We start from the raw sequence: 144179 nt of genomic DNA on the forward strand, positions 1-144179 counted from the left end.
TAGCAAGTCATACTAGGAAAATTGAAGATATGGCCCGGTCAAAGGACCAAACCACCAATTCAAATGAGATACAGGAGTTATAAATACTAATTCAGGATGTTTGAACAGACATGGAAAATCTCATTAAAAATAAAGTCAGTGAGTTGAGGGAGGATATACAGAAGACATTGGTGGACAAATAGAAGAACTCAAAAGTTTGAAAAAAAAAACAAACTGCAGAATGTATGGGAATGAATAGCACAATAGAAGAGATTATAAAAATCAGTGGAAACCTACAATAAATATGGAGGAAGCAGAAGAATGGATTAGTGAACTAGAGGACTGGATAACTGGAAATCTGAAATCAGATACATAAAAGAAAATATAGGGAAAAGAATGGAAAAATATGAGCAGGGTCTCAGGGAATTGAATGACAACACAAAGCACGCAAATATAAGTGCTGTGGGTGTCCCAGGAGGAGAAGAGAAAGGGAAAAGGAGGTGTGCTTGTTTGAATGGATCTATGTCCCCTAGAAAAGCCATGTTTTAATCTAAATCCCATTCCATAAAGGCATAATAACCCCTAGTCAATACTGTATATTTGAAACTGTAATCAGATCATCTCCCTGGAGGTGTGATTTAATCAAGAGTGGTGTTAAGCTGGATTAGGTGATGACATGTCTCCACCCATTCAAGTGGGTCTTGATTAGTTTACTGGAATCCTATAAAAGAGGAAACATTTTTGAGACTTTGGGAAATTCTGAGATAGCAGGATGACATAGTCACGAGAAGCAGAGAGTCCACCAGCCAGTGACCTTTGCAGATGAAGAAGGAAAATGCCTCCTCGAGAGCTCATGAAACAGGAAGCCAGGGGAAAAAGCTAGCTAATGATGCTGTTTTCACCACATGCCTTTCCAGATGAGAGAGAAACTCTCACCGTGTTCACCATGTGCCTTTCCACTTGAGAGAGAAACCCTGAACTTCATCGGCCTTCCTGAACCAAGGTATCTTTCCCTGGATGCCTTTGATTGGACATTTAGACCTGTTTTAATTGGGACATTTTCTTGGCCTTAGAACTGTAAGCTAGCAACTTATCAAATTCCCCTTTTTAAAAGCCATTCCATTTCTGGTATATTGCATTCCAGCAGCTAGAAAACTAGAACAGGAAAAGAAAGACTAATGGAGGAAATAAACACAGAAAATTTCACATCTCTTATTAAAGACATAAAATTACAAATCCGAGAAGTTCAGCATACCCCAAATAGAATAGATCCAAATAGACATACTCCAAGACAATTACTAATCAGGTTGTTAAATGTCAAAGAGAAAGAGAGAATTTTGAGAGCAGCAAGAGAGAAGCAATCCATCACATATAAGGGAAGCCCAACAAGACTACATGTGGATTTCCCAGCAGAAACCATGGTGGTGAGAAGTCAGTGGTATGATATATTAAAGATTCTAAAAGAGAAAAACTGCCAACCAAGAATTCTATATCCAGTAAAACTATTCTCCAAAAATGACAGGGAGATCAAAACATTTTCAGACAAACAATCACTGATAGAATATACAACTAAGAGCCAGGCTATGCAAAAATACTAAAGGAAGCACTACAGACAGATAGGAAGAGGCAGGAGAGAAAGGTCTGGAGAACAGTGTACAAATGAAGACTATCATTAAAGATTAAAAGAGAAAAAAATTAGATATGCCATATAAAATCCAAAAGACAAAATGGTAGAAGAAAATACTGCCTTTACAGTAATAACATTAAATGTCAATGGATTAAAATCCCCAATCAAAAGACTAGACTATCAGAATGGATTAAAAAAACAGGACCCATCTATGATGGGTTTCTATAGGAAACTCATTTTAGATCCAAGGACAAAAATAGGTTGAAAGTGAAAGGTTGGGAGAAGATATGTCATGCGAACAACAATCAGAAAAGAGCAGGAGTAGCTTTACCAACATCCAACAAACTAGACTTCAAATATAGAACAGTTAGAACAAAGAAGGACACTATGTATTAATAAAAGGAACAATTCAACAAGAAGACATAATAATCATAAATATTTATGCATCAATCCAGACTACTCCAAAATATGTGAGGCAAACACTGACCACACTGAAGGGAGAAAGAGACACCTCTACCATACTTGGAGACTTCAATTCCCAATTTTCATCAATGCATAGAACATCTAGACAGAAGACAAATAAAGAAAGAAGGAATTTGAATAATACAATAAATGAACTAGACTTAACAGACACTTACAGGACATTCCACCCTACAACAACAGAACATTACACTCCACATTTTTCTTAAGTGCTAATGGATCATTTTCAAGGAAAAGTATAGATTGCCATATGATCCAGCAATAAACATTCAAAGGAATTGAAGGTAAGGACATAAATGGACATTTTCACACCAATATTTATGGCAGCATTATTTATGATTGCCAACAGATGGAAACAGTTCAGATGACCATCAGTGGATGAGTGGCTAAACAAGCTGTGGTATATTGAGCAGCTGTAAGAGAATAGTCATGAAGCATGTAAGTGTCAACGAATCTTGAAGACATTATGTTGAGTGAAATTAGCCAGGAACAAAAGAATAAAAATTGTATGGTCCCACTATAATAAAAAGAAAGAAGAAAAAACTGATACATACCATATACCTTATCCCTCCCTCCCATTGGCCACTAGTATTTCCATCTACCCAGTTTATTTTCCCCTCTGCCCCCTATTATTTATTTTTCATATCCATATTTTTTTACTCATCTGTCCATACCCTGGATAAAAGAGCATCAGACACAAGATTTTCACATTCACACAGTGTATTAGTTAGGGTTCTCTAGAGAAACAGAATCAACAGGGAACACTTGCAAATATAAAATTTATGAAAGTGTCTCACGTGACCGTAGGAATGCAGAGTCCAAAATCCACAGGGCAGGCTGCGAAGCCGATGACTCCAATGGATGGCCTGGATGAACTCCACAGGAGAGGCTCACCAGCCGAAGCAGGAATGCAACCTGTCTCCTCTGAGTCCTCCTTAAAAGGCTTCCCATGATTGGATTTAGCATCACTAATTGCAGAAGACACTCCCCTTTGGCTGATTACAAATGGAATCAGCTGTGGATGTAGCTGATGTGATCATGACCTAATCCTATGAAGTGTCCTCATTGCAACAGACAGGCCAGCACTTGCCCAATCAGATGAACAGGTACCACAACTTGGCCAAGTTGACACCTGTTCCTAACCATGACACACAGTCACACTGTAAACATTATATCTTTATACATTCACCTTCAAGGATAAGGCTACTCAACAGTTTAAGATACTTCTCTCCACCTACTCCAATACACCATAAACTAAAAAGGGATATCTGTATAATGCATAAGAATAACCTCCAGAATAAACTCTCAACTCGGTTTGAAATCTCTCAGCCACTGAAATTTTATTTTGTCTCATTTCTCTCTTCCCCCTTTTGGTCAAGAAGGCTTTCTCAATCCCTTGACCCTGGGTCTTGGCTCATCTTGGGATTTCTGTCCCATATTGCCAGATTTGCACCCCTGGGAGTCCTGTACCACGTTGGAGGGAGGGCAGTGAGTTCACCTGTGGAGTTGACTTAGAGAATGAGGTCACATCTGGACAACAAAAAAGGTTCTCTGTGGGTGACTCTTAGGCCTCATTTTAAGTAGGCTTAGCCTATCTTTTTCAGGAATAAGTTTCATAGGGACAAACCCCAAGATCGATGGTTCAGCCTATTGATTTGGCTATCCCCACTACTTGTGAGAATATCAGAAATTCTCCAAATATGGAAGTTGAATATTTCCTCCATTCTCCCCAGTCCCCCAAGGGGACCTTGCAAATATTTTTTCTTTATTCACTACCCAAATTAATCTAGGATATATCAGGGCATCACATGAACCTGGACAAACCAACAAGATCTCATGCCCTATTTAAGATTCCATGTACTTATTGTGTTCAACTAAACTGACCATACAAGTTAAATTAGGAAATGCCCTACCCAAAATATAAATTTTGTAACCAATAAACATCTCTCCCTTTAGTCTCATACAGTTTTAAAATATGGATGATATCCTTTTCCCTGTATTTTGATCTACCTTAGTCCTATCCAGATCAGTTTCATTCATATCTCTACTCAAAGTCTGCTCCCTTTTTCAACTTTTTAAACAATTCCTGTATGGGGTACTGCTGAATTTCATAGCTTCAGAGCACTAACTCTGAGCCTCATCTGTCATTTTAAAAGTTTCACGGAATTACCATGTTATATACAAACAGTATCTCAGAATTTAGAATTAATAGTTATACCTCCTGAATATATGTGACTGCTATAAGAGCTTACAATCTAGGACCTTTTACAATAGGCCCCATCCTGACAACCCATGCTCTCAACTTTAGTTCACTGAGTTTTATATTATTGTCATTCCATATAATTGAAGCCTGATAATATTTTTCCTTTAGTTCCTGACATTTCATTCAACATACAGTCCTTAAGATTCATTCATGTGGTTGCATGCCTCCAACTTCATTCCTTCTTGCAGCCACTCAGTAGTCTGTTGTATGTATACACCATAGTTCCCCCTTCTATGTCTCAATTGTTGTACCCTTAGGCCACCTCCATTCATTATGGATCAAGAACACTGCCACCATAAACACTACTGTGCAAATGTCCATTTGTGTCTCCACACTCAGTTCCTCCAGGTATATACTGAGGTTATAATATTATATATATTATATATAATGAGGTTTCAGGATCATATGACAAATCCATCCTTACCCTCCTGGGAACCACCACACTGCCCTCTAAGGGGATGCACCTCTGTTTACTTACCTACAATGAATAGGTACATCTTTCTGTGCTTACCATTTTTAAAGAAATAAATGACAAACTTGAAAATATTTGCAAGGAAATAAAAAGTGATACATAATAATTTGGAAAAGAGTCAAATGGAACTCCTAGAAATGGAAAATATGATACCCCAAATTTAAAATTCAATGGTCTGTTAGTGGCAAATTGACACAGCAAAACAGAGATCAGTGAACTGAAAGACAATGGAGAAGAGGTTATCCAGAATGCAACTCAGAGAAAGATAGAGAATAATGCAGAAAGGGTTAGAGAGGAGTTGGACATGGAGAGAAGGTCTAATATTTGCTAAGGGACCCATAAACAGATGAGAGACCCATAAGTGAGGCAGGAGAAATAATTGAAGGTAATACTGAGAGTTTAACAGACCTAATAAAATACATTTATCCACAAATTCAAGAAGCCCAGCGAATGCCTGACAAGATAAATAAAAATAAACCTCCACCTAACACATTATACTGAAATTTCAAAAGTTAAAAATAAAATTGTAAAAGTAGGGTGGAGGTGGGGGTATGACTTTCAAAGAAGTGACAGCTAGACTAACTTTTCCAACAAACGAAAGAAATCAGAAGATAGTGCTCCCAAAGAAAATGACTGCCAAGAAAACCCTCAAGAATTAAAGTGAAATTAGAATATTTTCAACAAGCAAAATTCAGAGTTCATATGAGCAGACCTTCATAAATAAAATTCTAAAGATTATACTTCAGGCAGAAGGAAAGTGATCTTAATTAGAAGTTCTAAGGTTAAAAAAAGTGATAAATATGTGGACAAATATAAATGGATATTGATCATATAAAAAAAACATATCTACTAAAGTTAGAAAAATGATAGCATCATACCAGACAACAGTTACATATATGACTAGTAGCATAAGGAATGACGGGGAAGATTTTAACAGGTAGAGATGGCAGAGAGAAAGATTCTATACAGAAGTAGAAGCCTAAAAAAGAAAGAAAAGTCATGGAAAATTAGAGAATAAGCTGTCCAGTTTCATTGAACAGGGCAATTGAAAAGAACCCAGTGAACAAGACTCTATTAGGAAGGAATTGAGAATGTAACCTTTAATTTCCTGTGCATCCAGAGCACATATGGGTAACTACAAACTCTTGGTTATTGTCACAGGTCTCCAAGTTCTTGGAATACAGAGATAAAACTGACAGGGTTCCTGTCCTCAATGAATTTTTAGGACCCAATGTGGAAGAACACCAGAGATCTTCTCCATGACCTCCCTCTAATACAACTGGTAATTCTGAAATGAACTTACATGACAGCGTGATGGGAATTAAAACAATACATTAACTCAAAAATCTTATTTCAAGCCCCCTGATATCTTTTTAAAATGACATCTTTATTGAGAAATAATTCACATACATTAAATTCCCATTTAGTGCATAATTTAGTGTTCCCATATATTCAAAAATTGTGCAATCATCAAACTCTAATTTTAGAATATTTTTATCAACCCCAAAAGAAACCCAATACCTGTTAGTAATCACTGCTCCCTCCAGCTCCTAGCAACTATGACTCTACTTGGAATTTGCCTGTATTGGACATTTCATATACATGGAACCCTACAAAATGTCTTTTGTAACCAGCTGCTTTCATTGAATGTAATGTTTTCAAATTTCATCTGTGTTGTAGAATGTATCAATATTTCAGTCCTTTTTATTGCCAAATAATATTCCACTGTATGGATATGCCACATTTTATTTATCTTTTCATCAGTTGATAGATTTGGGTGGTGTCATGGTCAGGTTCATGTGTCAACTTGGCCAGGTGGTGGTGCCTGGTTGTCTGGTTGGACAAGCACTGGCCTGTTGCTCTGAGGACATTTCATGGATTTAAATCATGATCATGTTGGCTGCATTCACAGCTGATAATCAGCTAAGGGGAATGTATCTGCAATGAGTGATGCTTAGTCTAATCACTGGAGGGCTTTTAAGGAGGATTCAGAAGAGAAAGTCATTTCTTCCTGTTTCAGCCAGCCAGCCTCTCCTTAGACTGTGTTATGGACCGTCATCAGAGCTGCCAGCTCAAGACCTGCCCTACAGACCTTAGACTCTACATCCCTATGGTTACATGAGACAATTCTATAAATTTTATATTTACCGATATCTCCTGCTGATTCTGTTTCTCTAGAGAACCCTAGCTAACACAGCTTGGTACCAGGAGTAGGGTGGTTCTTAACAAACAGAATCTTAAAAATGGGTTTTTATGATTGGTTTTCTACTCTGACTGGACTCAAAGGCACTAAGGACTCTGTTTCCCATAATCAGAATGATACTACCAATCCATGGGGTGAGCTGGCAAAAGAGATAGTCAAATATCACTATTGCATTCTTCTAATGCTTTGCTTATCAAAGCCAGCCTCTAGGGGATAATGTTTTTGATAGCTTTACAAATTTTTAATTCCTTTGTGGAATTAAAAGGTATAGAGATGTTGGCTGGTTGATGTTAAATACACTGTATACATTGATGAGGAAAAGGGATGAATTGAAGGCTTCAAATGAGAACTTCATGCGCCATATGACAGTTGTAAATTTTCTATGAATGCCCTGAAGGAAAATCGTATTTCCTGTAGCCAAAGACTTGAGATCTCTGAAAATCAGACTCAGTGTCTCGTTGTTAGAGTAGCAAATTTATGACATAAACTGAAATCTCAATCTTGCATGGTGTCTGCCATTGAAGTGAGGGCATTGATTGGAAAGGAGTGGGACCCTGAAAATTGGGGTGGTGATCTATGGATTGATAATGATGGTGGTGGAGCGGTTGAAACCCTAGATCATGCTGAGTCTTTTCTAGATAACCTTGCAATAGTCTGCACTGAGGACATACTGCCCCACCTCCAGCCTGCCCTGAGTAGTTAGCCACCCAAACTCCACTTGAAGGGATTAGCCCTAGAGTGATTAATCCTGTTTCACCAGATGAAACTGCAAATGAATGCCCTGAAGCAATTGGCTTGGAAGATGCTTCTAATTATTTCCATGACCCACCTCCACCACCCCTCATTTCTTCCAGACCTATAACTAAAGTCACAACAGGCCCAAAAAGGTGAGGTACAAAGTGTCACCCATGAGGAGGTATGTTATACTCCAAAAGAACTGCATGAATTTTTGAGTTTATATAGCCAAAAATCAGGGGAATATGTGTGGCAATGGATTTTAGGGGTGTGGGATAATGGTGGGAGGAATATAAAGCTGGATCAGGCTGAATTTATTGATATAGGCCTACTAAGCAGAGATTCTGTATTCAATGGTATAGCTTCAGGGGTTAGAAAAGGCATTAACAGTTTGCTTGGACGATTAGCTGAAACATGAATCAAAAGGTGTCCAGCATTACCTGAGGTTGAAATACCAGAACTGCCCTCATGTAATGTAGATGAGGAGATCCAACAGCTTACAGAGATTGGAGTGTTAGAGTGCATTTATCATGGAAAGCCTGCTCATACACCGCAGGAATGTCCAGAGGATGCACCTTTTACCAGAACTGTGAGAAATAAATTTGTGAGAATAGCTCCATCATCCCTGAAGAGCTCTGTAGTCACCCTTCTCTGTAGGTTAAATATTACTGTGGGAATTGCTGTCACTGAGCTAGAATCCTTAAACACAATGGGGATGATCAGATCCCAAGTTGGCAGAAGCCAAGGGGCAGCACTTAATCACCAAAGACAAGGTGGACATGGCTATTATAATGGATAGCAGACTCAAAGCAGGAGTCAAAATAATCTGACTCACAGAACTTATGGCATTGGCTAGTAGATCATGGGGTATCTAGAAGCACAATAGATGGGAAGTCTACTAATTCTTGTTTGAGCTGTATAAGCAAAAGAGTTCTAGATCAAGTGAACAGAAATAAAACTTGAATTACATAAACAGGCAGTCATGACCCTTTAATCAATTTCCAGACTTGAGACAGTATACAGACCCACAGTTCCTTGAATGAGGGGGAGGCCAGGTCCCCTTGGGGGAGGAGGACCCTGTTACACTGCCACAGATTTAAACTGTTAATCTTCCTCCAAGCCTTCCCTAAGGAGACCAACAGTCTTTTACCAGGGTAATTGTGCATTGGGGAAAAGTAAATGATCAGACATTTCAGGGATTATTAGACACTGGTTTAGATGTGACGTTAATTCCAGGGGACCCAAAACATCACTGTGGTCCAAACAGTCAGAGTGGGGGCGTATGGAGATCAGGTGATGGTGGCATTTTTGTTCATGCCCATCTCACAGTGGGTCCAGGAGTCCCCAGGCTCATTCTGTAGTTATTTCCCCAGTTCCAGAATGCATAATTAGAATAGACATACTGAGCAATTGGCAGAATCCCCATACTGGCTCTCTAACTCATGGAATGAAGGCTATTATGGTAGGAAAGGCCAAGTGGAAGCCACTAGAACTGCCCCTACCTAGCAAAAGAGTAAATCAGAAGCAATACTGGATTCCTGGAGGGATTGCAGAGATTACTGTCACTCTTAAGGATTTGAAGGATGCAGGGGTGGTGATTCTCCCACATCCCCATTCAACTCTCCTTTTTGGCCTATGCAGAAAACTGAGAGGGGGGGAATCAGGCCAAGATGGTGGCTTAGCAAGCTGTGCGATTTAGTTTGTCCTCCAGAACAGCTACTAAATAACCAGGAACAGTACAGAACAGCTCCTGGGGCCATGTCAGTGACTGGACACACAGCATACCCCAGTCTAGACCAGGTGGACCGGATGTGAGCCCCCCTAGAACCATAAGTTCCCCAAGCCATGGTGGCCAGCGCCCCTCCCCCACAGGCTGCTTCCCAGAGGGGAAAGGAAAGAGACTTCACCAGCAGCAGGGGCTGAGAGCAACCAAATGCCAATTGTGGAATTAATTAACAAATTCTGATGTGTTAAAAAAGGCCCCCAGCTCAGGCAAACCTGGTCAAAGCGGAGGTTATTGATTTTTGCCCTGGCACCAAGGGGGCAGGGCTGACAGAAAAAAAAAAAAAAGAAACAGGTTTTTGTGGCTCTGTTTCTACAAAGGTTTGACTGCCTTTGGATACAGTGGCAGGGCTTCTCAGGCTGTAACTGCCCCAGGTATAGGCAGAAACAAGCTTATTTGAGGGCTTGTCAGGAGGCGGTGCCTTCCCCAGGGAAGGGGTTAGGCCCAACTCAGGTGGAATCCCTCCCTCAAGGAATTCAGACACCAGGGCTTGGTAATTTGAAGCCATTAAAATCACCGTACAACCTCTCCTCTCTCTCTCCACCATGCCCCCAGCAGGGACAGTCTGCCAAAGTTAAAGGTACCGCATCATCTTATGCTGGTGGGACCTGCAGGCAGAGAAGTGTCACATACTGGGCAGGATAAGAAAAACAGAGTCCAGAGACTTCACAGGAAAGTCTTTCAACCTGCTGGGTCTCACCCTCAGGGAAAATTGATACAGGTGACTTTTTCCTCCTGACAGGAGGCCAGTTTGGTCTGGGAAAATCTGGCTGGGGTCTATAATACCTAAGTAGACCCTCCTAAGAGTGGAGGGACAAAGGCACCATACAGGCAGGACAAGAAACAAGAAAACAAGAACTGAAAAATTCTCCTCTACTAAACAAAACCTAAGCTAGTGGTCCAGAAAAAGCTGAACTGAATGTCAAAGCACAGACAGACAACAAATTCATCCAGCAAGAAAACCCTAGGTAAAAGAAGTGAAAACAATATCCAAAAAAACTAATTAAGGTAATTAAATGCCTAGACACCAGCAAAAAATAACAAATCACACTAGGAAAATTGAAGATATGGCCCAGTCAAAGGAACAAACCAACAATTCAAATGAGATACAGGAGTTGAAACAATTAATTCAGAATATACGAACAGAAAACTGATACGTCTTGGAGGATGACAGTGGATTATCATAAACTCAACCAGGTAATAACTCCAATTGCAGCTGCTGTTCCAGATGTGGTATCATTGCTTGAGCAAATCAATACATCCTCTGGTACCTGGTATGCAGCTATTGATCTGGCAAATGCTTTTTTCTCAATAGCTGTTAGTAAGGACCACCAGAAACAGTTTGCTTTCAGCTGGCAAGGTCAACAATATACTTCCACTGTCCTACCTCAAGGGCATAACAACTCCCCAGCCTTATGTCATAATCTTGTCTGCAGGGACCTTGATCATTTCTACCTCCCACAGGACATCACACTGGTCCATTATATTGATGATGTCATGTTGATTGGACCTAGTGAACAAGAAGGAGCAATTACTTTAGACTTATTGGTAAGACATTTGCGTGTCAGAGGATGGGAGAAAATCCAACAAAAATACAGGGGCCTTCCACCTCAGTGAAATTTCTAGGTGTCCACTGGTGTGGAGCATGTCAACATATCCCTTCTAAGGTGAAGGATAAGTTGTTGCATCTGGCCCCTCCTATAACCAAAAAAGAGGCACAATGCCTCGTTGGTCTCTTTGGATTTTGGCAACAACATATTTCTCATTTATGTGTGCTACTCCAACCCATTTATCAAGTCACCAGAAAGCATCTAATTTTGAGTGGGGACAAGAACAAGAGGAAGCTCTGCAACAAGTCTAGGCTGCTGTACAAGCTGCACTGCCACTTGGACTATTATCCAGCAGATCCAATGATGCTGGAAGTGTCAGTGGCAAATAAAGATGCTGTCTGTCTATTAGAGAATCACAACCCAGACCTTTAGGATTTTGGAGCAAAGCCTTGCCATCTGCTGCAGATAACTACTCTCCTTTTGAGAAACAGCTTTTGGCCTGCTACTAGGACTTGGTAGAGACTGAACGCTTAACCATGGACCACCAAGTTACCATAAGACCTGAGTTGCCTATCATGAGTTGGGTGTTGTCTGACCCACCAAGCCATAAAGTTGGGCATGTGAAGCAGTACTCCATCATAAAATGGAAATGGTATATACGAGATAGGGCCAGAACAGGTCCTGAAGGCACAAGTAAATTGCATGAGGAAATAGTCCAAATACCCATGGTCTGCACTCCTGCCTCATCACCTTTTCTTTCCCAGACCAGAGCTATGACCTATTGGGGAGTTCCTTACAGTGAATTGACTGAAGAAGGGAAAACTTGGGCCTGGTTTACATATTGTTCTTAACAATATTCAGGTACCACCTGAAAGTGGACAGCTACAACACTACAACCCCTTTCTGGGATGTCCCTGATGGACAGCGGTGAGGGGAAATCCTCCCAGTGGGCAGAACTTCGAGCAGTGCACCTGGTTGTTCATTTTTTTTGGAAGGAGAACTGTCCAAAGGTGAATTTGTATACTGACTCAAAGTAATGGTTTGGCTGAATGGTCAGGAACTTGGAAAGAGCATGATTGGAAAATTGGTGACAAAGACCTCTGGGGAAGAGGTATGTGCATAGACCTTTCTGAGTGAGCTAAAAACATGAAGATATTTGTCTCCCATGTGAATGCGCACCACAGGGTGAGTTCAGCAGAACAAGATTTTAATAATCAATTGGATAAGATGACCATTCTGTGGATACCAGTCAGCCTCTTTCCCCAGCAACTCCTGTCATTGACCAATGGGCTCAGAAACAAAGTGGTCATGGTGGTAGGAATGAAAGTTATGCATAGGCTCAGCAACATGGACTTCCACTCACCAAGGCTAACCCGGCTATAGCCACTGCTGAGTACCAATCTGCTAGCAGCAGAGACCCACACTCAGTCCCTGATATGACACCATTCCCCAAGGTGATAAGCTGGTTACATGGTGGCAGGTTGATTACACTGAACCACTCCCATTATGGCAGGGGCAGTGATTTGCTTTAACTGGAATAGGCATATACTCTGGATATGGGTTTGCTTTCCTTGCACATGATGCTCCTGCCAAAACTACCACCCTTGGATTTAAAGAATGCCTTATCCATCATCATGGTATTTCACATAGCATTGCTGCTGATCAAGGAACCCACTTCAAAGCAAATGAAGTGTGGGAATGGGCACATGCTCATGATATTCTCTGGTTTTACCATGTTCCCTATCATCCAGAGGCAGCTGGGTTGATAGAACAGTGGAATGGCCTTTTGAACACTCAATTATGGTGCCAACTAACTGGCAACACCTTGCAGGGCTGGAGTGCTGTTCTTCAGGAGGCTGTGTATACCCAGAATCAGTGTCTGCTGTATGGTGCTGTTTCTCTCATAGCCAGGATCCATGGGTCCAGGAACCAAGGGGTGTAAATGGGAGTGGCACCACTCACTATTACCCCTAGTTATCCACTAGGACAATTTTTGCTTCCTTAGCTCTCCTTGTCTAAAGGTTTTAGTTCCACAAAGGAGAGTACTTCCACAAGAAAAAAATAACAATGATTCCATTGAACTGGAATCTAAGACTGCCACCTGGTCATTTTGGGCTACTCATGCCCCTGGGTCAACAAGTCAAGAAGGGGATTACTTTACTGGCTGGTGTGATTGACCCTGACTATCAGGGGGAACTAGGACTCTGACTACACAATGGAGGTAAAGAAGAGTTTTCCTGGAATATAAGAGATCCCCTAGGGGGTCTCTTAGTACTACCATACCCTGTGATTAAAATCAATGGAAAACTGCAACAACCCAATCCAATCCAGGCAGGACTACTAATGGCTCTGAAACTTCAGGAATGAAGGTTTGGGTCACCCCACCAGGCAAAGAACCACGATCAGCTGAAATTCTTGCTGTGGACAAAGAGAACACGGAATGGGTAGTGGAAGAAGGTAGTGATAAATATGAAGTAAGACCACTTGATCAGTTACAGAAATGAGGACTGTAATGCTGTTTTATTCATGTTATAGTATTTCATTTGTAAGATATCAAGTTTAAGAGTGAATTTTACCCAAGGACTTGCCCTATTCTGGAGAGATTTAATGCGTTTCTGGTTATATGCAGGACAGTTGAGTATTGTTAGGTGAGGAAAAAGTGTGTCTTTTATTGTTTTCTATTTAGAGATTAAACATGGTTTAAAGTGATGTGTGTAACTGCCAAGTCGTTAAGGGTTGTACTGTCACAGTCAGGTTCATGTGTGAACTTAGCCAGGTGGCGGTGCCTGGTTATTTGGTCGGGCAAGCACTGACCTATCTGTTGCTCTGAGGACATTTCATGGACTTAAATCATGATCACGTTGGCTGCATCCACAGCAGATTGCATTTGTAATCAGCTAAAGGGAGTGTCTTCTGCAATGAGTGAGGCTTAATCTAATCACCAGAGGGCTTAAGGAGAATTCAGAAGAGAAAATCATTTCTTCCTGCTTCAGACAGCCTCTCCTGAGAGTTTGTTGAGGAACTTCATCAGAGTTGCCAGCTTATGGTTTGCCCTAAAGAATTTGGACTCTATATCCCCATGGTTACGTGAGACTCTTATAAATTTTATATTCATGGATATCTCTTGCTGATTCTGTTTCTCTAGAAAACTGTAGCTAATACAGGTGGTTTCTATTGTTAGCTATTATGAATAATGCTGCCAGGAACATTTGTGTAACCAATTTTGTAGGGAGATATATTTTCACTTCCCCTAGGTATGTACCTAGAAGTGGAATTACTGGGTCATGCAGCAATTCTTATGTTTAACATTGTGAGGAACTGCAACCTGTTTTCCAAAGTGGCTGCATTATTTTAGATTCCCACCACCAATGTATGAGGTTTCCAATTCCTTCCCATTTTTTCCAACACTTGTTATTGTCTGCCTTTTTTATTATAGCCATTCTAGTGGGTGTGAAGTGGTATTTAATTGTGGTTTTGATTAATGATGTTGAATCTCTTTTCATATACATATTGGGCATCTGTTTATCTTCTTTGGAGAAATATCTATTCAAAACCTTTGCTAGATTTTTTTAAAATATTGTGATATCATCACACATCATACAGTCTATCTAAAGTATATAATCAATGACTCACAGCATCATCATATAGTTGTGTATTTATCACCATGATCATTTTTAGAACATTTGCATCATTCCAGAAAAAAGACATAAAGAGAAAAAAGAAAAAACCTATGCATTCCTTATCTCTTACCTCTCCTTCTCATTGACCACTAGTATTGCAATCTACCCATTTTTTTTACTCCTTATCCATTCCTATTCTTTATTAATTTTTGTCCTTATTTTTTACTCATCTGGCCATAGCCTGGATAAAGGGAGTTTCAGCCATAAGGTTTTCACAATCACACGTCACATTGTAAAAGCTATATAGTTTTACAATTATCTTCAAGAATTAACGCTACTAGAATACAGTTCAACAATTTCAGGTACTTCCCTCTACTGTGCTAGTTTTCTAACTGAAGTATTTTTCTTTTTATTGTTGAGTTGTAAAGGTTCATGTATTTTGAATACAATTTCTTTATCAGATATATGATTTGTAAATATTTTCTCCCAATCTGTGGGTTGTCTTTCTTTTCTTGATGGGTCATTTGAAACACAAAAAGTTTTAAATTTTGATTAAGTCCAATTTATCTATTTGTTATTTTGTTGCTTGTGCTATTGCTGTCATGCATACGAAACCACTGTCTAATTTAAGGATACAAAGCCAAAGATTTACGCTGGTTTTTTTTTTTAGAATTTTATAGTTTTTGCTCTTATATTTACATCTATGATCCATTTTGAGTTCGTTTTTGTATATGCTGTGAAGTAAGTACATTCTTTTTTCAATAACACTTGTTGAAAAGATAATTCTTTCCTCCAGTGAATGGTCTTGGCAACTTTCTTAGCTTTCCTGGGCTGATCGAAAAATACCACACAATGAGGTTGGCTTAAACAACTGAAATTGATTGGCTCTCAGTTTTAAGACTAGAACTTCAAAAATGAGGCATCAGCAGGGTGATGTTTTCTCCCCAACATCTGAAATATTTGGTGCTAGCTGCCAGTGATCCTTGGGGTTGCTTGGTTGATATCACTTCCTTGGGACATATGATTATGTCCTCTTTTTCTCTTCTGGGTTCCAGTAACTTTCTCTGACTATGCCTGAATTTTTTTTACTTATACAGGGTGCCAGTAATTCATATCAAGATCAAGGTCCACTCTCATTCAGTTGAGCTACCGTAACTAATAATAATGTCTCCAAATGTCCTATTTATAAATGAGTTCACACCCATAGGGCCAGGGTTTAGGACCTGAATATGTCTTTTGTAGGGGACATAATTCAATGTCTAACATGCTGAACCTATTAGTTATAACAGTTTTGTGTGTGGATTCCTTAGGGCTTTTTATATAGAAAATCGCTTCACCTTCAAATAGAGATAGTTTTCCTTTTTCCTTTCCAATCTTTATGACTGTCTTTTTCTTGACTAATTGCCCTAGCTGAAAATACCAGACAATGTTGCATAGAAGTAACAAGAATGGCTATCCTTGTCCTGTTCCTCATCTTAGGGGAAAAAGATTCAGTATAACATTAATTGTGGGTTTTTGAAAGATACTTTGCATCAGGTTGATGAAGTTCCCTTTTATTCCTAGTTTTTAAAGTGTTTTTTGCCAGGAAAGTGTGTTCGATTTTGTCAAATGCTTTTCATCAATTGAAATGTTCATGTTGTTTTTGTCCTTTATCATATTAAAATGGTATATTATATTGATCGATTTTCATATGCTGATCCATTTGCACATGGTCATGGTCTATAATCCTTTTACTTGATGCTGGGTTTGGTCTGCTAGTATTTTATTGAGGATTTTTGTGAATATGTTCATAAGAGATGTTGGTCAGTAGTTTACATTTCTTGTGATGTCTTTCTCTGGTTTTGGAATAAGGATAATTCTGGTCTCTTAGAATGACCTGGAAAATGTTCCAGGCTCTTCTATTTTCAGGAAGATTTTGTAAAGGATTAGTGATAATTCCTTAAACACTTAGTAGCATGCTCTAGTGAAGCCATCTGGGACTGGGCTTTTCTTTGTGGGAAGCTTTTTATTATTGATTCAATTCTAGGAATTGATCATCTCAGTTATTATACTTCCCAAGTCCAGAATTCCTATTTTTCTTAATTCTTTCTCTTTTCTCAATTTGGTGAGACATTTTCTCTACTTTTCTTTAGTTTTTTAGATATATTTTCCCTTAGCTCTATGAACATATTTATGTAGCTGATTTAAAATCTTTGTCTAGCGTGCCCAACTGTCCAAAGACAGTTTATATTGAGTGGTTTTTCTCCTGTTCATGGGCCATACTTTCTCATAATTTTTTGTTGAAAACTGGGCATTTAATATAATACAACTTGGCAATTCTGGAAATCATATTCCCTCCCCTTCCAAAGTTTGTTGTACTTGCTATTTGCTGTTGTACTGCTGGTCTTTGTAGTGACTTTTCCTAGACTAATTCTGTAAAGTCTGTATTTTTTGTTGTGTACAGCTACTAAACTTTCTGCTCAGTTAGCTTAGTGGTTAGCTAATGATTAAACAGAGATTTCTTTAAAATAACTTTTCCAGGCTTTGCTGGTAGACTCTGTTGGGTCAAGGCCTCAATGTTCTGACAGTTTACAACTCTGATTTTTAGTCTTCACTTCCTGCTTATGCAGAACTTCAAGGTCAGTCATTGGTGACAATGTGTCTTCCAGGCATGTGCATATATGCATGGCTTGCATATACTCATGGCTTTCAAGATCCTCAGAAACACATAGGAGTCTTTCAGAACCACTTATGAACATCTCATTCCCCAAGTTTCCTATAAGATTTTGGTCACCAGGTGGGCCATGGTGGCTCAGCAGGTAAGAGTGCTTGCCTGCCATGCCCAAGGACCTGGGTTCGATTCCCGGTTCCTGACCATGTAAAAAAAAAAAAAAAAAGATTTGGTCAGCCTCTTCCTTGACCTAACTGGTACCACTGCCCGAGGCAGATGCAATGTTAGGCAGTCACTGCTAATTATTTTCAACAAATGCCCTGGTTAAAGGAATGTTTGTACTTGCAAGCTCCAAATCAGGTCAAGTAAAAACAGATCCTGAGAATGGGGTTTTTCCAGAGAGCTGCTAGACAGGTCAAATAGTGACAGTTCTCTGGAGATGGGGCTTTTGGGAGAATTCAAACTCTGTTCTGCCCCCTCCAGTAGCTGTTATGCTGCTGGGACTGTGAAGCTTTGGTTTTTAAGGCAGCCATGGAGCTGGACAGAGGGAGATAAGAATAGGGCAAGTTAAACCATCAAAAAGCACACTGTTCTTACCAAGATACAGCCATTTTTCTTGAATAAGTGCTCCTTAGATTGTTGTAAGCCTTTGTTTAATATCTGTAGTTCTGAAAAAAAAAAGTTGATTTTGACAACTTTTATCCGTAGTCTCTTTTGCTTTTATGGAAGAGATTTTTAGGAGGTCCTTACTCCAATATTCTGGAAGTGCTCCCACCCTCAAAATCTTATTTAGACCTTAGGGAAGGTGTGAACTTTGCATTTAGAGATCAGTATTGCTCTATAAGTATCTTCTAGGGTATAGTATCTGGGTTCAAATTTTATAATGTACAATGATCATATTCATTTTTTTCCAGTTACACTTTTCACTTAACAGATCTCATCATCTAGTGACACATAAATGAGGGTTATGATAAAAGTGAAGATATAAACTAGTGTACAAATCCCTAATGCCCTCTTCAGTTTTCTCTTCTGTGTAATTGTATCTGCCATTTCTTTGATCTAGTCAACCTTGACTTTATATTGCACACAGGGTGTATATTTCATCTGAGAATCATAATCACCAAACTATACTGTCAGGATTTTCCCTCCATCTAGATTCTATGTAGACTGCAACCTAAGCCTATATCACTATTATCAAGTTCTTTTAATTTTCAGAACATAGCTTTATGATATTTAAGTATCATACTTAGATTATTTTAGTCCCTTGACTGCTCATCTCCTCATTACTCCCAACTCACAATGTTTGCTTTTTCACTAAACTCAAAGTGAAATACTAAATTGGGATTTCACCAGTCTCTATAATGCAGAACTTGTTCCCGGGACTTTATCCTCTTTGGTTTCTGTCTTCATACATGCTCTGAAATCATTTGATACCAAGTTTATCCAACTATAAACATTACAAATTTATTTTGCATTTGGCGGTCTCTGCCAAATGTGAGTTTTGCTGGCAAAAATATGAGTCTAAAGCTCAAAACAATTATGGAAATAATTAAGCTGAATCATATTGGGTTGCTTATTGCTATTATAGATATCTAAAATGCAATATGTTCTTCTGGAAAATACCCCAATTATTGTGGTTGTGATATCCTTGTCTAATCAGCTCAACAAATATTCTGCATATATAATGATGTAGATATATAACCCTATATTGTCTTACTTCATGTTCATGATTTTCAATATCCTATTTCCACTTTTTATTCAAAGCATTATTTTTATTCAAATAGAATCATTTGCTTATAGCTCATATCTAGAGACTAGTGTTGATGCTAACAACCCTTTGAGCCTTAATGTTTACCAAATCAGTTTAAACCCTGATTGACCATGTTTCGCTCTAGAGATATGATGATGAATCAGATATAAGCCCTACTCTTTAGGACCTCATAATCTAGTGGAGAAGTCAGACATTTCATTAAGTACAATATATTAAGTTCTTCTCATTTAGTCCAAAAGCTCTGGGTGAGGTTTTCAAGGAGGATCAACCAGGACAAGAAACAGCAATCCAAGCAGGGAGAGCTCCCAGCAAGGACTCAGAGACATTAAAAGGCAGGGTACATTTGGTAAACATTGAGAGGCTGGAGTGAACAAGGTGCAAGACAGCAGGCATCAGAAGCTAAGAAGATGTACTAGTCCAAGCCATGAAGATCCCTGTGTGCAGATTCGAAAGTGTCTAAATTTTAACATTAGAAAGTATTTATGTATCAACTACCACATACGTAGTACAAATAAGTGTAAGACACTGCTCTCTAGGGAAGTAATTCTTTTTACACTTTCCCTTGACAGACTCCCAGGTCTGGAAAGATTTCATCTGCCAAACTGCTTTTAACTTATAACTTCCTCATTATTCATTTTTGTAAAATAAAAGACAAAATGTTGATCAAATCTGAACAGCATGCAACATCTACAATTGCCAGACTGAGCTGATAAAACCCCAACCAAGAGAAAAACTTGACATTTTAATTAAATGGCAAAGATTCATTATGGGGTGAATGTATAACTATTGAAAAACTCTTTGAAATATTAAAATTTGCTGAAATGTATGCTCTCACAGCAGCGTCCTGTGCACATCTCTCCCACAGTATTTACACTATACCGAAACTTTGTGTTTATGTGCTGTGTCTCCCACCATGCTCTGAATTGCCTGTAAACAGAAACCATGTCTCATTCATTTTGCATTCCTAACAATGTCTCTGAACATGTTAAATTGCACTGAACCCATAACCATGTCTTTATGATCTCCAAAGAGCAAAGGATCACAAAGTTGTAAACCACTTCTCTTAAATGTAAATGGCAAGATCATACACACACACACACACACACACACACACATAACCTCCCACTTTAAATGCCAACACAATATAGATGAGGATGCCATGGAAGCATGATACTGATAGTGCTGTGGGATTCTGAGGGACCAATTAAAAGCTGGAACACTCAGGAAAGACTTACTAGAGAGAAAAGATGAAATCGGCTTTAAAAGAAATAAAGTAAAACTTGGATAAGCAGATGGGAGAGGCATTTAGGTGAGGAAATAACAAGAAGATTCAGGGGTAGAAAGGAGACTTTTTATGGTTTTCAGTAATAAAAACTTTTGATTAAAATTTAAAATATGCAGGGTGGGCCATGGTGGTTCAGCAGGCTGAGTTCTCACCTGCGATGCTAGAGACCCGGGTTCAATTCCTGGTGCCTGCTTATGCAAAAAAAAAAATTAATATATGCAGAGAAAACTGTATGCAGAACAAGGGTACAGCTTGATAAGTTATCATAGAGCAAACATACTCAGTCATGGACTGAATTGTGTCTTCTAAAAACACATGTTCAAATCCTAAACCCTGGTTTTGTGAATGTGATCTTATCTGGAAATAGGATCTTTGAAGATGTTATTAGTTAAGATGAAGCCAAACTGGATTAGAGTAGGCCATAATCCAATATGACTGGTGTCCTTATAAGACAAGGAAATTTGAACACAGAAAGGAGGAAGATGGCCAAGTGATGAGAGCAGAACACACCATGGATAATCAGCAAGTCAATGCCAGAATCCTAAAGGCCTCAAAGGAAGCATAGCCCTGACAACACCCTGATTTCAGACTTCTGGCTTCCTGAATTGTGGAAACTAAGTCACCCACATAACCACCTTCCAGATCAAGAAAAAGAATATTAATCTCTGTAACTTTTTTTTGAATATTTTTATTGGCAAAACAACAAACACGAACGTTCTTAACATACAAACATTCCATACATAGTTTATAATCAATGGTTCACAATATCATCACATAGTTGTATATTCATCACCATAATCAATTTTTAGAACATATGCGTCACTCCAGAAAAAGAAAAAACTCATACATACCATACCCGTTACCCCTCCTTCTCATTGACCACTAGTATTTCCATCTACCCAATATATTTTAACCTTTGTTCCCACTATTATTTGTTTTTTCTCTCTGTATCTTTTTTCTGTAACTTTTTAATATTTTAAAATATTGACCCCGGGCATGGTTACCTATTAGAAAATGTAAATATTAAAAAATGAGAAATGTCAGTGATAGAATGCTCGCCTTCCATGCAAGAGACCCAGGTTCAATTTCCGGACCATGCATCCCCTCCCCCAAAAAAAGAGAAATGAAGGAGTTCATAATCGGGGGGTAGATATTCTGTCTCCCCAGCCCACTGTAGTAGGTTGAATTGACTACTTAAAGGTATCACGTCTAATCCCGGAAATTTGTAAACTTGACCTTATTTGAAAAAGGGATCTTTGCAAATGAAATTAAATAAAGGATTTTGAGATGGGGCGATTACCCTGGATTGTCCAGGTGAGCCCTAAATGCCATCACAAGTGGAGGTAGGGGGAAATAACACAGACACACAGAAGAGAAGGAAGGGGATGTGAAGATGGAGGCAGAGGTTGGAGCAACACAGCCCAAGGCCAGGAACGCCTGGGCAGCCACCAGAAGCTGGAAGAGATGAGGAAGAATTCTTCCGTAGAGCCATCAGAGGGAGAGGGCCCTGTTGACACTTGATTTCAGATGTCCAGCTTCCAGAATCATGAGAGAATAAATTTCTGTTGTTTAAACTCACTAAATTTATGATAATTTGTTACAGCATCAGGAAACTAATACAGGCACTGGATTTCATTAGAGAAAGCTATCCCTAGATTAACTGATGACAAAAATTAACTCAGAAAAAGGTGTTGTCAGTAACAAAAATCAAAATAAGTTGGATTTTGAGAAGAACATTTTTGTCATGTGAATCAACGCGTCTGTTCTAGTTTGCTAGCTGCCGGAATGCAATATACTAGAAATGGAATGGCTTTTAAAAATGGGAATTTAATACGTTGCTAGTTTACAGTTCTAAGGCTAAGAAAATGTCCCAGTTAAAGCAAGTCTATAGAAATGTCCAATCTAAGGCATTCAGGGAAAGATACCTTGATTCAAGAAGGTCGAAGAAGTTCAGGGTTTCTCTCTCAAAGGAAGGGTACATGGCGAAACAGTCAGGGTTTCTCTCTCATCTGGAAAGGCACATGATGAACACGGTCAGGGTTCCTCTCTCATCTGGAAGGGCACACGGTGAACACAGTGTCATCTGCTAGCTTCTTCTCCTGGCTTCCTGTTTCATGAAGCTCCCCAGGAGGCATTTTCCTTCTTCATCTCCAAAGGTAGCTGGCTGGTGGACTCTGCTTCTCATGGCTATGTCATTCTGCTCTACTCTCTCTGAATCTCCCATTCTCCAAAATGTTTCCTCTTTTATAGGAATCCAATAAACCTATTCAAGACCCACCCAAATGGGTGGAGATATTTGTCACCTAATCCAGTTTAACAACCACTCTTGACTAAATCACATCATCCAGGAAGATGATCTGATTACAGTTTCAAATTTACAGTACTGAATAGGGATTATTCTACCTTTATGAAATGGGATTTTGATTAAAACATAACTTTTCTAGGGGGCATACTTCCTTTCAAACCAGCACACTGTCCAAGTGAAAGAGATGAGGAACCTGGGGACACAAGCATTCTAGTTACTCCAAAAGTATTCTGTTCAGTGAGCCAGGGATACTCCATCATTAGATGCTTACTGGGTCTGAATGAAATCTCTCTCAAAACTATCCTTCTGGGTACATGATCAACATCCAAAAATCAATAGTGTTTCTTTACACAAGCAATTAATTGAAATAAGAAGTCAAGAAAAAATTCCATTCACAATAGCAAAGAATCAGTTATCTAGGAATAAATCTGAACAAGGATGTAAAGAACCTGTACACAGAATGCTACAAAATATTGCTAAAAGAAATTACTGTGGTAGTTAGATTCAGTTGTCAACTTGGCACGGCGAAGGTGCCTAGTTCTGTCATGACATGAACCTCATCTGTTCCTCATTACATCTGTAGTCAGCTAGGAGGCGTGCCTGCTGCAATGAATGACATTTGACTTAATTGGCTGGTGCTTAAATGAGAGAGTTCAATGCAGCACAGCCCAAGCCCCTTTGCATACCTCATCTCAGCACTCACAGCTCAGCCCAGGCCTTTGGAGATGCAGAAAGAAATCACCCCAGGGAAAGTTGTTGGAACCCAGAGGTCTGGAGAGAAGGCCAGCAGAGATCGTCCTGTGCCTTCCCATGTAAGAAAGAACCTCAGTTGAAAGTTAGCTGCCTTTCCTCTGAAGAACTAATGAAATAAATCCCCTTTTATTAAAAGCCAATCTGTCTCTGGTGTGTTGTATTCTGGCAGCTAGCAACCTAGAACAAAGACCTAAATAAATGGAAGGATATTACATCTTCATGGTTTGAAAGACTAATTATAATTAATATGTCAATACTATTCAAAGATATTTATAGATTCAATGCAATCCAATCAAAATTTCAACAACTTTCTTTACAGAAATGGAAAAGCCAATCATCACATTTATATGGAAGTATAAAGGGTCCCAAAAAGGCAAAACCATCTTGAGAAAGAAGAATGAAGTTGGAGGATCATGCTTTGCAATTTTAAAAGTTATTACAAAGCCACAGGAATTAAAACAGCAGTGTATTGACACAGGGACAGACATATAGACCAATGGAATAGAATTGATAGCTCAGAAATCATCCATCACACATTTACAGACAACTGACTTTTGACTAGGAGGCAAAGACTACTCAATTGGGAAAAGAACGTCTCTTTACCAAATGGTGTTGGGAAAACTGGGTCTCAATTTGCAAAAAACAAAAGGAGGACCCCTACTTCATATCATACACAAAAATGAACTCAAAATGGATCAAAGACCTAAAAAAATGGAGGAAACATCTTTATGACTTTGTGTTGGGCAATGGTTTCTTAGACTTTAAACCCAAAGCATAAGCAACAAAAGAAAAAAAGATAAATGGGACCTTATGAAAACAAAAAACTTTTGTTCCTTGAGGGACTTCATCATGAAAGTAACAAGACAATCTACACAATAGGAGAAAAAAAATGGAGACCATGTACCCAATAAAGGATTAATATCCGGTATATATAAAGAAATCCTTCAATTTAACAAAAGACAAACAACCCTATTTTAAAATGGGCAAAAGTCTTGAACAGACATCTCTTCAAAGAAAATATACAAATGAACAGAGGGTGCATGTAAAGATGCTCAACATCATTAAACATCAAGGAAATGCAAATCATAACCACAAAGAGCTACCATTTCATGCCCACTAGAATGACTGCTATTTTAAAAATGGAAAATAATAAGTGTTGGAGAAAGTCCAGAGAAATAGAACACTCATTTACTGCTAGTGGGAATGTAAAATGGTGCAGCTGCTGTGGAAGACAGCTTCATGGTTCCTCAGAAAGCTAAATATAGAGCTACCATATGACCCAGCAATCCTATTACTAAGTATATACCCAAAAGAATTGAAAACAGGTGTTTGAAAAGATATTTGCACACCTCTGTTCATAGCAGCATTATTCAAAATAATCAAAAGATGAAAGCAACTAAATTATCCATCAACCAATGAACGAATAAACAAAATATGATATATATAACAGAACATTATTCAGCCATAAAAAGAATGAAGTACTAATACATGTGACGTGGATGAACTTTGTAGACATCATGTTGAGGGAAATAAGCCAGACACAAAAGGACAAATATTGTATGATCTCACTCATTTGAAACCATTAGAATACACAAACTCACAGAGTCAGAATCTAAAATATAGTTTACCAGGGAATGGAGTGGGGATAGGGAATGGGAAATTAAGGCTTAAAATGTACAGGGTTCCTCGAAGTTGTGAGGCATGCAACATTGTGAATGAACCTGTGGGACACTGGGTGAGGCAAAATAAGCCAGAAACAAAAAAGCAATTGTTGTATAGTCTCCTTTTAAAAAATACTTATAAGAAAAAAGGAGCCTAGATTGTAAGTTCTAATAGCAGTTGCATTTAGTCTGGAGTGGTAATTATTATTTCTGGATTTGGGAGGCTGTTTATATATGTATAACCTGGTGTTTAGAGATAAGAACAAAGCCGATCCAGTCAGGAGTAAGATAATTCAGAACACAGGAGTAAGGAAGACATTGTCTATGTGTCACCTACTCTTTGAGACCAAAGGAAGAAAAATTTATTTTGTCCAGAACTTAAAATTTCTGTAGCACATAATCTAACTCAGCCTGTCTGGATAGTTCATTTAAACAATCGAAACACAGTGAGCCCAGAATAAGAATGAGGGCTTTTAATCCTGTATAGCTTAATATAATGCCTAAATTCATCCCAGTGTGCATTAAACAGATAATCAAAAAGTATTGGCAAAGTCTCTTGAGGGATGGGAGAAAAAATATGGGACTATTTAAAACTTTACCATCAGGGAAACCCCTGTGTGCTGGTTTGAAAGGAAGTATGCCCCCTAAGAAAAGCCATGTTTTAATATAAATCCCGTTTCTTAAAGGTAGAATAATCTCTATTCAAAACTGTATATTTGAAACTGTAATGAGATCATCTCCCTGGTTGATGTGATTTAGTTAAGCATGGTTGTTAAACTGGATTAGGGGATGACATGTCTCCACCCATTTGAGTGGGTCTTGATTAGTTTCTGAAGTCCTATAAAAGAGGAAACATTTTGGAGAATGAGAGATTCAGAGAGAGCAGAATGACATAGCCATGAGAAGCAGAGTCCACCAGCCAGCGACCTTTGGTGATGAAGAAGGAAAATGCCTCCTGGGGAGCTTCACGAAACAGGAAGCCAGGAGAAGACGCTAGCAGATGATGCCGTATTTGCCATGTGCCCTTCCAGATGAGAGAGAAACCCTGAACTTCATCAGCCTTCTTGAACCAAGGTATCTTTCCCTGGATGCCTTAGATTGGACATTTCTGTAGACTTGTTTTAACTGGGACATTTTCTCAGACTTAGAACTGTAATCTAGCAACTCATTAAATTCCCCTTTTAAAAGCCATTCCGTTTCTGGTATATTGCATTCCGGCAGCTAGCAAACTAGAACACCCTGATACTGTGTCAAACATTAGGGACACTCAAATCAATAGGCCAAACCCTTAATCTTGAGGTTTACTCTTGCGAAGCTTATGTAGGTAGCAGAGAAGCTTAGTCTACCTATAGATATGCCTAAGAGTTACTTCTGGAAGACCTCTTTTGTTGTTCAGATGTGAACTCACTCTCTCTAAGCCTAACTCTGCAAGTCAAATCATTGCCCTCCCCACTAAGTGAGACATGAGATCCAGGGGTGAAAGTCTCCCTGGTGGCATGGGAGATGACTCCAGGCCTAGAACCGTGGGATCAATAATGCCATCATGACCAAAAAAGGGGAAAGAAGTATAACAAAGTATCAGTGGGTGAAAGAGTTCAAATAGAGTCAAGAGGCCACTCTTATGCAAGCTTCAGTTAGACATCTTTACCTATCATAACTTGCCAAACCCCAACAAAAACCATTCAAGCCAATCCTAAAGAAAAACTTAGGACAATATATAAGATTCTACAAAGGTTCCATACACTAGGATAACTTTCCAGAAACTTACAACTTCCAGATGGGTGCCTGGACCAGATAAGTCATGAAACCTAGAGGAGCCAGCCTTTCCAGAACACCAGCTAGTTCCATCTCCATACCCCGTATTATTGACAGCCTCTTCCAACATGAAAAATTTAGAATGACCATAGCTCTAAATACTCCTAAAGAGTGGGAGAAATTTCAAAGGTGATGGTGGAGTTATACAGAGAAGGTAGGGTTTAATAAACGAGTATGATTGCTGAGTCATTATACTGATATTTTGCTTAGTGTCCAGTGTCTCAGGGCAGCTAGAAGTAAAAACCTAAAATTGTGGAATTGGAACCCATACCAAACTCTGAAATCTGCTCTACAACTAATTATTGCTCTGTGCTAAAAGGAAAAATCTGCAATGATGGTATGGTAGCCCATGACAAACTCTGGGATCTGTTCTGTAACTACTTGTTGAAGAGAACTTTGAAAACTAATGCTTTTTTCTTTCTTTTCTTTGTTATATTATACAATAAAAAAAGTTTTGAAAAATGTACAGGGTTCCTATTTGGAATGATGGAAATGTTTTGGTAATGGATGGTGGTGATGGTAGCACAACATTGTGAATACAATTAAAAGCACTGAAATATATGATTAAAATGGGAAGTGTTAGATTGTATATAGGACAACAATAAAAATTTCTTAAGAATCCATGGAGCTACCCTACAAAGTGAATCCTAAATTAAACCACAGACTTTAATTAACAGTACAAGTTTAAAAGGTGCTATGATCTTTAATTGTTATCAACTGTAACAAATATTCCACACAAATGCAAAGTGTTGGTGGTTGGGTGGTATATGGGAATTCTGTATTTTATGTATGATTAATCTGTAAACCCGCCATGCCGGTTTGAATCTGTTGTGTACCCCAGGAAAGCCATGTTCTTTAATCCTCGATTCAATATTTTGGGTGGGATCTTTTTGACTAAGTTGTTTCCATGGGGACATGATCCACCTAATTGTGGATGGTAACTTTTGATTAGATGGTTTCCATGGAGACATGTCTCCACCCATTCAAGAAGGGGTGCTTACTGGAATCGTTTAAGAGGAAACCACTTGGGAAAAAAGCTTCAGGACTGACAGAGCCCACACAGTCAGAGATCTTTGGAAATGCAGAAGGCAAATGCCCCCAGCGAAGTCCTTTGAAACCAGAAGCCTGGAGAGAAAGCTAGCAGCTGTCACCATGTGCCTTCCCAGCTCAGAGAGGTGTCTGGACCCATCAGCCTTTCTTGAGCCAATTTCTTTTTCTCAGGATGCCTTCATTTGGACATTTTATAGCCTTAGAACTGTAAACTTGCAACTTAATAAATTCTCTTTTTATAAGCTATTCCATTTTGGTTTTTTACTTTTTATTGATAAATATTAACACATATACATTCCATACATAGTGTACAATCAATGGCTCACAATATCATCACATAGTAAAGTAAAAAATGCATATATTCCATACCCTTAACCCTTCCTTTCATTGACCACTAGTATTTCCATCTACTCAATTTATTTTACCCTTTTTCCCCCTTATTATTTATTTTTTTAATCCATATTTCTTTACTCATCTGTTCATACTCTGGATAAAAGGAGCAACAGACACCAGGTTTTCACAATCCCACAGTCACATTGTAAAAGTTATATCTTTATACACTTGTCTTCAAGAATCAAGGCTACTGGAACACAACTCAACAGTTCTGTTCCATTTTTGGTATATTGCATTCCAGCATCTTTAACAAAGTAAAACACCCCCTTTCTTCTTTACTGTAATTCAGCATTTACTGAAGAATATCCGATGGAATATCAATGCTGAAAACACTCGAAAGTAAACCTGTAGGTGGTGGCTTAGTGAGGTGTGGAATTTAGTTCGTCCTCCAGAGCAGCTAATAAATAGCCAGGAACAGTACAGAACTACTACTAGGGCCACATCAGTGACTGGACACACAGTGTACGCCAGTCTGGACAAGATGGACCAGCTGTGATCCAACTCAGAACCCAAGGCTTCTCAGGCTCCAACTGCCCCAGGCAAGGGCAGAATTAAGCTTGTCTGAGAGTTTGGCTGAAGGTTGTGACTTCCCCAGGAAAAGAGGTGAAGCTGAGCTCAAGTGGAATCCCTCCCTCAAGGAATTCGGACCCAGGATCCGGAAAACTGAAGTGATTAAAGCCAACCTACAACCTCTCCTCTATCTCAACCATGCCCCCAGCAGGAAGAGTCTGCAGAAGTTAAAGGTACAGCATCACTTTATGCTAGTGGGACCCACAAGCAGAAAAGCCACACACTGGGCAGGATAGGAAAAACCTACAGAGTCTAGAGGCTTCATAGGAAAGTCTTTCAATCTGCTGGGTCTCACCCTCAGGGAAAACTGATACAGGTGCCTCTCTCATCCTGAAAGGAGGCCAGTTGGGTGTGGGAAAATCTGACTGGGGTCTATAATAACTAATTAGACCTAGCTAAGGTAAAAAAAAAAAAGAAAGAAAGAAAGAAAGAAAGAAAGAAAGAAAGAAAGAAGGAAAAAAAAGGCACCATATGGGCAGGACAAGAAACAAGAATGGAAAATTCTGATCTGTTAAACAAAACCTATATTAGAGGTCTAGAATAAGCTGAACTGAATGTCAAAGAATATATAGACAACAAATTCATCCAGCAAAAAAAATTATAGGTAAAAAAGTGAAAACAATCTCCAGAATAAGCTAATTAAGGAAACTAATTGTCTACACACCAGCAAAAAATAATGAATCATACTAGGAAAATTGAAGATATGGCCCAGTCAAAAAGGAACAAACCAACAATTCAAATGAGATACAGGAGTTGAAACAATTAATTCAGAATGTTCCAACAGACATGGAAAATCTCATCAAAAATCAAATCAATGAGTTGAGGGAGGATATAAAGAAGGCAAGTGATGAATAAAAAGAAGAAATCAAAAGTCTGAAAAAACAAATCACAGAACTTATGGGAATGAAAGGCACAGTAGCAGAGATGGAAAAAATGGAAACTTACAATGTGGTATTTCAAGAGGCAGAAAATAGGATTAGTGAACTGGAGGATGGGGCATCTGGAATCTGACATGAAAAAGAAAATATAAGGAAAAGAATGGAAAATATGAGCAGGGACTCAGGGAATTAAATGACAACATGAAGCACATGAATATACATGTCGTGGGTGTCCCAGAAGGAGCAGAGAAGGGAAAAGGAGGGGAAAAAGTAATGGAGGAAATTATCACTGAAAAATCTCCCAACTCTTATGAAAGACTTAAAATTACAGATCCAAGAAGTGCAGCATACCCAAACAGAATAGATCCAAATAGATGTACTCCAAGACACTTACTAATCAGAATGTCAGATGTCAAATAGAAAGAGAGAATTTTGAAAGCAGCAAAATAAAAGCAATCCATCACATGCAAGGGAAGCCCAATAAGACTTGTGTAGATTTCTGAGCAGAGACCATGGAAGTGAGAACACAGTGGTATGATATATTTAAGATACTAAAAGAGAAAAACTGCCAACCAAGAATTTTATATCCAAAAAAATTGTCCTTCAAAAATGAGGAGGAAATTAAAACATTTTCAGACAAAAAATCGCTGAGAGAATATGTGGCCAAGAGACCAGCTCTGCATGAAATACTAAAGGGAGCACTAGAGACAAATAGGAAAAGACAGGACAGAGAGGTGTGGAGAAGAATGCAGAAATGAAGACCATCAGTAAAGATAAAAGAAGAAAATTTAGATGTGACATTAAAAAACAGAATTAAAAAAACAGGACCCATCTATATGCTATCTACAGGAGATGCATTTTAGAGCCAAGGATAAACATAGGTTGAAAGTGAAATGATGGGAAAAGATATTTCATGCAAACAACAATCAGAAAAGAGCAGGAATAGCTATACTAATATCCAACTAATTAGACTTCAAATGTAAAACAATTAAAAGAAGCAAAGAAGGACACTATGTATTAGTAAAAGTAACAATTCAACAAGAAGACATAACAATCATAAATATTTATGCACTGAGCCAGAGTACTCCAAAATACATGAGGTAAACACTAAAAATAGAAATGGACACATCAACCATAATAGGTGGAGACTTCAATTCCCCACTCTCATCAATGGACAGAACATCCAGACAGGGGCTCAATAAAGAGATAGAGAATGTGAGTAATACAATAAATGAACTAAACCTAACAGACATTTATAGCACATTACACCCCACAACAGCAGAATACACCTTTTTCTCAAGAGCTCATGGATCATTCTCAAGGACAGACCATATGTTGGGTCACAAAGCAAATCTCAATAAATTAAAAAGATTGAAATCATACAAAACACTTTCTCAGATCATAAAGGAATGAAGTTGGAAATCAATAGGCAGAGGGTCAGAAAATTCACAAATATATGGAGGCTCAACAACACACTCTTAAAACAACCAGTGGATCAAGGAAGAAATTACAAGACAAATTAGTAAATATCTCAAGGCAAATGAAAATGAAAACACAACATATCAAAATTTATGGGATGCAGCAAAGGCAGTGCTGAGAGGGAAATTTATTGCCCTAAATACCTATATCAAAAAAGAAAAAAGAGCAAAAATTGAGGAATTAACTGTCCACTTGGAAGAACTAGAGAAAGAATAGCAAACTAACCCCAAAGCAAGCAAAAGGAAAGAAATCACGAAGATTAGAGAAGAAATAAATGAAATTGAGAGCAAGAAACAATCCACAAAACCAGAAATTGGTTCTAGGAGAAAATCAATAAGATTGATGGACCCTTAGTGAGGTTGACAAAAAGAAGAAGACAGAGGATGCAAATAAATAAAATCAGAAATGGAAGAGGAGACACAACCACTGACCCTGTAGAATTAAAGGAAATAATGAGAGGATACTATGAACAACTTTATGCTAATAAACTAGACAATGTAGATGAACTAGACAACTTCCTAGAAAGGCACGAACAACCAACATTGACTGAGAAGAAACAGACAACCTCAGCAAACCAATCACAAGTAAGGAAATTGAATTAGTCATTAAGAAGCTCACAAAAAAAAGAAAAGTCCAGGACGATGGCTTCACATGTGAATTCTACCAAGCATTCAAGAAAGAATTAGTACCAATCCTGCTGTTCTAGTTTGTTAGCTGCTGGAATGCAACACACCAGAGATGGATTGGCTTTTAAAAAGGGGGATTTATTTTGTTAGTTCTTCAGAGGAAAGGCAGCTAACGTTCCACTGAGGTTCTTTCTTACGTGGAAGACATAGGATGGTCTCTGCTGGTCTTTTCTCCAGGCCCCTGGGTTCCAACAACTTTCCCCGGGTGACTTCTTTCTGCATCTCCAAAGGCCTGGGCTGAGCTGCAAGTACTGAGATGAGGAATGCCGAGCTGCTTAGGCTGTGCTTGCGCTCTCTCATTTAAGCACCAGCCAATTAAGTCAAACGTCACTCATTGCAGCAGACACGCCTCCTAGACGACTGCAGATGTAATTAGCAACAGATGAGGTTCACGTACCATTGGCTTACGTCCGCAGCAACAAAACTAGGTATGCTCACCTGGCCAAGTTAACAACTGAATCTAACTAACACAACTGCTTAAACTTTTCAAAAAAATTGAAGAGGATAGAAGGCTACCTAACTCATTCTATGAAGCCAGCATCACCCTCATACCAAAGCCAGACAAAGATACTACAAGAAAAGGAAATTACAGACCAATCTCTCTAATGCATATAGATGCAAAAATCCTCAACAAAATTCTCACAAATCGAATTCAGCAGCACATTAAAAGAATTACACACTATGACCAAGTAGGAGTCATCCCAGGTATGCAAGGATGGTTCAAAATAAGAAAATCAATTAATGTAATACACCATATTAACAAATCAAAGCAGAAAAAACACATGATCCTCTCAATTGATGCAGAAAAGGCATTTGACAAAATTTCAACATCCTTTCTTATTGAAAACACTTCAAAGGATAGGAATAGAAGGGAATTTCCTCAGCATGATAAGTGGAATATATGAAAAATCCACAGCTAACATCATCCTCAATGGGGAAATACTTAAAACTTTCCCCCTAAGATCAGGAACAAGACAAGGATGTCCACTATCACCACTGTTATTCAACATTGTGTTGGAAGTTCTAGCTAGAGCAATTAGACAAGAAAAAGAAACACAAGACATCAAAAGTGGAAAGGAAGAAGTAAAACTCTCACTGTTTGCAAATGATATGATACCATATGTTGAAAACCCTGAAAAACCCACAGCAAAAGTACTAGAGCTAATAAATCAGTACAGCAAAGTGGCAGGTTACAAGATCAATACTCAAAAATCTGTAGTGTTTCTATACATTAGTAATGAACAATCTGAAGGGGAAATCAAGAAAAATTTTCATTTACAATTGCAACCAAAAGAATAAAATATTTAGGAATAAATTTAACTAAGGATACAAAAGGCCTATACAAAGAAAACTACAAGAAATTTCTTAAAGAAATCACAGAAGACCTAAATAAATTAAAGGACATACCATGTTCATTGATTGGAAGACTAAATATAGTTAAGATGTCAATTCTACCTAAACTGATTTATAGATTCAATGCAGTACCAATTAAAATCCCAAAAACTGACTTTTCAGAAATAGAAAAACCAACAACCAAATTTATCCGGAAGGGTAGTGTGCCCCAAATAGCTAAAAATATCCTGAGGAAGAAAAATAAAGTCAGAGGTCTCACACTGCCTGACTTTAAGGTGTATTACAAAGCTACAGTGGTCAAAAAAAGCATGGTACTGGCATAAAGATAGATAAACTGACCAGTGGAATTGAATAGAGTGTTCAGATATAGACCCTCTCATCTATGGACAATTGATCTTTGATAAGGCAGTCAAGTCAACTCACCTGGAACAGAACAGTCTCTTCAATAAATGGTGCCTAGAGAGCTGGATATCCTCATGTAAAAGAATGAAAGAGGATCCATATCTCACACCCTACACAAAAATTAACTCAAAATGGATCAAAGACCTAAACATTAGATCTAAGACCATAAAACTTTTAGAAGAAAATGTAGAGAGGTATCTTATAAATCTTATAACAGGAGGTGATTTCCTAGATCTTACACCCAAAGCACGAGCATTGAAAAAAGAAATAGATAAATGGGATCTCCTCAAAATTAAACACTTTCGTGCATCAAAGAACTTTGTCAAGAAAGTAAAAAGACAGCCTACACAATGAGATACAATATTTGGAAATGATTTATCAGATAAAGTCCTAGTATCCAGAATGTATAAAGAGATTGTTCAACTCAACAACTAAAAAGACAAACAACCCAATTACCAAATGGGCAAAAGACATGAACAGACACTTCTCAGACGAGGAAATACAAATGGCCAAAGGCACATGAAAAGATGGTCAACTTCTCTGGCTAGTAGGGAAATGCAAATAAAAACCACAATGAGATATCATCTCACACCCACCAGAATAGCCATCATTAATAGAACAGAAAACGACAAGCGCTGGAGAGGATGTGGAGAAAGAGGCACACTTATCCAGTTGGTGGGAATGTCAAATGGTACAACCATTGTGGAAGGCAATCTGGCAGTTCTTCCAGAAGCTAAGTATAGAATTTCCATATGATCTGGCAATACTATTGCTAGGTATCTACTCAGAGGACATGAAGGCAAGGACACTGTTCTAGTTTGCTAGCTGCCAGAATGCAATATGCCAGAAATGGAATGGCTTTTAAAAAGGAGAATTTAATAAGTTGCTCGTTTACAGTTCTAAGGCTGAGAAAATGTCCCAGTTAAAACAAGTCTATAGAAATGTCCAATCAAAGGCATCCATCCAGGGAAAGATATCTTGCTTCAAGAAGGCCAGTGAAGTTCAGGGTTTCTCTCTCAAGTGAGAAGGCACATGGAGAACACAGTCAGGGCTTCTCTCTTGGCTGGAAGGGCACATGGCGAACACAGCATCATCTGCTAGCTCTCTCTCCTGGCTTCTGGTTCATGAAGCTTCCCGGGAGGCGTTTTCCTTCTTCATCTCCAAAGGCTGCTGGCTCATGGACTCTCTGCTTTGTGGTGCTGCAGCATTCTCTGCTCTCTTCGAATCGCTCATTCTCCAAAATGTTTCCCTTTTATAGGACTCCAGAAACTTATCAAGACCCACCTAAATGGGTGGAGACATGTCATCACCTAATCCAGTTTAATAACCACTCTTGATTAAATCACATCTCCAGGAAGATGATCTGATTTCAGTTTCAAACACACAGTATTGAATAGGGATTGTTCTGCCTTTACAAAATGGGATTTTGATTAAAACATGACTTTTCTAGGGTTCATACATCCTTTCAAACCAGCATAGACACAAACAGACATTTCCACACCAAAGTTTATAACAGTATTATTTACAATTGCCAAGAGATGGAAGCAGCCCAAGTGTCCATCAACAGAGGAGTGGCTAAACAAGCTGTGGTGTATACATACGACAGAGTATTACGCAGCTGTAAAACAGAATAAAGTTATGAAGTACGTAACAACATGGATGGACCTTGAGGATGTTATGCTGAGTGAGATTAGCCAGAAACAAAAGGACAAATACTGTATGGTCTCACTGATTTGAACTAACATTAGTTGAGTGAACCTGGAGAATTTCATTTAAGAACAGAGACCATCAGGAGATAGAAATATGGTAGATATTGGGTAATTGGAGCTGAAGGGATACAGGACTGATTGTAAAAATTCACAAATGGATAGCACAATACTATCTAACTGTAATAAGATAATGTTAGAACACTGAATGCAGCTGAATGTAAGAATGATAGAGGAAGGAGGGCTGGGGGCACAAATGAAATCAGAAGGAAAGATAGATGATAAAGACTGAGATGGCATAATCTAGGAATGCCTAGAGTGTACAATGATAGTGACTAAATGTACAAATTTCAAAATGTTTTTGCATGAGGAAAGGTAATTCATATTTTAAAACTTTAACTTATGTGTGAGACTAAAGCAAAAAATGTTTATTTGGTACAAAATTTATATTTTGACTAGTGCATTTCCTCATTTAACTCATATGGACAGTTAAATTGAACACCATAACTACATGGAACCTTGAGTAGGGCATGAGAGTTTGCATGTTTGCCCAGAATGATGCCCCGATAAATTCCAGAATGATTTGAACAGTGAATAAAAAGTATTTGCAAAGTCCCCATGGGGGAATGGCAAGAAAGGAGGAAAATTCAACTTTCTTGTATGGAGAATTTCTGATATTCTTGCAAGCAGTGGGGATAACCAAAGCAATAGGCTGAGCCCTTAATCTTGGGGTTTGTTCATATGAAACTTATCCCTGCAAAGGAAAGGCTAAGCCTACTTAAAATTAGGCCTAAGAGTCACCCCCAGAGAATCTCATTTGTTGCTCAGATGTGGCTTCTCTCTCTCTCTCAGCCAACAGAGCAAGCAAACTCACTGCCCTCCCCCTCTCTACATGGGACATGACTCCCAGGGGTGTACATCTTCCTGGCAACATGGGACAGAAATCCTAGAATGAGCTGGGACTCAACATCAAGGGATTGAGAAAATCTTCTCAATCAAAAGGGGGAAAAGAGAAATAAGACAAAATAAAGTGACAATGGCTAAGAGATTTCAAACAGAGTCGAGAGGTTATCCTGATGCATTATATAGATATCACCTTTTCAGTTAAGGTATATTGAAGAGGCTGGAGGAAAGTGCCTGCAAATGTAGAGCTGTGTCCCAGTAGCCATGTTTCTTGAAGATGACTGTATAATGATACAGATTTGACAATGTGACTGTGTGATTGTGAAAACATTGTGTCTGATGCTCCTTTTATCTATAGTATGGACCAATGAGTAAAACATATGGATTAAAAAAAAATAATAGGGGGAACAAATGTTAAAATAAATTTAGTAGATCGAAATGCTAGTGATCAATGAAAGGGAGTGGTAAGGGGTATAGAAAAACAACAGGGGAAACAAAGGCTAAAATATATTGGGTAGATGGAAATACTAGCAATCAGTGAGAGGGAAGGGTAAGGGATATGGTATGTATGAGTTATTTTCTTTTTCTTTTTCTAAATTGAAAAATGATCTTGGTGATGTTGTAAGAAATGATCTTGGTGATGAATATACAACTATATGATGATATCGTGAGTTTTTTATTATATACCAAGAATGGCATGCTCATATGGTAAAAATGTTTGTGTTTGCATGTTATGTTTAAAAAAACTTAAAATATTAAAAAAAAAAATAAGCCTGTAGTCAAATAAGTTTAGAATAGGCAAGCTCCCCTAATCTTAAAGCTTTATAAGCACATTAGCATATTAAAGGTGCTGATAAGTTGATATAAAATATTGCTTTAAAATATTTAACAAAGATTTTCACAAATTTATTCATTTGAACACAGAGCATTTCATTTTTCACACAAGAGAATACTGCATAGAAAATATTATTAAGCTTCCCAGGAGCCTCAATACTGGAAAAAAGAGTGCCCTGGTTAAGGAATTTGTTCTAGTTTGCTAGCTGCCGGAATGCAACACACCAGAGATGGATTGGCTTTTAATAAAAGGGGATTTATTTCGTTAGTTCTTCAGAGGAAAGGCAGCTAACTTTCAACTTGAGGTTCTTTCGTACGTGGGAAGGCACAGGGTGGTCTCCACTGGCCTTCTCTCCAGGCCTCCGGGTTCCAACAACTTTCCCCACAGTGATTTCTTTTTGCACTTCTAAAGGCCTGGGCTGAGCTGCGACTGCTGAGATGAGGTATGCAAGTTGCTTGGGCTGTGCTACTTTGAACTCTCTCATTTAAGCACCAGCCAATTAAGTCAAACATCATTCATTGCAGCAGGCACACCTCCTAGCCAACTGCCAACGTAATCAGCAACAGATGAGTTCACATACCATTGGCTCATGTACACAGCAACAGAACTAGGTGCCTTCACCTGGCCAAGTTGACAAATGAATCTAACTACCACAGAATTTAAGTCAAATTAATAAGAAATTCAAAACAATTATAAAATAATAAATTTGTATTCTTTTTACTTTACCCTTGAATTCATTTTCTAGGGTGGATACAACTAATTACCACAAACTTGGTAGCCTTGAACCACAGAAATTTATTCTCTCACAGTTCTGGAAGCTAGAACTCTGAAATCAAGATGTGGGCAGGGTTGTAGTCGCTTCAAAGGCTCTAGGGCAGGATTTTTTTCTTGCCTCTTCCAGTTTCTGGTGACCCAGGTGTTCCCTGGCTTTTGACCACTTAACTCCAATCTCTACCTCTGTCTTCACATGGCCTTCGCCTTCTCCCTTCTGTAAGTTGTCACTGAATTAAGGACCTACCTGGATATCCAGGATAAACTCATCTCAAGGTCCTTAATTACCGTTTTTCCAAATAAAGTCACATTCACAGGAGCCAAGGATTGGAATGAGAACATGCCATTTGGGGGGCCACTATTCACCTCACTACAACCCTGAAGAGACAGTAGTATCAGCCTATCACCAAGATCATCCCTGGGTAAATTAATAAAAACGTTTAGACCTGCAAAGTTGAAGGCCAGACCCTGGACGATAAATTCATCTGGCGCTATACTTCTGCCTCACCATGCCATCATCACCACCACCCTTTTTCAATCAAAACATCAATAGAAGACATGATAATTTCATTTTATAGATAGAGAAACTGAGACTCAAAGAATTTGAGTAAACTTCCATGGTCACTGAGCCAGAAAGTGATAGAACTGCAATTCCAACTGTGGGCTTCAGGATTATGAAATCATTCTCTCTCAACTCTATCCCACTGCCTTCCTCCCCTCACCCCACAAGGTACATTATTCCTTCCAGAGTCATGAAGAACAAATATAACATACAATAAACATGAAAGGAGACTTCTTCAAACATGTGAAGTTTTTTATACCCTGTTTTTCTCTTTTCTTAACTTCCCTTCAGCCTTCATTTATATGGCACCCCTTGTCCACTTACCCTTATAGTCAAATCCTCTCAATTTGGTGTATTTTGTCCGCATGCTTCCTTGAAGAGTGCCATCGAGAGCTAATTATAAAAACCAATTCTTATTGAGAATTGGCACTTATGTGCCAGGCCCTATTTTAGCACTACAATTGAATTAGTTCAATTTAATCTCCAACAGTTGTATAAAACAGATTATTTCCATTTTGTAGTTGAGGAAACAGACAGAGGGAAGGTAAGCAGCTTGCTCGGGGTCACAAAGCTGAAAGTGAAAGGCATTATTAAACTGTAGGCAGCCTGTCTCCAGAACCTTGCATTTTTAACCTCTACCCTTTATGTGCCTCTCTTTGGGCCATTTCAAGTGTAGTCTCAACTGTTGGGAGTACGAAGAGTCCACCTTCCTTGCTCTAAATTTTATACTCCTATTAATGCAACCTAAAATCATGTGGTAGTCACTTCACATATGCACATCTGGTCACTACTAAATGAGTTCCTAGCATCAATTCCCCCCTACCTGCCTTTTTCCTCCCAAAAGAAGCCCAATTTTGTACAAGTATATAACCTTCGCAGTGTCAAGGGAAAAATTTGACTGGCCTAAGCCCAAAGGCATCCCTTTGATGACTGCTACTGGTCCAATTTTTGCCTTTGCCATCACTGGCCCTCAGTCCTCATTCACTGACCAAGAGGTCTCTCAGTGTTTTTCTTTTGTTGTCAATTATTATCAGCTAATTTTGTTCCCAGAAAAAAAAAGATATGATATACTACTTTGTATAAAATTTACACTACCATGAATGAGTTTTTTCCCCCACATACTATATACTGTTATGATACTTTTTTTTAGGGACTATAAAACAATCAGAGAAAATAAATAAAGGCCCTAAAAAACTCAGCCATTAGTTTTATTCTTTTGCACTAAATCTTCAAATATGGATAATATAAATTGTGAAAGGTTCTGAGTGGCTAGCACGGACTGGAATCTCTAGGACAAAAGAAGCTACGGTCTGCCCAGAGTCTCCAGAGAATCCAGCTGAATCTCAATTTAATCATTAGTTCTTTGTTATGGAGCCAAATGTGTTCAGATTGAGAAAGACACAGTCTCCAGTCTATGAAGAGGGACAGGGAGTCCCTGACCCTAGGGCAGAATTTCAAAAAGCCTACTGGAAACCATAAATCTAACTCACAATAAAACTGCTCCTGCTAAAACATGACAGTTCTTTGCATTTAGCCAGAATTACAGTAACTCAGTATGACCATATTAACTTGGGCACAGAGGCCAAAACCTCTGTCAGTTACAATTTGATTAGTAAAAAAGGAAAACTGAATTATCCTTTCATAAATAAACCTTTTGTAACAGTCAAACAAAATCTTTTAAAATGAAAATATTACTTGAAAAAAAATTATAAAATCCTTTTGTGGTGTTTGGGGGGGAAGAAGCTCCAAGGAACTTAAAAATAAAGGTTATTGTCTTAATAATGCTGTGTGCTTAATTACTGTCTGCTTTACAGGGCTGTTTTCATTTAGTTCTCATACCCTGATGAGAAACTATTCCCGTTATTTTACAGATGAGGAAGCCAAGCTCAGAGAGTTAAATTCCTTGTTCAAGGCAACCCAGCTAGTAAATAGCATGGTCAACAATCTAACTCAGGGAGATTAACTCCAAAGCTCATGTTCTTTATCACCACATTACACAATTTTATTCACCTTTCTCCCCCTTTTTTTTTATTGTGAAATATAGCACATATACAAAAAAGGAATAAATTTTCAAGTACATTTTAACAAGTATTATAGGAAATATTTTCAAGTCTCGTTTGGATTACAGTTCACAACTTTTCATTTTTTCTTCTTGCTGCTCCAAGACACTGAAGACCAACAGAAATATCAATATAATGATTCAGCAGTCATATTCATTTGTTAAATCCTATCTTTTCTGTTACATTTCCCCTTCTCTTTAAATAACATATACACATAAAAGCAATAAATTTCAAAGTACATCACAACAATTAGTTGTAGAACAGACTTCAGAGTTTGGTATGGGTTACAAGTCCACAATTTTAGAACTTTATTTCTAGCTACTCTAAGGTACTGGAAGCTAAAAGAAGTATCTGTAATGATTCAGCACTCACACTCATTTGCTAAGCCCGACATTTTTCTGTATAACTCCACTATCACCTTTGATTTTTCTTCCACTCTTTAGGGGTATTTGGGCTATGCCCATTCTAACTTTTGCATGTTGGAAGGGGCTGTCAGTAATACCTCATTCAGTTTTGACAACCTCTGTCTTCCCAACAACTAAAGTAGGAGGTCTTTTCACTCTAGGTTCAAGCTTAGGCAAGAAGAATCCTTCAAAGAAACAAGACTCTATGAGAATGCCTGTACTTTGTTGTACACTCATCATCCACTGGACTTCTGGTTCTGAAGCTTTCCGGCTAGGCCTGAGGAAATGTGAATGCTTCAAAGACTCTTGAGTTCCTATGGCACAACTATTTAGGAATCCCTTTCCTTGTGGTTGGTTGATAATAACTCCAAATTCTTCATTCTGGCTGCCTTTAATACCTACCTTTTCTTACTCACTGAGGTCATGTGATCAGCATTCAAAGTCAAACTCCCGCAGAGCTGAAGAATGGAATGAGAAAGGTGGCAAATGACATCCTTTTCAGCACTTCAAGCTGACTGCTCATTTATCCTAACTTCTTTTTCCTTCTCTATAGGTACAAGATACTTTAAGACAGGGCAGAAGTATCAGTCAACAAATGATGCAAAATAAAGAGAAAAGTGCAACTGCACTGCAGGATTTAAAGAGATCACTCCAGGCACAAAGGAGGTGCTCTAATTTCTATTTAGCTTGGAAACTCTGGAAGTACTGCCCCAGGTGTGCAGCCCCTGGGCTGGACTAATGGCAGATCACTTCCTATCTCAATTCCTTAATATCAGGAACTAAGTGTGATCTGTAGCCTTCCTATTTTTGGGTTGCTTTCTGGTAAATTCAAACAGAGAATGACCCAAACTTCAAGGTACACACCTATTACAAAGGTAAAACAAAGGCCAGAGAACACTTGGAATTCAACAAACATTCTGCAACTTTATTAGGTTAAACTGGGCTTCAATTTTCTGACACAGTTATGACTTGAGCACATGGATAAACTATACAATGGTGGTTCCTGCCATGGAAGGCACGATTACATCATCTTGAACTCACTTTGAATTAGGTAAAATAAGTAAATCAATATATCTGTATATTTACTTACTGAATATGAATATGAAATTACCCAGGTTGACAACCATAAAAATCCTTTAGTTTTCAGGGGTTAGGCAAACTGGAATTTTTGAAAGACAGATTTCAGGAATAAAAATTGGCTAACACCTTCAGACGCTTATTTCATAAAATGAGGGAGAAACAGCCTCACTAAATGGAAGCAGTCAAATCTATCAGCAGTAGATGGCTACATGCAACCGCCACTTTGCTGAGTTATAGGCAGTTTAAAGCTGTCATTTTAGTAAGCACTGAAATCCATCCTATAACGTGCTAGTCAGCTAAAGTGCTATTATACACATAAATCTATTTTTTACTTGCATTAGAAGGGCATCAATTACCTCATGCTACAATGTTTAATTAAGAAGTAAATGCACTATTTCCCCTAACCTATAAGCTGTTGTGTTATTGTCAGAATAAAAGTTGCTATTTTAACTTAAGTCACATTTCAATGTGGAATACATAAAGTCTACCATAACCTCAGCAGTCAATGTCCCTTATACAGTAACAATCTAAAGATTATATATGAGTGAATTAGTAATTATACTTTGCAGTTAAAAACAAAACTTATTCAACTTACAAGAGAGCACTACAACAGTTTGGAATGAATGAGCTTCATGCAGACAGCACCAAATATGAAGATTCACAAGGTACTGTAACCGAGAAGTTAAGATTTACTGAATTATTACATGGGTATTTCTTTTTCACTTTCTAATACAATAGCCAGAAATGCCTGAAATTACTGAACTATAACCTAGCTGCCTTGATTTCTGATGATTGTAAAACTATATAACCTTTTATCTTATAATTGCAAAAACCTTGTGACTGGCCTCATCTATACCTACAATCCTGTTTTTCAACCTGAGAGTGTTACAATCACAAAAGACAGTCCCCTGATGTTTATTAATGAAGGAACCTGAGGCAGCTCAGAACTAACCTAACTCAATTCCTCAACTATCCTACCAGACAGGCTGGATCTACTCAAAATTGGCCTCTCTCATTGGTTATCACAGCCATGCATGGCCCGTTATCTTGTGTGCCGCTACTTCAGCTCATTGTCAGCTCAGCTGAAGCGCAAAGTGTGAGCGATGCAGCTCTTTACCAATTCTGGTTTGTTCTCTAGGGTGTAACATATTATAATGGTCTAATGATATTTTAAGAAAAGACCACTGTGATCTCCACTTTACAGACAAAAAAAAAAAAGTACATCAAATGGCTTTCCACAGGAACTATTATAAAAATCAGGATTAGAATCTCAAGCTCAGGAATCAATGTAACACCCCAAAACACTTGTCAAGGCTGTGATTGTATTTTTGTAGTTTATTTTGCTAGGGATTTGAAACCAAACAGTGTAGTGTAGAAAAGGACAGAACATTAAGTAAGGAAAAAAGGGCAGAGAGCAAGTCTGAGACTATAAGAGACCAATGATGCAAGTTCTGAGAGCACTATGTCTGAGAGGGCTGGTTACCAGAGCACAGGCAAAGTATGTTAGAGCATGGGGAAGGGAGATGGCATGGGAGCTTCAATCCTTCTTTGGAGAGCCAAAGAGAAGGTTAGCAAGATCGGTTCAATTTCCTGAGGTCCAGGAGCAGTTTAAATAAAAAAAAGTGGGGTGGAGAGTACTGTAACCCATACCAAACTTTAAAATCTGTTCTATAACTATGTTATAAAACAAAGTTAAAAAGTGTGTGGAAATTTATTGCCTTTTGTGTAAATGTTATATTTCACAATAAAAAGAATGTTAAATTCCTCCTCAAAAAGGGAGGGTCAGGTTGGGTTCCAGAGTAAGCCTCAAGTAAAGGCAAAAGGACCAAAAACAGCAACCAAAGCCAGTCTTAACATGGTTTTCTGTTCTTAGTAGTAAAATCTCACTAAGAAAAAAAAAAAATTGGCCTCCCTGACATGAGTAGTAGCTTAAACTTTAATCAATCTGTACATACTCAATAATTAGATCACCTCTAATCACATCATCTAGAGCCATTATGCCCATTACCTAAAACCTGCCCATCTTTTCAAACCATAAAACTATCAGTAACTGCAGTTCAAGGAGACGGATTTTAAGGCTGACAGGCTATCTGGTTTCCTGCTTTGTGCTTACCAATAAACTCTCTCTCTCTTTGAAATTAACCCTGTTGTCTCAGGAATTGGTAACTTGATCACATTGGGCAGAGAACACCCACTTTTGATCAATATCACACCCAGCCAGAAAAGAACTCAAAATGTCTAAGAGGATGTCTCTCTCAATGGAGAAAAGGAAAGGTTCCTTCATTTGGCAAATACATGAATGTCTACTTTGTACTAAGAACTATGCTAGGTTCTTGGGATATTAGTGGCTGAAAATGAAACTGGGTGAGGAGAAAGATAAATTGGTAGGTTTGGAGCAGAGATGCTAAAGTTTGTGACTGCCTCTTTTTTGTGGTGCAAGAGGTGAGACTGCCTGCTGTGTGGGCCTGGGAGACAAAAGCAGCTAGGAAGGTTTAAGTGAGGTTTTAGAGTAGTCTCTAAAGGGTGACATATGCTGAAAAAGATAGCTGGGTACCATCAATCTGGGAGTGTGTGTGTGGGGGGGGGGGAGGCCATGCTAGGCATCCAATGTCTGTTGTAAGAGCACGTGGAAAGAACACTGGGCTGGAGGTGAGAGCTGGGCTCTGTCACTCACCAGTGAAGTCATATCCTATTTTTGTGAGGAGTCTATACTCAAAAACACTGACCAGGTTAAGAACAGAGCATACCACTAAAGACCTCCCCCTTCGTCATATGCTGTTAGTCAAAACAGTCTCTGGTTATAGTTTTTCTGCTAGTTTTACACTCAATTCACAATGACAGTGTGAAAGATCTGTTGAAATAAAAATATACAAAATAATACAGCTCCCTGTTGGATATTTCTTTTTACATCTATGCTCAAAAAAAACAAATCTGTCAAAACAGACGTTTCAGATTTCTTGTCCTTAGGGATAGTAAACGTATTGCTAGGGAATAAGCTTGACTTTATCCCTAAATGTCAAATGTAGGGGCTTTTTTTTTTTTTTTACCTTTTATATACATTTAGTAACTAGAGTTCTTGATACAGGGTCAAAAATGGGCTTTTAGGGAGGATTCCTAAACATCCTGAAATTACACTGAAATTGGCCTTCTACATGCCAATTTTTTTGACTTCTCAATATATCTATAAACCTCCTCCTTCCCCAAAAAAGTTTAAAAAACGCTGCTCTAAATATGCAAGTTCCTTTCCTAAAGCAAATTTCCTAATTAGTTAGTAATGGGTCTCACTTCCCATAGTGTCTTATGGTTAATATTCTCCTCTAGCCGTTAAAACAAGGAGAAATGGACAAAATTGCTTTTCATGACTTAACCTATAATGGTTTGAAAATGAAAAACTGAAACCAAAGCACGATAACAGAAGTCCTCCCACTGGATAGTTTAAAAGGATGTTTGCAGATTTCATCTTCCTTGAGTTTGATAAAATCTACAAGGCCCAACACGGAGGCGCCCATGTGAACCACCACAACAGTAAAATAAAAAACCGACGCTAGTTTCTATAACCTGTAAAAGCACGGCTCGCCCAGAAAACCAAACTTAAATACAGCTGATGAGTTATCACTGACGAATTTCTTCATTATTCACTCCTAAGCAACCCACCTCCTCCCCATTTTGTATAACAGCCAACCCCTAAATGGAAACAATGTACAGCCAATCAACGTTTCCTCATTTGCTTCCGCATTGGCCCTATATGAGCTTCTCCCTTCCACCTCCTCGGGGGAGCTTCCTTCTACCTTCTGATCGGGATTCTACCTGATTCCCGAGCCCCTCAATAAAGCTATGATATGCCAAGTTGCATGAAAAGTTATTTTGCCAATCTTAACTAGCTGTGCAATTCTAAGCAAGTTACTTGATCTCTATGGCACCTAAAGCAGAAAATAAAAATAACTGACTGACAATGGGTGGGTCCGTTTACTCTCCATGAACCAGGAGGCTGGAGCAGATGACTTATACACACAGCCCGCTAAACTCCGACATTCCAAGCCTTCACTTATTCCCGCCATGCCCAAGTTCCTGGTAATCGCAGCAGGGCCACGTCTGGTATGTTCCGGAAGGAATTCCATGGTGGTGTGGAGGCTGCCTGACGTGGAATTTTCCTGACTTCACCTCATTACTCGTTTCACCCGGAGAAAGGCCGGTAGTTCCCGCAGGCTTCGGCCTTTCTCTCTCTCATCAGTCCTCCAGCACCCGTCAAAGAAACACCATGCGTCTCGGTCGCGCTCACTGATTGACCATCCTCTCGCGAACTCCTCGCAGGTCCCCAACCCCGTCGTTCCAACTACAGCGACTAAAGCCAGAACCTCCTCAATCGCCGACTGCGACTGCCAAGCAACTAACGCACGCACGGACACGCCGCGAGCGTTGGCCCCTTCCCCCCGGGGGAGAGCGGCGCGCTTGCGCGGGCATGCGTACGCCGCGCGCTCTCCTCCTGGCATGCGCCTTGTGACGCCACTGCCAGTAAAGTAGGCGCTGCCGCCGAACGCTCTGGTGCGCTTGCGCAGTAGTTGGACGCGGGCGTTTCTTTCCTCCTTGTTTTTTCGAATTCGTTAGAGGGGTAGATTGTAGCTACAAGATGGCGGCTTGGAACGTGTTCGCCGCTAGTACCCCAGCAGTTTCTGGCTAAGCCGACAGCTCGTCCCCCTCAATCCCGAGCACAGAGAGACGAGGACCCAAGGGGACATGATATTTGAGAGTCTAAGCTTGCTGATCTCGAAATTCTTCGAGGCTTTCAGCAAACCGGAAGCGACCAAGAGCGCTCGGCTGGGCAACAGCCGCCGCCTCGACCCCAGCGCCGCGACCGCCACCTCGAACCTGCTGGTCTTCGCTTCCCCCACAACATAGCCAGTGCTCTAGCGGCCTCTGGGGAGGTGAGAAGTCCGTACGTGAGGGAATGGCGCCGAGGGCGGGAGCCGGGGTGCAGGTCCAGGATACGGGAGGCCGGTTTGAGAAAGGGGAAATGGACGAGGGAAGAGCACCGGGACTAGACCGGGGTGCAGGGTCCGGCCTACAGACTGTCGCCGGGCGGGGCGGGGCGAGACGGGGAAGCCGGGGAGGGTGGGGCAGGATGACAGCAGCGACGCAGCCGATAGCTGTTTGTGAAGCCGGGACCGGAACCGACTTGCCGGGACCGCGGTGTCCGGCTGAGATAAGACGCACCCCGGCGCGGGGCCCCTGCGGCGCGGCGGAGATGGGAGGCCAGAGTGGGCCTGGGTGTCCCTGTCGTGGCCTTCTCTTTTCAGCACCTTGCTGTACTCTCAGTACTTCATTCCGCGGTTTTCATCTCCCCTCTGTTCTCGTTAGTCCTCTTTCGCCTGGCCTCGCTTTCTTAACTGCCTGTCCGGGCCATCCCTTTACTCGTTTCCATTGAGAAGCAGTCAGAGGTTTAGTTTTTCCCCTGGTGTTTGTCTCCTTTGTCCGCCCCCGGGTTCTTTTCGTCTTCCTCCAAATACCTAACAAATGAATATGGTCATGTTTGTGTTTTTCATCTTGAAATTCAGCCCCAAGGGCTGTGCTGCACCAGGTAGCAGAGGCCACGATATAAACTTATTAGGCACAAATAATGGAAGTTTTCTCCAGTTACTTAGTTTCAGTTTCTTTTCACATTGTTTCATACCTCTAGCAATAGTTTAATCATTTTGTGCATTTTTACCCTTAACAGGTACATCAGACTTAATAGTATCAGGCCTTGTTCAAGATGCTTTACAGAGATTTATGTCTTTTAACAAAACTTGTTTGTTTAATTTAATAACCGTTTATTATTATGTTCCAGGCGCTATTCTGAACTAAACTCTTTTCGTTTAATTTTCAGAAGCGATCTTTCTCATTTTATAGATGGAAAAACCGAGGGATAAAAATTAAGTAACTTAATTAACTCACAGCTATGAAATGTCAAAACCAGGATGCTAGCATCTTGTAGTATTTCTCAACTATGTAATATCTTAGGTTTGCAGTTCAGCAACACATCGAACACCTACTATGAGCCAGGCACTCTCTTTCCTAGCTAGAAGTTAAAAATTCTCCATTTGCGGCTTTTACCTTTTAACTACCCCTCCTTTTTACCCACGGTTAATCTCTAATAGCAATAATGACCATTTCCAGTTCACTTTTTTTCTGTCCAGTGGTTAGTTAGATATTAGGTGTTAGATAGGAGAAGGACAGAAGATTCCACTCAGGCACTTGACCTCTGAATGAGTTGTAAGGGATTATATCTACAGGTACTGTGTTTGTTTTTGTTTGGATGACAGAGGTTAATAGCAAAACTTAGCCATATGTTTTCAGGAAGGCATGATAAAGGATTCCCAGGTAATGGCGGTTGCGAAATATATTTATTTTAGAATCTTTGACTTTAAAATTGTAAAAGAAAAATTCAAAGATTATTAGGATATTATTGAAAGTAGAAAGACCCCATATATAACCACTCTACCAGGGTCGATCTGCAAATGCTGGTGTTTGAATTACATTTTATAGATGCTAGAGAGCAGTAAGTGATGTGTAAATTTGTGAGTGTCTAGTCTGGTATGTTGTGATGTTGAAGGCAGATGAGGGTGGGGAAAGACTATCAAGAAGTCCAAGTAGGTTTCAGAAGCCTTGGCAAGTGTCCAAAAATAAGTGATAAGTTCCTGGCTGACGGGTGTAGCAGAACAAATGGGAAAGTAGTGTGGGTTTTTTTGTTGTGTGTGTGTGTGTGTCTTTAAATGGTTGTAAAGTCTCAGATATTAAGATATCCATAGTAATCATATCTCCAAAAATAAGTGATAAGTTCCTGTCTGACGGGTGTCGCAGAGGAAATGGGAAAGTAGTGTGGGTTTTTTTGTTGTGTGTGTGTGTGTGTGTGTGTGTGTCTTTAAATGGTTGTAAAGTCTCAGATATTAAGATATCCACAGTAATCATATTTTGAACTTAGCTTAACAATATATAATTTGGAGTGGTTAATTGTTCAATCCTATTTCTTATCAGCTATCTCAAGCCTAAAGAAGAGTGCTCATGTTGTGAAGGTATTCCCAGAGCCTTATTAAAATTCTTACCTGAGAATGAACTTTTTTAATGCATCATTTTAAAGAGAATTTCAAATATTAAAAATGTTTTGCCTACGGGACTATAAATGTAATTTGCATAGAATGAGTTAGGTCAGCCCTTAATTGGTTATATATAGTGCTTATATTCCAGACTTTTAAAAATCAGTGTTTCATGAATTTTTCCAAATGGTTGTTTTTGTGTTCAGTAAGAATTCCAGTATTCTTACTGACTTCCACTTAGGAGACTTCTACTGCCTCCTAGCAAAACTCTCTGGTGGATTTGTAATACCAAGATCCTAACAATACTGTCATAAAGTTCTCTTTGAAGGAGTTTCCACTGATATCAGGAATGGTTATATCTTGTTTTTTGCTGTAGTACATTTAAAAACTTATTTTTAAGAGTTATATACACATTGGTGTAGAAAAATGAACTTTTTGTTTTCTACCACTTAGGTTTGAAAAAATGGCGAAAAGAATTGCTGAGAAGGAATTGACAGATAGGAATTGGGATCAAGAAGATGAAGCAGAAGAGGTGAAAAGTGGTTTCCCAAAAATGAGTTCCTGCTACTGCTAACTTTAAATTCTTTGAGGTTCCTGGTGAAGTCTTTGTGATAACGTTAAAAGAACTTTTAAAAAGTGATCCTTAATGTAAACTATGAGCTATAGTTAATAGTATGTTTATAGTATTCCCATCAATTGTAATAAAAGTACCACAGTAATGCAAAATATGTATATGAGAGGGGCGTGGGTATATGTGAACTCTGCACTTTGTAAACACATGGTTTTGAATAAGTCATTTCAGTCATGACTAAAGTGTGACTTAGGTAAGCTAATCATGAAGGTGGCACTTAAATTCTAAGGCAGTGCATTACCACCATCTCAGTCTGCCCTGCCCGTACATTTAGAATTTAGGTCATTGAGGTTACCTTCTTTATTCTAGTACTTCTTGGAGGCCTGCTTTATGTCATGTTCATGTAGTGATCTGAGATTCCCCAACAATTGGGTTAATAGGAATAGAGTTTGGATATTGCACCTTCTGGGGTTGGCCTAGTATCTTTCCCAATAAAATAAAAATGCTCTTCTCTGAGGAAATCTTGTATTTTTTTCTCTTAAGAACAGAGCAGGACTGTATTTCTAGTGCCTCATCAGCAGCTTGATACAGCCAGTTAGTTCACAAAAGGAGATCTGTAACCAAATTAGCCTCTCAGTGTAAATAAGCATTAAGGATTAATAAATAATTATGATTACTAAATAATTATATAGCTGCTTTTCTTACTTTCTCATATTTTGTAAAATGACTGAAGGGAAGTGCCTGAGTTCTTGATCTGTGGCCCAGTTGCTTTGATCTTTGATGATTGTATAACTATATAGCCTTTATCTTGTGATTATAAAAGACTTGTGACTGACCCCCCATTTGTACCCCGTTTTTCAATTTATAATCTTAGAGGAGAGCCCCTATATTAATGAAGGAATTTGAGTCAACCCAGAGCAGACCAGTCCTAATTCCTAAACCGTCTTGCTAGATGAACTGGATCTAACTGGTTTGGGCCTGCAATAGCTTAAACTTGAACCTTAAAATATAAATTCAGTGGCTAAGCATGTAATCAGTCTGGACATGCTCAATAATTAGACCATCTCTAACTTCGTCATCTCAAGCCATTGAACTCATTACCCTAAAACTTCCATCTTTTGATACTATAAAACTATTAGAGTTACTGTAGTTCAAGGAGATCATTTGAACATGTTGGGCAAAGAACCCATTGCTTCCAATCGGTATCATCAAGTTATGTTAACATTTAAAAGAACCTGCAAGACTATTTCCAAGCTTATTCATAGGTTGCTAACTATCCTGTTTTATAGATCTACTTTCTAGTGCTAATGTTTTATCCTTTACAAAGATGAGTTAATGTGTTGACAAGGCTTTTTAACATTTCAGATTGGCTTAGTGCTTTTTTACTAAGTCTTTGGCTTTTGTGTTTTTTTTTTCCCCTAGATTTCAGGCACAGTTACAGTTAGGGTTATGTTTGATTTGCTTTGATTTGACATTAAAATATTTCAGAAATGAAAGCGCTCACATCTGGGTGAGTTCCAGTGATGAATCTGGAAGGGCATTGCAGCCAGTTGATGCCCCATCTATGGGAGTAGGGATCCTTTTTAAATTTAACATGATCTGAAGTAACTATAAATGAGAATTTTTTACAGAAAATATTGGATGCCAGCCTACAGGGTAAAGTAAGGTTTGAAGTAAGAGCCCAAGGCTTTTGGCCGTGGGTATAGTACTTAAAACATGCAGAGGAAGAGTGGTAGTTTTCCAGTGGGGTTGCTTAGAGTCCTGGATGCCTCAGTGGTCTTTGGGCAGTGGGCAAGTGTGCAAAGCACTTTAAAAATACTGTATTGGACAGGCGATGGTGGCACAGTGGCAGAGTTTTCTCCTGCCATGCCGGAGACCTGGGTTTGATTCCCGGTACCTGCCCATCCAAAAAAAAAAGCAACATACTGTGTGTATGAGTATAAAATTTATTTTTCAAAACTGTCTCCACTACCAACTAATCATTATCTTTATAAGGTACTTTCAGCATTTGGATGATAGATTTTGTCTATATCTTAGAATGAATCTAAACCTAATATGCAGAATTATCCCCCTTTTTGGCCTGATCTTACAGTTTGTTTGTTTTTTTCATTTACTCACTGCTGTAGGTGGGAACATTCTCAGTGGCTAGTGAGGAAGTCTTGAAGAATAGAGCCATAAAAAAGGCAAAACGAAGAAATGTTGGATTTGAGGTGAGTGCTTTCTTAGCAGCTCTTGGTATTAAACCCTGATTTGATTTCTGAGTTATGGAGTGTTCCAACCTTAGGAAGCAGTCAGATCTACAAATGAAAAATGCCTTTTTAACATGTTTGTTCCTTGTGAAAATCCGTCATGTGAACCACAGGAGATGTTAAAAAAAAAAGTATGAAGTCTGTACCTTAAAGGAGACTTATCAGTTGAGAAAATACATAATAGACAAATTCAAGTTGAGTGACAATATGAAGAGGAAAAATGATTATAACCATACAAAAGGCAGGAGAAATGGCGACAGGAGTAAAAAAACAGGGAAGCATAATTTTGTTTCCAGAATCCTGTACACTCCTTAGGACCGAGGAGAGTCCTTTAAGATAGGAAGAAGCATTTCATAAATTGATTTCCCCTCCACCCCCAACTATGATGGTATAGTATATTAAAATGTTTTATCCCTGTCCTCAGAAGAATAAAAGATAAGTTTTAACTCTTCCTCCAAAAGTTCATGGAAGCAGAGAGCAGCTTTTGAATTTCGTAAGAAATGCCAAACACTTCCAGAATATCTTAGGGTAGAGATGTGCAAAAGCTGGAGGCATCAGGGAAAAGATCTACTGAAAATACCTTGCTAAAAGAATCTAGTTTAAGGAAGCAGTTAGAAAACTGAAAATAGAGTTACCTCTGGCTTCCTTAACTAACAGAGACAATCTAGGTTTAAGATTGAATCAACTCAGATCAGATTTCTGTAGATTGAAAACAGATTGAAAGCTATAGTTCTCTGGAAGTTGTAGGTAAATTGGTAAATACAACTTTTAATCCACCTTGCTGTTTCTACAGGTTCCTAGGAAAACGGTTTTTGATTTAGTAATAAATGAAAAAGCTTTCATTTTGGGTTTAGTTGTATTGAGAGTGTTTTTAAAATTATTTTTCTAAAGCTCTGTCTGGTAGGTACATGAATTTCTACCATTAGTTTTTTTTGTTATTGTTACCATGTATCTCGTATAATTTTAAGAAATTTATTTTGCTATGAATTATGAATCTCCTTTCTGGCTATTTCAGGTCAGTGTAAATAAAACCTTTCTTTCTCATTTCTCCCTTCTGCTTGTGCAGCAGTTTCTTTATAATATAGTTGTATAAGAATTTGAGGTGTGTTTTAGCCAAGGTATTATTGTCACTTGCTTATTTGGTCATAGAAAGTTTACTCATCTAATAGATGCTCTTTTTTATATATTTCAGTCTGATAGTGGAGGGGCCTTTAAAGGTTTTAAAGGTTTGGTTATACCTTCTGGAGGAGGAGGGTTTTCTGGATTTGGTAATGGCGCTGGAGTGAAACCTTTAGAAGGACTATCAAATGGAAATAGCGTAACTAGTGCCCCTTCCTTTACCAGTAGTACAAAGACAGCAACAGAGACCAAGACACCCTTTGGTAAGTAGGTTCCCCTCCCCACAGCTACATCTGTCTAAATAGTATTTATGGAAAATAACTTTTTAAAGATATTTTTCTTGGGCTGTGTGATGGTGGCTCAGTGGTAGAATTTTCACCTGCCATGCCAGAGACCTGGGTTCAATTCCCAGTGCCTGCCCATGTGAAAAAAAAAAAAGATATTTTTCTTGTACTTATCCTGGGTCCTGGGACTGGGTAAACAAAAACTAGGGCCATAATGAAACAGGTAGAAAAATCAGGGAGAAGTCCATTTACAGAATAAGTGGGTAGAACACACTTTTTAGCCAAAACGGACATTGACAGTTACTATTCTCAGTTCTGCTGATTACCATTTCTGTGACTTTGGTAAATTTCCTTAGCTTCTGAGCCTTTGAATTCTCAACTGTGAAATGAGAATGAACTGCCTCAGGATTAGGGGAGAAAAGGAAGCTCTTAGACCTTCTGTACCGGCATCTCTTCCCATCAGTTCACGCATAGTACACATACCCAGGATTTTCCCTGTACAGCACACCAATATGATTGTGGAGGATCTGGGTCACATGGGGTCATCTCACTCTACGTCTCTTGCACAGTGTGTTGATTGCCTGATCTCATTTTTAGGCAATGAATGAAGGCCTCTTGGGATTAGCAGCAGAGAATGGGATTCTGTTTTAAGCACTTTAGTTCTTTGAAATGCTCCTGACTGATTGATTTTTTACTTAGCAAGTATTACGCATCTACTGCTTTTTTTATTATTATTTATTTGTTTATTTATTTTTACGTGGGCAGGCACCAGGAAATGAACCCGGGTCTCTGGCATGGCAGGCGAGAACTCTGCCACTGCGCCACCATCGCCCACTCACTGCTTAAGTTTAAATAGAATGTTTGGTGTGATTAAAATAAATGCTTTTTGGTTAAGATTTAACTACTTAATGTTCATCTCTTCAATCTTGGAAGTTGTTTTATGCTATTGTAATCAGTCAGTTCCGTTTGAAATGGGCAAGCTTTTGAAGGAAAAGATTATTGTGCAATTGTAGAGGCTTAATGTGAGCATATAATGTATGCTTTTCTTGTATAAAGGTTTGATTTGGTTTTTGCTATAATCAGCTTTCCTGATAACTAGATATTAGATGTACACATACTTCTTGAACTGCCACTAAAATATTAAGATACACTAAAAGAAATAAAGAGACAATATTATGAAAATCTAGATGGTTTTGTCAGATCAGTTTCTAGATAAATTCTTTAAACTTTTAATTCTTCTAGGTTCCATAACTGCAAATGGCCCAACCCCCTTGGTTGAGAATAAGAGTTCAAATCCCAAAACTAATGGCGACAGTCAGCAGCCCTCCTGCTCTGCATTTTCTTCCGGTAAAACATGCCATGGAAATGCCTATCACAAGCAGTTAGCCGCACTAAACTGCTCCGTCCGTGATTGGATAGTGAAGCACGTGAATACAAACCCAGTCTGTGATCTGACACCTATCTTTAAAGACTATGAGAAATATTTAGCAAATATTGAACAGCAACATGGGAACAGTGGCAGTAGTCTTTCTGAAAGTGAAACTAACAAAATGTTGGTTGAAACACAGTCTCCTTCCCTATATGGATCAGCAAAATTACAGCAAGAATCAGCATTTTTGTTTCATGGCAACAAAACTGAGGACACATCTGAAAAAAAGATGGAGGCTGTGTCTGAAAAGAAAATGGACCCATCATTAGGAGCAACAAGTGCCTCATTTAATTTTGGCAAGAAAATTGATAGCTCTGCTTTAGGCTCGCTAAGTTCTGGCTCCCTGACTGGATTTTCATTTTCCCATGGCAACTCCAGTTTATTTGGCAAAGATGTTACCCAGAATAAACCTGTGTCTTCATCATTTTCCACTAAAACATTGGAGAACCAAGAAGAATGTGGCAGTAATGAATGCAAAGGTAAATAGAAAGTTTTTATAGTTGTAAGCTTAATTTATTTCAGATTTGTATAAGTTTTGGGGTTACTGGGAAAAATACAGGCTTAACTGGATTCATATTATCACAAGAAATATAAACTTCTGGCATGGTGATTCGTAAAAAGTGTCAAAACACATGGCTTTCATTGAAAAAATAATAAATTACAGATTTTTAATTGTGTTTTGTAGAAAAAGTTCATAATTATCCGCTGAATTGGTATATATTTATGAGATTTGACTAACATTGCTTGGAAAAAATACTACTTGATTATAAATGGCCCCTTTAAATAAAAGGTAGTTGGTTTGTTTTTGTTGTTTTTTTTTAAATTGCCTTGGGTAACAAATTGACAGTGCTTTTTTCAAGATACCTTGATTGCAACCACATTTCCAGAAGGCAGAGATAGTGCAAGTGGGAAACCTGGGCCTTGCTTTGGCAGTTCCCTCCTTCCATTGTATTTCTCTTTAAAAAGTTGGGTTACATCTTCATCACATGATCATTGTGAACAAATGATGTCTATAAACCTACTTGTGAACAGTAAAAAGTGCACCTCTAAGGAGGCATTAACATATTAATCACTGATAAAGAAGACAGCAACTGCTGGTTTTCCTTCTCGCCCTACCTTCAAGCCTATCCTTGGGCAAGGATTTCCAAAAGCAAAGGATAGGACCAAGGTCTCCCCTTTATTTCTTCTCTGCTGTAAATAATACAGTTGTAGTCTTTCTGGTTCTCTGGCAGGGACATGGAATCTGTAGTTTGTAGAAGGGAGGTTGAATTTGGATTAAGTTTGCATGCACAGAATGCCCCTCGCTAGTGCTTTCTAACCTTGGTAGTTAACACATTTTCTGCATCAAAAAGATGTGGGGTGTTTGTTAAAATAACACATGTCTGGGGCCCACCCTGGAGAACCTAACTCAGGACTCTTGGGATCTTGAAACAAAATAAAACAACAAAACTCCTGAGAAGACTGTAAGGCACACCAATCTGAGAATGATCATATACGGTACCTTTTTAAAATTTGTCTTATGATCTGAATCATTTGAGCACTAGAATGGTTTTTCCTAGACAGAAGTGTTTTTCAGTTTTCTGAGTTTTCTGCTACTGCTTTTTTTTCTGAAGAGCAGTCTCCCTGTTTGTGTGACTATTGTTCATGTATCTTGGGTGCCATAGTTAACAATGGTGCTATTCAATAGACCCAATCACAGTGATAATTGTGTTGTTACCTGAGCCACGGTGTGGCAGTTCAAACAGACCTTTGGCTCCTTAAGTTTGGCTTTGGAAGAAGTTCTCTGACAGTTTACCCTGTTCAAACTTTTATTTTTCTCCTCTTTGGTCATTGCTGATATTGCTTGTTATGTGGGTATGGGCCCAGGGACAGCAATATTATAAAAATTTGTATAAAAATAATTTGGGGAGAAAGGTTATCAGAGACCCATCTGAGATTTAAATTGCCCAGCGCATAATTTCTGAACATAAGTAATTGAATGTTGACTGCCTATTTTTCCTATAAATATTTATTGCCTGTACACTGAATCATAAGCATGGTCATTTTTTTCATTCTAATGCTTTGTACAAATTGAAATTTATTTCAGAATTAAAAAGTATGTAGCCATTAAAAAAGTCCAGTGTGGCCCACCCCTCAAAAAATTAGGTGGCACTTCCAGTTTTTCTCTGTTAGCTTACATTAAATTTGCAGGTTGCAGTGTGGGGTGGTAGACGACAAATATCTATCACTTTTTCAAGCTCTTGATTTGAGTCCTATTGAGTTATTGTTATCTTTCTGAAAGGTGGAGGTGAAGAAGAGACTGATGAACCACCCAAAGTAGTAGTTACTGAAGTAAAAGAAGAAGATGCTTTTTACTCCAAAAAGTAAGAATCCACTGAGCAAGACATGAGAAGATGTTTCTGGCATGGAAGCTTTGGAAACAACATCTTGTAGACCTTTTACTGAGGGTCAGGATGGCTGGGCCTCTTCTTTAAGTTGGAGAATAGAAGAATTTTTGGTTTATTTATTTAAAAACAAACCAATTCTAGAAATTTCCTGCTGGGCATATCTTTTTTTCTGTTAGTGTTCACTTCTTCCTGCTTTAAAAGTGTTTTATTAAGAGAGGCTTTTCTGTTATCTTGTCGTCCCTTCCCAATCTCATCTCTTTATACTTTTTTCCCTTTCTTTTCTTCCTTCCTTCTCTTCCCTTCCTCTTCTACCCCAGGAAGAAAATCACCTAGTTACTAATTTCAGGTTTGATTTCACTTCTACTCTTAATTTGGCGGCATCTCTAATGCCATTCTGTTGGGATAATATTGGAGATCTGGTTAGCCGTTCTGAGTTTTCTCACATCCAAAAACTACTGCCTAGTAACCATTCCTTCCCATTAGGAATGTATAAAAACTTTGGCTTCCCTCCAGTAATGAGAGCTGCTCTTTTGTTTTTAAATGAGAGCTACTTCTTTAAGAAAGCTGAGGGGAGAAATTGAGTTATCTCATCCCCCTCTCAACAAAATGAGATTAATTGGTATTATTTACTGAAAAACATTCGTGCTACTTGAGAAATTTCCCAAGATGTGTTTTTCTAAAACAAAAATTTCAGAATAATTGAATCAGCAATTTTTCATACAGTGCAAATTACCATATATTGTGGAATTCCTTTGTGTTATTTTTGAGACCTTTTAGAAGAGTTAACAATTCCTTTTGTTTTGAAATTTCATCACATAGATGACATAAGAGACTTCTTTCTAATCAGAATGAACCAAAGGCGCTGACAGTGGTTTGGTTTGGTTAATAATTAATAACCTAAGGAAACGTGTAATGTGGGAAACTAAGTTAGGTCCTAACTAAGAATGCTTTCCAGGCTTATTTCAGCATCGTGGGAGATCAAGAATTGGAATCCTGAGGAGAGTTTCAAAAATAAGAACTAGAAAGGGGGAAAAAGGAGGGTGGGGAGGGGCAGACTATGTTTGTTCTACATTTGTCCCTGTCCTTCAAGGACCAGCTCTGTTCTTTTGAACTTAGGGACAACATAGCAGATCAGAGAAATATGGGGGGGTTAGCTGTGATTTTGTGTAACTACAGATCATTTCAGAAAGTTATGAAAACTTTTGTAGGGCCTGCTATTTAATATGAAAAAATGGGGAGAGGTTTTAGAATATCTAGCCATATTTTCTAGCTCGGTTTGTGCCCAGAGCCAATTAGTCTGGATTAATGAAAGATTTATCCTGAAGCTTCTTCTTCTCTCATTTAGTACAGGTTTTTCCACACGAGAGAATAGTGGTTGTTAGGAAATCGTGGCTTGACTTGTCATTGAGTGTCTGATGGCTCCTTCTGGTTTTTCTCCATAGGTGCAAACTATTCTACAAGAAAGACAATGAATTTAAAGAGAAGGGTATAGGTACTCTGCACTTAAAACCTACAGCCAATCAGAAGACGCAGCTTTTAGTGCGGGCAGATACCAACTTAGGTGGGTAATTTTTTTCAGGTGGCTTACAGTCATAATTACATAGTTTATGAAAGTTCTTCACCTTGCTGATTTTCAAGTATTTACTATGTTTTTTAGAATGGGATAGAGATCATTCAGGCCAAATTCATCCTGTTATTTATCAGTTATTTATGGATTTAGTTTTTGTTACTGGGATATAATAGTGTCAGTACCAGGATAATAGTGTGTAAGAAAATATGAATGTGTTAATTAAAACCTGTAATAACCAAAAAATAACCAAAATGGTTTTCATTTCCCTTTCTGTTAGAATTGCTATAGGTAAATTGGATGGTTTAATAAGCACACAAGTGGAAGTTAATCATTTAATGGAATCCTTAAGCATATAATCAGTACTGACCACCCCTACTCTCAGGATTAACATTGCAACAGTCTCCTAAAAAGAGTAATGTCAAAACGGGAATCAAGTTAAAGGTGATGTGCTCAGTAATATAGACTACACCAGGCTATGTCACAGAAAGAAGCTTCTGGGAGAAGCATTTTGCTTTCCCAAGGGCTTACTCCTTCATGGTAATATCACGGTGATGTCACCCACTGAACTATGCTGGTGCATGGTGTCAGAGGGGCTTCTTCTTTGCGGACCATTAGTTCTTCCTTAGTCTCATGTGAAATGGTGAAGACTCCAGATCATGCCTACTTGTTTTTCCTCAAATACAAGAGTGTGCAGGGTTCGGAGAGGGCTGAGCTCACAGAGAGCCTGTTGCCTCCGTTAGGGTTGTGGGCAAGGAGAGTGAGCAGAAGGCAGCTCCCTGTGAGCCTAAGGCTTTGGGCTCTTCTCCCATGTGCACTGGGCTGGCATCCACGTTGGGGATCAAGTGCCCATTTTAGCACCATTGCTGTTGACTCCCAGTTTTGAGTCCATTCTGTGTAAGTTGCTTCAGTATTTATGTGTAGCATAGTTAAGACTCCTTTTATGGAGCTAGAGTTTATATAGTGTTGATGAATTTTTTTGTTTGTTTAAATGCAGGCAATATATTGCTGAATGTTCTGATTTCACCCAATATGCCATGTACCCGGACAGGGAAAAACAATGTGCTTATTGTCTGTGTTCCCAATCCACCAATCGATGAGAAGAATGCCACCACCCCAGTTACCATGTTAATCCGGGTGAAAACAAGTGAGGATGCAGACGAGTTGCACAAAATTTTACTGGAGAAAAAGGATGTCTGAAAACAGTCTTCTGAGGAATCATTGCCAAGTTGCTGCTCCCCCCACTGCCCTTTTAAACTTTAGTCAGTTTTTTCTTCTCTTCTACTCTGACATTCTAAGAACTTATAGATAACTTAAAAACTTTTGTGAGGAAAATTAATATGGCCAATAAAATCTTTAAATGTTGTGTCAAGAAACTGTATCTTCCCTTAAGGAAACTGCCTACTGTGAAAAATACATTTGAATGAAATTTTTTTGGAGATTTTTAATGTTCACCTGTTTATTAAACTAACCATAAGTGATTTCTTATTGGACTGAAATCAGGGTATCAATTAGATTTCCCAAAGGCTTTTATGATCTGTGGGTTTCAGTTCCGCTGCCCACTGTTAAGTTGCTATGTCAGAGCTGCAGAATGGCAGTGTCAACTGCGACACACCAAGCTGCGTGGTCCAGAAGAAACCTGGTGTCGTCCTTCTGTGCGCCTGACTCGTGGGGAAGCACTTCACCAGACAGACGATGCTGTCACCCTGTGACAGAGAGGTTTTTTCTTTGGTTTTATTTTAAAGCTGAAATGTGAGTGCTAAATGTTTACCTTCAGCAATAGAGTAATTATAATTAGCCTGTTATTTGCAGACATTGTCCTTTTACCCTGTAGGCTTTTGTACTAATTCAGAACTGGTTTTTCATTTAAAAGGAAATGAGTAGCCTGTAGAGGTCCAGGTGGACTTCAGCAGTTCTTGCATTTTAATTTTGTAGTTTTATTCATGAGCTTCTTTCCTGATAAAAGCAATTGGGTTGGAGGGGAATAGCCAGGAATTTAAAAGCACAAATTTGGCAGTTTAGTTTGTAGATCAAGGAAAGTGAACCCCTGTAAAAAGGTTGGTTGAGTCAAAGTTAAACTGTTCTAGGAAGGAAGATGTGCTGCTTTTAATTGTTTGTACCATGACAAACCCTGTGGATTAAAAAGCTTAAGTGAAGTACGTGGGAGCTTTCATTAGACACGAGCCCTGTGGGTTAACCAGGAAGCATATAATAAGGGAATGGAAGTGAAAAGTGTGTAAATTTTGCCTTTAACTTTAGACAGCATCTTTTCTACATTCAAACCCTGTGGATTAAAAAGCTTAAGTGAAGTACGTGGGAGCTTTCATTAGACACGAGCCCTGTGGGTTAACCAGGAAGCATATAATAAGGGAATGGAAGTGAAAAGTGTGTAAATTTTGCCTTTAACTTTAGACAGCATCTTTTCTACATTTGGTATCTGAAATAGCCGTTTACTTTTTTACAAGTAAGATGTTTACGGTTCGGGAAAGAGCCACGGTCACACATAAGACCATGCGCAGGGTAGGGCTTGCTCTTCCTACCGCTAATGGAGACTCACACCAGCCTTCTTTAAAGGGTCTGGGTACGTGAGTTAGATGCCAAATCTAATGTTTCATTTCCAGTTTCATTCCTCACAAATTTAATATTGATACCAGGATGATCTTTTAAAATAAAGGCTCAGGGTTTGTACCCAAGGCTCACATTCTGATCTTCAGTATATAATGCATTTTGATGTAAAAATGAATAGTCCAGATAATGGCATATGGTACAGTTGCTTAAAAAAGTTACAATCTTTCGGTGTAGGGTAGGGGTAGTTTTGTAAATATGTTAACTCTTAAATGCTTGTTGAGGTAATTGGGCCAAGTTTATCACAAGTTGCTTTCAGTACTATCAGTTTTCTGATTCCAGTGTGTGATTTAGATACATGCAGAGAGAAGTGTGCTTGTACTATTATGAGTTGTGGTAGCAAACTTAGTTACATTATACAGCCTAGAGAGGAAGTGGCAGTTGATCTATTCATTCATTGAAAGCGTCCATGCGTCCCTGCTACAGCAAGCAGTTAGAGCTGTCAGAGTGACACTGGCCCTGCCCTGTTCACACTGGGCTTATTTCACCGGTAAAAGGCCAACAAGGAAGTGCAGAAGGATAGCAAACCCCAGTGGATTATAGCGTAGCCACACCTGGTCCCAGCCAGAAGAATCAAATTCACAGGGTGTCTCAGGATCACCTGGGTGTTGTGCGGTACTTTGTTAACCTCAGCATGTATAGTGGAATGTTCACATGGAAATCATTAGAATTGGGTTATCTTTTAGGCATTACCACCCCCTACCATGGAAAAATAGTTTATATCTTTTAAGTTGGCAGATGTGTGGCTTCCCACACCTCTAACATTCCCAGCAAGTTTTTGCTACTAAGACTGTCACTGTTAACATGAAAATTACAGGGAAAAATATGATATATATACCATAACTCAAAATGTGATATTTTCTTAAAATCAGTTTTTTATGCTTTAGGGACTTGTTCTCCACTTTAATAATGTACTAGTATAATAGAGCCTATAAAGTATGTGTGAACTTTTTTGTAAGATCTGAAATACTTGTATGTTACTTGGGGTAAGGGGCACCTGTGGTACCTGGAAGGCTTACTTTTTTTTTTCTCCACTCTATCTATTGCTAAATTCTGACCAATAAGGTTTTTTAGTTTAGTTTTTTTTTTGTAGTTCTGTTTTTTGTTTTTAAAATTAGGGATTAAGCTTTAAAGTGTTAAGTGTAATATGGACCGAAACTTTCATACATCTTTAGTTTGAGAATATATAAATTATTTGCTTCATATTAGTGGCCTAATGTGAAGTGTGTATATTTTTTCTTTAAATCAAATTGTTTTGCCTCATTAAGTATCCCAGTGGCCTTTTTTTTTAAAAACTGTGATTTTTTTTCATCCTTTTAAGCATTCCCAGTAAGCAAAAAATTGAGTTCCGCTATCCTTATTGGAATTACAGAATGAAAATGTGTCCTGTTTTTAAACTTCAGTTTAGATTGTGTTTTCCACAGAAGGACAAGTCTGGCCATTTAAGTACTGATTTAAAGTGGCTTATTCTGTTTTACAATTGCAGTTGTAAATACTTTTTTATATGCTACATGCCAAAAAAAAAAAAAAAAAAGCCTACCTGTTCTGCAATAGAGAAAAAGAGAAATGCTCTAATATTTCACCTTGACTATTAGAGTTCAAAATTAATTTCCACTGAGAAAGCCTTTTTGGTATGGTTTTAAGAGTAAACAAGTTCTGTTGTGTGTTTTTTTGTTTGTCTTTTTAATATTCTGAGTATTTGTCATTCTCATATTTCAAAAGAGTCAAACTACAAGCAGGATGCAGTTGGAAACTTAAATGGCTTACGCCCAAACCCGTGAGTATTCTCATTCCTGAAGTGGGAATTTTAAGTGGGCACTGGTTTGTCCTGTGGCAATGGGAAATGAAAACTCTGGTCTTTCCTTCCAGTCCGGCACTCTAAGCACAAGGCCTACAGTATATTCTTGGCCATCATGTAATCATGGTAAGGACTAAAGACTCACCATTTGACGCAGACACACTCGTAATGGAGATGTAAAATTTCTTAGCTCTCAAATGGATAAAGAATTGTTTGCTTTTTATTTTAAATAGGAAGTAAAGCTAAAATACTTGAATTGTCAAACAGTATAATCTCAATTTGTATTAGTTTTTGAATGCTCCCGTTGAGGAAGTGTAACAATCCATGAAATGTGAATAAATAGAAAGTAAACAAAATCATGATGTTTGACACTTTTATGTCCTCTGTTGGTACACTTGGCCTTAATGCAAGGCAGGCAGACAGGAAAGAATCCAGCAGAAACAGCACTCCAGAAACCTCCTCAATTGATAACAGGAAGGGCTACTTGAAAGCAAGGGAAACCGACTTATTAGACTCCTTATGTACAGACTGAGGCTACTTTTCAAAGGATTCCAGCCAAGGGGTCTCTTGGATCAGTATTTTACAAATTAGGATGGGAATAGCAGCTACTTAACTGGCTGTTGGCAAAGCATTTTTTTGAGTCCTTGAAGCAAGCCTCTGAACCCATGGGTTCCGAACCTTCATGGGTTTTCTGAAGAAAGAAGCTTAGGAAGATTAAGTGATTTTATGGATAGTAAAAGGGGTTGGAATTTGTGTCCACATCCATCTCAGCCCAAAACCTGAGCTCTTCTAAGGCCATTTTTAAGACTGAAGATCAAGAAAGATAATTATTTTGAGTTTATATAATTTTAAATCTGGTGATTTAGAAAATCACTAAGACTTAAAAGACAAAAATTTACAATAGTATTGTGAAGTCATGCTTATATTTTTTTAAAGCTTTCCTGAGTATTCAGCATTTAACCTGGTTTATAAGTCTCCTGAATGAGAAAATTTTGCAAAGACTAGGTTATCCATCAAAATATTTTTCTTGAAATGTAAACATCAAGTGAAAACTACTTAGGTGATGTTGAAGGTGTGATCTAAAGAGACACATACCTGAACTGCACAAGCCCTGTTTTAGGCACCCAGTTGGATAAAGTTTGGCTAGAACAGTGGTCCTGAAAGTGTGGTTCCAGGGCCTGCAGTATCAGCAACACTTGGAACTTGTGAGAAATGCAAACTCTTACCTCTGGTTGGGTGCCACCTTATCCATTATGCCTGTTTGTTTTGAGATAAAATTCACATACCATAAAATTCACCCTTATAAAGTATATGATTCAGGATTTTTAGTGTATTTAGAGTTAGGCAGCCATCACCACTATCTTATCTCAGAATATTTTCAGCACCAGACATCTGGTGATAACTGAGTGATTCTGACACGCGCTCAAGGCTGAGAGCCATTTGTCTGTCTGGGTCCCTTCTGAATCTCAAGGAAACCTAACGTACCCTTGTGGCACTTTTAGTGATGAGGCTGGGAGGTGGGGGGCGAGGGGTGGCCAGGGAACCATGTTACCAGGAACTATACCAGACTCTACACCTGATCTTGTTTCACTTCAGCCTCACTATCTATCTAGGAAGGAAGGTGGGGATACTACTTTATAGTTGAGAAAACCCAGGCCCAGCCAGGTTTACGCAGCCAACCTAAGGTGACATAACTCATTACAAGAACAGCTCTCTACATGCTCTCACCAGCAGGCCACTTAAAATATGTACCAGGTAAATGATTAAACTGGTTTCTGGAATTGGCTAAAATCAACAAACATTTGTTCAAAATATAAACAAGAAGTTCACTAAACACCATGGTTATTTCAAACTGAGCCACCTAATTGGCTTTATTAGAGTCAAGTTCCAAGATGAAAGATCCTTAATCCACATATGGGAGAGAAACATCTTGTTAAACTGGTGGTTAATGTAGAGGCTAAATCAGGAGGCAAGGCAATTCAGGGAAGTGGTAAAGAAAAGAAAAGATCAGCATCCTTTCTTTGACTTTGTCATCCCCAGAAACATGCTTTCCCTTTCTCATTTAAGTTTTTCAGCTGTTCTGTCATCCTAAAAATCAAGCACAAAGTACAGCATGTTTACACAGTCAACATGTATATGTACAATGAACTATTATATGGATCAAGTTACTTTACATTTCCTCCTCCCTGTATAAAATTCTCAAAAGTTTTCCCATTCAGTCAATATTCTTTTCTAAGCCAGGGCATGACAGTAGTTCCCAAATGTTCATCTAGATCAGGATAAAAGAGAAACTGAACGACCTTTCAAGAGAAGATAAATTAATAGGAATGAGCTCATTGCATTTAATTTGCAGGAGTGGGGACAAAGTTCCAACTGTCTATTAAGGACCTCTTCTCAGGTGCCTGAAAAGGACAAGAAGGGGGCAGGGTTTGATGTGAACAGCAGGGCAAGCTTTTATTGTACTTAAACATTGCCTCAATAACATTCCCATCTTGCAGTCTGCCTTTCATGACACAGGTTCAGAACACCTGATTTAGAAATTTCTAGTTGCAATGGCTATTTCCAAGAGGTATCATCTGATCTGAAGTCCCTTACTGTATTTCTAAGCTTGCATATATGTACTCCTCTCCTACCCCTTCTTTTTCTCTTGAATTCCATTCTACAACTTTCTACAGTATCTTAGAGCTTATACCTATTACCTTGCAACCTAAGAGTTCATATGATCATGTCCATTGTTTGAAAAGTGACTTCTGAAGCTGCTTCCATCTATAATGAACTTGCAATAGCAGGCTCTGATAGAACCAGCCAGAAAAAAAAATACGTGAACATGCTTAACGTCATACTTGATAACTACAGAGCTGCAAGGCAACAGGGAACTCCCAGTCCAAAAACTTCATCTTCCAGAAGATAAGGCAGTTGGGAGATAGGCCAGTCTTGAACTCAGGATTCCTGACTTCTAAGCCAGTCATTCTTCCACTCCTGTGAGGGCTTTTGGAAAGCATCCCTAGAAAAAGCTCGGGCAATTTTATAGTGCAACTAAAAGGCTGTATGTTACTTTACCAGGGTTGAGGGCTCAACTTGAAACATCTTTTGTGACTTAAATTGGCAAGTATGGGATCTCTCAGCAAACAGTACAGCTGAGGTTCGCTGACTCACTGACACCCCTGCCCAATTCTCATGGGGCTAATGGCTGTGGAGTCTCAAATTCATTCCATTCCAAAAAAGTAATTGTGTCAGTTCCAAAAAAAAGTTTTTAAAAATCTTTGGGGCAAATTAAGGTTCAATCATTGAGTTATTGTTTTACTTCAATATTCCTGCAGAGTTAACAGGAAATGCCTAGTAGAAAAAAATAACAAGGTACTGATACATTAAAGGAAACCAAGAAAAACAAATACCTGACATGTAAATCAACTTTCCAAAGAAACATGGACTCATAAAGCAAAGCTAAAAGACAACCACAAACACTGCTTAGAAATGAGTTCTGTATGTGGAGGATCAATCAAGAAGCTGTTAATGTTTATGGAAATGGCACTGACAATGAGCAAACTGATATACTCAATGGGTACCATCATGGTGTTTGTGCTAAAATATACTTTGTAAAAATCACTACTTAAACCTCAGAGTTGTGAAAAATCTGATCAGGTTTTCTTTGCAGGTTTAATTATTCTTATACATAGATTTAGTTTGAAAATCATAAAAGATTACTATTTACAGCTAAACTACCCCACCCTTTTATGAAGTGGGGACTCAAAGGTCCAAAGAAGGTAAGAAACAGTCAATGCTTCAAGCTGCTCAGCGGAGCTGGAGGAACAGTTAGTTTTAATCTACTAAGCTCAAGGACTTGAGCTGCAACGATGAAAGTGCCTGCTTGCTTGGGGAACAGAAAACTGCAAATATAAGTGCCCTGGCCTCTGAAGAGGCCACACCTGCTGTAGAACTCTGAACCCAGCCCCCAGCCACGTGGCATTCAACGGAATTTGTGTGTGGTATTCCCAGAAGCTCTGCAATGGCTGGGACTGACTGGCAAGGGCCAGAGGACTCCCTGTCCACTGTTGATACACGGTCAGTCCGTGAAAAGGGGAAGACAGCTCTTGCCTATCACTTAACTCACAAACATCATCCCCACCTGGGTGGACTGTGTCTTCTGACCAGAGCTTCCTCTGTGCTGATCCCCCCACACAGCAAAGGCTACTGCAGTTTAAACTCAAGGACAGAGATGTCACCAGCAAACTTGCATCTTCCTGTTTCTTAGAGCTTTTGTCCTCATGGAGTGGTTATTTTTTAAAGCCAAGTATTTCTGCTTTCTGATACAAAGGCGAAAGGAAGTTCAGTAGGAAGAGTCAAAGTCATATGAAAAGATACTTGGTTTTTAAGACTGGACATGAAAGTAAATTCCAGCTAAATTGGAAAACTGAAGAGAATATGCATCGGAGTGAAACGTATTTAAGGTTCTTTTATTTAAAAGTTGGCAGGTAGATTTTTAATATGTAAGCCTTTAAGGAATGTAGGCCTATAATTTAGAACCACCATATTATGACACTGTCAAAATATATTTTTCAAAAGACATCAGAACATACCAATTGCATAAGGGATTTCTTTCTGGAATGTCTTAATTTTAAAAAAAGTTTTTTTATTTCAGTTTTTAAAAGTCTTCTACTTTTAGGAGTCTATTTGTGGTTAAACAGCATAAATAGATCGTGATTTGATTCTAGTTAAGATTCTTTAAAAAAGAAAAAAAGAAATCACATCAGAATGTGTTCACCATGTACTCTCTCCAAGGAGACAGAAACCTGTTTGCTTTCTGATGATTTGGTCACAATCCTTAAAAAGTCCAAATGTTAACATTATCCAACTCATCAGAAAACCCAGCTATCTCCAAGTTGACAGGGCTATAGAATATTTTCCTCCTTTTTGTTCTCATTGACTACCTGTTACTTGTGTCTTGAATAATACTTTGGAAATAATGAACCTTGTTTGTTTTTACAGAAGCCCATAAGACACCAGAATGTAAGATTAAGGCAGCCTTAACTGAGGTGCTGAAAGAAGAGCTGCAAATGGTAACATGTAACCTGTCAGAGTCTTGAATCATGACATTTCTTCAAAAGAGAAAAACAACTTTCTTATTAACATCCTAAAAAGTGACACATCAGTTTCCTCAAATGACAACTGTTTGTAATTCCAGTTCCACTTTAAGAAATACCTGCATGCTCTGGTCAGGCTGACATTGTAAGAGATGGGCATATTCCCCGAAAAATTAGAGGTAGCCTTTCAAAAAGGAAAGGCCTAGCAACACCAGAAGTCATATCCAAGCCTAGGAATAACAGCTTGCTGCCTGGTTACCAAATGCCTCTAATCATATTTTAAATTCAGTATTACAAGTACCCTCTAGAGAAGGGCTTAAAGACTGAGAAAGGTCGACACTATTAAACATTTGTTCATTTGTCCTGGAGCAGCAGGGTGGTAGGGTTCAGTGCTGACTGGGCCAGACTGCCTGGGTATGACTCCCAGCTGTCATTACGTGCTGGTCAACCTTGAGTGGCTCACTTAACTTCTCTGTTTCTGTTTCCTCATCTGTAAAACGGGGATAACAACACTACCTTATGTTTAGGACAGTCCTGCAGATGGCCAGTGCTAGATGAACTGCCAAACCCTTATGTGCTGTCTGCATGCTTTAAAAATGCAGGGTGCATTTCTGTGACATGCAAAGCACTTCCACATGTCACTCCAACTGATCCTGGCTACAACCCTACAAGGCAGGCAGACCTTGTGTTTGCCTTAGCCAGGGCTGGCTCTCTGGCCCCAGACGAGGGGTCTTTCTGTCTCTGAGGATGGAACGCAGGGCCCCGCTCTTCTGCATGTCCTGAACTTTCTCACTTTCCCAAGATATCTCTGGACATTATTTCTCCCAAGATCTGAGTTCAGTGTCTTCAGGCCCAAAATGGCCAGGGAGAAAATTTCCTCAAGAAACAGCTGTATTTCAAGCCCTGTGGATGCACACTGGGGAACGGGGGCAGCACCGTGTCCTGCCTGCTGGGCCTTGCTCCCGGGGAGCTATACTACCACCACTTTGGTGCGTGACCCAGCCCTGTGCTACCCCAGGACGCTGCTTTGGAAAGTAAGATCGTGTGGAACTGAGACAGCTCAAGCCTTGCTGGGCACTAAGGAGAAGGTGAACACGTTCAACCCAACCTCCAGACATCCTTCTGGAAAGTTCTGAAAGGGGGCAAGGCAGGAGGGGGTGGATAGTGGAACACCTGCCCAGAGCTGGGCAAAGGGGCTAGTGATCCTGCCTTGACCCAGTCATGCCATTTGGACCCTGGGGACATTCGGTGAGGTAGGTGGTATCAGCCCCATTTTACAGGTGGGCAAACTGAGGCAGAATAAAATGCAATAACTCGCTTGTAATCACAGCATACAAAATTTAGAGAAAGCCCTGGTAACCCCCTGGTCCCAGTGCTCAGTGCAAACCGTTAGAGACCGCGGAGTGAAAACAGATGGGAAACAAGCTCCTCCTCTTCCTCCCCCCAAAGAGGACCTCTCACCCCATAATGTGGACCCTCAACTCTTCCAGGGAACTCCACACACAAAAAAACGCAGCAGCAGGAGCCCCATCTTATAGTTTATTCCCAGGTGGGCAGGGAAAGTGCCTCTGGTCTTGGGAAAACTCCTTCGTGTTGGACGCAGGCAGGCCTGGAGCTGGGGCAGCCCACTTACATGGACAGGGCAGAGCCTCGGCCACCTCCAGTGTGGCCTGGTGAGCTACACTGTCAGCGGCCCTGCTCCAGGAAACCAGTGAAGAGGGAATGACACCCCACCACCTGCTCCCATCCCCACCTACAAGGGTCCTTCCCAGAACCTTGCTGGGGGATGCCGGCCGACCCCACCTACACCAGCCATCCCACCCAGGGCCCCCCACTGGCCCTCAGAACCCTGCGGGTCACTCCAGCCAAGGCCCAGAGAGGGAGGTCTCCAGTTGGAGGTGTGTGTGTTGGCGGTGTTCTTTGGCTGGAAGCAAAAGGCCATTCTGGCGGGGATCGGGGGCTGTCCGCCCAGCTCGTGCCCTTTCTGGAACCGGGCATGGGATGAGGTATTTTCCCAGCCTAGGGCAAAACCAATCTCTGGCATTCCCATCTCCCCGTGGTAACCCACTGGTAACAAAGTGGCAAACCAGGGGAAGATGAGTCGGGACAAACTTGGATGCCAAAGTTCTGTGGCACAGCGTTACCGAATCTTAAACTGGTTTTCCTTCAGAAAGTGAGCTGGGTGGTCCCCGCCTGCTGTCTGGTGGGACGTCGATACCAGGTTGGGAGGTCTGGACACCGGCTGCTCCCTCTTGCTCTCTCCTATGGCCTCCTGGAGTCCCTGGTCCTCTCTGGAAGCAGAGGGTTCTCCAGGGATGGCTGGGGGTGTGAGGGGTGGGTGAGCACAGGGGCAGGCGCAGAGCCAGCAGGGAGGAGGAAGAGGCACTTCAGTTTGGGCTGGTGTTCGTGGAGTCGGCCCTGGCCCCGGGAGGCAATGAGGCCCCGTCCTGCCCTCCAGCTCTGGCGCTGGGTTGTCACAGAAGACCTTGATGGCGGCAGCACAGGTAGGCACTTGGCAGCACTCCCAGGGCCAGGCAGGGCGGGGGGCTCCCTTCCATCTCCGCACACTGCTAGGTCATCAGGATGGGCTTCTGCCGGACTTCCAGGATGTCTGGGACCAGCAGCGGGGGAGCAAATGAAAAGGGAAGGTTGAGAACACCGAGAGCCTCGGCAATGATGGGGACTCTCCAATCCCAAGCCAAGCCCACGCTAAGTAACTCAGAGGCCTTCCCTCTCTAAATCTTCACAGAACTGAAGATGCTATCTCCATCCCTATTTTAAAGGTAGGGAAATAGCTTGGAGCTGTTACACTGCCTGGTCAAGGCCAAGTGGAAGTGAGGCCCGGACACAGGCCCATCTGACTCCAGAGCCGCCACCCAGCACCACCGCTGCTGAGCCCCAGCTAATGAGAAGCCCTGGACTCTGCCTTGGCCCCTAGGAGCCTGCACCCAGAAGGTCTCTAATTACTCAAGTGGGGGAACCAGGAGCCTCCAGAGAGGTGCAAAAGGGAGACCCGCAGGGGCCACAGCTTTCCTAGAGGCCCCAGCTGGTGGCCAGGAAGCTTATGTGAAAATCTAAGCTTTGGGCCCTTGTGTGAAATGACAGTACATGGTTAGATAACTCCGTGCGGGATCTGCGGGAACCTAGGGCCCAGGAAGCGGAGTCGGCTACAAAGAAGGAATCCTGTCTTCCCACCTCAGCCAAGAGTACCTGTTAAAATCCGATGCAGTGGCAAAGTTACGTAGGTTAAGTGTGCATAGAGAAGGAAATTTCCGTCTGCTCTGTTCAGCTTCAGCCAGGACCCAACCAGAGACCGCCCCGTGCCAGACAGGGACCGAGACCGCAGATTGGTCGCATTGTGCAGATTGGCTGGAGGGGAGAGAGCCAGGTCAGGACCCAGGCAGCGCCAGAGGGGAGACAGCCAACACAGGGTCCTGGCAGCAGAGCCCCCAGAGGAGGAGCAGGAGAGCCCAGGCCACTCCAGGCCAACTTGCCCAGCCCTGGCTCTACCCTCTGCTGTTGCCTGGGTCCTGGGGGCTCCTTATCGGCAGTTCCACCTGAGTTCCAGCTGCCTCCCTGTCCTCAACACCCTTGGCCCTTCCTGCCCTCTCAGCCCTCCCACCATCCTTCAGTGCCCTGAATCCACCCTTGTGGCTCCAGGGAGCTCCCCAACCACAACCTCTCCTCCTCCATTCTGGGGGATAAAATCTCCCTACGGTGGCTGGCCCACGAACACATCCTGCTGTGTTTCTCCTCCACTTCCTGGGGCCTTGTCGATCACTGGAACTGGGCCCAGCCCATCTGCAGAGCGGGGGGACAGGAAGGGGGTGACCTGTCACTGTTATCTAGCCTTCTGGTCTGGGCAGCACCAGGCGGTACACTGGGATGGTTATTAGCACTTTCTGATTGAACCGGAAATGAGCCCAGAATGGGAAACGGAATATGGGGCATGTGCTGGACCAGTGCTGGAGAGAAGATCAGCTGGCCCCAGGACAGGGTCTTATCTACTAGCACCCTCTGCCTCGCAGTCCTGGTGACCAGTCAAAGACGGTTGTCCTTGACTTTCACTGTTGCACCACAGCACCCTGCACAGGACCTGGTTCATGGAAAGTGCTGAGTGAGCTTGCTGGGATCCCTTCCTTCCTTCGACAGTGCACGTGGAGTTGCACACCAAGCTCGGAGCCCAGGACTGAGGACACCGTGGTGTCTGTCCCTTTCCTCCTGGAGACCATTTTCTAGGCAGGCCTCTGAGTAAGATTTTGAATATTCACATCTGACTTTGTCAATCCCTTACTTAAACCCTCCAATGGCTTCCCATCACTCTTACAACCAAATACGAGCCCCCCATTTCCTGACTTGCAAGCTAGATGGACAGTGGTACTGTTCATGGACAGGGAGAAGAGTGAAAACGACCAGGTTGGCTGGGAGTGTGTGTGCAGATGTGAGTTGGTTACACCGGGGCTCCGAAGTGCCACTGGACACCCAGGGCAGGCCAGAGATGAAAGCAGGCAAGTCGCCAGACCCCACATGGTCACTAGAGGACAGGCAGACACCCAAGAAGCTGCACAGAGGGAGGAGAGAAGGTCCTCAAGGCGCCTCAGAAAAGGCACACCAACAATTAAAGAATGGTCTAGAATAGATAACAAGCTGGCCAAAGAAGACATCAAGAAAGAATAAAGCCAATAGAGTCTGAAATCACAGAAGGCAGGAATAAACCAGAGTTCGCCTGTCTCTCGCACCCGTTGTGTCACGGACAGCGACCCTCCAGAAGTCTGGGAGCCCCTGAAGCAGTGCACAAAATACTGCAGGTACAAGTTTCTGCACCCTTTTCTACGGAGGGGGTCCATAGCATTCCTTGACTCTGAAAGCTGAGGCCATGGGGACGGCCCCTCCCAAGGCAGGGGATCCTATCTGTGTGTCCCCTGTGCCATCCCCTGCAGTCAGAACCTGGTATGTGACACTCGCTCTCTGCATGTTGTGGAACAAGTGAATGAGTTTACAAAGACCAAGGGGAGCTAGAGGACGGGCAGGCGGCCCCCAGGCACTGAGGGCAGGTCACCTCCACTGTCGTCCTCCCGGAAGAACTCCTCGCTGTCATTAGCCGAATGTGACTTCTTCATCTCAGCGATCCGGTTCCGGGGCACCTTTCTCTTGAGGGACGGGGAGAAGAAGGTGGGCCGGCTGTTTCGCTCTGGGGTTGGGGGGGTGCTGAAAGAGGTCACCTGGGGACAAACAGCCTTAGTCACACTCGCAGCAGGGGCACCACCATGGCTCCCCGAACCCATTCATGCCCTCCCCTCAAAGCAAATCCAGCCAAGTGCCCCATCCTGGGGAAGCCACAGGCCCCAGATGAAAGCTCCAGCTGTGGTCACTGACCTCCCCCTCCTGAGGGCTGGCCAGTATGAAGTTTGGCAGCAGGACTAGGAGATGGGCCTCCGCTCATGGACCAGCAGAACAGCTGACCACCAGGGCTGCCCAGGGGGAAGCAGACAGCCCCAATTCAAGGCCTCAAACACGGGGGCCAAGGGAGGAGGCTCAAGCACATAACACAGCTACGTAATCCTGCAACGTGAATTCACTGAATCCTCCCACCCAGGAGCTGGGAGCTGGGATGCCCATCTGCCAAGTGCAGAAATTGAGGCTGAGGCACTACTCTGACTTGCCCAAGGCCACCCAGCATTGCCACCCAGGGCTTCTGCTCCTAAGGCCATACGCTCCCTCCTCCCTGATTTCTCCTCTCAGCTACTATGTACCCTCTCTCTGACCTCCAACCTCCTCTCATGAGAGGTCCATGGCTAAGGAACTCTGGGCCTCCACCTCCCCTTCCCCTCCCTTCTGACCATTCCCCACACCCATTCAGGGCCAGGTGGGCCCAGCATAGGGACAGACAGGCAAATGACACTGGTCCCTGCTCTCATGGAGCTCACAGTCTGCTGGGGAGACAGACTCAGAACATGACAACTGTACACAGCATATGGGCCACCGAGACAGAGAGAGGGAAGCACAGGCTACAGGGGGAGGGAGCACAGAGGCAAAAGGGGTTGACAGCCCGAGGATCAGGGAAGGCTTCCTGGAGGAGATGCCGCTCAAGCCGGGTCTTGAAGGACGAGTAGGAGTTCGCCAGGTGAAGAAGGGGGGGAAGGGCGTTCCAGGCAGAGGGAACTTGGCCCATCTCCTCCCTCCTCCCCATGCAAACAAGAATCTGAGGAACAAGATGAGCTGGGGCTGAGACTTCGGGGACCCCTGTCAGCCTCCTTGTCGTGGCTCCGACATCCACCAAAGTCCTGGCGGCCGCTGGGCTCCAGATGGTCCTCCCACAAGCCGGGGAAGGTTTTTAAAAGATAAAAAACAAACACCAGAAACCACAATACACAGAGTCTGCATTGGCCATGCATTGGTTACAAATGACCCCTCTGGAAAAGGGGCGGGAGGGGGCGCGAGCAACAGTGAGCACAGAGGTGGCAGGAGCCTGAGCAGTGGCTGGACAGAAGGCTGTGGGGACATGGCCAGCCCCCTGCTCCAGGGCCTCCCTGGCTGCCACCAGCCTAGGGGCTCACAGGCACCACCTGCCGCATGCTCCATGCCCCCTGGGAGCAAGAGGTCATTACTCTCATGTGATCTGTGGGAAGGGCAAGGCTAGGGAGGCCTGGCAACCTGTCCACAGTCACTCGGCCAACATGGGGGTGCTGTAGTCGGAACCCAGGCTTGTCCAGCTCTGGAGGCCAGGCCACGTCTGCACGAGGACTTTCAAACACACGTTGTCAAGGGTTCAGGGGGCGAGTCAAATCCTGTCTTGGTTCATAGGCCCAGGGGCCCCATCTCAGAAATGAGCTCAAATATAAACAGTTTTATTTCAAAGATAGGAGAGGCCCCTGCCTGAAATTCCCACCTATCTGCATTAAAAAAAAAAAATTGCATTTGTGGTTTCCATTCTGCTTATAAAACACATTCATTGTGGGAAGAAAAAAAAAAGTGTAAAGAAAAGGAAAACTGCCACCCAAGCACCTGTGGACACTTCAACTGACAGCATGGCAAACGTGCTCCCCTTGGGCAAGCCGCAGGCACGTGAACATGTGCCCAGTGGACATTTCTCCAAGCAGACGGCAGCAAAAGGTAGCCACAGCAGCTTCAGCCTGGGTTCTCTGAGCCTCTGAGCTCAGGAAGCAGGTGTTTCCATCCCAAAGTGATACGATTCCAGCCTCTCCTGGAGGACTGGACAAAGCTGCCTCCCCGGGCCTGCTCCCAAGAGCCTCCCCTGCACTGAGGACCCACCCTCTCCCAAGAACTACAGCTCTCAGCTGTTAGACCCAACAGGGTAGAGCAACCGGTGGGCTGCAGACTTCCTGGTGCCTGGGCCCAGTACCCTGAGAACTCCAGACTCAGGGAAGGCTCTGGGAATAAAGCCGCATACCTGGCCTTCCCAGATGAGGGAGAACGGGGGCATGGAGCCAGGTAGTGTTGGGTCGAAGACCCAGTTCTGTTACATGCCAGCACTGAAATTAGGTTTGTGGCACCTCCACTTTCTGTCTGTGGGACTGGCACATCAGGCCCACCTGCAGGGTGGTTGTTAGAGAATTAACAGATGTAGCAACACTTCATAAACAGATGGGCTGGGCAAGGGCGGAGCTGGGTGGCCCCAAGAGGCAGCTCATGACCATCCTCATCTGACCCTAAAAAGCTGGGGACGCAGGGAAGGGCAGCCCCAGGCCCACCACCGCCTAGCAGGACTCGAGGCAGGCCCTGGGGCCTGGGAGCCCAAAGCTCTTCCACAGACAGGCTGGCAGTGGTGGCAGCCCAGGGAAGCAGAATGAGCTCTGGCTAAGACCTGAAACTGCTGTGTGACCTGGGGCAAGTCACGCCCCTTTCTGAATCTGAGCCTCCTCGGGGGTGGCATGCCATCCACCCTCATGGGCCAAGGGCTATAGGGAGCAGGGAGATGTGGCTGTGCATCCGAGGGACAGGCAGCCCCTCCCTGCTATGCAGCCCTTACCCGCTCGTGCATGGGCGAGGCTGGGCTTGAGTCCTCTTCAGTCCCACAGGGGGACGTGTCCCCAGTGGACACACGGCTGACTGCCATCTCAGCATGGCCCTTGCCCTGCGGCCCTTTCATGCGTACAAACTCCATATTGTTGTACTTGTAGAAGCCAAAGGACATCTTCTGTGCCATCCGCGCTGCCACACTCACCTGTGGGCAGGTGGGAGCTGGTGTGAGTCAGGCATGAGCAGGGATGGTAGCATAAGACCTTTACACTGGGATACAGGCAGCCAGGGTGACCTTTTCCCATGATGAGGGCTGCCTGGCCCCCTCCTGGGAGCCTCCAGAAAGAGGTCTTCGTGAGCCCTCCCAACCTCCCAGCCAGGCCCAGCAAGCAGGGGAGTGCTGGGCACATTTCTGAGTCCCAGCTGCTGCTTTTCTCACTGCCTGATTATCCAGGACTTACAGCCCAGTCCAACACCAGGAAAGGACAGAGCCACAGCCTCCGGACAGCACCCAGTTGCAGGAGGGGTGGCCTGTTCCCTGGGGTCCTCACGACTGGTCCCCTGGGTCCTCTTGCTTTTCAGTTTAGTATGTCAAGGGCCAATATCCTAGCTCTGCAGACTTAGGGCTAGTGGCAGAAGGCCAGGGACTCATGGTGGTAAGGGAGTCCCGGCACCGTTAGCTGTCAGCCTCCAGGAAATTATGAAGTAAAAGCAGGAAGGAAGAAAGCTCCCCCACTCACCCTACTTATAGCAGTAGGTGGCCCAAGTAAACAAAGGTGCACCATAAAAAACACAACATAAGCTGGCCATGAAACACTTACATGGAGCCCAGGGGGCTGCAAGGGCTCAGAGTTGGGACAGTTACAGCACAGAACCAAGCTTAGGATTTCAGTGTCAAGGACAAAAGGGGGACAGCAGGGAGCATCCCCATCACCCAGGCAGCCACAGGTCAGTTTCATGGAGACCGTGGGGCCCGCCATGCACTCACTCGGTTGTCATACACCTTCTTGAGTGCCTCGTAGCGGATGGAGCCCTGAAAGATGACGCCCTGGAACGTGTTGGTTTTGTCGCTTGCCACCAGCTCCACACAAACCATCTCCCCTTCCCCCACTGTCATGTCACTGAACACCTGGGTGGGAGCACAAAGAAGAAATGGGAATCAACTGCCAGCTCCCCACAACCCAAACTCCTGCCCAGCCCCGCTCCTTCACTTGCCTCCCAGGGATGGCGGCACGTCTGCTCAGAAATCCCCACTTCGCAGGTGAGAGCACTGAGCTTGAAATGCTAAGACACTTGTCCAAGGCCACCCAACTCGTCTACCGCTCTGCTTGAGGCTAAGGGGGCAGGGGGTCACGGGCTGTGTCCTGGTCGGGGGAGGTTCACAACAGTCACTCTGGGAACTGGAGTGGGCTGCCCCCACCTTGCTTAGCTGTTCTGGAACAAAGGCCCTGAACAAACATTTCCATGCCAGCCAACAGTTCACAAGGACTGTGCAGCTCACCTTCTAGGCTTTCCTCTGCCCTGAGCTCTGTCCCAGCTGTTTGCTGTCACAGGGCCCTGCTGCACTGGCAGAGGGCAATGCCCAGGATGGTGGCCTGCAGAGGTCTCCCGACACCTGGACTCGTGCCACAGATGCCCATCCCATCCTGCCGCCTTCCTGAGGAGCCAGTGCACAGACTGTGAGCTTCGATGGCCCACAGGCAGAAATTCACAACTCAACTTGGCCACTCCCAAGCTTGGCAAGCCTAGGGAAGCTGAACCTCCCCCAACTCAGACACTGTGAGATAGCTCCTGGCCAATGTGAGATACCAGCAAATGCAGAAGAAGTCCAAAAAACATGCCTGCTTTCTACACAGAGTCTGCTCATGGCCCCAACCACTTCTGGATGAGTAAAAGGACTCGCTCTCAGGGACTCAATGGAGAAGCACTGGGTGGGGCGCCATGGGACATGGCCAAGGCCCCCCCAACTCTGCGCAGCACTGAACCCCTTGTCTCTTTCCGTCCTGGGTCCTGGCTTCCCCAACCTTAAAGGCTTGGCCCAGATTCTTCTGGAGTCCCACCCTTCTCTGACATCCTACGAGTCCAAGCTGATGCAGGCGTGGATGCACTCATTTATGGTTTAATAAGCATGAATAATGACTTTTCCCACTGACTCAACCTTTCAAGAGTTTAAGATGTAGCCCCCATTCATTAGCTCATCTGACCTTTAACCCTGAGAGGTAAATAGGACAATGATCATTATGTTCACCCGACAGAAGGGAAACTGAGGCTCAAGCTAGGTGAACTCACTTGCCCCAAGACTAAGGTTAGAAAGAGTAAGTCCTGTTTGCATGGGCTGGGAGCCTTCCCACGCTCCTGCCCCTGCACCTTGCTGAAAGGGTAGGAGGCCTCCAGGAGACCCTTGACTCCTGATAAAGGGAAACTCAATGGAGAAGTGGCTGGTGGCAAGCAGCTCACCTCCTCGAAGCTGTCAATCATGAAGAAGATGTTAGGGTAACTGATCTTGGATTCTTCCCCTTTGCTGTCCATGGGGTGCTTACTGGGCGATGCAAATACTTGCTGAAAGAAAGGAGATTTCATGGACATAGTGAGGCCCCACCCTGATACAGGCCCGGAAACACTCTACTGAGTGGATTGTGTCTTCCAGGGCATGGCCACTGCGGTCATACCCCTCAATGTCAGCCCACTTCGGAAAGAACTCTTTGGGGAGACCTGGTTCTGTGCTCCTGGCACTGGACATGGGACCCTGAGAGCTGAATGGATTTCTGGAGACAGACCCTTCACTGCAAGGGCAGGTAAGAAGGAGGACTTCCCTCCCTAAATATATGTAGGCCAGTCAGAGAGATGCAGGTTTTGAGACGAGCTGTGGTCAGGAGGCCTGGGGACTCTGGGCAACTGCCAGCTCACCTGGGATTTCTTCTTATGGATGTGAATGTCCCCCCCATCGGAGCGGGTGCATACAGCACAGGTCACCATGTAGTCCAGCTGGAAGGGAGGGCAGCACGGTGTGAGCAGAGGCCTATGAACAGGCCTGCTCCTGGAGTCCGGCCTCCACCCCACTTGTACCTTCTGCAGGATGAGATTCAGGCAGACGCTCTCCTCCCAGTCGATGTCAGGGTCTCCGAGGCCCGGCAGCTTCTTGGAGTCCCGCCGGTACACCTCCACCTCCACCTCGGGCTCAGCCTCAGCCAGCTACAAGGCACAGGGCAGAAGTGAGAGCCTGACCCCCCACCCATGACACTGGATGCTTTTCTCTCCAGCTCTGCCCTGACTGCTCATGGGGCCAGGGTACTGTGGACGTGAACTCTAATTCTTGCTCCTCAATTTCCCAGCCACGTGACCGGGGTGAATTGCATCTCCTTTCCCAGACTCAGCTTCCTCATATGTACTAGGGGCTGAAAGTAGCTAATGCTCAAAGTTATAGCGAGGATGAAAAGAGATGACACTGGTCAAGTGTCATTAATAATAATAATAATAGTGATGGGGCATCTATCAAGCCCAGGTTGGGTGCCAGGGTCAAGACTAATCATTTTATGAATTACTGGTCCTAATTTTATTACAAATTATTACACATTATTTTTTCAGTATAAGCTGATTACAAAGGATGTACCTAAAACTAAACAACACAACACATTAACAACTACAAACTAAGCAAAAATTATTCACTTGTGATTACTGATTATAAATTATTAGCCCTAATAACAACTCTGCAAGGCAGGCAACACTAGTCCCATTTTAACAGATAAGGATCACATTTGGAAGTGGAAGATCAAATAATACATGCAAACTAACAAGAAAACAGAGGAGATGCAATGCAGCCGGCCCAGGCCCTGGAGAGCTCCCTGCAGGATGGAGGATCCAAGAGGGCATGCCTGCTGGTTGATGCTGGGCCACTCGCAGTGCACAGGCCTGAGTACCCCACAGGCAGAGCTGGGGTCTGTGGGAAGAGTCAATCTTGCCTCAGAGAGAGGAAAAGAGGTCCCAGGGGGGTGAGGGGTGGGGCTGCCACTTCCCCGTGTCTGGGTGACCTCTGGAAAGTCACTCCAAGGTTGTGAGCTGGGGTTCCTCAGGATTCTCCAGGCTGCTGCACATTCAATTCCATTTCATTGCCCTGTTTATATGATTTCCTCCTAAGCATGTATCGCTCTGAAATCATCTCGTTTAGTCTCCTCCAAGAGCATTTAAGCTCTTTGCTTTGCACAGAGTAGATGCTCAGTAAACCTTCATTGATTCAGTGAATGAAAGAAAACACAAGGACAACAGCATGCTGACTCCAGGTCAGCATAGAGGTACTCAGGGCCTTCAGAAGGTCAGGGCTGTCATCTGAAAGGTGCTCAGGTGTGCACCCAACGGCAGGTCCAAGGATGAAGAATTGTACAATCACTCCTAGCAGAAGAACAGAGATGCACACCTGTGGTATATTCACAACCGAGTTATGCCTGTGGTATATTCACACAAATGAGTTATGCTGCAATGAGAAAGAACTGGCTACCACCGCCTGTGTCAACAGAGACGAATCTCACAAGAGGGTGTGAATCTCACAAAAGGGTGCGTGAGAGAAGCCAAGACACAAAAAGAACACACTGCATGTCTCCATGGAAACGAGCTAGAAGACCGGGCAAACCTATGCATGAAGGGTTGAGAGTGAGAATGGTGCTCAATGCTGGGACAGGGTAGGGACTGGGAAGGGGTTGGGGTGCCCCTGGCTTCTGCTCGGGTTCCCTCTCTCGACCTGTGTGGGAACCTAGGGGCTGAGTCATTCCCCAAATCTGAAACCACCAAGCTGCTTGCATGACCCGGGTTAGTTAATGTTTAAGCTAGCCTCCCCATGGAAGGAAGAACGTGTAGAGGGTCAGTGTGAGAGACCAGACCCTTCTCTGCATAGGATGTTAATCTCTACTCTACCGCCTTCCTGGAGTCCTTGTGTTGTTATCATTTTTATTGTTATCTACAAAGCAGCCTATAATCCTTCCCCTGTGCACACAAACTATAATCAATCCTGCATGTGTCACGAGACCCCCTCTGCTGTACCCATGTTCTCATGCTCAATGGAATGTCCCATAACTGGCCCTGTTGATTCCCGCCTAGTGCAGAGTGCTTTCACCTGAGCTCTGAATCCACTGCTTTGGAGCAATGTGATTCCCTCATCAGCTTCCTTCTTAACTCCTGTAAGTAAATTCCTATAATAAACTTCATGTCTCAGTTGGTACCTGGCACTTTCTTCTGTCTGGGCTGGAAAGGTCCCTGAGGGTCAGGACAATCCGGGAGCTGGTTATACCCAGTTTCACTCAGAACACCGAGCTGGGCACATGGCTGTGCATTCTGCGTATGTACACGACACTTAAGAAAAGCTGTATCCACAAAAAAGCTAGCCTGGAGGCAGAGATTCACCCCTAGGAAGCTGTGTGACCCAGGGCAAGTTTCATCTCCGAGCTTTAGCTCTTTGTGAGGTGGGGTTTAGAATAATCCGTATGCCAGGAGCTGAGGAACTAATGAGAGGATAAATGGCACACAGCACGGGCGGGCAGGCAAGTCCCCTCCTTGCCAAAGACAAAACTGGCTGCAGGGACAGCCAGTTTTTGTGCCTGGAGAGGGCAGGGAATACACACAGGACAGCCCTCCCTGGGAAGGACTGCGCCGAGGCTCTCCCAGGCGCCCCAGGTCCTGCAGCCTTTCGCGCCCACCCACACTGCGGCTGTGGCAGAGGAAACCCGGGCTGGTTGTTATGGCAACCGGATACCAGCTCCGTCGCAGGGGTGGGTGGGGGACAGCGGTGGCTTGCCGCAGAGGCCCCGCACTGCGCAGGCGCCGCAGAAAGGCCCCCACCGCGCCTGCTGAAGGCTTCCTTTGCTCTGTCCTTTTGAGGGGTGAGGGGGTGGAGAAGGAAGCCTGGGGACCACTGTTCAGCCTCCCCAGTTGTGCCTCCAACACGCGCCCCCCCAGCCCTCGGTTAAGATGGAGAGTGGGGGGAGGGTTTTCCCCCTTTATCACTGCCCACCGCCCCCACCCCCGGGTCTCCCGCGCGACTCCTCCAGGCGGCCCAGAGCGTTGGGGAGGGCTTGCCCCCCCACACCCCGCCCCGCGGCCCCAGGCTCTGTCTCTCCCCTGCGGTGGGAACAGGACCACCACATCAAACTCACTGGGGCCCGGTCCCCAAGCCCCGCCTCCCCACCGGCACTATAGCCCTGTTCCCTGCCGGTCCCTCCACGTGGAACGGCCTTCATCACTGTTGAAGGCCGTTCTGTCTACCGAACTGGCTAGATATCACTTTCTTTTGGGGGCTCCCACAGCCCCCACCCCCTTTCTACCATCCAAGCTCCCCTGGCTAGGCCATCTGTCACGAGACCGGGGGCTCTCTGAGGCCAGGGGCCAGGACTGAGGCAGTTCTGTGCTGCCACTGCTGTGGAAAGGGGGACACCTGCATCTACACGTGGCTCACATGGGTGCTCAGCGGAACGTTCCAGCATGAGCATGGTGGATGACCCTATGGGACTCAAGGCTTCCCTCACTGACCTCTCACTCCAAACTCCAGGAGAGACTGGGCCAGGCCCCACCTCCCCTGCTCCAAATTCCTGCATGGACAGGACATTTCCAGAAACACCAAAACTTGCCCTCTCCCTTCTCCCTCCTGCCCTCTCCCCTCTCCCTCCTGCCTTCTCTCTTCTCCCTGCTTCCCTCCAGAAGAATCTGAGACAGAGTCTGGCTAAAAAGCTTCCACCCTGACCAGAACTGTAGTCTCTGCTGGGATGGAACTCAAAGGACAGCTGAGCACGTGTCCAATTCTCATGAGGGCCTCTGGCCTCAAGACTGTCCTGGGAAACACTCCTCGCCACAAAACACCATGAGGTGCTGATGCCATAGTGAACCCCCACATGGCACTGGCAGGTCCAAGGGTTGGGGGGCAGAGGCATGTGAACCCCGCATGGTGCTGACGTGTCCAAGGGGTCGGAAGACAGAGCACATGAATTCTGGGTGGTGCTGATGGGTCCAAGGGGTCGGGGGCAGAGGCATGTGAACCTCTTGTGGCACTGACGGGTCTGAGGGGTGGGGCCTGCTACCTCCGAGCTGTCTCCCTGGGCAGGGGCTTCATCAGTCTGAGGTCTAATGTCCTTGTTTGTAGACTGCAAGGAGGGAGGGACAGTATCCCCAACCATCAGAGATGTGCTGAGAGTCAAAGAAGAGCACACAGTGGAGCACACAGACGCCCCAGAGACATGGACCATCTCACTGCCAGGAGGATCCCGAAAACCCCAGCCTCCCAAGTGTCCATGGCAAGAGGCCCTTACCTTTAAGGAGCGTCTGCCCTACATCCCCTTAGGGGGAGAGGTGAGACCCAGAGAGGAAGTGACTTGAGCAAGCCACACAGCACAGCCAGGGTAGTCGGAGCCAGACAGGAAAGCAGGTCTGCCAACTGCACAGCAGACAGAGGATGTAGCCACCAGGGCAGAGGCCGTGGGCTGGGCCTGGAAGGGTGCTCGGCTCAGCGAGCTCTCCACCAATACCTGCCCCCAAAGGCTACTTGATGAAGACACCCCTCCTCCTCCCTCACTCAGGCCACCCTTGTCCCCATTGTATGGCCCCAGTCCCTGCACACCACTGAAGCTGCTCTGCCCAGACCTAGTGGGCCGTCCCTCTCTCATCTGCAAGATCACTCTGGGCCAGGCCCCACCCACCCCATGCCCACTGCTCCAGGCCTCTCTTTCCTCGGCGGGCTTGCTCTTCCCTCACTTCTCTGGCCAATGGCTCACGGCTTCCAGTGCACCCTCCAGTGTTGGCGTAGCTCAGGGCTCTGTCCGAGGCCTCTCTGACTGTCACTCTTCAAAGTCTCCCTCTATTTCCCATTCATTCCTAGGGTTCTGGTAAGTTCTCTGAAATTCTACTTCTATAATCTTCTTAGGATCTAGCTGGCTAGTTCTCTTGCTCCCCAGCCCCTCTCCCTTGGGCCTGGCCACTGTCAGCACCAATAGACTAACCTAGTCTTGCTTCTACTCTAAACCCTCCATCCCTCCTCTACCCCATTGCCGCAGAGTTTGCCAATGACTCTATGTCAGCTTCCTCAGTTTCTGAGGCCCAGTGCCTTCCCAGGGCTTTGAGGACAAAATTCAAACTCCTGGGCATGACCATCAGGGTCCACCATGACGTGCCCCTTGCCTCATTTCCCTGTGCTCCTAGCCTCGCTACGCTCCAGCCAAACCCAACAACTGTACCTCCTGAGTACATGCTTTTACTACCCGTCCCCAGCTGGGCCGTCGTTCCCTCGCTGTGGCGCACCATTTCCCCTTACTCACCTCCCCAAGAAGCCTCTGCTCCCACCCCATCCCTTCCTAGTCACTGCACTGGCTCTTGATGATGCATTTCTGGATCCCAGGGGAGACACCTAGTCTCTTAGCCATCACATAGCCAGCTGCTGTGAATGCCAGGTGAACTCCAGGGGACCAAGGACCCACCCTCAGGTGGGTCTTCTGGAGCATCACAGCATAGCCATTTGGCCACTGGCATGCAAAGGGTCAGCCTGCAGGGACACCACTAGAGTGTCTTTTGCAGCAGCCAGGCCTGACCACTTTCAGGCTCAGCAAGCAAGTGCATGCAAGGAGGGGGCTGGGCACTCACTGCATAGACCACAGCTCACAGACCACGCTCATGGGATACAGGATGCTAGTTGGGAGCCAGGCCCCCTTCCTGCTCTAGATCTGGCCATACGCCCCTCCCCATCTTTTGTTTTTACTGGCATACAGTTTGCTTAAACATTGTACAAATCAATAAAGCTTCTGAAAAATAGAAGGAAGCATGCAAGCTTTGCCTTAGTAACTTCCCTAACCACTTAAAGTTTGTGGATGGAAGACCTCAGCAAGCCACTGTACCCGAGCCCTCGGTTCCCTCACATGTACACTGGGGACAATGACATCACCCTGTCAAGCAGCTGGGAGGACAGAACAAAATCAAGAAATCAAGGTCACCCCCGTCTCAGGTGCAAAGCTCAAAAAAAAGGAAGGCACCTCTGCTGTCATCACCATACTCATCACACCAGCTCTCCCTGTCCCCCACCAGGGGAGGACACAGGTCAGAGCTCTGCTCTGCCATTTATGAGACGCGGCCAAATCTCCTCAAAGCCCCAGCAGTGACGACTGCTATGCTTTGGGGTCACGGTGGAGACTGGCAACATGGCCAGCTCATGAACCTTAGATATCGCCACTCCCCACACACAGTAGGTACTCAAGAAATCTCCTTCGTCTCTTCTGAACTGCACGAGGCTGCAGGGAAGCCTGCCTTCCACTGCACAGGGAGCAGAGCTGTGGGAGGCCTGGTGGGGTGCAGGCACAGAGGACTGGGCAGGAGGGGGCACTCACCTTTCTCCCATCAATGCCACTCTCGGTGCCCGCAAATGCCAGCTTCCGGCGCACGTAGAAGAGCATGTCATCCTGTCGTGGGGCCCCTTTCTCCATGAAGTAGGTAGAGAACGTCCAGGTCCAGAAGGCAATGCGGTCCTCCTTGAAGACCCCTGCAGAGGGCCAGAGGGGAGTGAGAGCAGGCAAGACTGCCTGCCCCTCCCTATGTGACCTCAGACAGGCCCTGTCCTCTCTGGACTAGGGTTTCTGGTCAGACATGGGGGTGGGGGGTAGTCCTGGGATGCTGGGGTCCCCCTACAGATGCCACCCCCTCTCTCCAGTCTCCCCCTCCCTAACCCATGGGGCACCCAGAGAGAACACCCCAAGGAGGTCCAGTGCCTCCACTCAAGCAGCCTGAGAGCTGCTCCCTGCCCCACGGCCAAGCCGGACTCCAGCCTGTGGATGAATCAGCAGCTCCGGTGGAAAAGGAAAAACCTAACGAGAGCGAGACACACACGTCACCGGCTGTCTGGGCTGGGAGCCCGGGAGGCTGCGGAGGGGGCGAGCTTCAGGAGGCCACTGTCCTCGGCCCACACCCCACCCCCACCGTCCCCAGACTGCGGCAATTTCCACGGAGGATCCGACTTAAAGGAGCAGTCGCCCCTTGGCCGAGTCTGGGCTGCAGGCAGAACCGTGCAGGAGACACCCCCCTCACCCCTCTCGTACTGGGGGCCCTTTAGCCTGCCAGATTTATTCATTTGATCCTCATGGTGGTGGGGGAGGGTCCTCATTATTACAAATGGTGTTTCTCCGTGATGGATACTTGTAATCCTTTTGCACAAGGCAAAAAGCCCAGGGACTCCGGAAGGAGGCATCTGGGTTTGCTGTGCAGCTCTGCCACCTACAGGGCAGGGGCTCTGCCCCTCTGAGCCATGGCTGCCCCCATCCAGGGAGGTGAACCTGCAAACCCCCTGCCCTGCACACGGCAGGCTCAGAAGGGTGAGCTTCCTCCTTCTCCAGACAGATCCAACAAAATTTCAAGATACACTACAGACTTGAATCTTGAAAACGACTGTGTAACTACAGAGCTTTCAAGGTATGACTGAGTGATTGTGAAAACCCTATGACCCACTCTCTCTTTATCCAGTGCACAGATAGATAAGTAAGAACATAAAGACCAACAATAAATAAATATTAGGGGGGGGTGAGGGGTATGGGATGTTTTAGGTATTCTTTTTTATCTGTGTTTTTATTCTTACGTTTTTGAAGTAATGAAAATTTCAAATATCCATTGTGATGAATGCACAGCTATATACTGATACACTGTAAACCACTGTACACTTTGGATGATTATATGGCATGTGAATATATATATATAATTTCATTAAAAAAACTTGGAGCATTAGAGGCTAATGCTGCCTCTATGCAAAGAGAAAAATAAAGTTACACTAAGAGCTATTTCTAAAAACTCAAAATGTGAGAGTGCTTCTGGTTTTTTTCTCTCTCCTTTCCTCCCTCCCTCTCCTCTTTCCCAGAAAATACTTTACCAACGTATCCTAGTCCCAGTCTCAGTGCTGGAGGAACCAAGCCCCACACTCATGGGTAGGGAAGCTGAGGCCAGCGTGGCACTGGGCCAGCCCTTGCCCTGGCGGGCGGCTGGTGGCCCCAGAGCCTGCCCGGCTCCCCTGACCCCAGGCCAGGCTCTCTGCCTCTGGAGGGAGGCACCAGGCTCCAGGAGGACAGCAGACAGGCAGAAAACCTCGGCCTTTATTTACTTCTGCCACTCCACAAACTCAAGGACCAAGGCTGGAAACCAGCCCTCTGACCCCTACCAGCTGCCCACCCATGCCCTCTGGGCTCCTTGCCGCTCAGCGTGAGAGGAGAATGAGGCGTCTCCATCAGCTGGCAGGTGTTGGTCAATGGGCCAAGAAAGGACAGCCATCCTCAGTGGCAAAGGCCAAGAGAGCTCCCAGGACAAACGGTTGTCCCCAGGCTCACAGGTTGTGCAGGACCAAACCCACTGGCACTGGAACTGAAAATTCCCAGCCACACCCCATTCATGCTACTCCACGTACCCCAAAAATGAAGCAGAGGTACTATGGCTGCTCCTGGATAAAACCTGAACCCTTTCTCATTTCCCCTAACATCACTTTCCTGCTAGTGTCCCTTTAGCCTAGAGCAGAAGTCTTTTAGAGTAAGAGGCTCCAAGAGTGCCCAGACCCTCACAGTGGACACTGGCCATGAGGACAGGGGTCACAAGGTCACAAAGACAGGGGTCACAAGGACTGAGGGTCATGAGGAAGCTGGATGCAAGGACAGGGGGTCATGGCTCAAATCCCATCATCTGCCCCAGTGAGGCAGTGCCCTTCCTCGGGTGATCTCTGCTTATTCCGTTACCAAATGTGGCCTGGGCATGGCACTAGGACGCTGACCAAACAGTGACCTCAGCAACAGGGCTAGCACTGAACCCACCACCGCTGGCTCTGCTCTGCTCAGCACGTGCCACTGCTGGGCATGAGGCACACACAGATGGTCTCAGTAAATTCTCAGGCGTCCTGTTATCACTGCCCCATTTCACAGGGCTGATTCCCGAGAGTGTATGGGGCTGGAAATTCATCAAGGGCTCAGATCCATCTGACAACCAAACTCAGGCTCTCGGAGAATCTCCATACCTGCCCCTTGGCAACCCCTCTGCCCACTGCTGGAAATCAGCCATGAGGACTGAGTGCCCAGCGGGCAGCGGGCAGCCCTGGGAGAGCCATACACTAGATGGGGGGCCCTGGATGGGCTGGGTAGGGAAGGGAGGAGAAGGCTGGTTTCGGGCCTGATGTGTTGGAGATGGCAGACTCTGTACTTTGCTTCCTTCCATTCCAAGAGGCCCAGGCCCCAGCAGAGGCCAGGCCAGGGCGCCCGCCTCCCATTTTAATGGTGACCAATGCAGCTCTCTTGCCCTAGTTAGGGAGGAAAGTCTCTAGGCCCAAGGACCTGGTAATGAACCCACCTGCCCACCAGCACTGACTCCTGTCAAGAAGGGTGAGAATGCATAGGGGGCTCCTGGGAACCCCTAGGTGGCCCTCCTGGCAGTCATCCCCCTTCCCCAAGAGCCTGATGGCACACTTGGAGACTGAATGGCCAAACGCCATCTCAGAGGGGGTGGTGACAGGGCACACAAGTAGGGTTCTGATGCCTACATCCTCCATCGAGACTCAGGGCAGCCATGGGGCCGATGGAGAGACCAACAGGCGCTACCCAGTGAGTCCTCCTGTCCACCCTCACTGCCGCCATGCCATCCAAGCCAGTGTCATGTCTCACTGGAGTGCAGAAGCTGCTAGCCTCCACTCCTTTCCCGACAGCCCCCCACCCCATGCAGCTAGAGGGAGTGTGAGCTTTCCTGCACCCCTCTGAGCCTTCCTGTTGAATTCAAAATGAAGTGTGCAGCTCTTACAAAGCAGTACCCAGCAGCCGCTTTGCCCCTCGCCCCTTGCCCTCCTCTCCTCCTCTCCTCCACTGAAGTGCTGCTTCCCACAGAGCTGAGCTCACACCACCTTGGGCCAATTTTGCACATGCTGTTCCTGGACCTCAATGCTCTTCCCTGCGGTCCCTGCAGAGATGGCTCTTCCTTGTCATTAGGTTTCAGTTCAGCTGTGGCCTCTTCAGACACCAAATGAAATGTGCTCCTGAGTCCCTCCTCTCATCTCACTGCCACCACAATCCATACCAGGCCTGGTATCGTCATACATGTTTACTGCCCATCGCCTGCTGCCTGAAAGTGTCTCCAAGGACTGGAGCTGGCTGCAATTACGTCCCAGTGCCCAGAGCTGGGCTGAATGAGAAATGCTGGCTGGATATGCAGATTATCCAGATTTAAAAGGAGACAGATTCAGAGACATGGATGACCTGCCCAGTGCCTCCCAGCCAGGACCATGTACCCCAAAGCCCGTGGCCCATCCACACAGAGAACAGGGCATGGAGCCGCCCCCTCCTCTTACCCACAGCCCCTCCCACTTCAGAAACTTCTTCCAGAGAAGCCCCACTATGCTGTATCCCAGTGCCCACGGCAGTGATGCCACAGTGGGGGGAGAGTGCCCCAGCTGCCCTGAAAGGAGCAGGGGGACCCTCAGGTGTCTTCTCTCAGGAGGGGGTGTCTTCACCACAGCCCAACCCACCTTCACGCCTCATCCAGCCCCCACCCTCCTGCCAGGCAGGTGGGAGGGAGGAGACTTGGCACCCACCTGCCTGTCACACAGGCTACTATAAGCCCCAGAAGAAACAAGGGATCCCTAATACTTCCTAAACTGTGGAGTGCTACGCAGATATTAGCATTAATGTTATCATTACAGTGCAATACAAGCCCGGCAGGAAGAAGCTCCCTTTCATCGGAAGCCCTGCCAGGAGAACCACCCAGGCACTCCACAAGGGCATGCTGCCAGTCCCCATTGGACCAAACCACAGGGGCATCTCCGCACCCTTGGGGTCCTCACAGAAGGGCCTGAAGACAACTTGAGGGAATGGTGAAGAGCTGCCTCCAAAGCATTTAAAACACCCTTATGCCCCAGACAAGCAGAACCAAAATCGAAAACCAATACAAAAAACGGGGAGAGATATCTGCAACTACAACAAAGGACTGATGTCCAACATATACAGAGGCTATACTATGGTGAGTAATGAAAAAAAAAATGTTTAAGGCCCCAATAGATAAATGGGTACAATATCAAAACAGGCAACTCACTCATAGGGAAACATAATAAGTTAACAAAAACATGAGGAAATATTAACCTCACCAGCAATCGAAAATTCAAATTAAGAACAAGTCATTTTTAAGAGGGCAAATCTGAATTTAAGGACCACTTCAGAAAACTGGCAGATTCTTAGTTAAACATACATACATTTACCAAACAACTTAACCATTCCTGGGAATTTACAAGCAAACACACACAAAGACTCATACACAAAGGTTCAAAGAAGCTTTATTCATAATAGCCCCAAACTGGAAATAACCAAAATGCCCATCAACAGACCATATACACAAAATGCGGCATAGCGATTCAGTGAAATCTTACTCAGCAATAGATATGAACTACTGATCACACAGCAGCACAGTTAAATCTCAAAACCATTACACTGAGTGAAAGAAGTCAAGTATTTAGCCTATGCCCGTAGCCTAACTAAAATAACAAAGTGATCAATGTATTTTAAACCTAGCCCATGAAATAAAAAAAAAAAAACAGTTTCAACCTCTGCTTCGTCAAATCACTAAGTATTTAGACCAACACCTAGAAGCAATGAACGTAATCTACACCATTTTGGAACCAAAGGCAGCTTTAGGAAATTTTCCAAATATGAACCATGTCAATGAAAAGCAGGATGGGTGGTCCCTAGGACAGTGACCAGAAGGGCTCAAGCAGGTGCCGCAGAGTAGGTCAGCTGCTGGGGGCCATAAACACGTCTTGTCCACTGGGCAAGAGGGTCCAGAAACTTAAAGAGACTCTTCCATCCCTAGCATGTTATCAATAGAAATGTGCTCACAAACATTTCTGGAAAATAAGAAAATGAACCAAGATCCTAATAAATTCTAGAAGAAAAACACAGCTACCTACTGTATGATTCCATTCATATGAAATTTCAGGGCAGGCAAAACTATAGTGACTGAAGCAGATCAGTGGTTGCCTGAGATGTTATGGACCTTGACTGGGGTGGTGGTTCCACGGGTGTACATAACCCAAGCTCATCAAAGTGTCTACTTTAAATGGGTCCTGCTTACTGCACGTACAGTACACTCCAGTAAAGATGAAAACAGTAGTCAAAGCTGGCAAAGGTGCACCAAACTGGGCACTCTCAGACATCGCCAGAGAACAAAAAACTGTTTGGTTTTTTGAAAAGCAAATGAGCATTTTTCCTTGTCTATGAATCTACTCTATTGAAGAGAAATACAAAAATAAAAGCTTTACATACAAAGACATTTCCTGTATTACTACTGATAGCAAATTATATAGTGATGACAATACTAAGGAAGGGGGAGAAAGAAAAAACACTATTCCACACTTACTGACATTTAATCTGGGTGAACTATGTTAAATGTACTAAACCAAATCTTAGTCAGCCTCTTACAATCATGGCTATGAAGACCACGTGTGGATTAAGGTACATAACATAATGTTTGGTGAAAAAGCAGAGCACCAAGCTGTCGGCATGCTGTCTACAACTACATAAACCAGAGGGAGACACAGGAGCAAAGACACAAACTGGCAGGATTTAACTTTAAATTGTGTGGCCCGATTTAACAGGTGAAACTGCAGAGCACGTTTTTCTTTTTTTCCATTTTTAATATTTTCAATAATAAAATGAAACTGTTTTTCCAGGAACTTCTAATGTCCTAAGATTCATTAAAGAGAGAGTGGGATGGGAGTGGGACTTGAGCCCTTGGAAGTTGGGGTTCCATCCCCCTGCCTGTATTAGTGACACAGCTTCCTAACCAGTCTCAGCACTGCAACCCTTTTCCTGCCACAGCCTATGCTTAACACATCTCTGTGAAAGATAAATTCCTTCTTGTTGGTTCTCTACTCTAAGGCTTCCAACAGCTCCCGGTATCAGAGGGGAAGCTCATGCTGCTCTAACTGCCTATAAGACCCTGTACCATCTGTCTTGCCTCCTCCTCCATCACCTCTTCAACCTCATCTCTTACTGCTTTCCCACTTACCCGGCCCCTCCAACCATACTGGTCTTCTTGTTCCTCCTGGCACCCTCGTGCCTCAGGGCCTTTGCACCTGCTCCCTCTTCCCCAAGATATCCACCTGACTCAGTTCTTCTTTACTCAAGGAGGCCTTTCTTAGTGGAAACTGCAAACCCTAACAGTCCCTATCCTACTTCCTGCTTTATTCTCCACAGCACTTATCACCATCTAAAAGCATACACATTTTTTGTTTACCCTCACTATTTCGCTTACTTTCAGCCTTTCCCTACTACAGGGGTTGGCAATCTTTTTCTGTAAAGGTCCAGACAGTAAGTATTTTAGGGGCCCTCCCAACTATGAAATTAGCCATAGCAATAGCTGAAGAGATGGATATGGCTGTGTTCCAGTAAAAGCTTATTTACAAAAACAGGAGGCAAGTCAAACTTGGCCTACAGCTGTGCTTTACCAAACTCTGCCCTACAAGAAGCTAAATTCCAGGAACAAGAAGATAAATTCCATAAAGGTTTCAAGTTTTATTTTTACTCCTTCATCATTTTGTTTGCTGTGAACACTCAGCTCCCAGAACAATGTTTGGTATACAAGAAACACAAGAAATATTTATTAATTGAATGAATAAATGAAATGAATTAAGTGTTAATGAAAGCAGGGCAATACCATGAGTGAACAGCCAGATCAATGGTACAGAAGAGAAAGTACAAAAAGAAAGCCGAAACATAAGCTAATTTAGTTTATATAAAGACGGTACTTTAAAATTAGTAGAGTGAAGCTGGATTATTCCACAAGTGGTCTTGGAACAATGGCTAGCTGTGGAAAAAAGAATAAAGCTGGCTCCCTGATCATGCCAAAATAAATTCCAAAATGATAAAAAATGCAAATGTTAAAAATAAAACCATAAAAAATGAAAATAAACCATGAGATAATTTTTTATTCTCTCAGAAATCAAAAAGCCTTTATAGGTAGAATATAAATGCTATCAAGGAAAGAATGATAAGCCACATAAAGATAAAAAATTTCTACAGGCAAAACACACACATACATGCACACACACATAAAGCCAAACAAACCCAAATAAATTGGAAAAAATTACTAGTATTCTTAAATGAGGGCTAATTGCCTTAACAAGTAAAATGTTTCACATAACCCATAAGGAAAAAACAGAATGGGGGAAGGGGGCCAAGAGAAGGAACACAAGGGGCATGCAAGCGGCTTCTGAAACACCAGAAGACACCCAGTTTTCCACAGTGCGAGAAATGCAAATTGAAGCTGCAATGTCTACTTTTCACCCATCAGCCCAGAACGTCTGACAACACTCGAGGTTGCAGGGACGTGGGCTGCAGGACGTTTCACACACAGAGGCAGGAAGGGACAAGGGTTACATCTCCAAAGAGTGATCTATCAGATCACAGATGCTGAGACCCCTGGCCCAGTGATTCCCCTTCTGTCTTCTTTCTGCACTCATATGCCCACACATGTAAAATCATGTCATTACTACAAGATTGTGTAGTGCAAACTCGTGGAATTATCCTGGCAATAAAGAAGTAACTAAACAAATTAGAAAGCAATCATAGAAGAGAATACCGTGAACTATAGAAGGCACCTGAGCTCCTGCCGCCCTCCACAGCCCCTCCTCTGCAAGGGTGGACCCAGGTGGGCCCCACAGGCCGGACCTGGCGCGGGGTCGCAGTGGTCAATGCTCGGCGCCTTTGTCCTGGGATCGCTCCAGGAACTGGAGCGCATGGCAGGGCCGGACCTCAGCTCAGGTCGACAGACAAAGCGGCCCCCCGTGAGGAACAGGGATGTCGGGGGGGCTGGCCCAGGGCTCTTGGGGCTGGCGATGAGGGGCCAGTGGGCTGCAGGCCAGCTCTCACCACTCTGCCATTAGATTATCTGTCTGTGTTTATGCACCGTCTCCCCGACTAGAAGAAACACCCATCACGTTGGAGGAAACGGAGACACACCAAATAAAGTTTTACTCTGTAAAGTGCCTATGCACATGTTGCAGATACAGAAAATTAACTTGGGAGTGAATGCCATAACAGATCTGCCACTGACCACATGCACAAGCAGACTCTACTGCCCTCTTGTCTGGCACGGGCTGGTGAAGAAGGCTGTCATGCCGAGGGGGTCACACTGCAAACAACTGAGAGCAGCGTCCAGCCAGAGCCAGCTGGGAGCCAAAGCCTCTGTCCAACAACCTCCCAGAAACAGTCCTGCCAATAACCACATGAGCTGGGAGCAGGTCTCACCAAAGCCAAGCTCCCTAAGACAGCTCTGCTTAGCCAACACCTTGAAGGTAACCTTACGAGAGACCACGGAGCACACGACCAGCTAAATCCCTGGTCAGTAGAAATTGTGAGATAACAAATGTTTTGCCTAAGACCATTAAAAAAAAAAAAAAATCCAAGCATCTCTATCTGTACTGCTAAGGAAAGTCACTAGGAGAAATTAAGTGAAAAAAATGAGGAGTAGAACATAGGCGTTTGGTTGCTTCATTGTTTTTTTATTACAATCAGTAGTTCAAAATGACATAAATGTTTGGAACAAAATGTCCCTGGAAGGACAGAACTGGACTGGGTGGCTGAGAGCACAGTCACTTTAAGAAGGGACGCTGGGGCCAGCCGTTGGGGTCCCCTGGGCCAACTCGGTAGGGCTGTGCGACCTGGGTGAACCCCTAGCCTCTTGGGGCCTAGGGCCTGGGCCTGCTGGGTGAGGCAGTGGCGGTGAGGAGTCTAATCTCGGGACTGAGACTCGAGATCAGAGGACACACACCAAGGAGGCCCTTCCCGGGACTAGGGCCAGCTAACTCATGGCTTGTACCACTGACACCCCTACTCATGCCACCCGGAGAGAGAAAGAAGACTTGTTTTTTTTTCATTATAAATCTCATACCTTTTGAACTTTGGACCCTGAGCATGTTTAACTATTCAGAAAGTAACAAAATTATTTTTAAATAACAATGCAGTTACTTGGAAAAGTGCTTAGGATAAGAAGTAAAAAAAAAAGGGGGGGAGGCGGTACACAAAGCTGTGCACATATAAATACTTGAAGGAAAGAAATTGTTTTTTAAAAAAATGCCTAAGAAAAGAGTAAAAGAAAATCCACCAAAATTACCATCATGGTTAGGGTTGAGTGATGAAATTACAGGGTTTTTTCCTGGTTTTCAAATATTTTGTAGTATATTTATAAATGCATTACATTAAAATAGATAAAATATATACATAACATATATATAATTCATTTATAAATATTTACACATTAAAGAAATTCGTAATTAAATAGCACATTAAACACTCACGGGCCCAAGCTCACAAGCCCAGGAAACAGGATGAATATGACAAGTGGGGAAACCACAGCATGGAAAGGGTGCGGGAGGCCACTCAGCTGGGACCTGAACACATTCGTCCAGCATCATTTGGTACTGAGCAAATATTTATTTGCCAAGCATGGTGCCAGGGCTGGTGGGAAATGGTGAGCAAGCCTGTCCCACGCCTGCCCTCCTGGAGCTTACAGGAGGCAGAATCTCCAAACAGGCAACACAGATAAAGCCAAATGGCTCCACAGGAAGCGGGCAGCTGAGCTCTGAGTGCACACATGCAGCCTGAGGGATACTGGCCCAGGTCGGTGCCCTGAGTAGAGGCTCTGCAGAGGAGGTGGGCTTCAGCAGAGGTGTCTGAACACTGAGAGCAAGGTAGGCCAACGGAGCAGCAGCACTGAGGCAGCGCATGCTGAGTAAGACATAGGGACAAGGCCCCTGGGAGAGGAAGTTGGAGAGGACCGCAATCCTGGGACCTCCACCTGGGCTTTGACTCTGGGTTGATCCTAAGAGGATCGAAAGCCCAGAAGGCTTGGGTGGAAGGTCAGCTGGGCTTCTTTGGGGAGAGTCCAAGGAGGTCCTTGGGAAATATCTCACCGCCAGGGCAGAATGAATGGGCTTCTGTGTGCCTCAATAGCCTTTTCATCAACTCGTGCCTCTCCGTGCTTCTCGCTTGGCTTGCTGAAGGCCCTGGGGTCACAAGGGACAAAGAACTTCCCAGGGAGGCCCCGGGCTGCCCTGGTGAGGTCCCAGGCTGCCCTGGTGAGGTACTGAGGAGGGCAGCTGGGCAGATGGCTCCCCACGTGAGCCCTCCCAGAACAAGGTTGGGGAGGCCAGGGTCCCAGCAATCCTTTCCTCCAGCCACCAGGGAAACCTGGGGGTTCTGTGGCACCAAGACCTCTGGAACACTGCTGTCTGTCTCCTGCCTAAAAGTGGCTCATGGTTGATGAAGGCAACCTTCCCGAAAACCCTGTGAAACAGAACTGGGATAACTGCAAAACCCAGGATTCCAAAGGACTGCTTGACGTGTTACTTGGAGTGGTTGCACATGGTGCCCGAGCCTGCCTCTCGCCCACCCCTCCGCCAGAGACCCTGCCCAGGCTGTCAGGGAATCTTTGCAAGTCGTGGCCTTTGGCTTACGGTTTCAATAAAGGGAGAAGGTTGGCCCTTCCTCAAGAAAACGTCCAGGCTCCTTAGCCAGGCTCTGAGCTGGTCCTGGGAGGTCTGAGATGTAGCCTCCCAGGTCTCTAGCTCCAGCCCTGCTTCCCTGAACCAAATGCCCTGCAGCTCCCTTGGGCAATCCCCTCTGAGCTCTGCCCGGGCCCCACCTTGGGGTCCTGGGTCTCATTCCTAAGTTCAGTAACCACCTCCCAGGGTCCCTCCCAACCCCCAGCCCCCAACCCCAGGCCTTCCTGAGGGAGTGAGGGGTCTTGCAGGGTGTTGCACAGGCAGGCTGGTCACCCATTCAGAGTTATTTCACCTCACCTGCCGCTCACAGGTAGAGTTACTATCTTCATTTACCTGGCGAGGAAAGTCAGGCTCAGCCAAAACTGAAGCCCAGAAACACCTTCAACACTCTGCTCTTGGCTCTGTGCCACTGCCTTGTCACTTCGGCTCCCAGCTACCTGTGTGCAACTCCTTATCCCCATCCCTTGTTGGCAGGGTATCCTCATATGCGGCATAGGGCAGAACACACCATGGAGAATATAAGGCATACCCCAGTTTTTAGTGTGCTCCAAGAATGCTATAGGAGCTTTTAAATTCACTCCAAAGCTGCCATCAGCAAAAGTGTTTTATTCGTGATCCCTTCTTATATTCACAGCCTGTGTAAAATCTTTAAAGTGCTTGTACATCTATGATCTCCCTAGTAACCCATTTTACAGATAAGGAAACCAAAGTTCCTAATGGGAGCTGGGATTAGCACCCAGGTGGGGTTCACCCAGCACCCACTCTCTGGGTACCTGCTGCAGGCGCTGGGCTGGCCCCTGGACTCCAGGGAGTTTCTACCAGAGTGGCCTGCTAGACCTCGGTTTCCATACAGCCCCTGTACACTCTCTCTATGGCAGCTTCTCCTGCAAAACCACTTACCCAAACCCATGACTAGAACGAAACAGCACCTGCCCCACCATGTTCCACAGATGATTTCCAAATAGTTTTCAATCTTTCTTGAGAAAAATCATCAAGCAAAAGCAGTAGTTCCAGATTCAAAGGATCACCTCCTGTGAATTCACGTTCACTGTGGCCCTATTAAACCTCTTAACTCATTGCTTCCATGACACAGAAAACAGCCTCCTGCAGGACAAACTGTACATCTCCTGAGTGATTCCTCAGGATTCTGCAGGTGCCCACACAAGGGGCCCATCTGAGCCATGAGCCATGGCCTGGTCACTCGGGACGGCCACACCGCCTGCCCTGCCCCCATCGCTGCCTGGGCTTGGGATCACATACTCAATATTCAGCCACTGCCCCTAGCTCCAACCAGTCACTGTCTCACTCCTTGGTCCTGCTGCCTTTTACTTCTTATAAGGTTGAAAATTCAAGTGCATACAAAATAAGCATAAATCTATGTCACTGGGCACACAGTACATAAAGAGATCATCCGTGAGGGAGGGAGAGACAGAAGGTCTGCGTATGGGTAGCCCACTGAAGTCACATTTGCATCCACACAAACTAAACTGTAGTGGTTTTAGTATGCTAAACGTAATCGCCATGGTAGCTGTGGAGAAAATATTTTTTAAAAATCTACCCAAAAGGAAAAAATAAAGATTCAAAATGGCTCATTATAAAAGATCATCAAAGGAAAAGGTAAAAACCATAATGGAGAAAAGGAGGGATTAAAAAAAACTGGCAATCCCTTGTTGTTTTAATTTTAAATTGGTTTATGAAATTTACTGTGCAAACAAAGGCTTTACAATGATTATATGGATACTTTATTTAAATATGCCTATGGTTAAGCTAACTAAGATATTCATTTTTGGTGATTCTAAGTGCATTGTTTGTTTTCATAAACTAAAAGGAAAAAAATTGGCAAAATGGAAGGAGTAAATCTAGCCTTATTAGTAAATTCCCTGAACATAAATGGATTAAACTTTCCAGTCAAAATATAGAGACTGACAAAATGGATAAAGAAACATGACCCCAACTATATTCTGTTTACAAGAGACACATCTTAGATCCATAGATACAAAAAAAAAGATGAAAATGAAAGGAAGGGAAAAAAATATTTCACACAAATAATAATCACGAGAGAGGGGGTAGCTATATTACTATCAGACGAATTAGACTTTAAGTCAAGAACTGTCATAAAAGACAAAAGAGGACACTATATAATGATAAAAGGGACAATTCCACAAGAAGATAAATGTCATAAACATATCTGTGCCCCTAACAGCAGAGTGCCAGAATACATGAAGAAAACACTGACAGAGCTGAAGGGGAATATAGTTCTACATGAAGTTGGAGATTTCAATACACCACTCTCAACGCTGTATAGATTATCTAAACAGACAATCAATAAGGAAATAGAGGATCTGAACACCATGATGCAACTAGATCTGCCTGACAAGTCGGAACATTTCACCCAGCAACAGACGACTACGCATTCTGCGGAAGTGCACACGAATCATTTTCGAGGACAGGCATACGTTACACACAACAAGGCTCAATGGAGTTAAATATACTGAAATCATATTAAGTAACTTCTCTGACCACAACAGAACGAAGCTAGAAATCAATAACAAAAGGAAAACTGGAAAATTTACAAATATATGGAAATTAAACAGTACACTCTTAAACAACCAATGAGTTAAAAAAGAAATTGCAAGGGAAATTAGAAAATACTTGAGAGGTGAATGAAAACAAAGACATACCAAACTTAGGGAATACAGTAAAAGCAGTGCTCAAGGGGAAATTTGTAGTATATATTCCTACGTTCAAAAAGAATGATCTCATTTCTAACCATCTTGAGAAATTAGAAAAGAAGAGCTAAGTAAACCCAAAGTCAGCAGAAGAAACCAAGTAAGATTAGAGCAGAAATAAATGAAATCGATAATAGAAAAACAATTGAAAGAACAAACAAAGCAAAAAGTTGGTTCTTTAGAAAAATCAATAAAATTAACAAAGTTTTAGCTAGACTGACAAAGAAAATAGAGAAAGATGCAAATAACTAAAATCAGAAAGGAAAATGGTGCTATCACTACTGAACTTACAGAAATAAAAAGGACTGTCAGAGAATTTTATAAACAATTGTAAGCCAACAAACTAGATAACTTAAAAATTACATTCCTCTAGAATTAAACTGACACAAGAAGAAATAAAAAACATCATCAAACTTATAAGTAGTACAAAGATTGAATTGATATTCAAAAACCTTCCAACATTGGAAAGCCCAGGAACAAATGGCTTCACTGGTGAATTCTACCAAACATTTAAATAAGAATTAATACCTATCCTTCTGAATCTCTTCCAAAGAATTCAAGAGGAGGGAAACCTTTTAATTCATTCTATAAGGCAAAAATTATACTGATACCAAAGCATGGTAAAGACATCACAAGAAAAGAAAATTACAGATCAATTTCCCTTATGAATAAAGACTCAAAAATTCTTAAAACGCCTGCAAACCAAATCCAATGGCATATTAGAAAGATAATATACCATGACCAAGTGGGATTCATCCCAGGAACACAACAGCAGTTAGTTCAACATACAAAAATCAATCAATGTAATATTCCACGTGATTAGAATAAAAGAAAAAGACCACATACATATCTAGATTCAGAAAACTAGGAATAGAAGGAACTTTCTCTACATGATAAAAGTCATTTATGAAAAACCCACAGCTAATATCATTCTCAATGGTGAAAGACTTAGTTTTGCCTCTAAGATGGGAAACCAGACAAGCATGCCCGCTGTCACCACTGCTATTCAATATTGTAGAAGTTCTTACTAGAGCAATTCGGCAAGAAAAAGAAATAAAAGGTGTCCAAGTTGGAAAGAAGTAAAACCATCTCCATTTGCAGATGATATGATCTTATATACAGAAAGTCCAAAGCAATTCACAAGAAAACTATTAGAGTTAATAAATTAATTCACTGAATTGGCAGAGTATATGATCTATACACACACACAAAAATTGTGTTCCTATACACTGGCAAGAGCAATCTGAAGAGGAAATTAAGAAAACAATTTCATTTACAATAACAGCCACAAGAATAAAATATCTAGGAATATATTTACCAAAGGATACAAAAAAACTTGTATACTGAAAACTGCAAAATGCTGCTAAAAGAAATTAAAGAATAACCTAAATAAAAGGCAAGACATCCTATGTTCACAGACTGCAAGAGGTAACATTGTTAATATGTCAACAGTATCCAAAGCAATATACAAACTCAAAACACTCTCTAATAAAATTCCAGCAGCCTGGGCAGGCCACGGTGGCTCAGCAGGTAAGAGTGCTTGCCTGCCATGCCCGAGGACCCGGGTTCGATTCCTGGTGCCTGCCCATGTAAAAAAAAAAAAAAAAAAATTCCAGCAGCCTTTTTTGCAGAAGTGGAAAGGTCCCCAAATATATATGGAACTGCAAGGGACCCCAAATAGCCAAAATATCTTCAAAAAGAATAACAGGACTGGAGGGCTCACATTTCTCAATTTCAGACTGTATTACAAAGTGACAGTAATCAGAACAGTGTGGTACTGGCACAAAGACAGACAAAAATAGATCAGTGGAACAGAACTGAATGTCCAGAAAGAGCACACATCTAGGGCCAAATGATTTTTGACAAGGGAACTAAGTACATGCACTGGGGAAAGAAAAGTCTTATCAACAAATGCTGTTGGGAAAACTGGATATCCACATGCAGAAGAAGGAAGTTAGACCCCTACCTCACATCATATACAAAAAATCAACTAGGCGTGCACGGGTGGTTCAGTGGTAGAATGTTCACTTGCCATGCCGGAGGCCCAGTTCAATTCCTGGTCCATGCCACCAAAACAAAAAATCCACTCAAAATGGACCTAGGACTTAAACATAACTAACTATAAAACTCTTAGAAGATAACATAGAGCAAATCTTTACAACCTGGGATTCGGCAATGGATTCTTAGATATACCAAAAGCACAAGTAATACAATAAACAATAGGTAAATTTGATTTAACCAAAAATAAAAGTTTTATGTATCAATGGAAATTATCAACTAAGTAAAAAGACAACCTACAGAATGGGAAAAGATTTAATTTCAAACCACATATCAGATAAGGGGTTAATATCTAGAATATATAAAGAACTTCTATGACTCAACAACAAAAAAGACAAACAGCCCAATTTAAAAATGGGCAAAGGGGTGGGCCACAGTGGCTCAGCAGGCAGAGTTCTCGCCTGCTGTGCCAGAGACCCGGATTTGTTTCCTGGTGCCTGCCCACGCAAAAAATAAATAAATAAAAATGCGCAAAGGACTTGAATAGACATTTCTCCAAAGAATATACACAAAGGGTCAATAAGTACATGAAAAGATGCTCAACATCATTAGCCATTTGGGAAATGCAAGTTAAAGCCACAATGGGATACCACTGAAAAGCAAGTTAAAACCACACTGAAGAGCGGGGCAACAGTGGTTCAGTAGCAGAGTGCTCACCTGCCATGCCAGAGACCCAGGTTCAATTCTCAGAGCCTGCCCATGTCAAAAACAAACAAACCACAGTGAGACACCACTTCATGCTCACAAGGATGGCTGTTATTTTTAAAATGTAAAGTAATCAGTGTTGGAGAGGATGCAAAGAAACTGGAACTCCAGTATATTGCTGGTGAAAATGTAAAGTAGTGCAACCATTGTGGAAAGCAATATGGCAGGTCCTCAAAAGGTTAAATATAGAATTATCTTTGACCTAGCATTCCCACTTTCAGGTATAAGCTAAGAATGAACACATAGTTTCAGATACTTGTTTTCAACAATTTTTATAGCAGCATTATTCACAATTGCCAAAAGCTGGATACAACCCAAGTGTGTCTATCAACAAATAAATGAATTAAAAAAAAGTGGTACATCCACACAATGGAATATTAGACCATAAGAAAAAATGAAGTTACGCAAGGTGCTTCAAGACAGAACCTTAAAAACATTATGGTCAGTGAAATACGCAAGGCACATAAGAATACTTATAAAGATGACTAGAAATAGTAAATTTGCAGAGATAGAAAGCAGATTAGAGGTTACTGGGAGGGGGTGGATATAGGGGAAAGGGAGAGTGCTTAAAAAAAGACTTTATAAACAATTGGGACTAAATCTATGAAGGCTTTAAAATGAAAAACAAAACCTGTAAAGTAGCTACTATGATGAAAAAAGAAAAAATCCCCCCTCCTCCCACTTCCACTCCCATGTGCTCTGTAGCACAAAGAAATCGCAGAATCCTACAGCACCGGGCCAGAGCCGGAAAAGAGGTTCAGAACCCATCTGTTACAACCTACTCCTCTCACAATGGAGATCCTAAAACCAGGAAGAGGAACTCAAGGCCTGGTGAGTTCGTTCATTCATTCATGTTTTCACTTCCCACTCGCTGGGTCGGGCTCTGAGCTGGGAACCAGGCACACATGTGGCAACCCACCGACGGCAAGCCCATGGCAAAGGGACCATGTGTGTCGCGTTCCGGGCTATGTCCCAGCACCCAGCGCACAGCAGGCTCTCAGAGCTCAGGCCAGCGCTGATGAAGCTCAGCTGACTCACGAGGCTCCGAGATGCAAAGCCGATGACATCTGGCAGAGTACCTTCAACATCTTCTAGCCTATTCCTCTGGAGACTAGGCAAACCCAGTGCACCCCACCCCCAGGTGGCCCCTTCTCTCACCTACTCCTCAGCAGGGGTCTCTGTTCCCTGGCTCCATTCAATGCCTTCCAAGAGGAAACCTCGGAGAAGACTCTCTCCATGGGCCTCTCCTCTTTCCCAGCCTTCCCTCGCTGCCACTTCTAAGACTCCTTCATTGTGAAACCAAGGGGAGCTGTGGTCCTCCTTAGACAAGAACAGGGTGAAACCATAGGGACCTCTCCCTGACAATGGCTATGTCTGTGTACCAGTGCAAGTGCAAAATCCGGACTGGCTGCCACGGGCTCCCGCATAAGTGGCGGACCTCGCTGGGTCTCCACTGCCTCATGTGCCACGAGAACACACCCTTCATCCACGGTTGTATGGGAACCAAAGGACATCAGCTTGGAAGTCAGCAAGGCCCTGACACAACTCAGGGGGCCTTCGGGCTCCCAGGCCTCCCAGGGAGAGAAGTGGTTGCTCTGGACCTCCTCTCTGCACCCCACAGCAGGCAGCTGCTCCGTCTGACTCACCAGGGGGGTTGCTGCAGGGAGCGAGGAGTCCCAGGAGCTGCACAGCGCTAAGGAGCACCTGGTGGGGGTGAGAGATTCCCCTTCTCCCAGGACTCCAGACTCGGAGGAATCCAGAATCCTGGACCCCACCTACCCGGCTAATGGGGGGTACAGGGACCACCTGAGGCAGCCTCAGCCAACAAAGCCGTCCTGGGGCTCAGTAGGAAGGCTTTGCTGCTTCTCCAGACAGGGCGGGGGGGTGCTCAGTGTCTAAGAACTAGAGGCCCCAAATGGGAAGTCACAGTTAGGGTTGGGGGTGGGGCGGACAGGGTTCTTCTTTCCACTTGGTTTCCACTGGGGGGTGGGGTAAGGGAGGATGTGAGATTCTCCAGTTTGTTCTCCCTTACTTTTCTGCCATCCTGACACACTGCAAGCAACCAGAGCTAATCTTGAGGTGTGGTGTGATTGGCCCTTCCACAAGGGATCAGTGTCTTCAGTTAAGAGGCATGGACAAGGCAAGGCATCCCAGCACTGTGATGGCACCTTCCTCTCTCCATTTCACAAAAAAGGAAACTGAGAGCCAGAGAGGGGAATGGTCTTGCTGGAGCCACTTCCCTAGGCCTCAGGCCATCAACCCAGGCAGCTCTGAGATACTGAGTGTTCTAAGTCTGAGCCCGCTCCCTCTGCTGGGGCAGGTCCAGCAGTTAATGGTCCCACCTGGCCACGGGAGAACAGGGTGGTTCAGAGAGCTGCCCCAAAGCACCACGGAAATCACCAGAGGAATTCCTGGGCGGAATGTCCCCATATGAGGGCCACCCCTTGTGACCATCCATGAGGCAAGGCCATCTTCCTCACTCTGCAAACAGGCATCCAACACCAAATCATCAGCCTGCTCCGAGCCGGCCTACAGGATAGAAAGTCACAGCCAGAGAGGGCGAAGCATGTCCCAGGCCCGAAGGTAGAAATGGTTACAGGTGGCCAGTAGCCCCAAGGGGATCGGGAAGAGGCCTGGGTGTCCCTTGGTGTGGTAGTTAATTCAGGTGTTAACTTGTCCAGGTAAAGGTGCTTAGTTCTGTTGCTGTGGACATGAGCCATTGGCATGTGAAGCTCATCTGTCACTGACTGCATCTGTGGTTGGCTAGGGGGAGTGGGTGCTGCAATGAATGAAGTTTGATTTAATTGGCTGGATGCTTAAATGAGAGAGCGCAACACAGCACAGCCCAAGCAACTCTGGCATACCTGATCTCTGCACTTGCAGCTCAGCCCAGGCCTTTGGAGATGCAAAAAGAAATCACCCTGGGGAAAGATGTTGGAATCCAAAAGCCTGGAGAGAAGGCCACCAGTGATTGCCCTATGCCTTCCTGTATAAAAGAGAACCTCAGATGAAAGTTAGCTGCCTTTCCTTTGAAGAACTGTATGTTTTTAACTAAATAAATCCCCTTTTATTAAAAGCCAATCCATCATTTGAACAGAGAATAAAAAGTATATGCAAAGACCCCTTTGGGGAATGGTGAGAAAGGGGGAAAATTTAACTTCTCCAAGTGGAGAATTCTTGATATTCTCACAAGTAGTGGGGACAACCAAAGTAATAGGCTGAGCCCCCAATCTTGGGGTGTGTTCATACAAAACTTAACCCCACAAAGGATAGGCTAAGCCTACTTAAAATTAGACCTAAGAGTCACCCCCAGGAGAACCTCTTTTGTTGCTCAGATGTGGCCTCTCTCAGTCAACAGAACAAGCAAACTCACCACCCTCCTCCTGTCCACGTGGGACATGACTCCCAGGGGTGTGGACCTTCCTGGCAACGTGGGACAGAAATCCCAGAATGAGTTGGAACTCAGCACCCAGAGATTGAGAAAACCTTCTTGACCAAAAGGGGGAAGAGAGAAATGAGACAAAATAAAGTGTCAATGGCTAAGACTTCAAACAGAGTTGAGAGGTTATCCTGGAGGTTATTCTTACGCATTAAATAGATATCACCATGTTAGTCAAGATGTAGTGAAGAGGCTGGAGGGAACTGCCTGAAAATGTGGAGCTGTGTTTCAGTAGCCATGTTTCTTGAAGATGATAGTATAATGACATAGCTTTCACAATGTGACTGTGTCGATTGTGAAAATCTTGTGTCTGATGCTTCTTTTAACTACCTTAAGGACAGATGAGTAAAACATATGGATTAAAAATAAATAAATAACAGGGGCAACAAATGTTAAAATAAATTTAGTAGATTGAAATGCTAGTGATCAATGAAAGGGAGGGGTAAGGGGTATGGTACATATGAATTTTTTTCTATTTTCTTCTGAATTGATACAAATGTTGATGAATATACAACTATATGATGAAAAAAAGAATGTTCATAAATTGTATGTTGATTGGTTTTATTAATAAAAATTTTTTAAAAAAAGCCAATCCATCTCTGGTGTGCTGCATTCTGGCAGCTTTGGCAGACTAGAACACTTGGGTTAAGACCCGAGAGGGGTGGGGATGGTAGTTCCAGGCGGAGGGAGCTTCCCGGGCAAAGGTGAGCAGGGGGGGAGCATCCTGAGCCTGGAGCCCTGGGGCATACCCCCAAAAAGGTCCCATGGCTGGGGCTTAGGCCGTCAGCAGGGCCAGGCTACAGAGGACATGGGCCAAGGAGTTGGTCCTCTGAGTGGGCACCAAGAAGCCCTTCCATGTGCAGCAAGGGCATGGCATGGTTGGGAGTCACAGGCTTAGGGCACAGATGGGAGGCCAGGGGGCCGGACAGGCCTGGCCTCTGGGGAGAGGGAGGGAGGGGAGACAGCCTAGCATGGCTGGACATGGGCAGGGAGGATAAGGGAGAATTCCGGCTTCTGGTTTAGGTGCCTGTGAAAATGACTTGCTTATGATTCGTTGCTTCTCTGTACCAATATTTTTATACATTTCAGTGAAAGGCTAATCAATTAACCTTATTACATAAGTAAGCTAAATAACCCAAATTACATTTCCTTAAACCTACTACCGATGGCACTTTGATAAGATGGTCGGTGATCAACGTCTTAACCAGCAAAAGGCTCCCTGCTGAAGCATTTATTTTAAATATAGATATCTATGCTCGGTACATTTTCCTTCAGATGTATGCCTCCTTAGTTACAAAACTTAAAAACGGCTAAATGTTTTAATAATTACTGGAATGTAATAATCTAAAAAATATTCAAAGAAATGTTGAAAAACAGTTGTATTTAACCAGCCTGAAATTATGCAACTATGAGAGTATAAGAATTTGAAACAAAAACAAACAAAACACTGGCCAGCCATTTCTGAGAGGGAATGCAGTGGGCGGCTGCCTGGGGCAAGCCGTGGAGTCCAGTCTGAAGCTGGGTGCAGGCAGCTGGGCACATTCAAGGGGAGGAAATGCCCACAGCTGGGTGGCAATGTGTGTCTGGATCCAGGAGTGCCCAGGCTGGTCCCAGTGATGCAGGGGCAGTGGCAATGTGTGTCTGGATCCAGAAGTGCCCAGGCTGGTCCCAGTGATGCAGGGGCAGTGAAAGCCAGGGCGCAAAGACAACAATCTTGGGGGCACCTCTGCTTTCTCTCCAGCAAGTCCTGAGCTCCTGAGAGGCAGGGTCAGGCCCCTCTCAGCTCTGTACCCCAGCACTTACTAGGTGCTCAGCAAATGTGACCTGTATGAACGAGGCAGTAGTGATCCAAACACAAAAATGTGAATTCAGAGAGGGGCAGAAATTAGAGAAGGCAAGAAAGCAATGCGAACAGGGGTCTCATGTGATGGTCAAAGCAGTGAGGCTGCCACAAAACAAAGCAACAGAAAAAGAACAAGGAAGCTGCAGCTCAGCCCTGGGGCTACCTCACTCAAGTCTGTCTGTTGCTTCTAACCCTCACCTGCTCCCAGGCCGAATGTTAGCGCTGATAACAGGGAGACTGGCGTGCTGAGATTTGGCCTGTCGGCCCAGGTGGGCTCAAGAGCCAGCTGGCAGGCACCGCAGGAAGGTCAGGGGAAGGTGTCTGCGGGGAGAGCATCAGAATACACTACAAACACATACACACACACGCGCGCGCGCGCGCGCGCGCCTTCAGAACCTCACTGACTCCATGTACAAACTGGGGGGTAGGTCACTGGACAGAGAAGAGGCCACCAAACCTGGCTGGTCACCCAATCGTGCAGAAAAGGTATTAAAAGCACAGATTTCTAGGCCCCTTGGGCCCCAGCCAGGAAGACTTTAATTGAGCTGCTGGGTGGGAAGAAAGAGAGGGCATTTTGTTTCTAAAGTTCCCTGAATAGCTCTTGTGTGGAGGTGCTCCTTGGAGCACAGGTGGGCAGAGTGAGGCAGGCAAGTCCAGGAGGCTGGGCCTGGGGTCCCAAGTCCATGAATGTGGCCGTGGGCCAAGAACAGCAGTGCCCCAGCCCCTCCCCATGCACTCCACAAGGCCTGAAGGACTAGGAGGAAGGACACAGGAGCAGGTACAGGGCCTAGAGGTGGGTGGATCATCACCTGGTGTCTTTGGGGAATTCACATTTTGTCACATTTGTTTGCAAGAAGAGTCTTTCAAAGCACAGAGAATTACGGGTGTAAAATAGGCCCCACAGGGCAGGGTGGTTCAGTGGCAGAGTTCTCACCAGCCATGTCAGGGACCCGGGTTCAATTCCCGGTGCCTGCCAATGCAAAAAAAAAAAAGGCCCTACAACCCATGCCTTTGGGGCGTCTGCACAGGTCCCAACATGTTGGCTGTCCCCACCACCCATCACAAGAGGTGCAGGGTGAGCCTGCCCCCAACCAGCTGGCTGACCCAGCTCAGGCCCTCAGGACCCCAGGGACCTCACCTCCATCAAACCTGGCAGGGTGCCCAGCTCCAAAGTGACAGAAACCGTCAGCTGGATGGTTTCTCTCTCCCTGACTTTCTGGGACCCCACTCTGTAAAACAGGAAATAAGGATCCTACCTCATTGGGGAGTTATGAGAATTAAATGGGATACAGTAGGCAAAGCCTCTCACTGCAGGGGTAGGGATCCACAGCTGGAGGGGTAGGGGCTCTCCCAAAGTTATACAGCAAAGGGGAGCAAGCCCGGGCCTGACCAGGGCTGTGGGCACACACCCAGGGCCTTCTCCCCACGCCTCAGAGAAAGGGCATAGGTGGGCATGCCCTGCACCCAGAGGGGCTCACCATATGTGCTGCCCCTGGGGGCAGGTGACTGTTATCTCGAAATCTCAGGTAGGCAGGAGCAGCCCAGAGGAAGAGGTAAGAGGGACAGCCAGGGTTGGCAGGGACAAGCAACCGTGGGCGAGGGCAGGTGTGCAGGTGGAGAGCCAGTTCCCAGGCCTCTCCAGCTGAGGTTGGGGAACAAAGGAGCCTCTGCTTCCTCCACTCAGGGGCCCAGCCTTAAATCCCAGAAAGAGAACCCACAGGCAAGAAACCAAGATGGGACAATCATAGAATGTTAGGGCTCCAAAGTCCCACCAGCTGCTAGATGCTCTTGCAGACCCTTACATGCCCTGCTGGCGAGTCCGGTGCTACCTTCCGCAGCCCACCTTCCTCTTTGCTCCAAACCAACTGTTGAAGGGTTTTCTCCTCCAGTTTAGCAAACATCTGTCCACCACCTGCCACATCCACCCACCGTGCGTGGTCCTGGCCCTGCCCTGTGTTCAGGAAGGACAGCCTGGAGCCTCTAAGAAAGAGACTCCTAGATTGTCTAAGGAAGTCATTTTTTCCATATATAAAGAGATTTGTTGGAAGTTATTTGTGATCATGAAAAACAGAATCCAAGCTAAATTTCTGACAAGCAAAGATCAAGGAAGTATATCATGGCACATCCACTCAAATACACTGTAGTCATTGAAATAACATTTAGAGTTTGAACTTGCAAAATGGTTTAGAAATTTCAAGTGTTAAAAAAGCATAATTAGGAAGTTTTAGGTATGGAACATAAGTATCCTTCAAAAAATCCTTTAAAAAGATTGGAAAGCAAAACTTTGCAAAATTAATAGTGGTGTCTCAGGGTAGGTGGGGCCCTGGATAATTTTCTTCCTCTCTCTTGTATTTTTCAGTCCATACTATTCACGTAACTTTTTTCAATTGGGAAAAAAAAAAGTTTGGGGGTTTCGTGGATGTTTTCTTCTCTTTAGTAACCTCATTGCCCAGCTCAGGGAAGGAGGTGAGTAAAAATAAGGACGGCAAATGCCTCTCAAAGAGTGATCTAACTCCCTTTTCTTCAGGCTGAAAACCAGAGGGGGAAATGACTGCTCCAAGGTCAGGACCAGGAGGAGGAGCAAGCACAGCTGCTCCTTGTGGACTGTGACCCTTGCTCTCTTGAAAGTTTGAGGTTCAAATGGCTCGGGTTCCTGGAAAAGGATGCCGGGTTCCTGGAAAAGGATGCCAGGTCCCTGCCTCAGGAGTGCACCACACCAGCAGCACAGCCTGGCTTCCTGGCCCGCTCCATGCCCACCAGGAGACCGAGACCGGAACTTATAGGCCTTAAAAATAGGCCCAGGAACAGAAAGAACCATTGCCACCAATCAAATGATCACACTTTCTCCCTAAGGCACTGACCCAGAACCAACTCTGTCACCCCGGAGTAGAGGGAAAGCTCAGGGCCCCCAGGAACTCAGGGAAACCATCCCCCATGACTACAAAGCAGTTGGAACTTCGGGGCAGAGATGCAACCTTAAACCCACAAGCCGGGCACTGAACCAGTTCGTACCCTTTGCGACAACAAGTAACGACAGCAGCGGCAGCCTGGCTGGAGGTTGATCTGGGCCAGGACTCAGGCCAAGCCCAGATGTGGCATACCTCATTCAGTCCATGCAACTACCTCGGGTAGTTGTGTGGTCACTTCTCTCACCCAATTCCCATGACCCCACAAAGTTTGTCATCTCTGTTTTACAGATGAGCATAGAGAGGCACTGAACGGTGGAGGATCCTGCAGCCACAGCTCCCACACCCATCCTCCTAGCCCAGCCACACCGTGCCAAACGGCGAAGGCCCTGGCACGGCCGTTGAGACAGTTTCCCTCTCCACTCCTCCTAGCTCACTGCAGGAAACCCCTCCGTTTCAGCTACTTGGATCTGACAGGCTAGAATTCCAGCTCTCCCACCTCCTAGCCCTGTGACCTTGGCCAAGTCATTTTCTTCTCTGAAGCTCAGTTTCCTCCTCTGCAAAACATGTACAGTAACTGCTGCATGTACAGTAACTGCCAGCTGCATGTATAGTAACTGTCAGCCAATCCCTCTCCAAGGCAGGCCACTCCACAGTTCAAGCCACCTGCCAAGCCACCTGATGCTGGCCACCAAACCACCCCCCGCATTCAGGGCCCCCTGTGATGCAGGGGCTCTACCTGGCCTCTCCAGCCTCAATTCTAGCAGTTTTCCCTCTCCTCCAGCACCCAGGCCAGATCCTGCCCAGCCACAGGCCCCTGTTCAGAGGCCACACCTTCTATGCTTCTCAGTGCCCACTTTCCAAGCACTCCCATCTCTACTGGGCCTTTCTGGGTCCACCACATTGGGCAGCTGTGCACCTGTTTCATCTACGTGTTGCTGGTACCTGCTGAAGCAGGTGAGAGCTGGGTCTCAGCCCATTCTGCTACTTACAAAATGTGTAACTGGGGCAAGTTACTTTACCTGGAAACCCCCAGATCTCATCAGGACAAAGAGAAGAGCAGAACGACACCTATCCTACTGTAGGCAATTATTTCAAGGACAAAAGGAATTACTGAATACAAAACACTCCTTTGACCCAGTCACACTAGATCTCCTGTGCCAGTTTGAAAGTATTAATCAACCCAGAAAAGCCATGTTTTAATCCTGATCCAATCTTGCAGGAGATTTTCTTTTAATCCCGATTCAATACTGTGGGTTGGAAACTTTTGATTAAATTATCTCCATGGAGATGTGGAATGCCCAATTGTGAGTGTGACCTTTCGATTAGAAGGAGATATGACTCCACCCATTCCAAGTGGGTATTGATTAGTTAGCTGTAGTCCTTTAAAAGAGGAAAAATTTTGGAGACAGCAGAGCCAACAGACAGCAGAGCTGACACAGATGCCAACACTTGTAGAATAGAGACACAGATGTCTGGAGATGCTTGGAGCCAAGCAAATGTTGCCATGAGATGTTAAGCAAGCCAGAACTTGGAGAGAGCCAAGGGAAGGCAAGAGATGAAAGCTGGCCCTGGAAAAGCAAAGTGAGGAACCCCCACAGGAACAGAGGCTGAAAACAAAGGAGACCAGGAGCAAGGAACCAGCAGATGCCAGTCACGTGATTTCCCAGCTGACAGAGGTGTTCCAGATGCATTGGCCTTTCTAGAATTAAGGTATCTCTCCCTGGATACCATAGTCTGGACATTTCATAGGCTGAGAACCAATAAATTTGTTAATTTATTAAATTCCTTTTCAAAAGCCGTTCAAGTTCTGGTATATCGCATTCTGGCAGCTTGCAAACTAAGACACCTTCAAAAAGGCAGGGAGTGCAGGCATGGATGGCAGGCCCAGAGGACAAGCACCAGGCTACCCTCACACCTGGCCCTGGGGCCACGTTGCAGCAAATCGCCCATCCAATGTCAGGTGTATGTTGTCCCTGCTGAAAGGGGCCGGCCGACCCAGCACGTCTGGGCAAATGTCCAGGGCCCAGAAGAAGGCTTTGTCCACCTTTGCCCCAGATGTCTCTACCCCACAGCAGCTGTGGGCATCGGAATACCTAATACTTCCCATCTCAGAACCTCTAGAGTCCCCTTAGAAGCCCAGCTTGGGCCCTAGGTCACCTGAAATCCCAGGAGTTTTCTGTGGACAAAACACCTAAATCCCACATGGGCTGGGTAAAAACCCATTCAGGGTTTTGACTCTGCTAACAGTCACCTATAAGTCTGGCTTCTCTCCCCAGCTCGATCATGCCCTCCCATCCCCCAAGGCAGGGTGAGGAAGGATCCCACGCCTGGCACACAGCAAGTGCTCAGATGGAACTTCCACTGCAGACTGCAGCAGATGAGATTCACAAGTCAGGTTTGGATCTGCAAGGAGCCTTTCATCCTGAGGACCCAGCAACCATCCCTAGGTGGGAGGGCCAGTGGTTTTCTCTCATCTCACAGACAGACACTATGACTAAGATATGACAAACAGCCTGTCCAGAGTCAAGCTCCTCTATGAGTGGCTCCCTTCATACCTCCCAAACAACTCGTGAGGAGGTTTCTGAAAAACCTAAGCTGTAATTATGTGATGCCACCAACCATCTGGGAGATTTAAATTACTCCATAAACCTGCCAGGTGTTCAAGCCTCAGGTGTCACAGCTGTAGGGTGAAGTAGATACACTACCGTAGGTAAAAGTGCCCAGGGGCTGGTGACCTGTCTTGGGAGGTCCGGCCAAGCTTCTGGCTCTAATCTACGTGGGCTCTTGGGGCCTAAAGTGGGCCCTCTCCTAACATCAAACTTCAAGTCCTTCTAAGAATTCAGGACCCAAAAATCCTTGGTCACCAAGACCTTTCATGGCCATAAACTAATTTCTGTATTCAGCGTTGACTGGGCACCTGCTGTATATATGCCACATGCCAAGTAGTGAGAAGACTCACCTTTGGCAGTGCTTCTTGGAGCTCCCTTGCTAACTGGGAAGACAGCGACAGCCACACTGACAATTACAATGCCACATTCGCCATAGAAGACAAAGAGAGCATAAGGAGAGCAAGGAGCACAAGCCATAGAATAGGAAAGTCTGCCTGGGGGAGACAAGGTCGGTTGCCCAGGGTGACATCATTTGAACTGAGACTTGACAGAAAACTTGCAGAGCAGGTAGGAGATGGCTTTGGGGTGAGAGGAAATGTGTGTGTGTGGTGGGGAGGTATCTTACGTGTGAAGGGAGGACTGGAGGCCAGCCGAGGAGATAACGAGGCAATAATGTGGCCATCGGGTTCTGATCTATCTATTATGGGTGACTCTCCTTCCTGGTAGCAGCCAGGCCTTACTGGGACATTCAGGGGCAAGCTCTGGGGTCAGTGCAGGGTGCAATCCCAGCACTGCCAATTCCCCCTTGGCTGTCCCTGAGCAAGTCAGGTGCCTCCCTGAACCTCAGGTTCTTTGTCAATAAAGTGCAACTAATATTCCTATCTCGTAAGGTTTTATCAGGATTAAGCGGATGAGAGCATATGTAAGGCACCTGGCACACAGTAAGTGCTCAGTAAGTACTGAACGTCACTATTATTATTGTTTTCAAGGGATGGCCTGCAGGACCCGGAGGCAGGGTCTTTCTGAGGACAATAAGAGGGACACAGGATGGGGGGATGCTGCCTGAAGATGCTAAGCAAACAGGGCTGAGGGACTCGAGCAGATGGGCCTCAGATCCCTCCCATTTCAGACACTCTGTGCCAGTGCCAGGTGGACCATCAGGCTGGCATACTCAGTAAATGTGTGCTGAATGAATTACTGAAGATTCGCTAATTTCTGTTCAAAAATCTTGACACCTTTTCAGAAAATCAACCTACGATTCATCTCCACGTGGAAAGCCACCCCATCCACCTTCATCCCTTCCCACCCCCCCCCCCCAGCTTTAAGGAAGCATCACCCTAGGGCAGGCTGTGCCAGGATTTTGAGCTAATCCTGCCTCCTACCAAAAGGAGTATTCAAATTTATTTCCTCTCCTTACTCAGGCCTCAAGGGTGTGGCCTGCTTAGGGGCCTGGAAAGCCTGGGGCTGCCATGTCCCTGCTGTTTGACCTTGGGGGACAGGGGAATGGATGCACTGGCTCTTTGGGACTCAGTTTCCCCAACTGTCAATGATGAAGGATTGGTGGAATCTCCAAGGCTAGCATTCCCTCAGTAAGGCGGTTGCCCCCTCAGAAATCCCCAGCCCAGACTGATGGGGCTGAGCACTGAAAACGTGGGATGAAGTCATTCCCGCATGGAGAAGGGAGGGGTCTTTACAGGGAGAAAATGACAAATCCGAGCGCGGAGGGGAGGGGGCGCCTTCGTCTTCAATCTGGGCACATCCTTCAGTCACGGATTACCTCACACCCAGCCAGAGCAGGAAGACCCCACCCCCACCTGCAGCCAAGCCCCTTCAAACAATAAGAGGCACCCCCACCCCGCCCCAGCCGCAGAGCTCCCACTGGGGTGCGCTCAGAAAGGCAGGAGAACCCAACAGGTTCCCGGGGGTGCTGAAGGACCAGAGGGCGGGGGCGGGGACGGGCGGGAAGACAAAGGCTTCAGGAGCCCTCTTTCCGTGGGAGACGCTCGCTGGCAGCAAGGCCCCCAGTAGCCGCAGGAGCTGGGCCTACCATGCGGAGCCAAGGGTCTCTCCAAACCCCGCGCCCACGTCCCTGCGACGGCCTAAGGTCCCGGGGTGGGCTTCCTGGAAAAGGACCGGGACCGACGAATCATGGAGGGGAAAGGAGGAAGACCGGACAGAACGCAGACAGACCGACGAGGGAGGGAGACACCGAATGACACCAGGACGCAAGAGTGCGGGACGGCTCCAGGAGACAGAGGGACAGACGAAACACCAGACGCGGACACGCAAGGAAAAGAGGGGTGCGGCGAGAGGACACGGGCACGCAGAGAGACCAGCCTCAGGACACACACCTCAAAGTGGACACGCACACATATCCAGAGATGGATGCACAGACTGAGACACGCAGGGACGGACACGCACCCAGAAGACCTACGGAGGCGCGCACTCCCGCCGGCTACCCCGATCCCGCCCGGCCGGGCCCCGGCGCACTCACCGAGGCCGCAGACCTCTCGGCGCAGGCTGAGGCGGCCGCGCTCCTCGGCTATGGCGCGCAGCATGTGCTGCAGCGAGCGCTCCTCGGCCTCGGCGCCGCCCGCAGGCTCGGGGGAGACGGCGGCGGGGTGCGCGAGTGGCCCGGCCCGGAGCTCCGCGGGCGCAGAGGCGCAGGCCCGGCCCGGCGGCCGCGCTGAGGCCATGCCGGGCCCGGGCTCATCGCCCGCGCCGCGCCCGCGGGCGCCCCCGGCGCGCCCCGCCGCCCCCGCTCCCGCTCTGACGCTGCCCGCCGCGAACCCCACTGAAGCCACAATCCGCCTTTGTGCGCGTCGCCGCCGCCGCCGCCACCGCCGCCGCCGCCGCCCGCCGAGCCCAGAAGAGGCAAACGCACCTCTGCCGCCCGCGCCCGCCCGGCCGCCACCGCCCCGGAAGCTCGGCCCCGCCCCCAACCCGCCTCCACAGGCCCCAGCCCCGCCCCCAGGACAGCCCCTGCCTGAGTGACCCGGGCCTCTGCCCGTCTAGCCCCGCCCAATCCCCGCCCCCTGACCGCTCCGCCGGCCAATCCTAACGTCAAGTGGGTTCCGGAAACCCGGCCTCAGCTCCCGGCCCGCCTGGCCCCACCCTGGCTCCGCCCACTTCCCTACGGTCCGCCCCCGGCGACCGCAGACGCGCTTCACCGCCTTCCTCCAACTGCTGGTTGAATCCCGCCTCGACACCCATCCGCGGTCTCCGAACCCACCCCGGCCACTCCTCCCTTGTGCCCACCTTCTCCGGGCCACTCCCCCAGCGGGATCCCGTCTCTGGACCCCTCCGTTCGCCCCTGTGCTCCCTTCCGACCCCTTCCCCGCTCGAGATTTATTTGGTCACCGCTCTCCACACTACCACCTCTTTCGCCACCAAGCCACTCGCCTCTGCCTGTTTCTTCTGGAAACTTCGCCCGCAGAATCCCCCGGAAAGGAAACCTCCTACGGGGGGAAGGGAGGCAAAGTCCTAACTGCGCCCCATGGCTCCTCTGTTCAATGCTGGGGATCTAGGGCCACGGTTGCAGGAGGTTGAGAAAGACTGTGGGCCTCAGTTTCTCGGCTGTCCTAGAAGCCATCTCTCCTCATAGTGCCTGACATTAGAGACCAGCCCAAAATCAGGCTACACGCCCCCTCCGACCCTTCATTGTACTCAACGTGGAAGCCCACTGTCCCAGGGAAACCTTCTGGCTAGCCTTGACCCATGTCATTTGCGTCCTTAATCGTTTCATGACCCCTTTCCCCCACCTCCGAGTCTGCTGTGGGGCCAGCATCGCATCACATTCATCCCATTTCCCAGGACAGGTGCCAGGAAATGTTTGTCGAATGAATAGATGAGCATTGCTTGAGTTCTCCCCTTTTATTTAAATAATTCTGCAGATATTTATTGCATTTCAGCTTGGAAGAGGGCTTGAGTAGGGATTCAGTTCTTTCTTAGCCTGGGTGCTATATTACACACCTGCAGTAAGTTTACAAATATTAATCGAGCAGTAACTTTATGATTTGTGCATGTTTCTGTATATAATAATCAGAATATGAAAGAGAATTAAAAATAAAAATGTTTAAAACCCTTGAAAATTTTCTGTTTTAGTCATATTTCCTACATGACAATGAAAATGTTCTTTTCTGCAAAAGTAGTAAAATGCACTTTTAAAGAGACTGAGTAAGAGTATGACAGGCAGAAAAATAGTCAAGATGTTCAAGCCTTAATCCCTGGAACCTGCAAACGTTATTTTATCTGGCAAAAGGGACTTTGCAGATGCAATCAAGCATTTGGGTTTTGAGATGAGATTATCCTGGATTATCTAGGTGTGCCCAATCTAATCATGAGTCCTGAAAATCAGAAGTTCCCAGGTCTGGTCAGAGGGAGATGTGACAACAGAAGGGTCAGCTGAATGCGATGTTGCTGACTCTGAGAAGGGAGAGAGGAACCAAGAGCCATAGAATCACAGGCAGCCTCTAGAAGCTGGAAAAGACAAACAGAATCTCCTAGAGTCCCCACCAAGGACTTCTAACCCACAGAACTGTAGGATGATACGTTTGTCTGGTTGAAGGCACTAAGTCTATGGTAATTTGTTACAGCAGCAACAGGAAACAAACCAATACAAGGAGCAAACCTAAGATGGTGACAATCTTGTGGTCTCATCTCAAGTGCTTCTTTCCCTGAGATTTATTTTGCTAACACTAGAACAACAATAAATCAAAGCTCAGCCAAAGGGAAAACTGACCATAATCCAATGGCTTTAGTAGTTCATTTGCTTCACTTTGGCGCACTCCTGCCTGGAAATTGCTGTTCTTGTAAACAATTGAGACAGTGATGTCTTTCATCCCTTTTATTAACTGCGTATTTGGGGTTAATCTCATCCAAAGTATCAAAGTGTTAAGAATGGACACTCCCACCAAACTCCTCTTCCTTTGTTGTAAACAGGAGACAGAGGCCCAGACACTTGTTAGAGGAGGTGCCTAGTCATCTGAGAACCCCCGAGGCCCCCTCCCTTCCCTCCCCAGGCCCCAGTTTACCATCTGTATAATGGGGTGAGGGACAGGATAGTTTCTGAATTCCCTCCTAGTTTCTTCTTGGCTGCCAAGAAGAGAAGAATCAATTCTAGGGGCAGGTGGGATACAAACAGCCCCATTTGGAGGCAGTGAGCAGACCTACTGAGCACATGTTCCAAGGAGTAAGTACAAAGGCTCTTCCATTAACCCCTGAAATCAGTTAAAATCCTGGGCACAGTCATGTGAACATGTGTGTTAGCCACTTCCCCTCCTGATGACTCATGCTTCTCCTTTGCACAAAATCCCTGTTCCTTGGCCTCTGTTTCAGCTGCAAAGTTAGATGCAGCCATCCCAGGTCTGGGGTGCAACACCCCCTCCACCATCGGGCTTTTTCCCCCTACTACAAAAGTAGAGGGACTACCTGAAAAGTCTTAACTGCCCCCCTTCTCCCATCCTCCACCTCCCTTTCCACCATCACTCTCTCCCCCAGCACAAAAAATACTGTCTCATCCTCAGCTGCTGTTGTCAGAAATTCTACCATTAGGATGCCACCATTTTTTTAAAGAGATTCTGCTAAAACTCCCCTGGAGCAGATAACCTTAAAATTATTATTAGACACTGACACTTCAGTGAGAGTGAAGGTTTCAGAGGAGATTTTGAAAGGAGGAATGCCTGATGAGGTTGGGAACTAGAGAGACACATCCTACTTTGCGCTAGTTGCTACATGAAGGCAAACAAGTGTAATCCTGAACTCAGGAGGGCAACTGGTGGCATCTTCATGTGTTAGTGGAAACAAGTGAAACAGAGAGGTGAAGTGATGTTCAACATCGCACAGCAAGTCAGACCCAGAGCCAGGAGTCTCACCCTCCTGTAGCCAGGGAGGAAAGGAACATCAATGCACTAATGAACATCTTTGGCCTAAGGAGGAGGCCCTATGGAGAACAGGATGTGGGAGGAAAGGTTTGAAGGGAGGAACTGCAGGGCAGTGGGACGGAAAGTGGGCCAGGGGTGGGAATGGGATATAGGGTGCCCAAGGGCAGCAGGCGGTGCTCAAGTTGGGCAGGGATAAAATAGAAGAAATAGGACCATCAGGAGACCTGGGACCATCCCAGATTGAACCCGGGCAAGTCCTTGCTGCTCTGGAGCCTTCAGTCTCCAGTCTGTCAAAGAGGAGCCAAATTGGATGTCCCCTAGGCCCTTCCTGCCCTAACAGGGGAGAGCAGGTCAGGTGGGCAGGGCAGTGTGGCCCGCTTCCCCTGGCTCTCCCAGGGTCCTGTCCTCCCAGCTCCTTGCCTGAGCTGCTGCCCTGTCTGTGAGCACATCCTTCCAGGCACATGACTTTGGGCAGTTCACCAGCCCTCCCTGGCCTCAGTCTCCTCGTCTTATAATGGGGGCAATAATTGTTGGGAGGTGTGATGGAGGGCACAAAGGTAAACCCCCAGCCCAGCCCAGCAGGCATTCAGCTCAGCACCAGTGCCCCAGAACCCCCTGCCCCCAGGCTGGAGATGAAGGAGACAGGCAAGTCAGACATGATCCCTTCAAGACAAAACTGGCCATGAGCTCCTACTGTGTGCCTGGCTCTGGGTTGGGCAGTTTCATTTCATCCTCACACCAAAGCCTGTGGCAGGGGACAAGGGTCCCACTTCCCAGTGGGCTGAACAAACTCCCATGTATGACAGGTTTCCCATGGCAGGTTAGAGTTCAGACTCCCAGGAAGCAGGCTCAAGAGATCCCCATTCCAGGGGCTGGAAAAGGCAGAATAGGTTGAGAGACAAGTCGTGCTGCCTTGGGGTCTCAGTGGGAGCCTCCACAGACCCTGCAAGGAGTTCTGAAGATGGGACAATCTTCTAAGCTGTCCATCTAATGTCAACCGGACATTAGATAGGGGCATGTGGGAGGGTGTGGGAACCCAGGCCAGGAGGCCCTCTTCAGCTGAGAAAATCCCGTCGAGCTAGGGTTTAGCCCACACACTCTTAGCAACTGGAGGATTGGGTCTCCTGTTCCTGAAGTGGGATTTAATGACTTACCACTGTGCCCACTTCTGTTCCTTGCACCACAGCCCCAACAGGCACTCCCTAACCTCTCTTCACACATCTCCTCTAGGCTGTATCTTCTCCTCCTTAAAAGAAAGAAAATAAAATAGAGTTGCTGTGGTGAAGAGAATTCCAATGGATCTGGGAGGTCGTTGTGAAGGTGCCTGTTATGCAGGTCTCAGCCAGAGATCACAAACCTCAAAACCTTAAGGACTTATCCAGACCAGAAGCAAACCACAAGGTAAAGAACTCAGTAAACTATTAACCTCAAGGACATTCACAGCACCCCAAATATCACCAACCACAAACAACTTGTCTGATTTTCTTTTTTTCCTTTAAAAACCCTTGCCTGGGAATGCCAAGACAGGGCACAGTTTGGGTTGCTCCCTGAATCTGTGCTTCCCAAATTGCAATTCTAAGACCCTCAGATAAATGCTTTTGTTACCCTGCAGCTTAGTAATTTCCTGGTTGATATCTTTAATCAGATCCCTAACTCCTCACACAACCCTGTGAGCTCTCAAAGGCAGCCACTCGAGGCGTAGGGGAAGTGAGGTGAAGGTGTTGTTGGGAGGAAACAGTAGAGGCTTAGCTGGCTGAGCAAAGGCCTCCAGCCTCCCCACCCCTCCTGCAATGCTCAACTCCTTGAACCACCCCCATACCCCACCCCCACCCCCGCTTGCCTGTCCAACATGGCCGACAAGGAAGCAGACTTTGATGACATGGTGGAAGAACATGTGATCAAGGAGGAGTACAAAATATGGAAAAAGAATACCCGTTCCTTTATGATTTAGTCATGACCCATGCTCTGGAGCAGCCCAGCCTCACCGCACAGTGGCTTCTAGATATAACCAGACCAGAAGGAAAAGATTTCAGCGTCCATCGACGTGTCCTAGGGACATGAATAGTCAAATAAACAGAAGCATCTTATAATAACCAGTGTGCAGCTTCCTAATGACAATGCTCAGTTTGATGCATCACACTACGACAATGAGAAAGGAGGATTTGGAGGTTTTGGCTCAATGAGTAGAAAAGTTGAAACAGAAACCAAGATCAACCATGAAGGAGAAGTGGCCAGGGCCCAGAACACTTGCTTCACCGCAACTAAGACTTCATAAGTGATGGTTTTGTTTTTGATGACATTAAATACCCTTCTAAATCAGACCCTTCTGGAGAGTGAAACCCAGACTTGCGTCTCCATGGATGTCAGAAGGAAGACTATGGGCTTTCTTGGAACCCAAATCCCAGTGGGCGCTTACTTAGTGCTTCAAATGACCATACAATCTGCTTATGGGACATCAGCGCCATTCCAAAGGTAGGAGAAATTGTGGACGTGAAGACCATCTTTACAGGGCACACAGCTGTATTAGATGTTTCCTGCCATCTACTCCATGAGTCAGCTGCTGATGATCAGAAATTTATGACCTGGGGTACTCATTCAAACAATACTTTCAAATGAAGCTATTCAGTTGACACTCACAGTGCTGGAGTGAACCGCCTCTCTTTCAATCTTTATAGTGAAAGGATTCTTGCCACAGGATCGACCGACAAGACTGTTGCCTTGTGGGATCTGAGAAATTTGAAACTCAAGTGCATTCCTTTGACCTGGAATTATCTATTCCAGGTTCAAGTGGTCACCTCACAATGAAACTATTTTGGCTTTCAGTGGTACTGATCATCAACTGAGTGTCTGGGATTTAAGGAAAATTGGAGAGCAACAATCTTCAGAAGATGGGCCACCAGAGCCGTTGTTTATTTGTGGTGATCACTGCCAAGATATCTGACTTCTCCTGGAATCCCAGTGAACTTTGGGTGATTTGATAGTATAAGAAGACAATATCATGCAAGGGTGGCAGATGGCAGAGAACATTTACCCTGAAGGAAGTGTGGATCTAGGACAAAGCTCCTAGACATGTCCATATGTGTGATTTTTAAACTTCCCTTTTATTTCTCCCAACCTTATATTTAAATTTTCTTCAGGAATTTTCTAGAATCAAGACCAGATCTACTTTTTTATGTCTAAAAAAAGTAGACACAAAAGGGGAATATATGTGCGTGGTCATTTTTCTTCTTATGCTATATTCCCAAGCTTTTCAGACTCAAAGTTAAAGTGGATAAGGAATAGAGCCACAATGAGTAGGCATCTGAGCCATGAAGTGTAAGACTGCAAGATGTGTTTATCCAGAAAACAGGGGAGAGATTCAAGTCATATAGATTTCTACTCTAAAATCGTCACACCTGACTTTCCAGGATGCACGCTTTCCTATGCAGACCAGTCTTCAGTTTCTTCAGTTACCTGAAACTTTATTTTTATCTTTCTCCGTATATTTTTGCTTGTTAGTGTATTTCTCGAGCTGTTTCATATTACTTCTTTCCTTTCTGTTAAATGGTTGCTTTTAAAATTGGGACCACTACATTGTAAAATGTATGTTTTTAGGTGGCAATTATACCACAGATAGACTGCCTAGTTAAGTTGAGAAGAATGACTCAAATAGCTGATATTTGTTTTTAAAATTAAATTAATCCTGGATAAGAATTTGCTTTTTTTCCCCTTAGATGTTAGTCCTTGACCACTAGTTTGTTACCATCTTCCTTTTGGGTGACCTGTTTCACCAGCAGACCTGCTGTTCTGTACGATTATACAAGTGCTTATAGTGGAATAAACTGCTTTTCTACATACAAAAAAAGGTGTTGGAATTGAGTCATGTCCCCCACAAAAGGCATGTCGAACCCCACCCTGTGCTGGTTTGAAAGGATTATATACCCTTGAAAAGCCATGTTTTAGAGGGTGTGCGGGTGGTTCAGTGGTAGAATGCTCACCTTTCATACGGTAGACCTGGGTTCAATTCCCAGACCATGCACCAAACAAACAAACAAAAAAGCAATGGAATGGAGGAGCCATGTTTTAATCCTGATCCATCATGTGGAAGCAGCTGTTTCTTTTAATCCCTATTCAGTACTGTAGGTTGAAACTTGATTAGATTATCTCCATGGAGATGTGACTCACCCAGTTGTGGGTATTAACCTTTCATTAGAGAGAAACATGACTCCACCCATTCCAGGTGGGTCTTGATTAGTTCACTGGAATCCTTTAAAAGAGGAAGCATTTTGGAAAAAGCTCCAGAGCCACGAGAACCAGAGAGCCCACACACCTAGAGACCTTTGGAGATGAAGAAGGAAAACGCCCCTAGGGGAGCTATCATGAAACAAGAAGCCTGGAGAGAAAGTTAGCAGACGTTGCCAGGTTCACCATGTGCCTTTCCAATTGAGAAAGAAACCCTGAACGTCATCAGCCTTCTTGTCTTTCTCTGGATGCCTTAGATTGGACATTTCTATAGCCTTGCTTTAATTTGGACATTTTCATGGTCTTAGAACTTTAAATTGTAAATTCCCCTTTTTAAAAGCCGTTCCATTTCTTGTATATCATATTACGGCAGCTAGCAAATTAGAACACAACCCCTGGTCCTATGGGTTGAGGACTGTGCCAGTTTGAAAGGATGCATGTACCCTAAAAAAGCCATGTTTTAATCCTCATTCCATTTTGTAAAGGCAGCTGTTTCTTCTAATCCCTATTCAGTACTATATGTTTGAAACTGTAATTAGATCATCTCCCTGGAGATGTGACTCAATCAAGAGTGGTTGTTAAACTGGATTAGGTAGAGATGTGATTCCACCCATTCAGGTGGGTCTTGATTAGTTTACTGGAATCCTACAAAAGAGGAAACATTTTGGAGAATTTGGGAAATTCTGAGAGAGCAGAACAACATAGCCACGAGAAGCAGAGAGTCCACCAGCCAGTGACCTTTGAAAATGAAGAAGGAAAATGCCTCCTAGAGAGCTTCATGAAACAGGAAGCCAGGAGAGAAAGCTAGCTGATGATGCTATGTTCACCATGTGCCTTTCCAGATGAGACAGAAACCCTGACTGTGTTCACCATGTGCCTTTCCACTTGAGAGAGAATCCCCGAACTTCATCGGCCTTCTTGAATCAAGGTATCTTTCCGTGGATGCCTTAGATTGGACATTTCTATAGAATTGCTTTAATTGGGACATTTCCATGGCCTAAAAACTGTTAACTTGCAACTTACTAAACTCCCCTTTTTAAAAGCTGTTCTATTTCTGGTATATTGCATTCCAGCAGCTAGCAAACTAGAACAAGGACCCACTCCAGATAAGAGCTCTTCAAGATATTACTTCAGTGAAGGTGTGACCCAAGTGAATCAGGTTGGGCCTAGTCTGACTTCCTGGAGTCCTTCATAAGCAGAGAAAGCCAGATGGAGAGAGAAACCATGGGAAGCAGACAAAAGCTGGAAGTCAATAGAAGCCAGAAGAGAAAACAGAAGATCCCGTCACATGCATTGCCATGTGGTGGGTGATGGGAAAGCCAAGGAATCCCCCAAATTGCCAGCTATCCAGAAGATACTGACCCCAGGAGAAAGCAAGACTTCTAACCTCAGAAACCATGAGACAATAAATTCCTGTTGTCAAGCCAGCCCATTGTCTGGAATTTGTTTTAGCAGAGCCGGGAAACTAAAACAGGTGATTTCTCTGCCCAGAGTCACACGGCCAGGAAGTGAAGCAGTAGGACACGAGCTCAGGGGTTCAGACCCAAGTCCTGAGAGCCTCCCACGGCACCACATCCCTCATACTGTACATGCAGCTGCTTCCCCACCTGCTGCCCTGGTCGGGGCACCCACAACCTTTTCAAAAGCTGGATAAGGGGCAAGCTCCCCAGAGCCTTCTCTTGTTCAGGTGGACTGGCCCCTGACCTTCTTGGGGTCTCCATGCACAGGCTGCCCCCTCTGCCTCCTGTCTTGTCTGTCCCTGCCAGAGGTGCTTTACCCACTAATCTCAAGGTGCCTGGGGTCACAGGATTCTCAGAGGCCTACTAAAGCTGCCAGTTACAAAAATTGTAAATTTAAAATTCATATATGTTTAATGAAATATCTACAAGACACAACATTATGTCATGTTTATTTTATAGTTAGTATTTATGAAAATTGTACTATACTTAAAATTTTTCTTGGTTGGATTTTCCCACATAGCAAGAATTTTGAGAAGACTGGGTAATTGTTGAGAAATCAGAAATTAAAAGATTACTGGTAAATTATTTTATTTAGCAAACACGTATCCAGGATTTACTATGTGCTGGACACCATCTTATGTTGTTACAAATGTCGACACCTCAAATTCTGTGAGTTGAGAACCATCATTATCCCTATTTTACAGATGAAGAAACTGAGGCACAGGGAGATTATGTATCTTCTCCAAGGTTATCAAAGGCAGAGTCAGGTGGAATTTCATTTGATATGGGTTCATTCGTGTTTGAGCTAAAGTGGTGGAGCCTCCAAAAGCAAAAGAGTCTCAGGCCAAGAAACACTTAGAAATGGCCCTGTCCCTTCACCCGCAAGGGGCCTGCACACTGAAGTTATCAGTAAATGTTGAATGACAAAAAAGACAACACCCAGTTATCTATTTGGGGAAGGAGGTACAGAGAAGGGAGATAGCACTTAGCAAACACTCAGCACTGTGCTGAGTTCAGAGAATTCAGCTCATTTAGCCCTGCCTTTGCCTCTGCAGACTAAACCATTATCATCCCGCGTTTTACAGGCAAGAAAACTGAGGTTCAGAATTGCCAAGTTTCTTCAGGAGCAACACAGCAGGGATTGTGTTCTCCACGGTGAACCCTGCAGAGAAAGCAGTGGTTGTATTCATATATTTTTATCTCACTTCCATTATGCTGATGTATTTATCTAGCGCCTACTTGGTGAAGACTCATTACAGAGAGTCTCAGAACCCAGCAGCTGTTCACGCCCACTGCTGCCCTATTCTCCCTTGGAGACAGGAGCAGTGGTGCATCCTGGGAGCAGCAAGTTAGGGGCTGGATTGGGAGAAAGTTTGAGCATAAAGCAGAAGCCCAGCTCTGGGAGGAGAACTCCAACTCCTGGGACTCACAGCCAGTGGCCGGCTCTGGTATCTCATGGGTTAGACTGGGATGGATGGCTCAGTTCCTTGGGACTGCTCTAACAAGTTACCACAAACTGGGGGGCTGAAAACAGAAATGTGTTCTCTCCCAGTGCTGGAAGCTAAGAGCCCAAAGGCAAGGTGTGGCCAGGGCCGCACTCCCTCCAGGGGCTCTAGGGGAGGGTCCTGCTTTGCCTCTTCCAGCTTCCGGTGGCTGCCAGCCGTTCTTTACCCGGTCCGCTTCACCCCAATCTGCCTCTGCTTTCACATTGCCCCTCCCCTCTGTGTCACTGTGCCTCAAATCCCCCTCTTCTTTCTCTTATAAGGACACCTGTCATCAGCTTTTAGGTATCACCTTATACCCAGGATGATATTATCTCAAGGTCTGTTTTAGTTTGCTGAAGCTGCTAAAATGCAACATATCAGACATGGAATGACTTTTAGAAGGGAATTTATTAAGTTGCAAGTTTACAGTTCTAAGGCCATGAAAATATCTAAATTAAGGCACCAACAAGAGGTTACCTTCACTCAAGAAAGGCTGATCCTGTCTGGAACCCCTCTGTCAGCTGGGAAGGTACATGGCAACATCTGCTAGCTTTCTCTCCCCGCTTCTGTTTTATAAAGCTTCTGCCAGAGTGTTTTCCTTCTACATCTCCGAAGGTCTCTGGCTGTGTGGGCTCTGAAGCTTTTTCCAAAATGGTTCCCTCATAAATGACTCCAGTAAGCAACACATCTCCATGGAGGCTACCTAATCGAAGGTCCCACCCACAACTGGGTAGATTACATATCTCCATGGAAATCCCACCCAACAATATTGAATGAGGATTAAAGAACATGGCTTTTCTGGGGCACACAACAGTTTCAAACTGGCAAAAGTTTCTAAATTACACTTGAAAAGACCCTTTTCCCAAATAAGATCATGTTTCCAGGTTCAGAGTAGACATATCTTTTTGGGGGGGGTGTTCTAGTTTGCTAGCTGCAATATACCAGAAACGGAATGGCTTTTAACAAGGGGAATTTAATGAGTTGCTAGTTTACAGTTCAAAGGCCGAGGAAATGTCCAATTTAAGGCACCTGGGGAAAGATACCTTGGTTCAAGAAGGTCAATGACGTTCAACATTTCTCTCTCAGCTGGAAGGGTACATGGTGAACATGGCGGCGTCTGCTGGCTTTCATGTGGCTCTACCAAAAGGGACTCTCTGCAAAATGTTTCCTCTTTTAAAGGATTCCAACAAGAAACTCCACCTTCAGTGGGTGGAGACACACCTCCATGGAAATCATCTAATCAAAAGTTACCACCCACAATTGGGTGGGTCACATCTTGCTCCCACCCAGCAATATTGAATGAGGATCAAAGAACATACCTTTTCTGGGGTCCACCATAGATTCATACCAGCACAGGGGGCATAGGGGTGGAGTTACAGGTGCTTCTGCTACTTCTGCTGGTGCAACATCCATTCCATCTTCTCATTCCCAGCCTGTATCTTCTCTCTGGCCACCAGCTCTATGCTCACTTTTGAGTCCTGTGGGGTGAGCACTTAAGCCAGGCCTGGTCAATTAGAGTGGAATATTTTCCTGGCCACTAGGGAAATTGATCCAGGGCTAGTCCAATCAGAGCAGAGCATCTTTCTGGCTACCAGGATTGGTTCAGAGCTGGTCAAATCAGAGCCAATCCCAGACTCCTGTTGACTTTCTGGTGGGATTGCTAAGAATACTGTTGCTGGCCACCATTTTGGTAGTTGGAGGGGAGGCCTGGCTAAGAATGAGCTGGGCTCAGAGATGGAGAGTGAAGCCTGTGGGGCCTGGTCTTTCCATTACAGGAGCCATTCCCTCCCCTTTCCTGCTAAAGCCATCTGCTGGGGTTTCTGTCCCTTGCTTATCAGTAGGTGGTGGTAGAAGCAGAGATACATAATGAGTCTTAATTAATTAACCAAGGGATGAACTTTAATAGCATATTTGCATGTCAGTGGCACATGAGCTGGGCAGATCCGTGAAGGCCTCTGGTCCAACCCAGCCCAGCCTGCTCCTTACACAGACTGGTGACCAAGGTCCAAAGAGGGGGGTCCTGCACAAGGTCTCACTTCCGATGCCCTCTGCCTACACTACCCACTTACACACACAACACCAGCCCTACCCACCTCATCCCCACCCCTCATGGGCTTTTCCTGCAGAGGAGCTGGCCATCAGTGGATGCTGTCTTCCTGCATAAACCGAAACTGACCTATCTGGTGATTTTCTGCTGCTTGATTGCTGGTGGTCATAGTGATTCTGCTGCTTGATTGCTGACATTTCCTTCCTTTTGGTGATGCTACAGTGCACATGCCTTGTCATGTGACAGAACTGTGACCCTTCGGAGTAGGGATCTGTGATGATTAATATTATAGGTCAACTTGGTTGGGTGATGATGTCCAGTTTTTTTGTCAAGTAAGCGCTGGCCTGATTGCTACTGTAAGGGTATTTCATAGATGGACTTGTCTCCAGAGTCAGTTGATTGCATCCCTAATCAACAAAAGAGATTGCCCTCAGCAGTGAGGTGGGTACTCTTGTCCAATTAATTGGAGAGCATAAAGCCAGAATTGAGAATTTCAGGAGTCAGAAAGAATTCAGCCAGCCAGCTTCTCCTGGGGTATTCTGTTCACATTCAGCAGAATTTCCAACTTATGTCTTGCTTGGCAGAATTTTGACTTGCCCATCCCCATGGTCATGTGAGTCAATTCCTATAATAAAGCTCTTCATATTTATATACTTATACATATAAATATCCTGTCAATTCTGTTTCTCTGGAGAACCCTGACGGATACAGGGTCTACGGATAGAATTCAGGAGGCCCATGAATTTGGATGGGAAAAATATCACATCTTTATTTTTCTGTCTTTTTTCTAACTGGACTTTTTTCTAGCTAACTGTCATCCTGAGTATAGGCTGTGGGCCCCGGAAGTCTGAGCAGTATCCAGGACACAGGCCCTGCGGGAGGGTGGATCAGACACGGTCCCTGCCCTCCTGGAACTAGGCCTCTAGAAAGGACACGATATCAGGTTTGAGTGTATGAAGGTGAGTGTGGAGAAGGGGCCTGAGCAGGAGTGACTGGAATCAGGGAGGCCTTGAGGAAAAGACTGTTCCAGGGACCAGGGGTCTTTGGCTGTGGTGGCCAAGGTGGGGTAGGGAAGGGGGGGTAATGGAGAGGGAGTGGGGGCAGACCTTGGCGAGCCGTGTGATGTGGGACAGATATAATTAAGGTCCCTAGCCACTTGGGACTTTCAAGTCAAGTCCCCAAGGCCCCACCCCAGACCCTGCTCTCATCCCTATCACACCCCAACAACTCCCCTATGGGGCTCACCTTCCAGGCCACGCTTGCCTATACCCAGCTCAACAAGTACACAGAGAGGCCTGGAAGGACACCTCAACCTCATCCTCCCACAGGGTTCCCCTCTCAGTTGCTCAAGCCAGAAATCAGGACTCTTTCCAGACACTCCTCTCCCTCACTCTCGTATCTAGTCCACCCAGTGGTTTTATCTTCTAAACGCCCTTCACACCATTACCACTGCCATTACCTTCATTCACTCAACCCGGCATTTCTTGCGCCCGAACTCTTTTAACAGTGCATTCGTATCCTACCGCTGCAAAACAAATTCTCACAAACTTAGTGGCTAAAATGGGACCCCCATTTAGGGTCTCACAGTTTCTGGGGGCTCATAAATATGGGTTCAGCATAACTGGGTTCCCTGCTCGGGTCTCACGCAGTTGAAATCCTGGTCAGCCAGGGTTGAGGTTTCATCTGAAGCTCGGGATCCTTTCGCAAACTCACATGGATGTTGGCAATGCTCATTTCCTTGCGGCTGCGGAGCTCATGGAGGTTGTGTTGTCCAGGTGGGCAGGGGTCGGTCTCTATCTCCCATGGTCTCCAAGGCAGCCCTCTCCTAAGAGCTCACCTGACCAGGTCAGGCTTTCCCAGGACCGCCTCCCCTTTTGATTAACCCAACTGGCTAGGGACCTTGACTACATCCGCAAAAATCTCTTTTGCCAAATAGCAACATAATCGCGGGAGTGAAACCCCATCATCTCCACAGGGCTTGCCCACACTCAAGGGGAGAATAGCAGACAAGGGCGTGGGTCACTGGGGAGTGGTTTAGAATCTGCTCTCAGTTTTCCCAGCCTGGGAGGCCTGGCCCCTCCAACTCAGCCCCCACCCGACAGCCAGGGGAGCTTTTCCACCCCTTTGTCTGTTTATTATTAGTCATCTATCATTGATCTACCATTATCTGTCCTTCTTTCTTTATTATTCTTTTTAATATGAAAATTTTCAAGTAAACCCCAAAGTGGAGGATGTTATTTGCACTTATCACCTTGATTTAACAGTTGTTAATTTCTTGCCATATTGTCCTTATTTATATTTTCCTTTTATATGTGTGTGTGTGTGTATATATATATATATATATGTATATATATATATATATTTTTTTTTTGCATGGGCAGGCACCAGGAATCGAACCCAGGTTTCTGAAACAGCAGGCGAAAACTCTGCCTGCTGAGCCTACATGGCCCACTCTTCCTTTAATATTTTAAAGTCATTTCAGACATAGTGATACTTTATTTCCCTAAATACTTCAGGATATGCATTACTTTTTTCATAAAGACTGTCCTAGTTTGCTAGCTGCCAGAATGCAAAATACCAGAAACAGAATGGTTTTTAACAAGGGGAATTTAATAAGTTGCTAGTTTATAGTTCTAAGACCGAGAAAATGTCCCAATATACAAGTCTATAGAAATGTCCAATCAAAGTCATCCAGAAAAAGATATGTTGGTTCAAGAAGACCAGTGAAGTTCAGGGTTTCTCTCTCAAGTGAGAAGGCACATGGCAAACACAGTCAGGGCTTCTCTCTCAGCTGGAAGGGCACATGGCGAGCACGGCGTCATCTGCTAGCTTTCTCTCCTGGCTTCCAGTTTCATGAAGCTCCCCAGGAGGCGTTTTCCTTCTTCATCTCTAAAGGACACTGGCTTGTGGACTCTCTGCTTCGTGGTGCTGCAGCATTCGCTGCTCTCTCCGAATCTCGTTCATTCTCCACAATGTTTCCTCTTTTATAGGACTCCAGAAACTAATTAAGACCCACCCAAATGGGTGGAGACATGTTGTCACCTAATCCAGTTTAACAACCACTCTTGATTAAATCGCATATCTAATTACAGTTTCAAACATAATAGGGATTATTCTGCATGGGATTTTGATTAAAACGTGGCTTTTCTAGGGTCCATACATCCTTTCAAACCAGCACAAAGACATTTTTTCTAACATAGTCACAACATTATTTTCACACCTGATGAAATGAACATAATCCTTTAACCCCTTCTAAATTTCAGACTCATTCAAAATTCCCCCTATTGTCCCTAAAATGTTTTGTACAACCTGGTGTCCAATCAGGATCAGTCTGCTCTTTCCAGAATCCAAATCTAAATATGCCATTTTTCTGCTTAAAACACATTCCAGTTCCCCTTGCCCTAGATACAGCCCTGAGACCTGACCTGATGGCCGTGGTGTCCGCTGACTCCTCGTGCCCTTCTCTCTCCCTGCTGCCCTCCTGCCCTCCTGCCCAGTGGCCTTCTTTTGGTTTCCCAACAGACCACCGTCCTTCCAGCAGCAGGACCCGGGTGCCTGCTGTTTGCTCCACCTGGAGGGCTCTTGTACCTTCTTATCCTTCCATTCCCAGTTCAGCCCTCATTTCCCCAGGGAGGCGCTAGGGTAGCCGCAAACCAGGCCCAGCTCTTGACTTGTCCAATCTCTGCCCCAACCCCACTTTCTTTCTTCACAGCACCCACCCTGATTCCCAAGGATCCACTCATGGGTTACCATTTATCCCCTACCAGGCTGGAGCTCCCCAAGGGTGGTGGGGCCACATCTGTTGGCTCACCATTCTATCCTCACCACCGGACATGGAGGGGGCAAATAATAGGTGCTCAATAAATGCACAATTGAGTAGAGAATGCTTCTGGTTTGCCAGCAATTCCTGGCGTTCCTTGGCTTGTGGCGGCCTCTCTCCCATCCCTGCCTCCACCTTCACCTGGCTGTCTTTTCCTGTCTCTTCCCCTCTTCTTTTTTTTTCCAAATATATGTCATTTAAAAAAAAATTTATTGATATATATTATATATATTCACATACCATGTAATCATCAAAAGTGTACAATCAATGGTTCACAACATCATATACCTGTACATTTATTATCACAATCGTTTTTTTTTCTTTTTTTGTGAAAAACACCATATGTGCTGGTTTGAAAGGATGTATGTATCCTAGAAAAGCCATGTTTTAATCAAAATCCCATTTCATAAAGGTAGAATAATTCCTATTCAATACTGTATGTTTGAAACTGTAATCATATCATCTCCCTGGAGATGTGATTTAATCAAGAGTGGTTGTTAAACTGGATTAGGAAACATTTTGGAGAATGGAGATTCAGAGACAGCAGAGAATGCTGCAGCACCACGAAGCAGAGAGTCCATCAGCCAGTGCTTTGGAGATGAAGAAGAAAAATGCCTCCCAGGAATCTTCATGGAACAGGAAGCCAGGAGAGAAAGCTAGCAGATGATGCTATGCTCACCATGTGCTCTTCCAGCTGGGGGAGAAACCGTGACTGTGTTCACCATGTGCCTTCTCGGATGAGAGAGAAACCCTGACCTTCATCGGCCTTCTTGAACCAAGGTATCTTTTCCTGGATACCTTTGATTGGACATTTCTATAGACTTGCTTTAATTGGGACATTATCTTGACCTTAGAACTCTAAAGTAGCAATTTATTAAATTCCCCTTTTTAAAAGCCATTCTGTTTCTGCTATATTGCATTCAGGCAGCTAGCAAATTAGAACACCATATATACAAAAAAAAGCAATCATTTCAAAGCACATAGCAACAATTAGTTGTAGAACAGATTTCAGAGTTTGGTATGGGTTACAGTTCCACAATTTTACGTTTTTACTTTTAGCTGCTCTAAGATACTGGAGACTAAAAGAAATATCAATATACTGATTCAGCACTCATACTCATTTGTTAAACCCAACCTTCTCTGTGCAACTCCACCATCACCTTTGATCTTTCTATCCCACTGTTTAGGGGTATGTGGGCTATGCCCATTCTAGCTTTTTCATATTGGAAAGGGCTGTCAATGTGGTAGGGGAGCTCCTCTTCTTATAAGGACACCAGTTTATTGGATTAAGGGCCCCCAAATCCAGTCTGAACTCATCTTAACGAATTACATCCGTGACAACCATATTCCCAAATAAGGTCACAACCTGAGGTACAGGGGGTTAGGGTTTCAACGCATCTTTCTGTGGAGATGCAATTCAGCCCATCATGGGGACTCTGGCAATTCCTCTTGGAGAATAAAAGCTCTTTCTAGAGGCAGCACCAAAACCTGCTGTAGAATGAGCCAAGGGACGTCCTATCCAAGGACCTAGCCAGAGCTGGCTCAGTCTCCATAGCTACCCTGTACCTGGGCGGGGCAGGGAGCTTGTCCCATTTCACAAGGGAGATTCCGCTAGGTCGGGCGCCTTGCTGAGGTCTCCCAGCCAGTACAGGAGGAACCAGAGCTTAAAGCAGGGCTTTGGGCCCAGGGCCCTTTCTCCGGACTCTCAAACATTGTCAAACCCCGTGCAGGTAGAAAACAGGTGAGGGACCAGACCAGCAGCCTGGAGCTGCCCAAAGAAGGCACAGAGCAGAGGGAGGTGTGCATGGCTCTCACAGAGGAGGGGGGCCCTACCTTCTGTGGGAAGGACTGGCCGGAGCTGCACCTTCCTCCTCTCTGGTGCACCAGCTCTCAATGCCAAGGACTGCTTTAAGGAAGAATGCAGGCCCGGTGGCCGGCTGGTGGGGAGCAGGCGCTGGTCTGGGCCTCTCGCAGCCACTCCTGCTCCATTCTGCCACCTGCAGGCCAGCCTCCGCATAGCAGCCCGAACATGTTTTAAAACCTAAGTCAAATTCAGCCATTCTGGTTTCCATTGTGCAATAGAATAAAACCTAAATTCCTGGCAGTTTCTTAAAAAGCTAAGCATCTATTTACTATTTGCCCCAGCTAGTCCATCCCTAGGTGTTTCCCCAAGAGAAATGAAAGCCTATGTCTGTTACCAGATAAAGGCAGTGGGTTCTTTTGCCCAATGTACTCAAGTGACCAATTCATGGGACACTGGGGTTCCCAAGAAAGCAAGACTTATTACTACGTGCGTAGCAAGAGATCAGATGGACTAGCGGCCCAAAATCTCTCTCCCAGAGCTGAAGTAATTCTGAAGTTTTATAGAATGAAAGAATGGGCAGAGTTTAGGATAATGAGCACAGTGGCCCCAGATGGTGTAATTAGAGGTGATCTAGTTATTGAGCATGGACAGATTAATTACATACTTGATCACAGAATATGTAAAAAAAAATGGCAGCCTTCATATGATGATGGGGATGATTTTTAGTATTCTAATGAGGTACAGGTGACTTGTAGGTTAAAGTCTAAGCTACTGCACATGTCAGGCAGGCCCACTTTGGTTAGAACCAGTCTCGGTTATCAAGATAACTTTGGACTTGGGGTGGGTTAGTTCTAGGCTGACCCAGGACCCTTCATTAATAAACATCAGGGGCTGTCTTTAGTGATCACAAGACTCTAAAGTTGAAAACCTGGATAACTGGGTAGAAATGAAGGTTAGTCACCAGGTTTTTACAATCACAGGGGCAGAAGATAAGGGCTATACAATCTTTATCAGTGATCAAGGCACCGGGATTACAATTTAGTAATTTCAGGTCTACTCCAATATACCAGAAAGCAAAAAGGAATATCTATATGATTCAGCAATCAAAATCATCCCTCAACTCCTGATTCCTCAGTTACATGTCTGTCAGGGAATTTGTACAGGAACATCCATTGTAGCTTTATTTGTAATAGCCAAAAGGGAACAAACTGGAAACAACCCAAATATCCATCAACAGCTGAACTGATAAAAAAAAATTGTATACCTTACAATGGAACAGTACTCAGCAGCAAAAAGGAATGAACTACTGATACATGAACGAACATGGCTGAATCTCAAAATAATGTTAAAGAATCCAGCCAAAAGAGAGAATGTATGTATGATTCCATTTCTATAAAATTCTAGAGAATGCAGTCAAATCTATAGTGACCAAAAGCACACCGGTGATTGGCTGGGGATTAGATAAAGGCAAGGGGAGATAAATGGAGAGGGGATACAAAGGGGCCTGAGGAAACTTTTGGGGCTGATGGAAATGTTCATTATCTTAATTGTGGTGATGGATTCACAGATATACACACATCTATTTATATATATATATATGATTATATACTTTTAAAAAGTATGGTTTATTGTATGTCAATTATACCTCAAAAAACTGTACAAATAACATAATTTGAATTAGTTACCAACTGAGATTCCACTTTAAAAAAAAATCTGTATTTATGACTTTGCTTGAAGAATAGGCATGACTGACTGCAGGTAACTTGTCCTGTTGGCAGGGGGGAGGTGGCTGGGGCTGAGGACTCCAGGCCCCCCTGGACAGGGCACGGGCTCCCCAGCTGACCACGGTCCCTGACACTCCTGGTCTGCTTTACTTATCGCGTCCCCTTCGCGGCTCCATGGGCAGCTCGCATGTGGCCTGGGGAGGTGGGGTGGGTTTTGAGCAGGGACAGTCAGCTTGGTCCCTCCAGACCCTTGTTGGGTGGCCTGGCCTCCCGGGTGATGTTCAACAAAGCCCTTTCAGTCTGGCTTACCCAAGGGTTGCAGGTTAAGAAGAGCCCAAAACACCAGCTTCTGGACTTGATCCCACCACTGTCGTAGTGAATGTCTGCTCCATTCACACCAGGCTTTGCGTCATCACTATCCCCACTCTCTAGAAGCTAGTCGGGAATGTGGGGAGGTTGAGGGGGTGAGAAGGGGGGCAGGAATTGTGTAAGGACCCCTTTAGACATTATATCTGTACTGGATTGTTGAGCCTGTTTGACAAGGCCTGAGCATGGCTGCCTTGGAGTTGAGTGTGAGCCAATCTATCTACTGCACCCCCTTTCTTCCCCTCATCTTGGGGGACACAGGACACCCATTCTTCCTCAGATCTGTAGCCCCAGTGCACTGCACAGTTCAGATGTTAAGGAAATATTTGCAGAATTGATATGTGGCTTTGGCCACATCCTTTCCACTTTTCCCTGCCTCAGTTCCCCATCTCTAACGGATGTGTGGGCTTGATGCTTTCTAGGATTCTGGAATGATATATACCTTCTCCTGTTCACTTTTTCCTCTTCCATGCTGCTGAATACCAAGATGAGCTGAGTTGGTGTGGTGGGGGTGGGGGTGGGGTGGTTCAGAGGCCTGGACAGGGCTGGGATCTGGGGGGTTGGATGTGGTCCCACCCACAGGCAGGCTTAGGGAAAGAGAGTCTGAAGAGACCATGCCAGCTTGGGAATGCTGAAGGAAATGCAGTAATATTGAAAATCTGCCCTATAAAACCAGCTCAATTCTTAGGCAAACTGAGCCATGAAGGCTTCTATAAACAGGTTCCATCCTGTGACCCAGAATTTGCCAGAGCTCTGTGCTCTCATCGCTCAACCAACTCCACTTAGGGGATCCTTTGAGACCTAGCCACTTGGGGAGACAGAGAAATCTTGACTCCTCGCTGTTTTTGTTGACTGAATGAATAAAACAAATAGATTCTGTTTCCCTTTATGTCTTGGCCTCCAGGAAGCTCAAAGCACCTTTTCCTTGACTTTAGAAGGAGGAAATTTTGGCTGAATCTGCAGCAACCCCTCTTCTCTCCAGTCCCATCTCCTTCCCTCCAGGTTTGCTCCTGGTTAGAGCTAAGGAATGGGGTGGGATGGCAGGCAGAGGCTGGAGGGAAAGGGATACATGTCCTCAGGCACTGCATGGCTTCCCAGCTGGTCTCCCTGCCACTACTGTCTTTCCCTCCCAGCCTGCTGTCCACGCAGCAGCCAAGGAGAGCCTTCTAGCAGCCAGGCCCTGCCCGCAGCCCTGCCCAGAGCCGCCGGGGCCCCGGCTCAGGGCGGGAGGAGCTCAAGTGCCCAGGCTCCCCTTGCCCTCGCTGTCCTCACTGCCTATCTCTCTTCCCTCACCCCCCTGCCCGCCCCTGGCGCTTCTCCCAGCCGGTGCCAGTCTCCCTCCATCCGCTCCTTTAGGGATCAACTCAGATGGGCCTCCTTGCAGGGGTCTTCCCCGGCGCCCGGTGCCTCCAGCCCTCACGTCCCCAAATGCAGGAGGACACCTTTGTCTGCCCGATGAGCCCTCACTAAGATGCGACTTCGGTGAAGACAGGGCTCTCCTGCCGTCCGCTGCCCTGTCTCAGCGAGGGGGCTCCAGGCGCCAGGACCCTGCAGAGGAGCGCGGCAGGGACAGTCCCAACCGCCCGCAGCGGGCGCGATCGCCGCCCTTCCTCGCCCAAGTCCCCCCTCCTCGCCAGCCGTCACACTTTCACACCCTCCTTGCCCCGCCTCACGCCCTCGCCCCCCCCCAGGCCCTCACCCTCTCCTGGATCCCTCCTCACGCATCCCCCCACCCCCTGCTCTCCCTCCCGCATCCCGCCGTCCCCATCTGACAGTGCCCGAGAGGCGGTGCGCGGCCGGGCCTCTGTGGGGTTTTCTGGACGCTGGGAACTGTTGCCCTTAGAGGCTCTTCCTATATAAAATAAGGTTTAAGTATATTTCACGGCTGTAAAATATAATTAGGCGTAAAAACAAATATATAACACATGTTATATATTAAAACTTTTTCTTCTACCTAGAAGTTCATTTCTCTTCCGATTTGAGAAGAAATTGGCGAGTCACAGGAAGCGTGGGTGCCTCCAGGGGGCGCCCGGCACCAGCGAGCGGCACAGCCGGCTGCAAGACGGAGACCGGCCTGTGACCCCTCCGCAGGCTCCGAACACCCCCTCCCATCCCGGTCCCGGCCGCACCTAAATCCCGCTCGGTGTATATCTGACCCCTTGGCTTTTGCACCTACCATTCCTCTGCCAGGACCACGCCCCTCCCTCCGATATTCAAGTCCCGGCCGAGGTACAGCCACCTCCAGGAAGACTTCTGGGGCCTCCTGCCTGACCTGAACCCTCTCCCTGCATCCTGCAGCCCCCTGGGCCGGCCTTAACAGCCATTCCTTGTTTCCTTTTGCCTGGACAGTGCACCAGGAGCCGGCGGGCAGGTGTGGGACTCCGCGGTCCATAGTCCCAGATTCGGGGAATGATTTCCAGGCAAATAGATCTGGAAGCTGGGACCCCAGGCAGCTTTCCCAGGTCACTGGCTGTGGAAGTTCTGGTCCCCCTGGCCTTGCTCAAGGCTTGAATGATCAGACACTCAATAACCCGGTTCCCTGGCTCCATCTTACTGTAACCAAGAAATTAAGATTTAACAAATGATTATGATTACTGAATCATCATATAGATATTTCTTTTTACTTCCTGGTGTATTAAAGTGGCCAGAGAAAAATACTTAAAATTTCTGGACTATAATCCAGCCGTCTTGATCTCTGACAATGATTGTATAACTATCTAGCCTTTATCTTGGGATTGTGAAAACCTTGTGACTGGCCTCCACTTGTAGCCCTTTATCCTGTTTTTCTACTTAAGAGTCTTAGGATCACTAAAAACAGCTTCTGATGTTTATTAATGAAGGCCCTTGAGTCAGCTGAGAACTAACCCACCTTGATTCCAAAGCTGTCTTGCTATATGGAGCTGGATCTAACCAAAAATGGTTGTGCCTGACATGCGCAGTAGCTTAGACTTTAACCTATACATCACCTATGCGTCACCTATACCTCATTATAATACTAAACTTCAGGCCCAGCATCCTATTAAGGCCGCGGTTTTCTTACATTCAGTCCGTAAGCATGTAATCTGTCTGCGCATGCTCGATAGTTAGCGCACCTCTGACCTGGTCACCCGGAGCCATTGTGCTCATTATCCTAAAACCTGACCATCTTTTAATTCTGTAAAACTATCAGAGTTACTGGAGTTTGGGGAGACCCATTTTTAGGCTGGTAGGCCATCCAACCTCCTGCTTCACGCTTAGAATAAGCTCTTTCTCTCTTTGAAAACCCTGAGTCTCAGAAGTTGATCATTTGGCTGCTTCTGGCAGAGAACCCACTGCTCTTGAGCGGTATCATTATCAGCTCCCAGCAGTAGCATCTTTTTTTCTTTTTTTCAATTTTATTTTTTAATTGACGAAGAAAAAAACAACATACAAACTCGAACATTCTTAACATATAAACGTTCCATACATGGTGTACAATGGCTCACAATAGCATCACATAGTGGTATATTTATCACCCTGGTCATTTTTTAGATTTGCATCACTCCAGAAAAAGAAATAAAAAGAAAAAAGAAAAAACCCATACATACCATTGACAACTAGTATTTCCCTCTCATTGACAACTCCCTCTCATTGACAACTAGTATTTCTAGCTACCCAATATATTTTAACCTTTGTTTCCCCAATTTTTTTCTATACCCCTTAGCACTTCCTTTCATTGATCATCAGTATTTCAACCTACTCAATTTGTTTTAACATTCATTCTCTCTATTATTTATTTATTTTTAATCTACATGTTTTACTCATCTGTCCACACCATAGATAAAAGGAGCATCAGACACCAGGTTTTCACAGTCACATAGTCACATCCAGCAGTAGCTTCTGAGGATCTCCAAGAGAGATCCATCTCCAAGAGAGAGCATCTGGGAAATGACCTCCTGAGCTGCTGGGATGGAGGTGGGGGGTGGTGAAGATCCTGGCACCCCAGCCCTCCATTTCCTCCACCCTACCCCAACCTTTGCATCAGCTCCTCTCTCTGCTGGGAATGTACTTCCCCCTCCCTTGCTCCCTGCTTGCTGTCCCCTTGTCTAAGATGAGTGCTCCGTCTGGATGGGGGCTCATTGGGAAGCGTCTCTCCAACATGTGACAAATAAAAAGGTATTTAGAGATGTCTGAAAGTTACTTTCTAACAGTAAGTTAGAGTATCAGTTATCTCTGCAATAATCAGACCCCCTTATTTGTGTTTCGGGATTTGCAGGAGTCATGGGTTGGCAGACACCAGGGTTAGGGCAAAGCTAGATTTTAATAACTAGAAGCCACATCCTCCCCATGCTCTCCTCACGCTCTGCCTAGCTGTGTGTCTTTGGATAAGCCATTGAACCTCTCCGTGCCTGTTTGTTCACTTGTAATACGCGATAGTGAAAGAAGAGCCACCCCAAGGGGTCTCAGGAACATGAAGTACAAAAGGGCTCATGTTGCTTTCTATGAAATGGAGCTCGAAGGATATTAAGGAATGACGAGAAAGACAGACAGGATCAGGGGGTCTGAAGCTTAACGATAACAGACAGACAACTTTATTCTTAACCAGATCCTGCTTATATACTGCAGGAGGACAAAAGGCATGCATGCATTTCCTAAGGGAACGGAGTAGTTATCTTTCAGTGCTCTTCCTTCATACTTAAGATAACCATTTGGGGTAAACAAGCATTCTCTTCCTCCTAGGCTGTTTTATATAAATCAGATAACATAAAGCAGATTACAATCTCCACAGTTTACTGCCAACACCACCCTAATGCCATCTGCTCCTAACTAGTTCCGCAGGTCTTATTTTAATCCTATCTCCTGCAGGCCCATGCTACCTTCTCCATTCTCTTCCTGATTTGAAGCCTCAGTCCTACTCTCTCAGGACATCCAGCCTACCTGGTGAAGAGCCCTCACCTATAAAAACGGGACAGGGGAACCCACAACCCCAAATGGTCCTCACTCCATTGCCCTACAAATGGGAGTGAGCCAGGCCTTGCTGCTGCAAGGGAGGGTAACTCCTGGAGGGACAGACAGACATCAAAGTGATAATCACTGAAATAATCCTCAACAGAGAAGTCCCGAAAAGTTCCAGCAGAGCCCCGGCACACAGGAAGTCCTGCTGTTGTGGGGCGCACCGGAAGAGAGACCACACAAATCAAAACTGCAAGCCAATTTGGAGTCTTTATTAGCTGGCCGGCGACTGCCTCAGAAACCTCCAAGAAAGAGGATTCAGAGAGCAGCCCCTAGAGGTTTTCCAGGGGTGCTTATAAAGGCTAAAATCATGCTGTGGTTTTTTTTTTTTGCAGTTGCTGGCAAGCAAGCGGTTCATAGAAGCAGAAGAACGCCGTTAGCCGTTGCCAAAACCTATCCCATTGCCACAGTTTCTTAGCATTGGTTATTGTTTAACTCTCGGGGACATTCTGCCCCACTGGTGTGGGGACTCTCCCTGCTTGGGCCTGATTGACTGCTCCTGGCCCTCCACACTGCTTAGATTGCCTCCATGGTCATTTTACTGGAAATTCCAGCAGTGGCCTCAGGGGCCCTATAGCTCTTATAGGTCTGAGCTCTGTGACTCCCCTTTGAGGTCAGCTGCCCTTTCTCCCATGCTGTCCCCATTCCACCTGACCAGTAGAAAGGCGGCAGTTGATGGAGGATGCTGCATCTTCTGTCTGGTGGCAAGCAGGCCCCAGAGCCTCCTGCTGCCCAGCTGAGCTAAGAGATTGGCGCTCTGGCGCCATACTGCCCAGGCTTGTGGCCCACCTTGGCCAGACCCTAACCCCATGGCCATGTGGGCTGAATGGTGGCGCCGAGGTGAACCAGGTTGTAAGGCCTTCCAGGGCGATAGGTGACAGGATTGAGCCAAGATGGGGAACTAACTTCTGACCAGGGGGACCTGACGGGTGTTACAAAGGCAGGGCCAAGCCCCCAGAGAGCAGCGGCAGAGAAATCAATTCCGACTCTTCTGAGGTGCCCCCTGCGTGGGGATGGGGAGACTTGAGCTGAGGGGGACAAGGGGACGGGCTTCTAAGCTGACCCTGCGGGGACTATGCTGGGGGTGCAGGGGAAGCCAGCTCTTCCCCCCAGGCTACGGTCTCCCCACCAGAAGTGCAAGGCATTGATCATCTGCACAGAGGTCCCTTCCAGGCAGGCCCCCCTGGTGCCTGGGACACACACGGGGTGGGGGAGAGGGGGGCGGGCAACAGTGGAAGCAGGCTGAGGTGCCTCCTTCCCATCTCCAGCCTCTATGGTGCCTTCCCTGGGGGAACCCCTGGGAGACACACAGTGTAGCCAAGAGTGACAGAACCTACAGCCTGGCTTCAAGGTCTGGCAGGAGTCCTAAGGAAAGTCACATCAGCATTGTAACCACAGTTTTTTTCCTCTGTGAAATGGGGGTGACATCGGCCACCAACCCGAGTTGTCGTGGGGATGGAGGGAAGTGACGGGAGTGTGCTTTGGAGCTGTAAAAGACTGGCCCCTTCTCAGGCGAGGACCTGCCCTAGTTCCCACCCCCACCCCTGGCTATGACCCCACGGGGATGGCAGCCGAGGCTGTGTGGCGCAGGGAGAGGAATTCAGAGTCAACAGATGACTTTCATGGTAGGGCAGGTAAAAGCCCTTCATGCCGGTTCAGCTTCCAGATCTCAGGGATAAGAAGAAATTAATGTCTAATCCAGTCTTCATTCCAGAGACGGTCAAACCAGTTTGCCATTTCTCAACCAGAGAAGTGTCCCCTTCTCCAGGGCAAAGAGGCTGCAGCTGCGAGCCTTGCTGCAATTTCCAGGAACTTGTGGCCACCTGGCCCGGAATTGGGGGCTCCAGGAGTGTCCCCAGGACACCCTGTGGGTCTGACTGTGGTCAGTCCCCTGTGCCCAGCACAGGACAGGGCAGCTGGAAGGAACTGGGGGCCATGCATTGACTTCAGGCTGGGAGTCAGCCCCCTACCCCACGCCACTGCTCAGGGTGTGCCACTCACCCACAAATTCCGCGAAGCTCAGGGAGGCGCCTCTCTTCAGAGAATCAACCCCGGGGATCCCCGAGTGGGTGCTGTCAGGGACTAAGCACAGATCCTAGGGATGGGTGGCCTTGGCCTTGCTGCCCCACCTCCCCCCCGGCCCCCATGTTAAGCTGTAAAACACCTGCCCATCTCAGGTAAGGCAACGCCACCCTCCCAGCCTCTTGCCTTTGACTCTTCCCTTACAAAAACACCCACAAATGCAGCTGCTTCAAATTTCGAAATACATCCAGAGTGTGGGGCCCCCCTACCTCCACCATGGCCACCCATCCCCTCACTGGGCTCCTTTGCTCCCTACACAGTGGCCAAGTTAAGTGTGCAAAACTCAAAATCATAAAAGAGCTCTTAAAACTCAACAATAAGGGCAGGCCATGGTGGCTCAGCAGGCAGAGTGCCTGCCTGCCATGCTGGAGACCCGGGTTCAATTCCCGGTGCCTGCCCATGCAAAAAAAAAACCTTCAACAATAAGAAACAACCCAGTCACAGAACAAGCAAAAATCGGTCGGGACACCTCGTCAAAATATGCAGATAGCAAGTGAGCTTATGAAAAGCTGTTCAACATCATATGTCATTAAAACAACAAGGAGATCCCAGTACACATCTATTAGAATGACTAAAATCCCAAACACTGACACCAAATGCTGGTGAGGATGTAGGTTAACAAGAACTCTCATTCAGTGTTGGTGGGAATGCAAAATGGTACAGCATTTTTTGGGAAGAATTTGGCAGTTTCTTACAAAGCTAAACATAGGTGTACCACACAACCCAGCAGTCATGCTTTAGGAATTTACCCAAATATGTTAAAATAGCCTCACAGAGAAACCTGCGCTCAATTTTTATAGCAGCTGTGTTCGTAGTGGCCAAAAATGGGAAGCAACCAAGTTATCCTTCAATAGTGAATGGATAAACAAACTATGGTACAGCCATACAATGGAATATTATTCAACTATATAAAGAAGTAAACTACAAAACCTCAAAAGACAGGGAGGAGACTTAAATGCATATTGCTAAGTGAAAGAAGCCAGTCTGAAGAGGCTACTCATTGTAGGACTCCAACTGTATAATATTATGGAAAAGTAAAACTATAGAGACAGTAAAAAGACCAGTGAGTATCGGGGGTTGGGGCAGAAGTGGGGAAAAATACATGGGTACTACTGGGCATTTTTAGAGCAGTGAAACTATTCTGTGTGATCCTGTAACGGTGGATATATATATGATATTATGCATTTGTCAAAACCCACAGAACTACACAACACAGAGAGTGAATCCTAATGAAAAGTATGGATTTCAGCTGCTAACGATGTAT

General features: G+C 44.5%; 2 protein-coding genes and 1 pseudogene across 9 annotated transcripts; 2 read left to right on the forward strand and 1 right to left on the reverse strand.

The window, feature by feature from the left end:
- The first annotated feature begins 46609 nt into the window (after positions 1-46609).
- Positions 46610-60201, forward strand: NUP50 (nucleoporin 50). 5 transcript variants are annotated; one of them, XM_077169145.1, is made up of 9 exons: positions 47260-47387; positions 49096-49133; positions 49608-49686; positions 51852-51935; positions 53167-53356; positions 54620-55285; positions 57088-57169; positions 58636-58754; positions 59758-60201. In XM_077169145.1, the coding sequence occupies exons 3-9, from the start codon at positions 49618-49620 to the stop codon at positions 59958-59960; spliced, it is 1413 nt and encodes a 470-aa protein (XP_077025260.1). In that variant the 5' UTR covers positions 47260-47387; positions 49096-49133; positions 49608-49617; the 3' UTR covers positions 59961-60201. The 5 variants fall into 5 exon arrangements, with proteins under 5 accessions (XP_077025259.1, XP_077025258.1, XP_077025260.1 ...); XM_077169148.1 differs by having other exon boundaries at positions 47264-47434; XM_077169147.1 differs by lacking the exon at positions 47260-47387 and adding an exon at positions 47461-48353.
- Positions 60202-67616: 7415 nt separating this feature from the next.
- Positions 67617-115680, reverse strand: KIAA0930 (KIAA0930 ortholog). Of its 4 annotated transcripts, XM_077169149.1 has the most exons (11): positions 115549-115680; positions 85592-85743; positions 79311-79436; positions 79152-79229; positions 78702-78803; positions 77233-77373; positions 76255-76449; positions 73324-73486; positions 71981-72065; positions 71475-71633; positions 67617-70875 (listed from the first exon to the last, which is right to left on the reverse strand). In XM_077169149.1, the coding sequence occupies exons 1-11, from the start codon at positions 115610-115612 to the stop codon at positions 70527-70529; spliced, it is 1614 nt and encodes a 537-aa protein (XP_077025264.1). In that variant the 5' UTR covers positions 115613-115680; the 3' UTR covers positions 67617-70526. The 4 variants fall into 4 exon arrangements, with proteins under 4 accessions (XP_077025264.1, XP_077025267.1, XP_077025265.1 ...); XM_077169150.1 differs by lacking the exon at positions 71981-72065 and having other exon boundaries at positions 70712-70875; positions 115549-115679; XM_077169151.1 differs by lacking the exon at positions 67617-70875 and having other exon boundaries at positions 71527-71633; positions 71944-72065.
- A 5105-nt stretch (positions 115681-120785) lies between these two features.
- On the forward strand, positions 120786-122003 carry LOC143689604 (histone-binding protein RBBP4 pseudogene; annotated as a pseudogene).
- The last annotated feature ends 22176 nt before the right edge of the window (positions 122004-144179 follow it).

The sequence above is a fragment of the Tamandua tetradactyla genome, chromosome 7, assembly GCF_023851605.1.
Source record: "Tamandua tetradactyla isolate mTamTet1 chromosome 7, mTamTet1.pri, whole genome shotgun sequence".
In the NCBI taxonomy this organism is placed as follows: Eukaryota; Metazoa; Chordata; class Mammalia; order Pilosa; family Myrmecophagidae; genus Tamandua; species Tamandua tetradactyla.

Bases quoted from the DNA above. Each gene is read 5' to 3' on its own strand.
- NUP50 (XM_077169144.1), top strand. From the start codon at position 49,618: ATGGCGAAAAGAATTGCTGAGAAGGAATTGACAGATAGGAATTGGGAT. The intron at 49,687-51,851 runs GTGAAAAGTGGT...TCACTGCTGTAG, and splicing joins AAGAAGATGAAGCAGAAGAG to GTGGGAACATTCTCAGTGGC. The intron at 57,170-58,635 runs GTAAGAATCCAC...TTTTCTCCATAG, and splicing joins GATGCTTTTTACTCCAAAAA to GTGCAAACTATTCTACAAGA.
- KIAA0930 (XM_077169149.1), bottom strand. From the start codon at position 115,612: ATGCTGCGCGCCATAGCCGAGGAGCGCGGCCGCCTCAGCCTGCGCCGA. The intron at 76,450-77,232 runs GTGAGTGCATGG...ACCTGCCCACAG, and splicing joins AGAAGGTGTATGACAACCGA to GTGAGTGTGGCAGCGCGGAT. The intron at 70,876-71,474 runs GTACTCTTGGCT...TGCTGGTCCCAG, and splicing joins ACTGCATCGGATTTTAACAG to ACATCCTGGAAGTCCGGCAG.